We start from the raw sequence: 144,179 nt of genomic DNA on the forward strand, positions 1-144,179 counted from the left end.
CTGTAGCCTATTTGTTAAAAATATTGAAAAGACTTGATCTCAAGAGCGAAATAAAAATGGTCATTTGGAATCTACTTGGAATCCTTATCTTTTCCACAAGTCAGCTTACTGCCTGATGTATCACTATAAAGGCAGAACTGTGTTAGTAAGGCAAAGAGGTTTAACTTCTCCAAAGAGGTTAGAAATGTGAGGTTTGCCTGCTTAAGCACCTCAGTTGCGGTAAACATAGTGCATTATTTTCCCATTGCTATCATAACAAATTACCACACAGTTAGCAGCTTAAAACAACTGAAATTTATTATCTTATGGCTCTGTAGGTCTGAAGTCCATGAAAATTGTGGCTAGTCTGGTTCCATTAGTGCTACACAATTGTAGAAACAGAGTTGCCATTTCATTGCTGGCTGTCTGATGGGTCATTCATGCTCATCTGCTAGAGCCCATATTTCCAGGTTTTTGGCCCCTTTCAAAGCCGATAATGGTGTCTTCATATCTCTCACATGCTTCTCTTTCTGCCTTCTCTCTCCAATGCATCTCTTCTGCCTCAATATTCTGCCTTGGTCTTCTGCTTTCAAGGACCCATGTGATTCGAACCGACCCAGATAATCTAAAATAGTCTCCTTAAATTAACATGAGCTGATCAGTAATCTTAATTCTAACTATAAAAGCCCTCCCACAGCGGTAACTAGATTAGTGCTTGTTGAAATAAGCAAAGGATGGGAGTCTTGGGGGGAAATGTGCCTACCACACATGGTCTCCATTTTCTCTGTACATATCATTTAGAATTAATTATATATCATGGACAATGTTCTTGAACTATTTTTTGGTTTAGTTTCAGTCTCTATCAATACACATGTTTTCATTCTTCCTGTAGTCATAAAACAAGAGTTAGATAAAAACATATTCTTTTCAAAGAAATCATAATTTCTAATGCTAAGGGTGGATATGTCATTACTTGTGGAGCCAGTATATATGGATAGAGACTGAAAGCCTAGAAATAAATTTCTTAATATGGTAAATTAAGGTATTCCACTCATTCAATTATCTTTCCAGCAACTCATCATTCTTCTGGAATTTCATTTTTCTATTTCAGATACAAATGACATATTTTATTCAGTCAAAGCTGCATTAATAATTTCATAGCAAAATAAGACAAAAAACAAGTGCACTTTAGATGACAGATGATGGAAATTGGAAGTAGGAACAAATTCTGATTTCACTTATTTTACTATCTATGCCAATACCTCCAGCAATGAAGGGAGCAAGAGTATGTCATGGTAAATGTCTGCATCCTAAAGCAAGGAATAATTAGTCAATATTGGTATTTTGTATGAGTCTTCATGCTTCATCTAAATCAATCTTTATAAATGCATTAGGTACTTCAGAGATGCCCTTAAGGCAGCTACCAAATAATATCAGTGATTTTGAAGGAGTTAATGTGTACCCCTTAGAAAGGAGCTTATCTGAAGGTAACTAAGGTATTTGAGAAAATGCTCTAAGACATGATAAATATGGATAAAAACTGAAAGTGACATTTAATTCTACATACAGGTAAAAGAATAAGTATTATTTAATGGATTCCAAATCTATACTACTTTCCCTCCAGTAAAAAAATAATCAGGTAAGATTTAGTGAACAGCTAAAAACCTTTATAATTTCAAAGAGCTTTGAAAAATAAGTGAACATTCCAACAACTAATAGGGAATTAAGTTTATCTTTCCTTAAACAGAAACAATAAATCTAGGAGCCAGTATTAACAGTTACTTTTCAGTTTGCCCTACAGTGTTCCTAAAGACCTATGTCTTATGTTCAGTGTGATCAACATCTCTATGCTTTCTGTAGGGGATCAGAAAAAATGCAGAGGGAATGCTAATTACATGGTCATTATAGAATTTACAACATGTTGATTGATTACTAGGCACTAACATCTATGCAGATGAGGAACTGAAGGCCAGAAGTTATGAAACACAAGAAGGAAAATGAGCTCAAGAATCCCACACGAGTCTTCTCAACTCTGACTCTTTAACCAGTAAGTGGAAAGATGATGAAGTTTAGATGTGTTTTTTATTTTGGAGTTCATGTTAAACACGCAGTGTAACTAAAAGGGCATCAAATTACTTCTCACATACTGTATGAATACTGTATATAAGTAGAATAAGTATTTAGAAAGCAGTTGGTGGTGGTGTAGGAAGATGTCCTTATCCTCAGCCAAATCCTAGTTACATCTATGTTGCCTTAGAAAAAATCTGCAATGTTTTACCATCAACTAACTTCAAAGGGTGTTCTATTTCCAAAGAGACAGGGAGTTTCTGAGCATGCATTACCTATAATTCTTTTAGAAAGTCCAAATGTTGTCACATTTATCTTGTGTTTACAGAGAATCACTCATCTTTCATAATACAACTACTTAGCACTGAGAAATGCATAGGTAACTGACAGTATATGTCTCCCAATATAAAATAAAGTTTATATTTTGGGCTTAAAATATGTAGGTCAATTTACCAATATTTTGATAAACAGGGTAGATCCAGCTTACCTCACAGACTATGTCTATGAGGTTTAGTGGAAGTTGCTTGTTCTGAGTCTTACTCATGAAGTTGAAATGATACATAAATATATATCTTTTCACCATTTAAATGAAACTCAAACCCAAGAGTATCTAATGAGCAATGTTTGCAGCCTATAAGGAATTTAATAACACCACTGGAGCCAACCACTTTATAATATATTTGGGGCTCAGTTGTGTCAGAGCTCAGAATAAATCAGGGAGCAAACTGCTGTTTATGCCTCTGCAATCCTCAGCCAAGCTCAGGATAACAGCCATGTTTACTGATACCATTTTTTGAGTTGTTAATGCCCTTACAAAATAGAACTCGGAAAAAATGATACAGAATCTGAATGAGTACAACTCTAAGACAACCGTTTTTTAAAAGAGGATAACATTTAAGAAAAAAAACAAAATTTACAATGCATGAGTTCCATGATTTCCAAATTTGTTATCATTGCTTATTAGCGGATTGAATAAAATCATGGCAACATTTCTAATGGGGTTGAATTCTGTGGAAAATCATACAAAGGGGAAGCGAGGTATATATGTTAGAAGAAAATGAGAAGAAATACGTTCTCCTACTTACAGTGTGGAATAATTTACAGACTCCTAAACATTCTTGGCCAAAGTTCTGGGATGTATTCTATATAAGCTATCAATTTACAGACAGTTTGATGATATAATAAGCATGTACTCTCTAAAGGAAATTGTTTTGTTTTGAATCCTGGCTCCACCAATTACTAGGAATGTAATTTAAAGCTGTAAATATGGATAATAAAACATTTGTTTGTGGAACTTGCAAGAGGGCAAAATGTCCCACCCCAAAATGTGTCTCTTTAGCATGGGGATTATTTTAGGCAGGTGGTTTTTAAGAAAAAATTGCTCAGGAAGAGCTTTTGTCTCTCCATTCTTACTGCCTAAAAGAATTTAGATGGAGGACCTGTTCCACGGAGGGAGCCGTCACTGAAGATGACTACAGTATAATATGAATTAGGTGTGATAGACCAGGAGGAACCTAGAAAAGTCTGTTTCTTAAAATTCCTCTTTGTATCCCAGCAAACATTTGTGTACCAAATATTTGCTCTTTTTCACCTTCCTGTGAATTCCCTTCCTTCCCTTTTATTTTTAAATTTTTTTTCATTTTTGCATGTTTAATTTTCAGGTTAATAGGAAGAACACCATGAATGTAATTAAAAATAGGTTATGTTGTTTTCTTCTATTGACCGATGCTAATGCAAATATGGGACTTTAGCTCACATTAGTTGCCTTCTTTACTGCAGGGCTGACTTGTTCAGATGAATAAAATCATCTTAAGTTGAAATTTTGGGGGGTGAAGAACTTATAAATTTTATGATGGATTAGCCATTTCGCTGTCCTATTTTTTTTTTAAACATCTTTATTGGAATATAATTGCTTTACAATGGTGTGTTCGTTTCTGCTTTATAACAAAGTGAATCAGTTACACATATACATATGTCCCCATATTCTTCTATCTTCTGTCTCCCTCCCTCCCATCCTCCCTGTCTCACCCCTCTAGGTGGTCACAAAGCACCGAGCTGATCTCCCTGTGCTATGCACCTGCTTCCCACTAGCTATCTATTTTACGTTTGGTAGTTTATATATGTCCATGCCACTCTCTCGCTTTGTCCCAGCTTACCCTTCCCCGTCCCCATATCCTCAAGCCCATTCTCTAGTAGGTCTGTGTCTTTATTCCCATCTTGCCCCTAGGTTCTTCATGACCTTTTTTTTTTTCTTTTTTACATTCCATATATATGTGTTAGCATATGGTATTTGTTTTTCTCTTTCTGACTTACTTCACTCTGTATGACAGACGCCAAGTCCATCCACCTCACTACAAAGAACTAAATTTTGTTTCTTTTTATGGCTGAGTAATATTCCGTTGTATATATGTGCCACATCTTCTTTATCCATTCATTTGTTGATGGACACTTAGGTTGCTTCCAAGTCCTGGCTATTGTGAATAGAGCTGCAATGAACATTGTGGTACATGACTCTTTTTGCATTTTGGTTTTCTCAGGGTATATGCCCAGTAGTGGGATTGCTGGGTCGTATGGTAGTTCTATTTTTAGTTTTTTAAGGAACCTCCATACTGTTCTCCATAGTGGCTGTATCAGTTTACATTCCCACCAAGAGTGCAAGAGAGTTCCCTTTTCTCCACACCCTCTCCAGCATTTATTGTTTGTAGATTTTTTGATGATGGACATTCTGACCGGTGTGAGATGATATCTCATTGTAGTTTTGATTTGCATTTCTCTAATGATTAATGACGTTGAGCATTCTTTCGTGTGTTTGTTGGCAATCTGTATCTCTTCTTTGGAGAAATGTCTATTTAGGTCTTCGGCCCATTTTTGGATTGGGTTGTTTGTTTTTTTGGTATTGAGCTGCATGAGCTGCTTGTAAACTTTGGACATTAATCCTTGGTCAGTTGCTTCATTTGCAAATATATTCTCCCATTCTGAGGGTTTTCTATTTGTCTTGTTTATGGTTTCCTTTGCTGTGCAAAAGCTTTTAAGTTTCATTAGGTCCCATTTGTTTATTTTTGTTTTTACTTCCATTTCTCTACGATGTGGGTCAAAAAGGATCTTGCTGTGATTTATGTCATACAGTGTTCTGCCTTTGTTTTCCTCTAAGAGTTTTATAGTGTCTGGCCTTACATTTAGGTCTTTAATCCATTTTGAATTTATTTTTGTGTATGGTGTTAGGGAGTGTTCTAATTTCATTCTTTTACATGTAGCTGTCCGTTTTCCCAGCACCACTTATTGAAGAGGCGGTCTTTTCTCCACTGTATATTCTTGCCTCCATTATCAAAGATAAGGTGACCATAGGTGCGTGGGTTTATCTCTGGGCTTTCTATCCTGTTCCATTGATCTATATTTCTGTTTTTGTGCCAGTACCATAGTGTCTTGATTACTGTAGCTTTGGAGTATAGTCTGAAGTCAGGGAGCCTGATTCCTCCAGCTCCGTTTTTCTTTCTCAAGATTGCTTTGGCTATTCGGGGTCTTTTGTGTTTCCATACAAATTGTGAAATTTTTTGTTCTACTTCTGTGAAAAATGCCAGTGGTACTTTGATAGGGATTGCATTGAATCTGTAGATTGCTTTGGGTAGTAGAGTCATTTTCACAATGTTGATTCTTCCAATCCGAGAACATGGTATATCTCTCCATCTATTTGTATCATCTTTAATTTCTTTCATCAGTGTCTTATAATTTTCTGCATACAGGTCTTTTGTCTCCTTAGGTAGGTTTATTCCTAGATACTTTATTCTTTTTGTTGCAATGGTAAATGGGAGTGTTTTCTTAATTTCACTTTCAGATTTTTCATCATTAGTGTATAGGAATGCAAGAGATTTCTGTGCATTAATTTTGCATCCTGCTACTTTACCAAATTCATTGATTAGCTCTACTAGTTTTGTGGTAGCATCATTAGGATTCTCTGTGTATTGTATCATGTCATCTGCAAACAGTGACAGCTTTACTTCTGCATTTCTGATTTGGATTCCTTTTATTTCTTTTTCTTCTCTGATTGCTGTGGCTAACACTTCCAAAACTATGTTGAATAATTGTGGTGAGAGTGTGCAACCTTGCCTTCTTCCTGATCTTAGTGGAAATGGTTTCAGTTTTTCACCATTGAGGACGATGTTGGCTGTGGGTCTTATATGGCTTTTATTATGTTGAGGAAAGTTCCCTGTATGCCTGCTTTCTGGAGGGTTTTTATCATAAACTGGTGTTGAATATTGTCGAAAGCTTTCTCTGCATCTATTGAGATGATCATATGGTTTTTCTCCTTCAAGTTGTTAATATGGTGTATCACATTGATTGATTTGCTTATATTGAAGAATACTTGTATTCCTGGGATAAACTCCACTTGATCATGGTGTATGATCCTTTTAATGTGCTCTTGGATTCTGTTTGCTAGTATTTTGTTGAGGATTTTTCATCTATGTTCATCAGTGATATTGGCCTGTAGTTTTCTTTTTTTGTGACATGTTTGTCTGGTTTTGGTATCAGGGTGATGGTGGCCTCGCAGAATGAGTTTGGGAGTGTTCCTCTCTCTGCTATATTTTGGAAGAGTTTGTGAAGGATAGGTGTTAGCTCTTCTCTAAATGTTTGATAGAACTCGCCTGTGAAGCCATCTGGTCCTGGGCTTTTGTTTGTTGGAAGATTTTTAATCACAGTTTCAATTTCAGTGCTTGTGATTGGTCTGTTCATATTTTCTAGTTCTTCCTGGTTCAGTCTCAGAAGGTTGTGCATTTCTAAGAATTTGTCCATTTCTTCCAGGTTGTCCATTTTATTGGCATAGAGTTGCTTGTATTAATCTCTCATGATCCTTTGTATTTCTGTAGTGTCAGTTGTTACTTCTCCTTTTTCATTTCTAATTCTATTGATTTGAGTCTTTTCCCTTTTTTTCTTGATGAGTCTGGCTAATGGTTTCTCAATTTTGTGTATCTTCTGAAAGAACCAGCTTTTAGTTTTATTGATCTTTGCTATCGTTTGCTTCATTTCTTTTTCAGTTATTGCTAATCTGATCTTTATGATTTCTTTCCTTCTGCAAACTTTGGGGTTGTTTTGTTCTCTTTCTCTAATTACTTTAGGTGTAAGGTTAGGTTGTTTATTAGAGATGTTTCTTGTTTCTTAAGGTAGGATTGTACTGCTATAAACTTCTCTCTTAGAACTGCTTTTGCTGCATCCCATAAGTTTTGGGTCATCGTGTTTTCATTGTCATTTGTTTCTAGGTATTTTTTAATTTCCTCTTTGATTTCTTCAGTGATCTCTTGGTTCTTAAGTAGTGTATTGTTTAGCCTCCATGTGTTTGTATTTTTTACACATTTTTTCCTATAATTGATATCTAGTCTCATAGTGTTGTGGTCAGAAAAGATACTTGATATGATTTCAATTTTCTTAAATTTACCAAGGCTTGATTTGTGACCCAGGATATGATCTATACTGGAGAATGTTCCATGAGCACTTGAGAAGAAAGTGTATTCTGTTATTTTTGGATGGAATGTCTATAAATATCAATTAAGTCCATCTTGTTCAATGTATCATTTAAAGCTTGTGTTTCCTTATTTATTTTCATTTAAGATAATCTATCCATTGGTGAAAGTGGGGTGTTAAAGTCCCCTACTATGATTGTGTTACTGTCGATTTCCCTTTTCATGGCTGTTAGTATTTGTCTTATGTATTGAGGTGTTCCTATGTTGGGTGCATAAATATTTACAATTGTTATATCTTCTTCTTGGATTGATCCCTTGATCATAATGTAGTGTCCTTCCTTGTCTCTTGTAATAGTCTTTATTTTAAAGTCAATCTTCTCTGATATGAGAATTGCTACTCCAGCTTTCTTTTGATTTCCATTTGCATGGAATATCTTTTTCCATCCCCTCACTTTCAGTCTGTATGTGTCCCTAGGTCTGAAGTGGGTCTTTTGTAGACAGCACATATAAGGGTCTTGTTTTTGTATCCATTCAGCCAGTCTATGTCTTTTGGTTGGAGCATGTAATCCATTTACATTTAAGGTAATTATCAATATGTATGTTCCTATTCCCATTTTCTTAATTGTTTTGGGTTCATTATTGTAGGTGTTTTCCTTCTCTTGTGTTTCCTGCCTAGAGAAGTTCCTTTAGCATTTGTTGTAAAGCTGGTTTGGTGGTGCTGAATTCTCTTAGCTTTTGCTTGTCTGTAAAGCTTTTAATTTCCCTGTCGAATCTGAATGAGATCCTTGCTGGGTAGAGTAATCTTGGTTGTAAGTTTTCCTTCTTCATCACTTTAAATATGTCCTGCCACTCCCTTCTGGCTTGCAGAGTTTCTGCTGAAAGATCAGCTGTTAATCTTATGGGGATTCCCTTTTGTGTTATTTGTTGTTTTTCCCTTGCTGCTTTTAATATTTTTTCTTTGTATTTAATTTTTGATAGTTTGATTAATATGTGTCTTGGCGTGTTTCTCCTTGGATTTATCCTGTATGGGACTCTCTGTGCTTCCTGGACTTGATTAACTATCTCCTTTCCCATATTAGGGAAGTTTTCAACTATAATCTCTTCAAATTTTTTCTCAGTCCCTTTCTTCTTCTCTTCTTCTGGGATGGGACCCCTATAATTCAAATGTTGGTGCATTGAGGTTGTCCCAGAGGTCTCTGAGATTGTCCTCAATTCTTTTCATTCTTTTTTCTTTATTCTGCTCTGCAGTAGTTATTTCCACTATTTTATCTTCCGGGTCACTTATCCGTTCTTCTGACTCAGTTTTTCTGCTATTGATTCCTTCTGGAGAATTTTTAATTTCAATTATTGTGTTGTTCATCACTGTTTGTTTGTTCTGAAGTTCTTCTACATCCTTGTATTTTCTCTATTCTATTTCCAAGATTTTGGATCATCTTTACTATCATTATTCTGAATTCTTTTTCAGGTAGATTGCCTATTTCCTCTTCATTTGTTAGATCTGGTGGGTTTATGCCTTGCTCCTTCATCTGCTATGTGTTTCTCTGTCTTCTCATTTTGCTTAACTTACTGTGTTTGGGGTCTCCTTTTCGCAGGCTGCAGGTTCATAGTTTCCATTGTTTTTGGTGTCTGCCCCCAGTGGCTAAGGTTGGTTCAGTGGGTTGTGTAGGCTTCCTGGTGGAGGGGACTGGTGCCTGTGTTCTGGTGGATGAGGCTGGATCTTGTCTTTTTGGTGGGCAGGTCCACATCTTGTGGTGTGTTTTGGGGTGTCTGTGACCTTATTATGATTTTAGGCAGCCTCTCTGCTAATGGATGGGGTTGTGTTCCTGTCTTGCTAGTAGTTTGGCATGGGGTGTCCTGCACTGTAGCTTGCTGGTCATTGAGTGGAGCTGGGTCTTGGCATTGAGATGGAGATCTCACGTTTGATATTACATGGAGCTGGGAGGTCTCATGTGGACCAGTGTCCTGAAGTTGGCTCTCCCACCTCAGAGGCACAGCCCTGACACCTGGCTGGAGCACCAAGAGCCTGTCATGCACACGGCTCGGAATAAAAGGGAGAAAAATAAGAAGGAAAGAAAGAAGAAGATAAAATAAAATAAAATAAAATAAAGTTATTAAAATAAAAAATAATTATTAAAAATAAATTTTTTTAGTAATAAAAAAAAAAGAGAAAGAATGAAGAGAGCAACCAAACCAAAAAACAAATCCACCAATGATAACAAGTGCTAAAAAGTATACTAAAAAAAACAAAACAAAACAAAAAACGGACAGAGAGAACCCTAGGACAAATGGTAAAAGCAAAGCTATACAGACAAAATCACACACAGAAGCATACACATACACACTCACAAAAAGAGAAAAAGGGAAATATATATATATATATATATATATATATCGTTGCTCCCAAAGTCCACCTCCTCAATTTGGGATGACTCGTTGTGTATTCAGGTATTCCACAGATGCAAGGTACATCAAGTTGATTGTGGAGATTTAATCCGCTGATTCTGAGGCTGCTGGGAGAAATTTCCCTTTCTCTTCTTTGTTCGCACAGCTCCCGAGGTTCAGCTTTGGATTTGGACCCGCCTCTGCGTGCAGGTGTCCTGAGGGCGTCTGTTCTTCGCTCAGACAGGACAGGGTTAAAGGAGCAGCTGATTCAGGGGTTCCGCCTCACTCAGGCTGGGGGGAGGGAGGGGTACGGATGCAGGGCGAGCCTGCAGCGGCAAGAGGCCTGCATGACGTTGCACCAGCCTGAGGCGCCGTGTGTTCTCCCAGGGAAGTTGTCCGTGGATCACGGGACCCTGGCAGTGGCGGGCTGCACAGGCTCCCGGGAGTGGAGGTGTGGAGAGTGACCTGTGCTCGCACACAGGCTTCTTGGTGGCGGCAGCAGCAGCCTTAGCATCTCATGCCCATCTCTGGGGTCCGCGCTGATAGCCCCGGCTCGCACCCGTTTCTGCAGCTCCTTTAAGCGGTGCTCTTGATCCCCTCTCCTCGCGCACCAGGAAACAAAGAGGCAAGAAAAAGTCTCTTGCCTCTTTGGCAGCTGCAGACTTTCCCGGACTGCCTCCTGTCTAGCCGTGGCGCACTAGCCCCCTTCAGGCTGTGTTCACGCAGCCAACCCCAGTCCTCTCCCTGCGATCCGACCTCCAAAGCCCGAGCCTCAGCTCCCAGCCCCCGCCCGCCCCGGCAGGTGAGCAGACAAGCCTCTCGGGCTGGTGAGTGCTGCTCGGCGCCGAGCCTCTGTGCGGGAATCTCTCCGCTTTGCCCTCCGCACCCCTGTGGCTGCGCTCTCCTCCGTGGTTCCGAAGCTTCCCCCCCCCGCCCCCCGCAGTCTCCACCCGCGAAGGGGCTTCCTAGTGTGTGGAAACCTTTCCTCCTTCACAGCTCCCTCCCAGAGGTGCAGGTCCTGTCCCTGTTCTTTTGTCTCTGTTTTTTCTTTTTTCTTTTGCCCTACCCAGGTATGCGGGGAGTTTCTTGCCTTTTGGGAAGTCTGAGGTCTTCTGCCAGCGTTCAGTAGGTGTTCTGTACGAGTTGTTCCACATGTAGATGTATTTCTGATGTATTTGTGGGGAGGAAGGTGATCTCCACGTCTTACTCTTCTGCCATCTTGAAGCTAACTCGCCTTCCCTTTTAAGTCCTAGACCCCTACCCCCTTTTCCATAATCCAGGATGACATGTATACCTCCGTTTGCTTCACTGTCTTTGGAATCTCTCATTTTATGTGGATTCCCTGTAACTTCAAAATTAAATTTTATTTTCTCCTGTTAATCTGTACCATGTCAGTTTAATTATTAGGCCAGCCAGAAGAACTGGGTAGGGTAGAGGAAAATTTTCCCTCCCTGATAAACTGTTGAGGGGATTAAATTAGGTAATATATTTGAAGCATTTAATAGAATGCTTGGCATGCATTAGGCATGCAATAAAATTAGCTAGTAATATTGATAGAAGTAAAACCAAAGCAAATTTAAGATAAGAATTGCTAGGTGTTACAATCAGCAGCATATTGCCATATTGATGTTATGAGATTTTATTTGTGAGTGCTTTATATTCATTTCATTTAGGAATTACAGCCTATCTTTGAAAGGACCTTACACAAATTACCAAAAAAAAAAAAAAATCTTAAGGGAGGATAGAGTCAATATGAATAAAATCACATTTAATTAACATTTCCCCCCTTACCTAGTCCAGTGCTTTGTACATAGTTCACATACAAGTAATCCCTAATGAATAAATAAATAATGGAATGGAAAGATGAGTAGAAGTATGCATGCATAAATGAAAAGCACTCTGGATCATCTGAAAGATGCAGAAAGATTATATTTTCAACATCTGACTTGAGCAGGTTGCCACATTTCAGCAATAGTTCTAAAGGGAAGGAAAAGTAGGACAAAAAAGAGAAATATTTAGGTATCTGCTTTTACTTCTTTCCTAAGGGAAAGAAAACATTTTTTTTCCCCGACATTAAGTGTGAGCAGAATTTCCTCTGTAGCTTGTGCTACAAAGGAAAAAGATTCTAGTTTCTCCTGGTTTTGCCACTGTCTAGCCATATGAGCTTAATCTCCCTAGAACTTTGTATTCCTCAGTTGTAAAATGAAGTAGAACAAGAGTACTGACAAAGTTTCTTTTACCTTCAAATTTTTGTAATTTAGATAAAGGAGATTATTTAAAGCCACTGCATCAAGGAGCAGGAGGGGATTAGTTTATGAAAATGCAAGCTGATAAGTCAAATCTATTCTCCTGTAGTGGGATATAACTTTTGATTCTGAGATCCTGGCCACTGTTAATCACAAAGGATCATTCACTCCTTGATCAGCTGGAGGCAATGGAACTCAGACTGGATATGAACAGACTGACTTTAAATCTCAGCGTTGCTACTTACTAGCTGTGGCCAGATGATCTCTCTGTTCCTCTTTATCCTCGTTTTGTAGTAAGTAGTAATAAATAGTATATACTTTCTAAGCTTGATTGAGGGGTTGAATGAGTTACTGTAATATGTGTAGTAGGAGTGTGGCACAGTAAGCACCAACAAATGTCAACTATTAATATTGAAGCTCAGACTTGGTTAGAGGAGTTTTCTAGAAGATGAATGGACAGCTGATTTGTCTCTGTAACTCTACCCTACTAGACACAGGTCCTTTGATGACAAAAGCTATGCCTTTATTTATTCTTCAGCACTAGTTGACAACCAATATATTTGTTGAGCTACATCTATGTCCCAGGCACTGTATAAGCATAGACAATGCATTAAAGAGCAAAATTTGTACATGGACCATACCCTCAAAGAGCTTGAGTGGGACAGAAATTAACAAAACCATCCAAGTCAGTGCTTAATTTCATTAATTTGCTTAATTTTTGTTGTATAGTTACATGACTAATTATAACCAATTTTATGCTTATAAATACTTAAGAAAAACATAATAAAACAAAATTTTTAACAGGGATAGATATATTACTTGATACAGTTCATTGTTTTGCCTTCTGCCTTCATATTTAGTCTAAGAAAGCCAACCTGGTCTACATTCTTTAAGACAGCCTTGTGAACCTCTCTGACATACTAAAGCTGAGGTTTTTCTTCATTCAAACACCACTATTCAGCACTGTTCCTAATACTGGGGATGCTTCAATGAACATAAAAGATCCCTATTCTCAAGAAATTTATATTCTACTTTGGAGAGACAGACAATTACCTAGAAAATAAATGAATACATAAATAAGTAGAACTATCTTATAGTGAAAAGTGCTTTGCAGGAAATTAAAAACTGGGTAAGTGATAATATGATAGCATATGTCTTGGTGATGGTATTAGGTTGAGTGATTAAGAAAAAGCCTCTTGAAGGAAGTGACATTTGAGCTGAAAGCTGATTGATGAGAAGGAGCTTTTCATGGCAGGCACTCATGGAGGAAGAGAATCCCAGGCAGAGGCAGTGATTAATGCAAAGGTCCAGAAATGGGAACTTAGCACGTCGGAGGAACAGAAAACTCAGTGAGGCTGGAATGTAGTGAGTAAGCAGGAGAAAAGAGCTTACAGCAGAAAGAGGAAGAATTCAAATCATCTAGGACTTTGTAAGATAAAATAGGGAGTTGAATTTTATTCTAGGTGAAATGGATAGCTATTGGAAGTTTTTAAGCAGGGGAAGGGCTATCTGATATGTAATTTAGGAAGAACTTTCTAAAATTTAAGATGACTGTAAAGATTATAAAAGGGCAAAAAAAAAAAAAAAAAAAGAACGGAAAGCATTAAGAAGTTGTGTCAGTGCTTCATACACCAGACAATGGTGGTTGCTGAGGAGATTTTAAAAATAGAAAGAGTTAGGGTTTATTTTAAAGGTAAGGTCCAGAGGAACTCCTGATACATTGGATGTAGTAGGTAAGGAAAAGAAAACAAACAAACATAATTTTTTTTTTCTAAATTAATAATCACAATTTATTTAATAATCATTTCATATTATAGACTTAAGTGTTACATTTCATCTTAGAGGCCTGTAATCCACGAGTAGTATAAAATGGGATTTATATATATCTTAGCAGGAAATAAAAGTGATGTAATAATCACTGTTAATGATTTTCACTTTTAAAAATGAACTGTAAAGAAATACATTTCTATCAAACTTAACAGGACTCCTTCATAGCCCAAAGAAGTGTAATTTAACTCAAAATTTTAACAAGTAAGCTATTAAAAGAAAATGTATAATATAAATTAAAATGCATCTTAACAAGTTCCAGATATACTTATTATTAAATATAAAGATGTTAGCTCTGGTACATAAGAAAATATTTACAACTAATAAAAAGCAGATTGTAGAATATATGTGTTCTATGTATAAAAATAAGTAAAATATTTTATAGTCCAGACCAAGGGATCTTTTCTAAGCCAGCTTTTATCCATGCAACTCTATTACAATACCATCTCATTAGCATTACTGGAACATATACATGCATGGAAGAAATCTAACAATAATCTTTATTTAAAGCTCATACTGCCTTTTGAGGGCCTGCACATCTTCTAAAGTAAAATGTTTGTTTAGTGTGTCTGAGAGGTATCAAAGAGCTGTTTAATCTGCTCCTTTTGGCCCTTGCTAATCAAGATGTGTTAACATCATCTTAAACCTTTCTGCTTTACTCAGATATAAAAGATGCTGATATACCAAAGAAGGATCTTTATCAATAAGATTATTTTTCAGAGACTGGATGAGGAGCAGGAATGTATCCCCTTCAGGTTTGTTACTCAACGACACTGGCAAGTCTTTCGGTTCAGTGATGGCTAACAGGTGTGCACAGGCTTCTTTATCTTTCCTAGTACTGACGGCGTTTATAACCTGGCCAACTTCGTAGGCATTGTTAGGCTTGGGGATTGGTAGTTTCTCATAGAATTCTCGGGGCCCGTTGCTTGTGTCCCCCTTCTCAGAAGCACGGGAGTCAGTGGAGACGTCCTCCGAGGTCCTTTCAGGCTGCTCTCTACGGCCTTCATTCACCTCTTGAATCTCAACTTTCCTTCTCTCCTTTTCTTTGTTGAATGATGCTGCATTATCGTGAACATTCAGGATTCTGGTGACCTCTTCCAGTTCCATTTTTGCCTCAATAATATTTGGGTCTAGTAGGAGAACTTTATGGAGATCATTTAAACTTTTCTGATAATTCTTGAGTCCTTTGTGAGCAAGAGCTCGTCTATAGCATGCTGTCACATTGCTGAGATCTATCTGAAGTGCCTGGTCACAGCCCTGCTTTGCCTCTTCAAACTGGCCCAGCTTCAAGTAACAGAGGGCTCTGTTTGTATAAATGGCACATTCCTTGTTGTTAATCTTTAAGCATTCACTGTATTTACTGAGGGCATCTTTATAGTTTTTGTCCTTTACACATTGATTTCCTTCTTCTTTAAGGGTTTTAAACATTTTTTCATCTGTGATGCCCGGTTGGTGATGGCTGCAGGAATCTCCCACTTGGTCTGGGGGCGTCTCTGCCACAGGCCGCCAAGCTCGCAATGGTGCGGAAGTGGGCACAGCAGGAATGGGCGACAGCTTCTCCCGCCAGCTTGGTCCATCCAGGGCCATTAAAATTTTTGTTATCCTGTTAACACTGTCATTTGCTATCTGGATTCCGCAGTCTATTTGCAACACTGTTTTATAATCCACATAAGCTTTCTGATACTGCTCTAAAGTTTCATAAGCCATTGCTTGTCGAAGAAGAGGCTTGATTGAGAATGGATGAAGTTCCAGAGCCCTGTTACAGTCTTGAATGCAGCCACTGCAGTTTCCGTCTTTTAGGTAACATGCTGCTCTATTTGAATATAAGATACTCAGATCATCTGCACTTCCACTTCCTGCAGGCTCCAGCTGCGCGATCGCCGCCGAGTACCTGAGAGCCGCCTCGGCGAACTGCCGGTTTTTAAAGAGCTCGTTACCCTGGCTCTTCAGGCCGGCGGGGCCGACCAGGGCGGCGGACGCCGGCGGCGGCGGCGGCGCGCCACGTCCGGGGGACGCGCCGGGCCCAGGGGGCGCGCTGGACGCGGGGTCCTCGGCGCCCCGCCGGCCGCCCGGGTGCCTACTGGCGCCGCCCGCCGTCGCCGGGGCCCGCGGCCGGTTCCGCTTGTCCGCGCCGGCCTCCGGCGCCCGGCCCCGCCGCGGCGCGGCCCTCTCCGGCCGCCCGCCGCCCTCGCTCTTGCCCGTCAGCTTCTTCTGGATGTTGCCTATGGCGCGCGGCTCGGCGGCGCGCCCGGCTGGCGCCGGCTCCGCGGCCTCTGTGGGGAGTGGATGCGGGAAGTGAGCGTTTGCCTCCAAACAAACATAATTTTGAGAATTTTGGCTCGAGAAATGAGACAGAAGGTGGTGTTATCTAATCAGGTAAAGACTTACTGGAATAAGAGAAGGTTGAGTATATCAACCAGATGTTGACAAACTTTCTCTAAAGGACCAGATAGTAAGCATTTTAGTATTTGAAGACTATACAGTCTCTGTTGTAACTACTCAAATCTACCACTGCAGTGTGAAATAAGCTATAGACAAAATGTAAAAAAAAAAAAATGATGTGGTTGTGCTCCAATCAAATTTTACTTAACAAAATTATGTGGAGGGTCAGATTTTAGTTGTAGTTGTAGTTTGCCAACAGATGGTGTAGACAAAAAATTTTGTCCAGGTCCTGTTAAGTTTGAAATGTGTCTCAGACATCCAAATGAAAGTACCAAGTTGGATATTTACTACTGGAGTTCTGAGGAGAGGTCAAGACTTCTGGTTGAGATTTGGGGTTTTTCAGCATTTAGAATGTGTTGAATTTGAGCTGCAATGTTGAGTGTACAGACAAAGAAAAAAAGGAGACTCAAGGATAATGTATTGAAACACTCCAATATTTGGCCTTTTGAGGTAAAAAAGGAGCAATCAGAGAGACAGGAGGAAAAATCATAATTTAGTGTCAATGAAACAAAGAGAAGAAGTGATTTCCAGAAGTCATGTGTAGCCATCCATGTTGAAAGCTGCTAAAAGATTAAGTTAAGGGTAAAAATGAGGCTATTTGATTTAGCAATGTGGAGGATATTTTGATGACTAACAGTTGAATTTCTGTGAAATGTGAGAAGTGGACATAGCAATAAAAGACAATTGTTTTACAAAGTTTGGCTGGGTAGGGGAGTAGAAAATTTGGGTCACAGTGAAACACGAGCTAAAGTGATGGCTTTTCATTTAAGAATGAATGATGATAGAACATGTTTATTAGTTGTTGGGAACGAGTCATTGGAGAGGGAAGAACCGAGGTAGGCAGAAGAAAAAGAGAATACATGTAAGAATTCAATTCTGCAACAAGGAAAGATGGGCTCAAATCCAGAACACAAGGGGGTGAGGACTGACTTTGTCTCAGAATCTGGAGATTTTGGATAATTCACTTCTCTTCCTTCTTCTGGAAGCCTTATTTAATAGTTAGTGGTGTGCTAGAGCCCATTTGAATCAGCTAGAGAGCACCAGTGTAAGATATCTAGGAATTTTAACTTTTGATAACTTGAAATTGGCCATGCTGTGAGTATTTACTACAGAGTAGTAAGCAAATCCTACAAATCAAGACCTTCTTTTTTTTAAAGAGTGTGAGAGTGTTGGACTCTTAGTCCCCTGACCTTTGTATCTGGAGACCATTACAGGGATTCCTTTGAGATGTCTTAATACTGAAGTTTCCATGTTAAAATCCCGCTATTCTAACCATTGTGAGCTATTGCTAGAAACTGGTACAGAAAGAAACTCTGAAACCAGCATATGAACTAGGACTCAAAGCACTGACTCTTCATAGTTAACTGGAGTGTTTTCAATATAAAGGGGACCTTGAACCTTAAAAAAAAAATCTGAACTATGAAAATCTGTCTGGAATGAGGTTTAATCAGATGCCTACTCTCATGACAGTTTTATTCTTACTCAGTGCCTGGATTTTTGACTTACAATTGGCCCATGGAATCAAGGTTCCCTTCTTGTGTTGTTCAAATATGCGACTTCCCGTTGGTTACTGATGCTGACCTTTTCCCTGACCCTAACTCCATTTGGCTTCCCAAGCAAGGTTTGGGCAGTGGGCTCGTCTTTTCTCAGTAGTGATCCCTGTTTTTATCTCTATTTGGGCTTTGCAACTCCCATCAGGATGCTGATAACTTATTATGAATTAAATGTGTTTCCCCAAAATGCATATGCTGGTTTCGTGACCTCTAGTATGATGGCATTAGGAAGTGGCAGCTAAATAGGTCCTGAAGGTAGAGCTCTTATGAATGGGATTAGTGCCCTTAGAAGAGACTTGTAAGAGTTTGCTAGGAGAATGGAAAGAGAACATGGTTGTCTGCCAAACAGGAAGTGACTTTATCAGACACCACATCTGCCCAAGCCTTCATTTTGGACTTTCCCGGTTTGAGAAATGTTAGAAATAGATGTTTGTTGTTTAAGCCACCCAGTCTATGGTATTTTTGTTGTAGCAGCCCCCAAATGATTAAGACTCAACCTATACAAACAGTGCATGAGACCTAATTACCCCATAGAGCTTCTGTATTATAAATGGGAATAATGGTTATGTATGTAAGGCACATAGAAATTCAAGCTTATTTTCATTTTTAATTACTGTAAAACAAACCAGAAACTAATTGCTACCAAGTCTTCAAACTTCATAAGTGAAACTCATGCCAGAATAAACAGATGGCCTCCAAGCCTCCTTCAAGAAGCACATCCCACCACAGTCAGGACTCGGTGGCATCCAAGTATGTGCCATAAGGGAGCTTAAAAGGTGACATTTAGATCTGCAGTCCTGCACATTATAGGCTCACATGTTTAATAGGATTGGCATGTCCTGTGCCTCTAAGTCAATTATGCTTCTAATAGGATAGTGGGGAGAGGTAAATTAATTCTCCTGAAAGAACCTCATTCCTCTAATTTTTAATAGTTTTCCCTAAGATTTCTCCCTGACTAAATACCTGGTTGAGATAGAGAATAGTGCAATTTGGGAAGGCAGATATTTTATCTCTTTTCTCTTCTTCAAAATATCATTAGATTGCAGAGTTCAAAAACTGTGATGCAAATACAAGTAATTACTTATAATAGTAATTACATATTCATGATCCCATTGGTTAGACATTGTGATTGGACAGTGAATAAAATGTCCCTGCTCTAGGATCATTCTCCATCATTCTACTAACTAACAGTCTTCAGAAGTGGTGAAAGAAATGAGAAAAATTTTTTTCTTCATTACTTTTATTTTCACTCTTTTCATAAGTTTTCTCATTAACCAAGTTTACAAAGTTTATATTGCAATTTTATATTACTTACACTATTGGAGAAATGTGAAACTTAGAAGTAATGGCAAGAAAGACATCACCAGGCTAGGAGGCAAAAGAGACTTGGAACTGGAAAATCAAAACAGGTCACAAAGATTGTATTTACTTTCATTGATTCTGTCTCGTACTTTCTTGGTGAAGGACTAGAAGTCTCTAAAGAAATGTAAGTACCTATGGAATTATCTTCTTTTTAAAAATGTTATTGATCTTATAAATAATAGCACCTTATATTTGTACATGGCTAGCATTATACAGTATATGTCCACATGTATTACATGCATTGTGTGCATTACATTTCCATTATCTTTATTTTACAAATGAGGAATGAAACCCAGAGATGAGGAACAACTTGGCTTAAGTTAAACAGACAATGAAAAACCAAGAGTGAAGTCAGTTCTTGTCAACCTGATTTCATTCCTCTTTCCTTTAACTAACAAACTCTAATCGCTTACATCGATATTCATTTATTAATATAGTTAATAGTAAAGATTGAGACACATCCTGCACCCACTCTATGCTAGTACTGGGTGTATAGTGGTGAATAAAACACAAATTGTCCTTCCCTTATTGGGACTTAGAGCCTAGCTGGCTATAGAGAGAACAGTAACACAAAAATGTCTAAAAAAATAACAAAACATGTAAGACAAATGTCATAAAAAATGAGCAGCGTGCTCTTAGACAAAGAATATGGGTATGTCTTATGTGAGGTGACAAATAATAAGTGTAGGTCTCTCTAATGATGTGAAATTTAAGCAGAAACCTAGAAAATGGAAAGGGCCAAGTATATGAAAAGTGGGAGAAAAAGTATTGCAGGCCAAAGGAACTTGTGTCAAGGAAAGGGTTTGATGTGCTTGAAAAACTAAAAGTTTGCCGCTGCAATGAAAATGGAAATAATGAGTGAGAGGATGTCAGGAGAAGTTGGAAACGTGGTCAGGGGCTAGAAGAAGGAAAGCATCGCCGGTCGTGAAAGGAGTTTACATTTTATTCTAGGTTCACTAGGAAGTCAGTGTATTGTTTCCAGGAAAGAATGGCATCATTATTTTATGTGATTCTCTTAACAGTGCTGGTAGATAAGTAAGACAAGTATTATGATGGCTGGTGGGCTAGAGCATGAAAAGATGCAGAGAGCTTAGGTAACTTGCCAGAGTTATACAGCCCTTTAGTCACAAACTTCTCATCCAGGTTTCCCTGCCTAGCCTGGTGGAAATATCCGTGATAAACTTTAAGATGAGAATGAGTACCTCATGGTTTAAAAATAGCTAAACAGTTTCTGAAACTCTACTGTCAAAATGCGTAAGTCCTGAGCAACAGAGAAAAAGCCAACTTTCAGCAGTGGATTGCAGTTCTCTTAGCTTTAGAGAGTTTAAAACCAAAATGCTTGTGTGGATTTTTGGCATTGGACACACTGTTTATAAGAATTGTCATTTTTTAAAAAAAAGAATGCGTAATGTTTAATACAGAAGCTTTATCCACTAGTTAGTATCATGAGGATTAATTAGGTAAAGCTGCACAAATACTTTTAGAATAAAGACTGCTAACACGTTAATATATTATGTTCTTGCTGCTCTAGATCAGACATGCTGATATTGGAATTTCTTTAGAAACCTTTCACATACCTAAAGTAAAATTTTAGATTTTCTGCTTTTGTTTGTTGTTGTATCCTATAACAGTGTCTGGCTTAAAATTAGTGCTCAATAAAATTGTGGGCCATGAAATAAATTAAAATATGACTGCATAAACCCTTTGAAAAATGTGATTATGAAGATACTGATTATTTTGAATTTAACTGCATTTTATGTCAATGGTTATGTCATTTATACTGTTAGTTCTCTGCATATAAAGCAGTGAAAATTAACCGAATATAGCGTATACATGTGTGTGCATGTGTGTGTAGTTTATTCCTCATATTGTGAAAGAGTGGCAGCATAGGGGGTCAAAATGTCAGTGTTCTATTCATTGCCCTGTCTCACCACACATTAATTTATAAGGTCAAGAAGATAATCTCTTTAGAGCAGTCTTTAGAATGTTAGGATATACATTTCAAATGTTTTTAAACACGGAGATCATATAGCATAAGGACTTTATTCTTGTCTTAACAAAAGATTTGAAATCCTGGTCACTCTATCCATGATAACTCCCCAGTTATTCTCCATGTAATTCCTGTGCTTGTTTCTCTCTTGGCAATGATGCAAGCTATAATTGAATCACTTATTTGTCTACTTCCTGTCTGTCCCAGCAAAGTATACGTTCATGAGGACAGGAACCTTGTCCTTCTTATCTTTCACTTCAGAGACTTGCACAGTGCCAAGGCTCAAGGTGCTCCATAAATATTTGGAAAATGCGTCAACGGGTTAATGAGCAGACCAGGTTCAGATATGTAACTAAGGCTTCTGTTCTGTAAATCCTCATACCCTTTCCCTTTATTCTTTACATCATTTATTCTTCAACAAATATCTTTAAAAAGGCTTTATGTATCAGATTCTGTGTTAGGCTTTGTGTAGCAAAATGGAAATAAACATAGTCTTTGGGGAAAACAGCCTTTTAAGGGAGGCAGGACCAAAATAAGAAACACGCATAAATGAAACAGTCATAAATTATAATAACAGCGTATGGTAGCCAAATTGGGTACTGATGTATAGGATAAAGAAGGACACGGGAGTCAAGGAAGATTTGGATGGAGAACATGAATGATTTATGAGAGCCTGGGAACGAGGTCAGGGGTCAGTAAGAGACTCCAAGAAGGGACAGTCTTGGGATTTCAGAGGAGCATAAAGGAAGAAAACGAGGCTGGAACACAGTGATCGATAAAGAAAGTGAAGCATGGTAAGTTTGGAGAGGTAGAAAACTATCAGATAGGGTTGCCTGATAAAATATAGGGCAACCAGTTGAATTTAAGATAAATAGTAATTTTTTTTGTATAAGTATGTCCCAAATATTTTGTGAGATATACTAAAAACTTAATTAGTGTTTATCTGAAATTCAGATATAACTGGGCATTTTATATATACAGTTGACTCTCATTATTTATAGATTCCATATTTATGAATTTATGAATTTGCCTCCTCGTTAACATTTATTTGTAACCCCCAAATCAATATGCGTGATGTTGTCACAGTCATTCATGGACATGTGCAGAGAATCAGAAAGTTTAACTCACCCAACATGTACTGTCCTAGCTGAAGTCAAGGCAATGCTCTACCTTCTTATTTGAGCTCTCATACTATACATGTGTCCTTTTCATAGTCTATTCAGCACCACATATTTCTTGTATATTTGTGCTTTTGCTGGTGATTTTTCTGTTCAAAGTGGTCCCCAAGCTGAAGTGCTGTCTATTGTTCCTAAGCCCAAGAAGATCATATGTGCCTTAGGAGGAAAATATGTGTGCTAGATAAACTTCTTTCAGGCATGAGTTACATTGCTATTGATCATGAGTTCAAATATTAAGTGAATCAAATATATTTATGTATATTTAAACAGAAACACACATAATACAAGATTATGTGTTGATTGGTTGATGAAAATGTTCCAACCGGAGGCTCTCAGAAACCTAACCCTCCATTTCCCCAGGAACAATGGTTCTATATTTGCTAATTCAGTGTTGTTGGCAATTTTATACAACATAAGTACTGTGAATAATGAGAATCAACTATATATCCAGCATATATATGTAAATACATATACACACGCACAAGTGGACTGAATATATATCTATGTGTGTGTTATATTTATTTACACCTATATATTTTATATAATTTATAAATGTCTAAAACATAAAATTTTGTAACATATGTAAATATATATATATTTGTTACATATATAATTCTTTTCTTAATCTGGCAACCTGAGATACCATGCAGAGCCTTTTAGACCATGGTTGGTAGTTCAGATGTCATTCTATGTTTCTATGTTCAAAAAGTCTCTGCAGTTTTTTCAGCGAGAGCTTAAAAATGGAGAATAAGTTGAGAGAGGGTGAAATTTGGAAGCAGGGAGAGCAATTAAGTGTCTATTGTGGTAGCTGAAGGAAGGACAGAAGATAAACTGATTTAAAGATAAACTGGTAAAGATAAGAAATAATAGACATTTTTGAGCTTAATTTTGAAGGTAGAATAAGACTATGGGCAAGCCACACCAGCCCCCTCGATAAACATGAACAGCCATATGTGTACACATGAGTGGATAGATTGGAGTGAAGGTTAAAGATGGAGGTAGTATTAGCTATCACTTTAGTGGGTCATTAGAAGAACAAAATGGGATAACACATGTAAAGAGGCTGGTGTAATTTATACTTATGGGGAATATGCAGGAAATCTAAATGCATTCTCCCACTGTGCTCACCACTCCACAGACAAGTCTTATATTTTGCCATAAATATTAGTTGAAAGGATTTTTTTTCAGAAAAATGAGTTTCCAGGATAGTTATTTTTAAACAGTTCATATGACATTGTTTTAGCATCAACATAGTTTTCATATCCATGAAAAGCTGCCTGCAAGTGAATTGGATGCTCCCTTAGGTTTAGCGGTATAGGCATATATTTGTCAACTGTCCAAAGCTTTCTTAGTATTCCACAGGAATAAACATATAAATATTCAGATGCTCCTGTTCTTGGCCAGCATTAGCAGCATAAGGCACCAAAGCCTGCCATGTGATCCAAACCTTGTAGTCTTTAATTCAACACTAATGGCTGAGACATAAGAGCAAACACTTGTTCATGTTCCAGGGTCATCTGCTATGAAATCCGCTTGGCAGGTCAAGTTGGAGAAAATGTTGACACAGAAAATGTTAAATAAAGGTTTGCTTTAAACCTCCATACTTCATAGGGCTTAAGTTGTTTCTGGTTTATGAGTGATAAATACTGCAAGATCAGATGTTAAATAGACCCTCCCATTTCTAGCAGGCAAATGTTGGAAGAGTCCAAGGAATGTAATGGAACGCTTTCCAGTCTCAAATGTAGGGGATAAAATGTTAGAAACCAGATTGTATTGGTTTGAGATTAGCTCTCATGTTAAATGAAATGGTTTTCCTGAATTAATTAATGAAACAATAGAATGCATACACATTATTTATTCAAATCGTTTGTATGTATAAAATGCATAGTTTAGTGTAATGCAGTTTTGAAACATTAAGATAGAATGGCACAAAGAAAAAGACAGGAGGAAAAAAACCCTGTAGTTTCTAAATGTCTGCTCAAAGTTCTCTCAATAAGAAATCTGTAACTACTCAAGGAAAAAAGAAAACATCAGTCATGTCTACTAATTTAATCATGTACCCAATCAGTAGAGTCAGAAAGAAAAAGAGTCAAATTCAGTTTGTGGTATGTGCATATGGGCACACGCACGTGCACATACATAGGGATTGAGAAAGTATGGTTGGGGAAGGGGGTGGCAGGTTACATTTCTACCTGAGGCATGGAATGCTGATTTTGTTGGCACCCTGTCTCATAATCTAGTATTCAAGTCCAAATCAAGTTTCATGCAAAGTGATTCCATCTTCATAAATAAAAATGTGTCACCAGACTTAGAAGGGCAACACTATTCTCTTCAAGCTTTTGGCAAGGATGTTCAACATTTTATTTGAGCCAGATGGACCTGATCAGCAGATATAGTGTCACTCAGAGTAAGTTTGTGTGTATTCAAGGAAAAGGGAGGAAAGTGGCAAGACATAACCATTGTTAGGCACAGATATTTGTACACTCAAGAGTCTAGGAATGCAAGCTTTTTAGCTTCTTCTGACCCTCTCTTCCAAAATGTTCATACACACACAAAAAACCCTATTTTTTTCTTATTGAGCCTTGTTGTTTTTGTTATTATTACATTTGAATAAAATTTTGAGGTTTCAAAAGAATTATTTTATAGGCTGGCTCATTGCATTTTTATGTTCTAAATCCATACCACTAAGCGTGACTGTAAGGTACTTTATAATCTGACTTCTGTTTTACCTCTCTCTTGTGTGACTTTACTATACTAATAGTGTTTAATCTTCCACTCAACCCTTCTTCTTGCCCTGTGTTTGGAACTTTGTTCTTTTCCACCTAACTCTGGTTGGTAATGAGGTCTGACAGTATCACCACCACCTGGGAGCTTATTAGAAATGCAAATTCTATGGCTCCAGCCTAGACCTCAGAATCAGAATTTCTGAGGTTGGGGTCCAGCATTCAGCATTTTAACAAGCCCTCCTGTCAATTCTAATGCATGGTCAAGTCTTAGAACTACCAACCTAACTTTTGGTTTAAAGGCCCAGCTCATGGTCATCTCCTACAGGAACTTATTCACAAATCTTTCTTATTGACCAAATTCCCTCCTCCTTGTGCCCTTAGTAACCCAAATACATCAATGCTTATAATTTTTATTGAAATTATTTGCTTATATTTTTGCAGTAGGGGTCAAGATTCTTTTGCTACAATTCCTATAAGTAAAAACAAAACAACAGTGGCCAAAAATTTATTTTCTAACACTGGTTTCCTCATGATTTAGGTAGGCAATATACCATAGTGATTAAGAGAATGAATTAATGTCTGACTCTACCGCTTACTACTTGGGTGACTTGGTGGGATTTGCTTTATCTCTGTGGATCTCATTTGTAAAATGGACATAATAATGTCACTGGACTGTTGTAAGGATTAAATGGGTTAATACATGTAAAGCACTTAGCATGGTCCCTGGTATGTAGAAAGCAGTGCCTAAATATTCCTCCCCATTTTCTCTCTGTTCTCCATCTGGGACCACAATAATAAATATTTTAGACTTTTATTCCCATGCCCTAAGTTTCTTATTGTTCTTTTCTGGATTTTTCCTTATTTTTATTTTCTTCTTAATGCTTCAGTATATGTCTCTTCTGACCTACTTACCAGTTCATTAATCCTGTTGTCAATTGTATCTAATAACATGTTGTTCTTTGAATCTGAGTCCTTAATTGTATTTTTTATATTTTACATTTCAAAACTTTAATTTATTTTATAGTTTACAGTTAGTGTTGCCAAATAAAAGAAAGGGTTCCCAGTTAAATATAAATTTCAGAAAAGCAAGAAATAATTTTTAGTATGACTATGTCCTAAATATTTTATGAGACATACTTTCACTAAAAAAGTATTTGCTGTTTATCTGAAGTTGAAATTTCACTTAAAATTCTATATTTTTATTTGCTAAATCTGGCAACCCTATTTCCAGTTCTCTACTAAACATTTTTATGACTACACAATTTTTTAGTATATAAAACACTGGTAATTAAAAATCTGTGTATCCAAATATCTGGAAGTTATCCAGGGAATCTGTTTTATTTTATTTTTCTTTCTCTTGGTTTTGATTATATGGACTTGTCTACTGGTGCTGTGGGCAGAATTCTAAGACAGCTCCCAAGATTGCTGACCCCTGGTGTATATGCCCTGTGTAATCTTCCCCCTTGAATGAGAGAGGGAACTGTGACTGTGATGGGGTATTATTCCCCTGATTGTATTATTTTCTATGACAAAGGGATTTTACAAATGTAATTAAGGTCCTTAATCAGTTGATTTTAAATTAATCAAAAGAGGTTTTATTCTTATTCATTCTAAATCAGATGAGTAGGTCAGCGTTGTTTGACCTAATTATATAAACTCTTTAAAAGTGGTTTTAGAGCTCAAGGACAAGAGAAGTCAGAGAGATTTAAAGCAAGGGAGATGCTCTTTGCTGGCCTTGAAGACAAAGTAAATTTCCATGTTGTGAGAGGGACTATGAAGGGGGGCACATGGGAAGAAACTGTGGACATATGTTAGGGACCTGTAGCATCTCCCAGACAATAGCCAGTAAGAAAACAGCAACGTCAGTCCTGTAGCCACACACAACCAAAACCTGAACATTCTTAAGAGAGGACCCCCAGCCTCAGATGGGATCACAGCCACGGCTGACACTTTGATTTCAACATTGGAGACCCTGAACAAGGCACCCATATAATCTGTGCTGACAGTGGAAACTGTGAGAGAGTAAGTTTGCGTTTCTTTTCTACTGATTTTTAGTGTGAGAACTGGCCTATATCAAATATCTAGCTTACCATTATAAACTACAGAGATTTCATATAAAATTTTAACAATTCTAACTTGAGAAATACAGTCAATCCAAATAGATCCACTCTAGATACATCGTTGTTTATAAAGATAATCTTGACCCTACAAATATGAGTGTCTAAAAGTACTCGGTTAGGAAATGAGAGAAAATCAAACTTTTTGAGTAAATATGGAGGGTTATTAGGAGACGGATATTAGATTCTTAGATCTGTAAACAGTTGTCATACAGGATTTATTTTTAAAAGCATACTCCCAGTTTGAATTCAATATGGTAAACTAGACTTACATATTTACTTCACTACTGAGAGTCCACTGGAAAAAAAAGTAATAATGGAAATAACTTTAGAAATGCAAAGGAAAAGAAAGCATACCAAAAAAAGGAAACATTTCAACAAATTTCTAGGTGTTGTAAAATGGATAGAATAGATAGAAAAATTATTTTCCTTAGAAGTGGGAGAATCTGCCCAACAAAACCCCTTTCCAGCCTTTGACTTCAGAGTAATCAGGTACTGAAAGTTCGGGAACACAATGGGAGCAGAAACCAGAAATTAATTGGAAGGTCCTATAAATTGTCACAACTCGACAATATTTTCTCTCCCAAAGGAGCATAGAGGGTAAACGACAAAGATGTTTACCATGAAGGAAACAATGTCTCAAAAGCAAATGACTCTTCTCTAAAAGAACTGGATTATCTCCTTAGGAAAAGGTAAGGTCTTTAATGAGGACACTGGTTCTTTCCTTATCTGAGCATTTTGGGGAATCTGTGGCCAGTATCACTGTCCTTTTAAAGTATGAAGTGACAACCAAAGATCACTAAAAGCAGCAACTTGAAAGAGTAGGAACAAGAGAAATAAATAGACAAGCTTTTTTCAAAGGAAACAGACCTAATTTATAGGAAAAAAATTAAAGTTATAATCTATACAGAAAGATTTAAAAACCTATTACAACCATAAAAAATGAACGGTATGCTATAAAATTTTAAAATCAAGAAAGTTCTCTTAGAGAGTAAGAACATAATTGTCAAAAATTAACAATAGAACTTCTAAATAAAGTTGAATAATTCTTACGATATATGAGGAAAGGAAAAAAATACAAAAATGGGACAAACTCAGAAGGTTCAATATTGCAGAGAGAACATTAGAAATAACGAATAGGAAATAATAGAACATAATTTTGCAGAGATGAAGAAAGACCTAAACCTTCAGAACTGAACCCAGAGCATGCAGCAAAAAAAAATTAAAGAACCCAGACATGTTATCTTGAAATTTCATAACACTAAAAATAAAAAGAAAGTCCCAAAAATGTCCTGAGAAAAGAAAAGCGAGTTCACTACTAATGAGAAGAGCATCAAAGTCTCATCAGCTATTGTGAATGCTAAAAGTTATGGATAGATAAATTTAAATTTGGGAGGATTGAGAAGGAAGTAAAGGAGGGAGGGAGGGAGAAAGGGAAGAAAGAAAAGACATTTTCAGACACCCAAGTAGAAAGAAAATAATCTCCTGTTTGCCCACCCTTTTATAGAGATAGCCCTCATAACAACCTAAAATCAGAAACAGAAGACTTAATTTCTGGAGAGGAAAAGGGTGGGAGAGAGACTGTGTTTATGGTTACTTTCATTTTATTTCAAACCCCTCTGCAGCCATTAGGTTTGTAACTAGTGTTTATCTTAAGCATGCCCTGATTTAAGGAATTGAAATTAATTAATTAATTATGTTAAATGTCAATGTGACCTGAAAAGCTTCAGCCCAACCAACAGAAGCACCTTATTTTGATTTTTGTATATGCAATTAGACTAATTCTGATTAATCATTTAATTATACTACTCTCTTAGTTGTCTATAACCTCAGTCCTGATATAAGTAATCAGAGTAGTCAGTACATTTCATAATTATTCAGCATAAATCCTTTCTTTGTGATACAGTCTCCCTTGTCAAACTCCCTTTAAAAAAATATCTAAAGATATTCTCTTCATCATACCTGACATGTAACATCTGTGGCTAGTATAAGACAACAAAGGGAATATGCACAATAAAGCTTGCTAGAAAGAAATTTAATTTGAAAAATATATTTTATTTTCACAGGTGGCTGTATATTGATTGCATCTTGTCATAAAATCGAAATGATGTGCTTGGTGTTGGCGTGTATTTGAAACAATAAAGGACTTGTACAGCCATCAAATACCACGTTTTGCTTCTTCATTTTACTGAATTCCAGAGTCACTGTAATATGCTGTTGTATGAAAGAATCTCTAACGGGGTACAATTATAGTTTTGTTTTGTTATTTAATCTTTGAGAGATCACTGGGATTATCTAATTCAATTAATTTATGCATCTCTTGTCTGAACAATTGATTAGACCATTAGATTCAGACTTTCACAAAAAAGCATTGAATATAACACAGACTGAGCTAAAAACAGCCAGCTTAATTATCACTTGGCCTTGTGTGCAAGGTATATTTTTGGCCGCAGGGATATAGTGGTTAACAAGGTAGATAAACAGATAATGCACCTTCCTTCATGGAGCTTCCATTCTAGTAATTTTGGTTTTGCAAAAGGATGACAATAAAAGAGAAAATGGGGGGGGCAAATGGAGCCCATGTTCAAATACTAAACACATATCATTTGCATTTTTAAAACAGCATTAATCAGATGACAAAGGATCTCAATTTTTTATTTTACTTGATGAACATATTCAGGTTTTTCCTCCCAAGAGGAAAAAAATTATACTTAGGACTATATAATTTCTCTGAAAGATGTAGTTGGTCAGAAGTCTCCCCTCCATCTCTAGAGGGAAAGGTAGTTCATGAGAAATCCTTTCCTTGTGTTTCTTTCAACTGTACTAAGAGATGAAAAAATATGTAACTAAGCCTTGAGAAGACGGAGACTATGTCAGGAAGAAAGAGATATCCAGAGAGGCCTTGAAAAGATGAAGAAAAGTAGGTACACAAGCCAGAGGCAGGACTAAGTACTTGCTCCAGATCTCCAAGTTCATCTGAGACCAACAAGAACTGCTAGAAGTCCCTAAAGACCATTACAACCCCCTTGTCCTTGATGCTGTGCAGCCACATACATCCCACTGTAACTACTTAGTGTTCTTTTAGATATTCACCCTGAACTGAAGCATTTAATTGCCTTCTCTGCTTCCACTGATGGTACCCAAACTCTCTCACTCATTGGGGTGATTTTGTGGAACTTCTTGCTCCTGCCTTTTCTTCTGTGAGTGTCTTTGACTAAAACATTCACTTGTTGAAATCCCAAATGTTCCTCAGTTTTAAATGAAATTTCACTTCAACTTCGACCATGCCCTTGATCCCTCTAGCTGGAGGGATCTGTCCTTCAACTTCACCATCATGTCATGTCACTCATATAAGATATTTCACATATACCAATATCTTGTGGATATTACTAACAATTGTTTATCTCTTCAAACCATCATCAAATTTCCTTGAAGTGCAGGGCTATGTTTTGTTCGGATGGAAAGAAGCCAGATAGAATTTAATGAGTTTTGAACTGGACTATGAATGCTGACTGTCACTACCAATCTCTATGATCATATTTAAAATCCTTAATGATTCTGAATGCAAATTTTTCATCTATAAAATGAAGGTGCTTCATCAAAATTGCTGTGTGATCCTACTTCTGCTCCACAGTGCCTAACATACTACTTTTAATATGGTAGGCCATTATAAGCATTTATGGAATTGTGAATAAATTTACTTCAAGAGTAAATGATTCAGGGTGATAAAAAGGTATTTGTCTTTCTCTTTCTGACTTACTTCACTTAGTATGATCATCTCTAGGTCCATCCATGTTGCTGCAAATGCCATTATTTCTTTTTTTGTGGCTGTGTAGTATTCCAGTGTGTGTGTGTGTGTGTGTGTGTGTGTGTGTGTGTGTGTGTGTGTGTATCCCATCTTCTTTATCCATTCATCTGTTGATGGACATTTAGGTTGCTTCCATGTCTTGGTTATTGTAAATAATGCTGCTATGAACATTGGGGTGCATGTATCTTTTCAAATTAGAGTTTTGTCCGTATATATGCCGAGGAGTGGAATTGCTGGATCATATGGTAGCTCTATTTTTAGTTTTTTAAGGAACCTCCATACTGTTTTCCATAGTGGTTGCACCAATTTACATTCCCACCAACAGTGCAGGAGGCTTCCTTTTTCTCCACACCCTCTCTAGCATTTATTATCTGTAGACTTTTTGATGATGGCCATTCCAACTTGTGTGAGGTGTTTTGATTTGTATTTCTCTAATATTAGCAATATTGAGCAATTTTTAGATATGTTTTGTTTTTCTCTCTCTGTATATTGCACTTTCCACTCATTGAGATTGTGCTTATTGGCTTAATGGATGGATACAGCAGGGAACAAGCTTGAAACAGCCAAAAGGGCTTCCTGGCTCTTTCTAAGCCTCAGTAAACAGAAGCAGTGCAATGGACAAAGAAAGTGCTTGCCTCAGAGATAGAACCATAGCAAAGATGATGGGAAATGATGAAAGTAGAGAGGATAGTAGGTCCAGGGCTGAACTTCTGAAGAGGCATCAAGACCTGAGAAAAAGGGTACATGGTGCATAGAGATGAACAGAGGCAAAAGCCATAGGCAAACAGAGAACCATGAGCCTTGATGCTATTATTGTCTCATTACTGACTGGTGCCGATGACTCATTGACCTTTACTCCATCTTGGCACTACTTAAGATTCTATATGTACCCACAACACATTTTAAGTTTGGAGGAGCCCTGAAAAAAGCTGAGGTTAAATTTTACATAGTCTTGGTGGGATTAAAATATGAATAGTCTTTAAAAATATATAACATGTTTTTGCACATCAATGTATATAGGCTGAGATTCATATCTTCAAAACACAATGAAAGGGCTTTACAAACTGCAAATTGCTACCGAATAACTCTAGCTCTTTTGAGTGCAAAGCTTTGCTCTACAGACCCGACAGTGGGATCTTCTGAACTTTGCTAATCTGAACTGCTGCTCTCCAGGCCTAACATGATTCTGAGATATCTGAAAGACTCCCTATCTATTGGCTCAGTTAATTCGTATTCTTTTTTGTTGTTTTTCTATCAGCAATCCTGTGGAAAAGCAACGGTGAGATTTACACTCGTTTCTCTGTCAGTTATGCTTACTAATTTTTGGATGTCATTATAAAATATCACATTTGCATGATGAATTCCCACTTAGTATGTTTCAACAGTGTCTCATATTCTATTTTAACAGAAGGGTAAAGTATTTTTAATCTCATTTTTGAGTGAAGCCAAACATTAATATTATTCCTGGTGTACAGACCAGTAACTTGAGGCATGATCCTATTGCTAGTGGTTGACAAAGCCTAGTCAACCAGGAACTCCAAACTAAACTTTTGTCTGTAGATCTTAGGCTCCTTTTACTACACGTTGTGGCTTAAAAACTATTGTTTTCCTGGGAATTCCCTGGTGGCGCAGTGGTTAAGACTCTGCTCTCCCAGTGCTGGGGGCCCAGGTTCCATCCCTGGTCAGGGAACTAGATCCCACAAGCATGCCACATCTAAGGAGCCCACCTGCCACAACTAAGACCCGGCACAACCAAATAAATAAATATTAAAAAAAAAATAACCTTGCTTTAAAAACAACTACAACAACAACAAGTATTGTTTTCCAGCCTTCTCATTTCTCATTTCTGTTCCATTCTCCTTTTAGGAATGGTGTATTCCAGCAGCCAACCAAAAGATCTCCAAATGGCCAAAGCCAGAACAATGTGAGTAACAAAATGAAAGTATTGGATTATAAGTCAAATTCTAACATAAACATTAATGAGTCCAAAATGAAATAAGTGATGATTTAATTATATTTAATAAATAGATAAATCAATAAATAAGGAGAGTAAACAAGTTTTCAGTGTAGAAGAATGTCAAATAAACCATATAGATACTCTCCCCTTTCACCTCAGGAAGGCAAAGCATAATGCCCTGCTTCATAAATGCAGGCTGTTTAGTAACTTCCTTCCAAACTGTGCAGTGCACAAAGGGGGAAAAAGTAACTTTACAGTGGACCTGACAAACGTTACCTCAGCCAAGTGATCAAGGTCAACCTCAGCAGTGATAAGACATGTTGATACTATGCACCCTTGAACTGGTGTGATGGGAATGCACTTTACGTTTGTGGTCTTCCTCTCAAAAACCTGTATCTCAGTCTAATCATGTGAAAAACGGCAGACGTACCTCAGATGACCAATGTTGTACAAAACGCTTAACCAGTGCTACTTAAAAATGTTAAGATCATCAAAAACAAGGAAAGCCTAAGAAATGGTCACAGTCAAGAGGAGCTAAAGGAGACATGACAAAGAAATGTAATGTGGTATCTGGAAAGAGAAAAAGGATACCAGATAAAAAACTAAAGAAATCTGAATGTAAATTATAGACTCTAGCTACTGATAATGGCTTATTAATTGTACTATAGTAATGTAAGATATTAATAATAAGGGAAATTGGGAGGGAAGAGGAACTCTGTACTATCTTAGTAATTTTTCTATAAATGAAAACTATTCTAAAATTTTTTAAATGACATATTTTTCTTTCTGTATAATCATCTGCACAGCCTCCTTGCACTGTAATATCTACTCTTATTGTCCTATATAACATTTACCAAATTTTCATTCTAACTTTATGCTAAAGAATCAATTAATTTTTCAAAACATGTTGATAATCTGAGGAAAATAGGATATAGATTTGAGGTCTAGCTTGCTCTCCTCCCAAGCAGAAAAATGCCAAATCTTGCCAACCACCAAATCCATGGTAATTCCCCACAGAAATAGCAAGTCCACTTTAAAGATTTATTTACAAAGCAGAAACCCCAATCTCCTCTCCTTCTACCTGCCTCCAGCTGCAGGGAATTACCAGAAAGGGCTTAATACACTAACAATCTAATCAATTCCAAACTGAAAACTTCATCTTGCTTTTAAAAGATTAGCACTGCCCATTTATACTTTCTTCCTACACAGATTTAAAATAGATATTGCATGGCCATGCCATTCAATTGATTACAAAATTAATCCACGTAAAGGGGAGAGAAAAATGAGCTTGAATGGACTTTTTGCTTTGTAAAGTAGACTCTAGCCGTAGGATAGAGACAAAAGCCTGAGAGATTTGGAAACGTATTCAGCAGGGCAGATAGAGGCACAATCTGAATATTATGACCACGAGAAATAGGAACAGCCTCCTGCCAACACTACTTTCAGAACAGCGTTTTGCTTCTGGGAAGAAACTTCTCGGTATATCCAGTGCTATCCGAGCCCTACCTCAGAAATACCAATTCCGTGTGGAAGTGCAATAGTAAATTGACTTTCTTTAAGGATTTTATGGTCAGTGTCAAGTCACTGACTGTCTTCTGTGGTTCTGAGGCTTCTCTGCTAAAGGAGATGTGGGAGCAAGCTCGTCAAGCAGGTGGGCTGGGATGGCAGGGAAATTGACCCGCCGCTGCCTGACACAGACAGCCCAGCTTAACTGTGCACGAGGGAGTCTTAGAGATCCTCTCACAAGTCGGACTACAAAGATTCAACTGCCAGAGACAAAATGCCTTTTAAAAGGACAGCTGTCTGAATTTTTAAGAATTCTGAAAAGAGGTGAAAGTTCAAGAGCTCCTGGTTTTCTTTCCCTCTGTACTCGTTTCCCTCTGTGTGCTGTTTATGTAAAACTGCTGTAAACCAGGCTTTGGGGTTTGTCTTTTGTCCACAGTCAGTATCTTGAGAGGCTAAAATCATGAGGAGAGTCAAGAGTACTATGTCTTAGGCCAAGTTTTTGCATTTTATAGTCCAGCTCCAGTGCTTCTCAAATTTTAATGTGCCTGGGAATCACCTGGGATCTTCTTAAAATGCAGATTCCAATTTAATACGTTTGGGTTGGGGCCTGAGAGTCTTCATTTTTAACGAATTCCCAGATGACGCTAATGCTGATGGTTTGCAAATCATGCTTCGAGCGGCAAGGGTCTAGCTAATGTATTTTTAGGCACCATACAACTATACAGAGTTTCAATGCCCAAGTCTTGGGAATGTCAGAAAGGCATCCGTCATGGTCAATGACAGAGGTTTCTTAATGTCAACCTCTTTTCTTCTCCTAGTTCATCGATTTTTTAAAAAAATCCTTCTCTTGTCCTTCCACTTACTTTATCCATAGCAATTAACATACCGCCTAGCTTCTTTTATCTTAGAAGATCATTTTTATTTCCTTTGAATGAATATATATGTTCAGACATGTTACCATATGAATTTCACCTTTTTCCAACAGCCCTCTCCAGACTTAATCAAAAGCTAAATTTCTTTCCTCTTTCTCCACCATCATCCTTAGCATAAATTTAGTAGATTATTGTGTTAAAATTGTATGTATCTTCTATCTTATATTAGGTTTATATTAAAAGCATTCTGCCATTAGCCTAACACTGGAAGGTGTCAGTCCTAATTTTTTCTTCTCCCAATTACCAATGATGCCTATCAGAGCAACACTGATGTGTTAAGTAACTGAGGACTAAACACAAACACAGACACACATTCTAGAAAGCACACAGGTGACTAGGTTAGTTTTTGTTTGTTTTGTTTCAAATTAAAAAATTAAGTCAATTGGAGTTGTGAATACAAAGTGGGTATGATAAGAAGAGACACTTAAATTTCACTCTGAAGATATGGGTAATTTCCCTAAAATTATACCAAGAGCTGTTTGAATTATTTTGCCATATTATTTTACTCTTGGAAATGAGAATAAGCAAGTAAAGTGAAGGATAAGTAAATATCCTAGTCTTCATGGCTTTATGGTATGAAAGATTTGATGTAATGTAGAGAACATCTACTTCTATGTTCTGTATAACTAGACATAATCTCGCTCACAGGATAGGAAGACAGAATGAGAAAACCTCACTAGTTCGTGAATTCTGCTTTAATTCATCTCCTTCTTATGAATAAAAAAAGAAAATAGCCAAACATGGCAATTTTGATCTTATTTTCATTGTTACCAGTGATTTTTTCGCTAGGGATGTTGTTCAATTAATGAAAAGATTCCACCTATAGCTTGGATTGCGTAACACCTCCTTGTCCTGCGTTTGCATGAAAGCAGATGAATAAATCACTGTGCAGTGGTGCCTCTTTTTTCCATTGGAAAATTGGTCTGAAAACACAAGGTAAATACGTCACATTAACTTTATAACTAATGTTCACTATTTAGCCAGCTAACTATAACTGAGAGTGTTTATTGTTGTCATTGTATTGTTTTGTTTCTGTAATTATGTATTGCAACTGTTTAGTGTAGAGTTCTGAGGATGAGAGCTCAGACTGCTTGCTGATGGACTCTAAATAGGACCTCAAAGTTGCTTTGATTGGCTAATACAATATTTTAGAGGTAAAAAGACAGTAATTTGGATGCCATGGGAAGGGGCTTGCATCTTAGTTCAAGGAGTTTTTTTCTCCTGTTTCACTTCCTCACATTCTCACCTTTCCTCTCCCCCATCCAATTCACTTGTGTATATTCCCTGACTTGCATTTAAGGTATCTGAATTTACATCCCTGTTCTAGAGTTGGTCTCAGTAAAGACTTGGAGTCAACACCAGCGTATCTCCTGGATGGCATTTGCTATCCTAGCACAATGCATACTAGTGTTTTTTGTTTTAATTACCTTCCAGCATTCATCTGTCTATTCTGTTATTTAAACAATTCACTTACAGACATGGTAGCTTTTCAGTGGTAAACAGAACACCTGATACAAAATCTAATAATTCAGTTTGTTCTTTTCCTTGTTAATCTAAAATGAAAACACACTTTTAGTTAAACATCCTCTTTGTATACCTAAAAGATGGGGAAAAATAAACCTCTGAAATATTCTAAAATAGTAAGAATTTGTTTAGCTCATCTTTCCTTTTATCCACATATGTATAAATTAGCCAAGATACACCTTGGGGTAGTAGGTTCCACTTTATTTTGACAATTAGTCAAATAATAGTATAATGTTTTTTCCAATGTATACTCATTGAAATGAGAATATTTCTTTCTAAAAAGAAGCTGCATCAGACTGATCTTAAAAAATTTATAGAGAAAGACAGTATAAAGGACTCCTCAAAGGTCTTCTGAATTTTTAAGATAATTATTACACGTATTGATCATATTTAAAATGGACAAATGAATCTTGGATGGTCATCAGTCATTAGTAAACTATCTATATGGTGGTAATGTCTGCATCAGATTTTACTTTCAAGTTAACCAACACATTCACTCAACAAATATCTATTATCTGCTCTGTAAAATGCAGGTACTAGATTCTATTCAGCGGTCATCTCCTTTGCTATGGAATCATTCTTGTTTTGTAGGTTTTTCTTGTATGTAATTTTGAAAGTTTCATGGCATTCAGGCAATGGAAAACAGTACAACATATTGAAAGGCATATGAGAGAGAGAGGATGGATGGGAGCGAGAGAGGGAGGGAGGGAGGGAGGACGGAAGACACTTATTTTAGGAAAGTTCACTACCTGCGTTTTGGCCAATTTTTTTTAAAGTTTTAAAAGTTTTTAAACTTTATTTTGTATTACGTTGACCTTTTAAAATTAGACAAATACAATCTTCTCTTTTGCCTACATTTCTCATTCATTTTCCTAACAACCACAATTTTATGATTTATGATGATCCTTCATGGTATGATAAATTTATAGCTTGGTACATTTTGCAAAAACTCAAATCTGAATAGTAACTTTTTTTTTTTTTTTCCTGTAAATCCTTGCACAATAAGCAAATTGCTTAGGAGAGGAAGAATGAAAAATAACCACATTTTCTTGTGAAAGGTCAGGTAACGTATTGCAAATCTGGTGGAACAATAGCTTTTGAAATTTAGGAGTCAGGCTTATATAGGTATGTGTTATTTTTTGTTTTTAAAGGAGGGCTCAGAGTAGCCTCAGGCCTCACTCTGGTCTTTTAAAATATGGTTAACTCATATAAATCATATAATTTGAATTTGTATCTTTAACAGCTAACATCTAATCCTTATTAGAAAAAAAAGCTACCTGTAAACTTTTCATTACCTGCCACCAGGACTGTCTCTATAGTTTGTGCATCCACTGCAAATGCAAATGTGGGCCCCTTGTTCAAATATTCTTAAGAATTTCAAGATGGCAGCAGCAGAGAATTAAGTCCAGGAGAGAGACTTTCTAAGCGTGGGGTACTCTGTCCGCATAGGTCACACACCCATAAGGCCTGTCACTAGTAAACGTTTAAACGTAGGATAACAATGGAAAAGTGCTCTGGAAAAACTTGGCATTTTGGGTGATGTGTGTGTGTGTGTGTGTGTGTGTTTAACATTTTCTTTTGAGATCATTCATATGCAGTTTCAGGAACTAATACAGAGAGCTCTTCTGTACCCTTCACCCAGATTCTCCCAATGAACACATTTTGAAAAACTAGAGTGCAATATCACAACCAGGATATTGACATTGATACAGAGAACTTTCGTCACCACAGGGATCGTTCATTTTGCTTTTTAGTAACCACACACACTTCTGTCCTGGCAACCACTTATCTGTTCTCCATTTCTATAACTTGGTCAACGTTTCAAGGATGATGTTTCAGTGGAATCATACGGTATGTAACCTTTTGGGACTGGCTATTTTTATTAAGCATAATCCACACTGTTGTGTAGCACTCCAAAGTATAGACGCACCACAGTTTGTTTAGCCAGTCACCAGATGAAGAACATCTAGGTGTTTCCAGTTTGGGGCTATCATGAATAAAGCTGCTATGAATATTCTTGTGCACACTTCTGCCTGAAAATGTCTTCACTTCTCTGGGATAAAGACCTAGAAGAACAATTGCTGGGTTACACAATAGTTATATGTTTACCTAAGAAACCGACAAACTCTTCCTAAGTGGCTCTCCTTTCTTAAACTCTCACTGACTATATGAGTGATTCAGTTTCTCTGAATCTTTACCAGCACGTTATGTTTATTTTATTTTATTATTTTTAATATTAGTCATTCACATAGTTGTATAGTGGCTTTACTTTGCACTTCTCTAATGGCTGATGTTATTGAACATGTTTTCATGAGCTTATGTTATCATATGTATACATACTTTGCTGAAGTTTTCTTTTTTTTTTTTTTTTTTGCTCATTTTCCAATTGGATTGGTTGCGCTGTGAAAGTTGAGTTTCGAGCATTCTCTTTATTTTCTACATAGCGGTCCATTGTTGGATATGTGATTTGCAAATATGTTCTTCCTATCTGTAGCTCTTCTTTCAGTACTTCTGACAGGGACCATTGCAAAGAAAAGAGTTCTAATTTATCATTTTTTCTTTTGTGGATCATGTTTTTGGTGTCACGTCTAAGAATTCTTTGCTTAGTTCTAGATTCCAAAGATTTTTTTCCTGTATGTTTTCTAAAAGTTTTATAATTTTATGTTTATGTCCATTATCTATTTTGAGTTAATTTTTATAAAAGACATGAGACATAGGTAGAGATTTTTATTTTCCCCTATGAATGTTCTATTTCTCTGGCACTGTTTGTTAAAAAGATTGTCTTTTCTCTTTTGAATTGCTTTTGCACATATGTATGAGATCAGTTGCATGTGTTAGGATGAGTCAAACTCAGGGTTTTCTATTCTGTTCCATTGATCTATGTGTCTATTTTTCTGTCAATACTAAGTCATCTTGATTACTTGAATATGTCTTGAAATTAGGTAGACTGATACCTCCCACTTTATTCTTCTTTTGAAAATCGTTTTGTTTATTTGCCTTTCCATATAAATTTTAAAATAATGTTATTTAAGTCTACAAAAATATTGCTGGGATTTTAATAGAAATTGTGTTAACTTATATATTATTTGGGGGAAAGTTGACTTCTTTACTGTATTGAATCTTCAAATCCATTAAAACAGTATGTTCCTCCATTTATTTAGATTGTCTTTGATTACTTTCATCAGCATTATATAGTTTTAACATAGAAGTCCTATACATGTTTTCCTATATTTACACCTAAATATTTCATTTTTAACAGCTGTAAATGGTATTGTACTTTTACGTTTGGTGTCCATGTGTTCCTTGCTTATGTACAGAGATAGAGTTGAGGGTATTTTTTATTTTTAGATCTTCAACAAGTTGAGAAAAGTTCTATTTCTGTGTTTCTGAGGTTTTTTTAAAATTTTTATTTTATATTGGAGTATAGTTGATTTACAATGTTGTGTTAGTTTTAGGTGCATAGCAAAGTGATTCAGTTATACATATACATATATCTATTCCTTCAGATTCTTTTCCCATTTAGTTTATTACAGAATATTGAGTAGAGTTCCCTGTGCTATACAGTAGGTCCTTGTTGATTATCTTTTTTACATATAGTAGTGTGTGTATGTTAGTGCCAAAGTCTTAACGTGGATGGTGTATTTCGTCAAATGTTTTTTCTACATTAATGCAATTATATGATTTTTCTTCTTTGGCTTATTGATATAGTAGTTTACATTGTTTCATTTTTGAATATTAAGCCAGCCATGTATCCCTGGAATAACCCCACTTGGTCAGAGTGTATAATTCTTTTTATACATCACTGAACACTGTTTGCTAGTATTCTGTTGAGGAATTTTGCATGGGGAATGGGGAGTGTTTCCTATTCTTACATCTACTTACATCATATTTGAAACAAATTTCTTATAAAGAGCATATAGTTAGATCATGTTTTAAAATCCACTCTACTAATCTCTGTATTTTATTTGGTGTATTGCCATTTACATTTAATGTAGTTATTGATATGTTAGGGCTTATGTCTGCCATTTAGTTTTTATTCTCTATTTTTTCTCCATGTTTTATTTCTGAATTGTATTTCATGTCTTCCTATTGGTTAATCGAAAAATTTTTAGGCTTCCATTTTGATTTATCTATAGTGTTTTTGAGTGTTTTTGTAATATAGAAATTTTAGTGGTAGCTCTGGGTTATTATTCGTATATAACTTATCACAGTCTACTGTTGTAATGTCACCCGTTTGACTGAAGTACAGAAACCTCACCTGTTTTATGCCCCTTTACTTTCTCATATTTATAAATACTTGTCTCAAATAGTTTCTTTCATACATTTAAAGCCACATCAGACAAAGTTATAATATTTTTTTTCAATGATGAACATAGTTTAGAAAACTCAGAGGAGAAAGGAATCCTATTGTATTTATAATAATTTTGCTTACCGTACTTATTTTTATTCCCTGATGTCCCAAGTTTACTCATTTTATCCTTCTGTTTTTGTTTAGAGAGAAAGTTCTTTTAGCCCTCCTTTTGGTGTAGTTCTGCTGGTGACAAAATAATTTTCCTTTTGTTTAAGTGTATCTTGATTTCCTGTCCAGTCATGAAGGATATTTTCACTTGGTGTAGGATCCTTGATTGAAAGGACTTTTCTTTCAGTACTCTAAATTATTGTGCCACTTCTTTCTGCCTCCCATGATTTCTAAATAAGAAATCTGCTGTCATTTTTATTTTTTTTCCCCTAAAGGAAGGTATTTTTCTCTGTATACTTTCAAGATTCTTTTTCCTTACGTTTAGTTTTCAGTAACTTAAGTATTATGTCTCATGGCACGGATTTTTGGGGGTTCACTCAGTGTTTATATGTATGTGTATAAAACATTATAAATTGTATTATTAGAAAAGTTGGGGGAATATTTACATGTTCTTTTCTAAGAACTAGTTACCTAGCCCACTGAGAATTGCCATATAGCATGTGTACAAAAAGCTCATACAAATCAATAAAAAAAATGTCCAGATGCATGTCTACTTAATGGGAAAAAGGATTATTTATGGCATAGGCCATTAATAAAGAAAAACAAGTGGCAAAGTAACCATATATTAAATAGTTTATCATAGCTGGATTATGGAGTTTTTTCCTATTAAATTGGGAAAATTCAAGAAGAAAGAGGACAGAAAGAAAATGATACTGCCTAGTTTAATGCAGGGTATACATTCAAATTTGTAAATTCGAAAATAAAGTCATTCTGAATAATATCACACTTTATTAACATATTGTGGAAAATAATGCAAAATATCTACATTAAAATGTATTAAGTTTATCAGTACCGTTTTTTTTAGATTCTATATATGTGTGTTAGCATACAGGATTTGTTTTTCTCTTTCTGACTTACTTCACTCTGTATGACAGACTCTAGGCCCATCCACCTCATTACAAATAACTCAATTTCATTCCTTTTTCTGGCTGAGTAATATTCCATTGTATATATGTGCCACATCTTCTTTATCCATTCATCTGTTGATGGAAATTTAGGTTGCTTCCATGTCCTGGCTATTGTAAGTAGTGCTGCACTGAACATATGTGGAATCTAGAAAAATGGTACAGATGAACCTAGTGGCAGGGCAGGAATAAAGACGCAGACGTAGAGAATGGACTTGAGGACGTGGGGGTGGGGAAAGGGGAAGCTGGGCTGAAATGAGAGAGTAGCATTGACATATATACACTACCAAATGTAAAATGGTTGGCTAGTGGGAAGCTGCTGCATAGCACAGGGAGATCGGCTCAATGTTTTGTGACCACCTAGAGGGCTGGGATAGGGAGGGTGGGAGGGGGGATGCAAGAGGGAGGAGATATGGGGATATATGTATATGTATAGCTGGTTCACTTTGTTATACAGCAGAAGCTAACACACCATTGTAAAGCAATTATACTCCAATAAAGATGTTAAAATAAAAAATAAATTAAAAAAATAGAAGTAATAGGGAAGTTTTGTGATGAGAAGAGAGAGGTGCTAGAAAACTCACCTCAACTGAGTCAGTCTCCCTAAGAGTTAGAGAGGTGGGCTAGGGAGGGTGGGAGGGAGGGGATATGGGGATATATGTATACATATAGCTGATTCACTTCGTTGTACAGCAGAAACTAACACAACATTGTAAAGCAATTATACTCCAATAAAGGTATTAAAAAAAGTGTATTAAGGATCATAGAACTTCAAAGCTTCTGTGCTGAGTGGATTATAAATGGATTTAATGTAATTGCCACTTAGCTCTGGCTCTTTAGTGAGTAAAAAGTAATAGCTACCATTCTTTATCAGGATTAGTCTTGAATGATGCAAGTTTTGAATTAGGGGAGTCTTTTAGAAAGTCCTCTTTCACGCACATAGCACATACATCAACTCTGTTATAATACGACAAAAGTGTTTCTAAAAATTACACTATGCAAAGTCATGAAATAAAAAATAAAGAACTTATGGGATAAACGGAGTTGGAACGTAATGCTTTAAAAACTTTTTGTCAGTGACATACACACACAAAAAATAGGAAAACATTAAAAATGTTAGCACATTTTTATGCATGTTAAATGGTTAAGAAATACATAATTACAAGAATAAATGTATACTTTACCCTTAAAAAGAAGACCTGAAGCTCCCTGTGGAAGTGGGTGTTGAAAGTGTTTCAGCTTTTGAGGGACTATGAAATGGTGGGAAAAGGGTTATCTGAAATGAGACAAAAAGTCATAACACAGACTATAAATGGGTTAGCTATTGATAATAACACGTGCTGAACTGAGGTGTCTGCTAGGTGTTTGGGTGGATGCATGTTTACATTGTGTATATGTATATATTCCTACAGGGCTTAGTTCAACCAGGTGCTGTTTTGTGCCTCCACCTAGTGTTTCTCAAAGACAAAGTAGCACAAAAGCAAATGTGAAATTTGTATTACGCTTAAACCGTCCTTTAATATGTCAATAGTATTGGAACAAATTCACTTCTTCCAAACAAGCATTTTAGCAGAACTGCCTACACCTTCTTTATAATCAGGATACATTTGTTTACAGGTGCTTAAGTTGGCTGAGACTTTGTGTAGTGTAGTTCAGTACAATTCCTTTTAATATCACGTAAACCCTGTAAAATCTGTATGCCATTTGATCCAACATATCAACTTCTGGGACTTTACTAAGGAAGTTAGAATCATTTCATTTCAAAAACATTTAGTGTGAGGGTAAATTTAAATACAAGTAAGTTAAACCCTACTTTAATGTATAAATATAGGTATTTGGTTTAATAAATTATGGTATATCCATATAATCTACTTCCATGAAAATATTAAAATAGCTTTGCAAAACTTATCTTTTGATATGAAAAATATTTATGGCATACGAGAGAGGAAAGAGAAGATATTAAAATAATACATATGGTGAAAGAATGTCAAGGATAGTCATTTTTTTTCAGGGTAATGCATTATCACCATGTCCCCTTTTGATGATGTATTATACTAATCAATCAGTAAATTGTTGCCTCTGGGTGGATGGGATTATAGTTTTCACTTAAGTATTTTTGTTCCTTTTGTTTCTAAATATTTACTGTTATTTTATTCTTGTAATACGTATACAGTTAGCATTATAATAAAAACATACATTATGCAAATTATAGTGTGATTTTCAGAACAATCTGATGATATATAAGTGATTTACCTGTGACCCAAAATTTTAATAGGTACACTGCCTTTATTAGACCCAGGCCTTATGTCTTGGGCCACTGGCAGACATTCTAATTGATCCCTGACTCACAAATTTTATCAACACACTCTTGGTATAACTGCCCCTGAGCAATTAGAACTGGCACATGAGATGACATCTGTTGGCTTCCTCTCTATTTCACCACACTTGTCAAGATGACCAGTATGATGTATTCCCACTTGAACACCCATTGTCACTATCTATCGTGAGAAATTTAGTATGGCTATTTTTAGAGCTGACCAAAATGAACTACACTCACTGTATTGTCGTATGTGTATTTTTGAAAAAGATATGTGTCCTACAACAACATCAAGAAATGATCTATTTTTTTCCAGCATATAATGCTATCTTTCTTCTAATGTATCCTCAGAGGATTCATTTTTAGATCTCACTCTTGGACAGAATATTGCCATGCTCTCCTTCACTGGTGACATTGAAATAAAACTGCTGTGAGCCAAGGACTAGAGAAATAAATACAGTATTTTTTTAAAGAAGCTAATTTGATAGCAATTGAGGGGGAAACAATACTGTGCCAGTATCAAAAACAGCGCTTCCTCAAATCCTATCCTTTTTGCAGTGCAGAACAACCTTCCTGAGTTATACTTCTCTCAAGTCCCGAAGCCAAACTTAAAAAGTTTAATCCCACATGAATGAGAAATGAAATCCTTCATAAAAATAGCTCCTGGACAAAAAGCTCTACTTAAAAAAAGAAAGAAAGAAAGGAAGAATAAAAAAAGCCGACAGCAAATAGGATGGTAAGTCAACAGAATTCTAGCACTGTAACCTTCCCACCTAGCACACAAAGATTCTGGGCAGCCGAGTGTCAAGCTATGTTGAGAAAAAATATGAGTCTCTGGTGCTTACAAATTCAATTCCATTAAACAAGTATTTATTGAGTGTCTTCCATGGGCTCAGCAATGTTTTAGACACCGTGGAAGAAACAAAGGAAGTATAAGACAGTTACTACCCTGAAGGAGTTTGCAATCTTGTTGAAGAGCTTCCTCTGGAAAACAATTTGCTGCTGAATAAGTCAGAAATACACATGATTCAGAACACCCTGTGGACAGAAAACCTATTCACATGTCATCGACGTGTCATTTTATTAGAAGTTCAATCACCTCATTTTTAATTTACCAAAGGAATCAACCCAGAGCATACAGACGTCTTTAACCTTGTCCACATTTCAAGTAGATCACTGTAAGCAAACAAACTCACTTCCAGACCCAGAATGCTGCTGATGAACTGTGTTGGAGCTGCCTGAATTTGCTCCTTGACCTTGTCTGGCAAGTATGATAGTCATTTTTCTCCCAGTAATGTATTATCACCGTGTCCCATTTTGATGATGTATTATACTTACACATCATTGAAGAGGCAATTTGCTTTGATGATGTACCGACATGCAATAGATCACAATTCTGAAGGAGCGAGAGAAGGAGCACCCTGGAGCTCTATAATTCAAGTAGCGATGACATCTGTAGAAGAACAGGGAGACGATTAATTTAAATGATCTGGACAGGAACTGGGCTGACAGAAAGACTTTTGACCCTTTCCCAAATGTAAAATGTAAAAATAGTTATGCTAAAAGTGCTATCACATGGTTATAAAAGAGCAACATCAGAGATCCTGTGTTTATGGAACTGTTCAATATCTTGAGTGTATTCGTGGAGGCACAGACCCACACAGGTAACAAAAATGCATAGAACTTAATATGTACACACACACACACACACACACACACACACACGGGTGAGTATAAGTCAAACTCAGGTAATCTGAATAAGATAAATGGATTGTATCTGTGTCAGTATCCTGGTGTGATATTACACTATAGTTTTACAAAATGTTAATATGGAGGGAACTGAGTAAAGTGTATACAGAATATTTTGTGCTATTTTTTACAAATGCACATTTGTACATTTGTTCTTTTTTATAAATGCACACAATTGTACAATTGTCACTAACGTCAATGAAAATATTTCACATTAAGAATCTCAATATTCTAAAATAACACTCAATATTGGAATTTGTTATATTTTAAGAAAGTTTGCAGAAGTTAGGAGAAAATCATAAATGCTAATGTTTATAAATCATGAGCAACTTTATGTGATATCTAAACTGATTGTATGTAAATTTAAGAAGCCTATAGTTTATTACAATTGGGGACTAGCTACTTAAAGTGAGGCCATAATTTCTAAAACACAGTGAGTTTAGGTTAAGAGTCAATGATTCTCTATCACTTTTTAATGAAGTAATTAATAAAAAAAAAAATCTGCTGTTTATAGTAGCAAATAAAATTAAAGATCTGGTGATGTTTAAAATGGAGTAAAGACAACTTGACAATGAGGTGAAGGGGAAATAATGAGGCAAATATTAAAGGATTATTATATAAAAGACAGAAAAGACTTTGGTATCATCTCAAGTAAAAGAATTAGACCCAATGATGGAAATGCAAAGGAGGTAGTCAAATGAAGGTGTATTTCAAAATGGAAAAGACTTCCTCAGAAGATTTGAGGGGATCTTTCTAGAGGTGCTTCAAACATTTTGTAGGTCTTACACTTCCTTTTAAATCTGAAATTCTGTCATTCAATCATAGGCAAAGTTAGACTGAAGAAACAAATATTTGACAAGGATGTAGATAACACAATTTACAAAAATTGATGATTAGTAAAGAGTTTCCAGGGATAGCTGGAGCATATTCTTAACTGTTGAATTTGAAGTCAAATACCACAGCCAAGATCTTGGTATCTCTTTCAAGAAATCAAAATGCACCAGGATGAGTCTTCACTTAGGTTCAGTTTTACAAGTCTGATATTTCTGGGATAATGAATATATTAGCTTTTCTAAATAGAGAATTAGCATGAATTGTAGGAGAGATGGCTGAAGCAACATTCCTTTGTTCTGAAGAAAATAGTTCTAGAGCTTATTGGAACATACCAGCTAAAGTAGTCTTAATTTATTGCTACTTAATTCAATCCCACCTTAAACTCTCCCTTTCTTTTAGTTTTTAAAATTTGGAAATGTGTTCATCCCTAATTGTGACTTCCTACTCTCCTCTCTGACATGCATGATAAATGCCAAGCCCATGAGAGCTTATCCTGTTGAGAATGAAGTTAAAAGGCGTGTTTGTCTTAGACCTGTGATATAATATACAACAGGTTTCCAAGAGGGCCTATTCTTTTCTTTTTATCTCAGTGTGATTGTTTTAAGAGAAAAATTTAAAGCCCTTTTATATACCATTAGTTTGTTTTCTGGAGATAAAGACATAGCAAATATAGAGATTTAAAAAAAGAAAACTTTCTTATTTTGCTAGCCAAAAGTATTTTTTTAAACCATATCACAATAAAAGTCCAGTGGCAGTAACATTTATTCCATTCTTAAGATGCTCATCAATTCAAAGAACAAATGTCCCTGTTGGTTTGTTTCGGTAGTTTAGCATAACCAAATACAGCAGTATTTTAATAAAGCTGAAGGGGATTGAACATTCCTTTGCTATTCAAAATTAATTAATACTAGCACTGAAGCTCCTAATTTTTTTATGTACTGAGGATAATTTTTCAATTAAAAAGTGATCTATGACTAATACAGAAAATAAGTCAAATAATAATTATATATTCCCCAAAAGAAGCAGAAATTAGGATACAAGTATACATTTGATTATAGATTTACCATTTTTTATTAATGTTCCCTACAGATAAAAATACTAAGTTGCAAATGACTTAAATTATGACATTAATTCACACATATGTTTTGTCATTGACATCTGGATTAATTTGCAAATTTATTTTGAAATTAATCATACCTCAATAGTTCCAGGACATTGATAAATTTGGAATCTAAGAAAATCCTGAAGATTTTATCTCTTTGGAAAAATTAAAAATGGATTGCACTCAAAGATGCATATTATACAAATAAAGCAATAGACTTTCTAATACATGTTTTGGGTTGGAAATTAAGCCTGAGTTCGTTAACAGTGGGTTGGTATCTACTTGGATTTAGTTTATCTTGAGTAATCACTTAGGAGTCAGGCCAGTCAGGTCATTTTTTGTTTGTTTGTTTGTTTTTGGTAGCATTGCAAGCTAAGAGAACTAGATATTGAAATTCAAAGTCTCTTGAAAAATGGAATACTATATGTAGAAATAATAGAATCACAAGTACATAGATTATTCACATCAGTTTTTTTTAAAGATTTTCCTCTTTTAAAATTAATTAATTAATTTATTTATTTTTGGCTGCGTTGGGTCTTCGTTGCTGCACGTGGGCTTTCTCTAGTTGCGCTGAGCAGGGGCTACTATTCATTGTGGTGCAGAGGCTTCTCATTGTGGTGGCTTCTCGTTGCGGAGCATGGGCTCTAGGTGCGCAGGCTCAATAGTTGTGGCACACGGGCTTAGTTGCTCCATGGCATGTGGGAACTTCCCGGACCAGGGCTCGAACCCGTGTCTCCTGCATTGGCAGGTGGATTCTTAACTGCTGTGCCACCAGGGAAGTCCAATTCACATCAGTTTTAAGCATGACGATTTTAAAGGGATAAAGACAAAATGGAAAATATTTTGTGGTGATAAGCAATATGATGAGAGGATTCAGAGCCATGACATGTTACTGACAGCTGAACGAACTCAGTGTTTTCCCTCTATACAGATGACTCTGGATTTAGGTCAGTATTGCATGTAGCAGTGAAGAATGTAACTGGGCCTAATGGTGGAAGTTTCCACAAGGAGCTTTCAGTTCTATATGAAAATGGGGACATTACACAGAGGTGTCATGGACTTCCCTAAAACTTCCGTGAGTCTCTAAGTTTTTCTGTTTTTTTTAGTTAGAGGTATTAAAAAATAACAATTGGCAGGGAAAGCGTAATTCTTAATATTCATGATTCTGAATAAGGATAAAATGGAATAATACCATTTTATTATTATATATTAAGGACTAGTTATATATCAAGACAGTCTAGTGTCAAAATACAACTTGGCCCTATATAACCCTATTTCTTAAGATACATATTTTCACAGCTCTCAACTAGCGTATCTGAACACGTAAGTATCTAATGAAGTTTCATAATGGATTCAATGCGGTATATCACATATTCAAGCATAGTGATGGGTTGTACAAGGATTCTTTCTGTTATTAATATTAATAATAAATGCAATTTTTGTTAACTAATGATAACATACTATGTGCTGTTCTAAACACTTTGAGTCAATAATTCATTGAATCATTAGAATCAAAGCATTAAAGGGTTAAGTATTTATTTAAGGTCACCCATAAATCGTAGAATGAGAACTGAAGCTTCAGTTTATCTGAAACACATAGGACACTTTTTCATAATTTAATCACTTTAATTAAGCTTTTGGGATTATTTTTCGTTTATACCACTCCAATAATTACTTCAATATCTTCTTTGTTCTATAGAGATGAAATATGAAAAAATTAGCTCAGGGATATATATATTATAAATATAATACACATATTATATAACATTATAAGTTACATAATACTATCTAGTATAGATATATAATTTTGCTAAGGGATAGATATATATATGCCATGTATATGGCATAATTAGTGTAAAAGATATCTAGAACAGAAAGACTATGAAGAAAACTGCTTGTTTTTATACTTCATATAATAAAGACAGTAATTGCTGGAGAATAATTTTAATCAAGTATTATTTTAGAGTTTGGGACATATGTATTTTTTTTGTTCGCTACTGTATTCTTTTATGCTTGAATGAGGCACATTTGAGTCACAAATATTTTTGGCAAGGTCTGTGATGTTTCAACCAGGATGATGAATGAGGCCTTTGAAGACAGGAGGCAACAGCCTCTGACTTTGGCCTCAGGAAACTATGAGCCCTGACATTGTCTGTCTTCAGTAGGAAGCAAGTTTATCCTTGAGTCCTTTGACCCCAGATAAGTTTATTTGCTTGCCTTTCTTTGCTCTCTAGTGGTTTCTCTGGGCAGCAAACTCATTCCCTTTCACTCAAAAAATAAAAGATCACACATGATTTGGCAAGTTTGTTATAGTTTCTAAATGGGCTGGGTGATCCAGGTAATGTCCTTTCTTTTGCCTGTATCTCTACACATAAAATGGAAGGAGATTATTGGGATCACTATCCAGGTAATTCAGGCGAAAGGTTTTATTTGCAAAAATTAGGACTCTGTGTGAGTTAGCAGGATGTATTTAAATCAATGATTAACATTGGTCAGCAGATCATTTAACTGAGTTGCACAATCATAATATTCATTTTGGAGGGGTTCCTCACTTTTTAGATGAAACTAGCTAAAGTTTAACACAAAAAGCAGAGTAATGTACTGAAGGTGATGAAGAATTATTCACTAGCTAACAAAAATGTTGCAGAGGATTATTAGAAAAATTACAGTTTTCTGCAATGAGAAATAGAGACAGCCAAGAAACTGAAATATGTACAGCTCAGGAGGCAGCTGATCAGTAGTAGGGCAAAAGCCTGTCTATGTGATTTCCCCTGGATTGGAATTCCCGAGGAATAATAGCTTAGAGATGTGCAGTCCATGGAGACAAAATGCATATGTTTGTTCCACCCTTTCAAACTTCTTCTGCCTGAGGTTAATAATAAATACTATAATTAAAGCAGTTTGTGATATATGAACCTAGAGAGGTGAAAACAGGAATTGCACAGGTGGAGAAATGCCCATTAAGTTGTACTCCAAGTATGTGCGGCATGACAGCTCAATGTGTTGAATCTTAGCCATCTGAGTACCTCCACACTTGCTGAAACACTCCAGACAAGCTAAATGAGGATGATTCAAGGTTTTGCTGAAAATGTGTGACTTTTCATAAAGAATAAGTTTCAGGTTCTTATTCTATAATTTAAAAGTGGCTCAAAAACTAAGGTATCCCCCACTACCACAAATAAATTTTCATCAAGTTTTGATGTTTGCATCTTGTCTTTAACTCTTTATCAAGACCACCTAGAAAAAAACACCATCTGGTCAAAAACATAAAGTTTATTCTTTCTTAAGCTTTCCCTGTCTGAATCTATGTGTTGAACCCTAAAACTTCCTATTTTATAAACAGTTATAATAGATATGCTACATCTACTCCGATATGACCAGCGTTATATCTGAGTAGCATATATATATTACCGCATTATATATAATGCTACAAAATGAAAGCATTATTTGTGTGTCTGCCTACTTTTAGACCAAGTATTTTCACCAAGAGTTAATATGCTTTGGTGCCAAGGAAATTCAATGAATAAAAGAAAGAAAATATTTAATAAATGATTTTGAAACAACTGGGTAGCTATATTGGAAAAATGATGAACCTCGACTCTTAACTCACTTCATAGACATAAATGAATCTGGGATGAATCATAGATGTCAATGTAAATATTTGAGCCATAAACCTTCCGAAAGAAAACATAAGAGAATAGTTTAGTGACATTGAGGGAAGCAATAATTTCGTTGGATTCAAAAACAATAACCATAAAAGAAAATAATATATATTGAGTTTACTAAACTTAAAAATTATATGTCATCGAAAGAAATATGAACCTAGAAAATGAATAGGTAAGTCATAGATTGGAAAATATCTATAACGCATCTATCTGACAGAGAACTTGCATCAAAAATATATGAAAACACCCACTAATCAACAACAAAAGGGAAAACAATTCAATAGAATGATGAGCAAAAACCTTGAAAAAATACTTCACAGAGAAAGATACGCAAGTGACCAAAAAGCATATGAAAATGTGTTCAACATCATTGTATCATCAGGCAAATGCAAATTAAAATGACAGTTCTAAACCATTTCACACTCACTAGAATGACAAAAATTAAAAAGATTGGAAACCCCAGAAGTTGGCAAGGATGCAGATTGTATTAGTTTCCTATTGCTGCTGTAACAAATTGCCACACACTTAGTGGCTTAAAGCAACACAGCCTTTTAAACTACAGGTTCTGGCAGTCAAAACTCCCAAAATCGAGGTGCTGGAAAGGTCATATTCTTTCTGGAGGTTCTACAAGGGAATGTATTACCTTGCCTTTTCCAACTTCTGGACACCACTTGCTTTCCTTGGTTCATAGCCTCGTCCTCCATTTTCAGAGCCAGCACTGTGGCATCTGTTTTTTCTCTCTCTCACCCTCCCCTCTGTCTCTGCCTTCATCATCATATTTCCTTCTATGACTCGGACTCTCCTGCCTCCCTATAATAAGAACCCTATGATCACCCTTGATGCACTGAATAAGCTAGGATAATCTTTCTCTTTCAAGATCCTTAAATTAATCACATTTTCAAAGTCCCTTTTGGCGTGTAAGGTAATATATTATCAGGTTTGGGGGAGTAGGACATTTGGGTGTCCTATTATCTTGCCTGCCACACAGAGCAACATGAATTCTCAAAAATGCTGATGGTGACATACAGTGGCACAACCTCATTGAAAAATAGGTTGGTGATTTTTTATACATTTAAAGATAAGCATATATAGTTACACCTTATGACCTAGGAATTCCAGTCCAGGTTATTTACCCAAATGAAAATTAAATATATATACACAAACAGGCTTACATAAGAATGCTTACAGCAGCCCTAAAAGCAGACAAAAACTGGAAATAACTCAAAATATTTATCAGAGATTATATAAATGCATTTTGGTATATCCCTACAATGGGATACTACTTAGCAATAAAAATGAGCAAACTAATGATACATGCAACAGCATGCATGGATTTTAAAAACATTATTTTGAGTGAAAGAAGACTATACACTGTGAACCAAGAACAGGCAAAACAAACTGGTTCACTGGAAATAAGAATCCAAGAATCCAAGAACAGGCAAAACAAACTGGTTCACTGGAAATCAGAAAGTGGTTGCCACTTTGAGGGTGGAAATTGAATAGAAAGACATATGAAGGAACTCTCTAGAGTGATGGAAATATTCTATGTCTTGCTTAGGGTCTTGGTTACACTGGTATATACAATATCATAACTCATCAAAATGAACACATAGGATTTGTGCATTTTATTGAATGTAAATTATACAACGATAAAAACATGTTTTAAATGTTTAAAAATTCTTGTCTTGAAAAAATTTTGAGGCCTTATGTTACATTTTTCTTCTACAGGTCTTAATTCTACCTAGAGGTAGTACAAATTTCATTATATTGAATCTATGTAAAAGAAAATAGCAACCACCAGCACAAAACTTTATTGTTAACACACATGTATGAGTGGTCTTTTTCCCTCTCTGTATTTCTTCTCTCCCTCTTCCAGAACAATTGATTATCATCGCTAAAAGCAAGCAACTTGACCTATTAGTAAACTGGGAAATGTTATTTTTTTTCATTTTATTATACCACAGACAGCACTATGGCAAAACATTTTTATTAAAATCAATCCTAACAATATTTGGATTTTGAAATAAAATTTCTTTCATCCTTGATCGATGAGTTTATTTTATGTTAAATGAAGATACGCTATAGACCTAGAATCAGTCCACCTTTATTTCTACTCTGTGTCTATATTTATCTATCTACATGGAAAACATAGGTTATTATAAGCCCATATTTTTCGATTTTGCACTGAGCTTTCTATTATTTCCTCTTAGAATGTCGCTTTGAATATTCTGTTTATTCATCAGAATTATTGATTCTGCCTAAACAAAGGAAAACATTAGTAAGAATCACACCAACTGTTCCCTAGATCCTTGTTAAAAACACTCAGGCAGACAAAGGGGTTTTGTTTCCCTTTAACCCACATGTACTTTTTGCATTGAAATTCCACAGCATTTTGTTCACCAAGGCAGGCAGCTGACATATTCATGTTCGTCATTTCAATAAAACCAAAGCAAATACTGCATTTCTCCAAGAAATTCATACTGTGAATACTGATAAAGTTAACAGGGATATGCAGGCTTTACCTGCAACCTCTTTGTTAACTCAAATACTGTCAAAATAATAATGGCTTTTACTTGTGCTTCTCTACGCTATTCTAGCTAATGGTGCATTCATTTTTTTTCTGAAATTATCCTTCAAAGATGATTTTTGTGACATCTGTATAAGTCCACAGAGCTGCATTGCCTTCTAAATTGTATCCACTTGTTCCCAAGGATTTAATTAAGAATCTCAAAAATTGAGTAGTAAGACCAAAATATGCTTTGAAAGTTTTCAGAAAGGGGAAAGGTTTGCTTGATGAAGCTGCTTTAATTGTGAGTACAAGAAAGACTACTTAATTGATAATAAGACTGATCCTAATTTCATAATGCAAAAAGAGGATGGAAAAGGGAAGGTAGATAGTAAAAGAAACATCAGATATTTTATACTATTATAGTAGTCCAGAGATATAAAAATATGATGCATATTGAATTATCATATTGAGACCAAAACATACAGGTGTTTAAGAATTTAATTTTAAGTCCAATCCAAGCATTTTATAGCAAACAAAATGTCAGTAATTGTTCCTAAAATTATTATACAGCATAGAAAAAATAATTAAAATGTGTTGTTGCAGAAAATAAGTGCAAAGTATTTATCAACTTGTATGTGTCCCTCCAATTTCCTCTAATCAGATAACGTTACTTTGGCTAACTGTTTAAAATTAACTAACAGTTATTCAAATTTACCTGCTATTGAAAAGATTTCAGCTTGCCCCCCCCCCCCCCCCCCCCGCTACAAAATATCTGTTTGGGTAATAAAATGTGTATGTATGACTGATCCAGCTCAAGAATTAATTACAATTCAAGGCTAGATTTCCCAGCTGGTACTAGTGAGGCCAAAGTCATGGTTTTCAATCTATTAAGTTTTGTTGTTTGCCTTTGGACTCTGTACTGTGAATTTAAACCCCCTCATTTTTAAGCTCCCATTCATCAAAGACATTATCCATGCCATTATCATGATATTTCTCACTCTGGCCATCTTTTTAATGAGGGCCTTAACTGTCAGAGAAATAGGAAAGGAAAATCTGGGTAGATCAGTAAAACCCTACGCCACTGATGGAAAAAAGATAACAGAGACCATTTGTTAGGATGGGTCCAAAATAGCATGTTCATCCATAGAGGACACTGCATGTTTAACAGTCTATAGTATCAGCCATCATTATCCCTCAACCGCGAAATTGAAATAGTCTTCTCTCTAGCCTACATCGCTATAACTTTTCACCCTTCAAAACTATCTTCTCTGCAATGCCTGCGTCCTGTACTAAACAAATATAAGAAGGCAATTGCCTTGAATAAAAAAAAAAAAGTCCTCTGTATTACTGTATGTTAAAAGCATTATTCCTTGGCTTACACAATAGCCATTTTCATTTGATTTTGTCATTCCTCTCATCAGTTCTCTCCATGTGCTTTCATAACTAGGTATTTTATCATATGACAGCTTTAAAACATCATTTCTTAAGCCGATTGTATTTGTTTCCTGGGGCTGCCATAGCAAATTGCCACAAACTGGGTAGCTTAAAAGAACAGAAATTTATTCTCTCAAAGTTTGGAGACCACATGTTTGAAATCCAGGTGTCAGCAGGTTTGGTTCCTTCTTGGGGACAAGGAGTGATAATCTGTTCCAGGCCTCTATCCTAGCTTCTGGTGGTTGCTGACAACTTTTGATGCTCCTTGGCTTGCAGGTAGAGCACTGCAATTTCTGCCTCTGTCGTCACATGACCATCCTCCCACTGTGCGTGTCTGTCTTTACATGGTGTTTCCACTGTGTGTGTCTGTCTCTGTGTCTCTTCTCCTTTTCTTATAAGGTCACCAGTCATAATGGTTTGAGGGCCGGCCTTACTCCAGTAAGACCTCATCTTAACTTACACGTAAATTACATCTGCAAAGATTCTATTGTCAGATAAGTTCGTATTCATAGGTACCTGGAGGAAGGACATCAGCATATTTGAAGGGAGACACAATTCAACACACAAGTAGGATATGCATTTATGTCTTCCTCTTATTTTTCTTTTTTTTTCACACTTTACCATGTTTTGCCCTCGTTCCTACTTGGAAAAGCTTCTACCTAATCTTAAAACACCAGCTCAAATGTCCATTCTTTTTGTAGATTTTCATACTCTTCTTGAAGTAGACTCATTCTTTTCTCACAGTAATTTTCACACAAGTCCTTAGAACAAGGGTTATGGCATCATGTCTGATACATAGTATATTCTCAATAAATGAATTTCAAATGAATGCATGGTACTTATATTTTATAATATTTATAATAATGTATTTGACTAGACATCTTTGAGCATATGAAACTATGTATTATTCATATACTCATGCTAGTTCTTAATAATACTTATCTATTTGAATTGAAGAATTTTCTAAAAATGAATATTACATCATTTAGCTGGATATTAAATGCTTACAAATCACTTAGTCTATACCTGTCTCTTTTTTAGAAATGGATGAAAATCATCCCTCACAAATAAAAGCATATTGATTTTTAGGACCTTTTCTGTCCCTCATCACTTTCTTTTTTTTTTTTTTTTTTTTTGATTTTATTTATTTTTAAATTTATTTTTGGCTGCATTGAGTCTTCGTTGCTGCGCGGGGGCTTTCTCTAGTTGCGGCGAGCGGGGGCTACTTTTCATTGCAGTGCGTGGGCTTCTCATTGCGGTGGCTTCTTTTGTTGTGGAGCATGGGCTCTAGGTGCGTGGGCTTCAGTAGTTGTGGCTCGCGGGTTCCAGAGGTCAGGCTCAGTAGTTGTGGCTCAGGCTTAGTTGCTCCGCGGCATGTGGGATCTTCCCGGACCAGGGCTCCAACCCGTGTCCCCTGCATTGGCAGGCAGATTCTTAAACACTGAACCACCAGGGAAGTCCCCGTTCCTCATCACTTTCACTTTCACAGGTTTGTCTAAAGATACAGGATCAATGAAATGTTTAATTTGCAATCGAATATAATATAGAAAAATGCAAAATATTTTCTAGATATCTATATACATGAAAACAATATGATTATTGTTATGCATAGAAAAATATTAGATGGGCACTAACCACAAAATACTATTAGGAAGCTATTATGATCATTCACTGGGTGTGTCATCATACACCAAATCCATTGTCTATAAGCCATTAGAAGTACACATTTAGCAGTTTACTAGGGAAAATGAAAGTCTTAGAGACTTACTCTTTGAGTCAATGGTTCTGTGAAAAATTTAAATTCTACCAAACTGAAGCTTAGAGAAATATCTTTCTTGATTGGGCTAGATGTTAACATAAAATCAACTAGTTTCACCTACAGTGTGTGGAAAGAGGCAGGCATTAAATAATTTATAACGTTTGTTCTTTCAAAAAAATCATTACATTTTATATAAAAACAACAGGTAGCCATACTTTTCACCGTAGTCTAATTTGCATAAATTCTCTTTCTGGTACCTTAGCCAGTTTCTCAAAAATGTAGGCACCACTACTAGTCATACTTTCAGCCTATTAGTATACTAATACTACTAAATAGAGTTACATTATTCTATAATAGCATGAACTTTGACATTATGTAATTATTCCACGTTCATGTGAATGTTCCAAGTGTTATTTCGGTGGCTACACTTGCCATAAATATAGTTTTATATTTATCTTACAACTAGCGATTCAAAGATTCTCAGGTGTCTCTAACCTTACCAACTACAACACAAGTAGTTTTCTCTCATTTAAATTACGAGCACTCTGTATGTATGTAAATATATTTATATGTATGTGGTTTTTATATGTGTATGTACATGAGTGTATGTGTGTGTGTGTGTGTAATTGTGCATTTTTTTCCCTGAAAATATCATTTCTAAAATCTACTGTTGACAATTTTATTGTCTTAAGAGAGCACAAAACTCTACTTGGTATTTAAGGTCTAGGCTCCACGATTTAGTTTTTCACCTTCTATTCCCACAGCTGTACTCCATGCTTCAGTTAAACAAAAGGACTCACTATTCCCATCTCCTTTACTTTGTATTCACATCCACTAAAGTCTGACTCATCCTTAATGGACCATCTCCAATGTTACCTCCTCCTTGAAATCTTTATTAATCTCCCCAATTAAAATCAGTGTTTTTCTCCCTTAATTGTTTTCAGTGCTTTAATCTCATTTAGTGAATGTAAAACATCCTCTGCTTTGCATGGTATTAATTAGTATAATAGATGCATCTCGGCTTTAAAACTACAAACTCCTTCAGGATAGGAATTTTTCTAGTCATCTTTATGTTCCTGTATGATAGCATAATGCCTGGTCCAGAGAGGTTATTAAAAAAATATTTGTTAAATTGAACTGGATAGAAGTATTAATACAAATTCTAAGTTACAACCTATTAGTAAGGAGTTGTGTCACAGAGAATCAGACATACTTTATACATACATCTAATATTGAAAAAATTACAATTAGAAATCTAATATTGAAAAAATTACAATTAGAAGTTAAAACAGAGTATTTAATAATGGGTGAGATAAATGTATCTTATTTATCTTTCCCTAATGCACTTCACAGGACAAGTTCTGTATTTTGAATCGTTCTTATTGTCAGAACAGGTAAATGTGGATTCTTAAAGGCTACATCCATGGTGTGTAGGTGCTGGGGAGATTCACAGAGAAAGGAGAAAGCACCACCAGGTCTCACGTGTTAGATTTTCACAGAAATATGATGTCTTGGATTATATCTCTACTTACTCACCTACTGCTCCCTGAGTGTTGTCAAGTCCTGAAACCAGAGACCTTAGAAAGGCATTTCTGACATATTTTTATTTTAGCAACAAAGAAAATAGACCAGAGACTTGGAAGTACAGTCTCTCTGACTAGTCTTGGGATTTAACAAAGGCATAAAATCTGTGAAAACTCTACGGAAAACGGAATTAGTGCCTTAGTTCTCCTTCAGGGCAGAGTTAACCTCTCAGTCATCCAGATTATTTTTTTTTAATCAAAGAAGAGTATAATGTTAAGGAAGAATCCACAAAGAGCAACAATTCTGAAAAAAAAAAAAAAGTACTTCCTCCTTATTAACCAGTAACAATAGATGTTTTACTAACCTCCTGTTAATACATGTTAGAGGTGCTTAGGTAATTAAGTATCTAAGGCCTCTGGAGAAACCAAAATCACCCAGGAACTTGGCCAATATTTAAGTAAAAAAAGTATGAATATCTATAATGACAATTCACTAGTAGTCACCCTTAAAAAACGTAAGTATTAAAAAAAGTACTCAATCTTAAATAATCTTTAAGACATGCTTTTCCTTGACTGCATAAAAAAAATAGACATTTATTTAAAGCTAAAAATGTTAATGATAGTGGCATTCATTCACTTCAGTGACCTATGCTCAGAGTAGGGCTGGTTGTACAATTTTTTCTCCTAGAGGAACTAGAGCCTCTTTTCACTTTTTAAAAAAATATCTTTATTGGAGTATAATTGCTTTACAATGGTGTGATAGTTTCTGCTGTATAACAAAGTGAATCAGCTATACATATACATATATCCCCATATCCCCTCCTTCTTGGGTCTCCCTCGCACCCTCCATATCCCACCTCTCTAGGTGGTCACAAAGCACCAAGCTGATCTCCTTGTGCTATGCGGCTGCTTCCCACTAGCTATCTATTTTACATTTGGTAGTGTATATATCTCCATGCCACTCTCTCACTTAGTCCCAACTTACCCTTCCCCCTCCCCTTGTCCCCAAGTCCATTCTCTACGTCTGCATCTTTATTCCTGTCCTGCCCCTAGGTTCTGCAGAACCACTTCTTTTTTTTAGATTCCATATATATGTTTTAGCATACGGTATCTGTTTTTCTCTTTCTGACTTACTTCACTCTGTACGACAGTCTCTAGGTCCATCCACCTCACTACAAATAACTGAATTTCGTTTCTTTTTATGGCTGAGTAATATTCCATTGTATATATGTGCCACATCTTCTTTATCCATTCATCTGTCGATGGACATTTAGGTTGCTTCCATGTCCTGGCTATTGTAAATAGAGCTGCAATGAACATTTTGGTACATGACTCTTTTTGAACCATGGTTTTCTCAGGGTATATGCCGAGTAGTGGGATTGCTGGGTCGTATGGTAGTTCTATTTTTAGATTTTTGAGGAACGTCCATACTGTTCCCCATGGTGGCTGTGTCAATTTACATTCCCACCAACAGTGCAAGAGGGTTCCCTTTTCTCCACACCCTCTGCAGCATTTATTGTTTGTAGATTTTTTGATGATGGCCATTCTGACTGGTGTGAGATGATATCTCATTGTAGTTTTGATTTGCATTTCTCTAATGATTAATGATGTTGAGCGTCCTTTCATGTGTTTGTTTGCAATCTGTATATCTTCTTTGGAGAAATGTCAATTTAGGTCTTCTGCCCATTTTTGGATTGGGTTGTTTGTTTTTTTGATATTGAGCTGCATGAGCTGCTTGTGTATTTTGGGGATTAATCCTTGGTCAGCTGCTTCATTTGCAAATATTTTCTCCCATTCTGAGGGTTGTCTTTTTGTCTTGTTTATGGTTTCCTTTGCTGTGCAAAAGCTTTTAAGTTCCATTAGGGCCCATTTGTTTATTTTTGTTTTTATTTCCATTTATCAAGGAGGTGGTTTAAAAAGGATCTTGCTGTGATTTATGTCATAGAGTGTTCTGCCTATGTTTTCCTCTAAGAGTTTGATAGTGTCTGGCCTTATGTTTAGGTCTCTGATCCGTTTTGAATTTATGTTTGTGTATGGTGTTAGGGAGTGTTCTAATTTCACTCTTTTACATGTAGCTGTCCAGTTTTCCCAGAACCACTTATTGAAAAGGCTTTCTTTCCTCCATTGTATATTCTTGCCTCCTTTGTCAAAGATAAGGTGACCGTATGTGTGTGGGTTTATCTCTGGGCTTTCTATTCTGTTCCATTGATCTATATTTCTGTTTTTGTGCCAGTACCATCGTGTCTTGATTACTGTAGCTTTGTAGTATAGTCTGAAGTCAGGGAGCCTGATTCCCCCAGCTCCGTTTTTCTTTATCAAGATTGCTTTGGCTATTCGGGGTCTTTTGTGTTAGCATACAAATTATGAAATTTTTTGTTCTAGTTCTGTGAAAAATGCCAGTGGTACTTTGATAGGGATTGCATTGAATCTGTAGATTGCTTTGTGTAGTATAGTCATTTTCACAATGTTGATTCTTCCAGTCCAAGAACATGGTGTATCTCTCCATCTGTTTGTATCATCTTTAATTTCTTCACCAGTATCTTATAGTTTTCTGCATACAGGTCTTTTGTCTCCTTAGGTTGGTGTATTCCTAGGTATTTTATTCTTTTTGTTGCAATGGTAAATGGGAGTGTTTCCTTAATTTCTCTTTCAGATTTTTCATCATTAGTGTATAGGAAGGCAAGAGATTTCTATGCATTGATTTTGTATCCTGCTACTTTACCAAATTCATTGATTAGCTCTAGAAATTTTCTGGTAGCATCTTTAGGATTCTCTATGTATAGTATCATGTCATGTGCAAACAGTGACAGTTTTACTTTTTCTTTTCCGATTTGGATTCCTTTTATTTTGTCTTTTTCTCTGATTGCTGTGCCTAAAACTTCCAAAACTATGTTGAATAATAGTGGTGAGAGTCGCAACCTTGTCTTCTTCCTGATCTTAGTGGAAATGTTTTCAGTTTTTCACCCTTGTGAACGATGTTGTCTGTGTGTTTGTCATATATGGCCTTTATTATGTTGAGGTAAGTTCCCTCTATGCCTACTTTCTGGAGAGTTTTTATTAGAAATGGGTGTTGAATTTTGTTGAAAGCTTTTTCTACAGCTATTGAGATGATCATATGGTTTTTCTCCTTCAATTTTTTAATATGGTTTATCACATTGATTGATTTGCTTATATTGAAAAATCCTTGCATTTCTGGGATAAACCCCACTTGATCATGGTGTATGATCCTTTTAATGTGCTGCTGGATTCTGTTTGCTAGTATTTTGTTGAGGATTTTTGCATCTATGTCCATCAGTGATATTGGCCTTAGTTTTCTTTTTTTGTGGCATCTTTGTCTTGTTTTGGTATCAGGGTGATGGTGACCTCGTAGAATGAGTTTGGGAGTGTTCCTCCTTCTGCTATATTTTGGAAGAGTTTGCGAAGGGTAGGTTTAGCTCTTCTCTAAATGTTTGAAAGAATTCGCGTATGAATCCATCTGGTCCTGATCTTTTGTTTGTTGGAAGATATTTAATCACAGTTTCAATTTCAGTGCTTGTGATTTGTCTGTTTACATTTTCTATTTCTTCCTGGTTCAGTCTTGGAAGGTTGGGCTTTTCTAAGAATTCGCCCATTTCTTCCAGGTTGTCCACTTTATTGGCATATAGTTGCTTGTAGTAATCTCTCATGACCAATTGTATTTCTGCAGTGTCAATGGTTACTTCTCCTTTTTCATTTCTAATTCTATTGATTTGAGTCTTCTCCTTTTTTTTCTTGATGAGTCTGGCTAATGGTTTCTCAATTTTGTTTATCTTCTCAAAGAACCAGCTTTTGGTTTTATTGATCTTTGCTATTGTTTCCTTCATTTCTTTTTCATTTATTTCTGATCTGATCTTTATGATTTCTTTCCTTCTGCTAACTTTGGGGCTTTTTTGTTCTTCTTTCTCTAATTGCTTTAGGTGTAAGGTTAGGTTGTTTATTTGAGATTTTTCTTGTTTCTTGAGGTAGGATTGTATTGCTATAATCTTCCCTCTTAGAACTACTTTTGCTGCATCCCATAGGTTTTTGGATCGTCATGTTTTCATTATCATTTTTTTCCTAGCTATTTTTTGATTTCCTCTTTGATTTCTTCAGTGATCTCTTGGTTATTTAGTAGTGTATTGTTTAGCCTCCTTGTGTTTGTATTTTTTACAGATCTTTTCCTGTAATTGATGTCTAGTCTCATAGCGTTGTGGTCGGAAAAGATACTTGATACGATTTCAATTTTCTTAAACTTACCAAGGCTTAACTTGTGACCCAAGATATGGTCTATCCTGGAGAATGTTCCATGAGCACTTAAGAAGAAAGTGTATTCTGTTGTTTTGGGATGGAATGTCCTATAAATAACACTTAAGTCCATCTTGTTTAATGTATCATTTAAAGCTTATGTTTCCTTATTTATTTTCATTTTGGATGATCTGTCCATTGGTGAAAGTGGGGTATTAAGGTCCCCTACTATGACTGTGTTGCTGTCGATTTCCCCTTTTATGGCTGTTAGTATTTGCCTTATGTATTGAGGTGCTCCTATGTTGGGTGCATAAATATTTACAATTGTTATATCTTCTTCTTGGATTAATCCCTTGATCATTATGTAGTGTTTGTACTGTCCTTCTTTGTCTCTTGTAATAGTCTGTATTTTAAAGTCTATTTCGTCTGATGTGAGAATGCTACTCCAGCTTTCTTTTGATTTCCATTTGCATGGAATATCTTTTTCCCTTCCCTCACTTTCAGTCTGTATGTGTCCCTAGGTCTGAAGTGGGTCTCTTGTAGACAATGTATGTATGGGTCTTGTTTTTGTATCCATTCAACCAGTCTGTGTCTTTTGGTTGAAACATTTAATTTGTTTATATTTAAGGTAATTATCGATATGTATGGTCTTATTACCATTTTCTTAGTTGTTTTGGGTTTGTTATTGTAGGTCTCTTCCTTCTCTTTTCACTTTTAAAAGGTAGATTATACTATTATGTGCTCTTTTGGGGAACTTATTTATGCTGAAGAGAATGGAATTATTAAGCATTTCAGGCTTATAACGTTAAACTATTAACATTTGGCTTTTAGACATTGATTATTTTTGTTAAGTGACCTCAGGGTCACAAGTTCCTCTTTATCATTTATTATATATAATTATTATATATTAAAACATTATTATTTTAAGTTAAATAAAGTAAAACTCACTTTTTGATGGTATCCAGACCTATGAGCTTCAACACATACATAGATTTTTGTAACCACTACCAATAACAGGATAAAGAACAATTCCAACACCCAAGGGATTCATAGACACTGCCCTCAAACCTAACCAGGGACAACAAGCAGTCTGTTCTCTGTTCCTAATAGTTTTATGTTTGTTTATATTGTCTATGTCTACAAAGAATCCTGCTAGGCACTTAATTGGAATTGCATGAAATCTGAAAATCAATTTAGAAAATTTGCATCTTAATTATACTGAGTCAATCCATGAGCATGGTATTTCCCTTCATTAATTTAGATTGTCTTTGATTTCCTTCATCAGCATTTTGTGGTTTTTTTATCATATAGCTCCTACATGTAACTTGTTATAATTAGAGTTAGGACATCTCATTTTTGAGGGGCCATGGTAAATGGTATTTTTAAAATTTTAGTTTTCAGTTTTTTATTGTAAGTATATAGATAAATGATTGTGTTTCTATGTCAATTTTGTATCCTGCAAACTTGCTGAACTCACTTATTAGCTCTAAGAAAATTTTGGAGATCCCTTGAGATTTTTCTACATAGACAATCATCTTGTCTATCATCATTTCTTCCTTTTCAAATTGCATGCCACTTATATATTTTTCTTGCCTTACTGCACTTGCTAGTACTGAGAGCAGTATAATGTTGAATAGTAATAGTGAGAGGGTACATCTTTGACCTGTTCTCACTAATAGGGGAAAAGCATTCAATATTTCCCCACTAAGTATGAAGTTAGCTGTAGTTTTGGTTAACATTTTAGAGATATTCTTTTTTCAGACTGGGAATGTCACCTTCTCTTCCTAGTTTGCTGAGCATATTTTTTTTTAACATGAATGGATATTGATTTTGTCAAATGCATTTTCTTCATTTATTGATATGATTATATGTTCTTTTATATTATTTAGTCTGCTGACAGGATGGATTACATTGATTGATTTTTGAAAGTTGAACCAGCCTCCCTTGCCCCAGAATGTGACACATTTGGTGAACATTCCATGTGCCATTGAAAAGCACATGTATTGTTGGGTTGAGTGTTCCATAAATGTCCATTAGGTCAAGTGTTAAGTCTTCTATATCTTTGCTGATTTTTCTGTCTGTTGTAACAATTACTGAGAAGAGAGTGCTACAGTTCCCAAGAATTTGCATTATAGTTCCTCATTTAGTTCTGTCAGTTTTTGCATCATTTTGTTGCAATTTTAAAATTTTGTTGTTAGATGCATACACACTTAATTAGAATAGAAAAAGCAGTTTTGAAAACGAAGAACCAAGTTGAAGGACTCACACTAAATGATTTCAAGATTTACTAAAAGGCTATGGTAATTGAGACAGTGTGGTTTTAGCAAAAGTTCAGACAGAGATATTAGTGGTACTGAATAAAGAGTCCAGAAATAGATCCACCTTTGTATGATAAATTTGACAAAGATACAAAGAAAGTCAGTGGAGAAAGAACAGTCATCAAAAATTGTGCTAAAACAATTGTTCATCCACATGCAAAAAAAAAAAAAAGAAAGAAAGAAAAAGAAAGAAGAGAAAAAAGAAGAGAAAAAACCTTCTCCATACTTCACATCATATACAAAAATTAAGTCAAATAGATTGTATACTTAAATATAAAACCAAAAGTTATATAACTTCTAGAAGAAATAATAGGGAAAAAAATCTTTGTGACCTTGTGTTTGGCAGATAATTCTTAAATATTACAAGAGTTTGATGCATAAATTTGTCTTTATTAAGTTTTAAAATTCATTTTGGGTACAAGAGGCATAGGGTATATTTTCAGGTGATGGAAATATCTTGATTGTGGTGTGGTTACATAACTTATGTGTTTGTCTAATTTATGGAATTATACACCAATTAATTAATTTTCCTTTATGTAAATTATGCCTGCAATAACCTGTCTTTAAAAATAAAATGTGGCTAGGAGGTGAGTTGTTGAGGCATTTGAGAGATGGGAAAACCTGTTTTGATGTTTATTTTGGGAGTTCTGGGGAGCTACTTGAGGATTTTGAGGAGTTAAATGAGTAAATATATGGGGCATAATAATTTCTCTGTTTGAAGCGTGTAGGATGGGTCATTCCATAGATGGGTATATGATTAGAAGGAATGTGTGCTATATTTTTCCTGTGGTTGCTGTTGCTAAGGAAACATCATTCCTGGTAAGCCTATCTACCTTTCTCTTCTGAAAGACAAGAAGGCATCTCATGAAGGAACCTACTGTCTGTCTATCTATCTATCTAAACATCCATCCATCCATCAACTATCTGTCATCTATTTTAGCTTATACTATTCTCCATACAAGGAAGAAGTGTTGTTTTATTTTTATTATGTATACTTTAAATTACTCTATAAAATTTAATATTTAATGCTACAATGCATTATTATTATTGTAATTACGCCTACCTATCTAAAAGTACAACCTTCTAATAGACGTTTTAAGAACTCAGGTCTTTGTGGTGGTAGCGTGACTTATTGGAGAAGCTCTGGGCATTGGAGCAAGATAACAGGCTAAATAAGAGCTCTGTTATATACCTTGATTGATCTCATGTAATTGTATTTAGCTTATTTGCATCATCCTGTAAATAAATAAATAATGATCATAATGTTAATAAATTTCCATCATGTAGGTTTGTCTATTTTAGCCACAAAGCAAACCTATGTGGTGAGAATTACTATTATATGCTAATAATGTATATGTATATAGATAGATACATGGAAAGAGTACTCAATATACTACCTATCATATATTATTCATTATATGTCAATTCTTCCTCCATCCCCTGACCCTTTGCTAACCAGAACAACTTACATGGTTTAAACCTGTTATGTACTCTTTAAAATCACTTATTTGGCTCAATTAAATGCTAAATACAAAAACCCAGTAATTGAAGTCTACACACTAAAGTCCATATGTTTAGAAATTATATCTTATGATCCTGTTTATAATACATTAACTTACAGGATAACTTATATTCATAGACTTGAGGTCTTGAAGCCTCTGATATTTTTAATATGTTATATCTTAATATATTTATGATATTCTATGTATCTTCTTTATTCAGAAATGCTATGGAAGAGGAAAATCAATATATTAGATAAATGGGGAAAGTTGCCTAAAGTCTACATAGCCATGTGTTAGATGTTTCTTCTGAAAGAAATGAAACAGACTAGGTGGATGTTTCCTTGAAGTGGAAACTAAGCAAAATTTGTAGCTCCTGGGGCACAGGAAAATTACTAAAAATCAGGAGACTTTTGTGCTGATATCAATTCTTCCATATCCAATTACTGGTCTTAAGTAACGACTGGTCTTTAACCAATCTCTTTGTTATCTCATCTGTGCAATGAGAATGCTGGACTAGTTGCGGCATTGCTGGAATTAGCCATTCAGCATAAAATGCTCCTTCTTTTACTACTGTAAAATTTTCCTTCGGGAAAACACTCACCTTCTATTCTTCATATGTTTCTACTGTACATGGGGCTCCACCCCTGACTCTAGAGTTTTATTTAAAAGTTTGGCCCAGGCAATCTGAGCATGACAGCAACTTGTCCCTAGTGATTAGTTCAAGGATGAGCACAGGGCCCTCATAGCCCACAAGATAGACTGTAGAAACTTTTTCTAAGACTCTTGAAAGTGAGATGTTATATTTTTTCTACTAACTTGATAGGTTGTGGGTTCCATTTCTCATCACTTAGAATGTTGAAATTAAGCCAGCATGGGGGAAAACTGAAGTAAGATATAATAAAAGCTGAGTCCTGGTGACATTTTAAGCCACCAAAACCAGGTATGCCTGAAGTTATATTTACCTGTGAATCAAGTTACATGAGGCCGTGTAATACCCACATTACATATACATGTTAATAATCACATGCTTGTATGTATTACATGAAAAGATGGAATACGTGTTTTAAATGATCAAGCTGGCTAATGTATTAAAAAAACTTGTGCAGAGAAAGAGTGACTTCCCTTTGCAAACTGGATTATTAAAAAAAAAAAAAAAAAGCCAGACATCTCACCAAACAAGATATACAGATGGCATATAAGCATATGAAAATATGTCCCACATCATGTGTCATTAGGGAAATGCAAATTAAAACTACGAAATACCGCTATACACCTACTAGAATGGCCAAAATCCAGAACACTGGCAACTCCAAATTCTGGTGAGGATTTGGAGCAGCAGAAACTCTTATTTAGTGCTAGTGGGAATATGAAATGATACAGCCACTTTTGAAAACACATTGGCAGTCTCTTATAAAACTAAATATATTCTTACTATACATACGACCCAGCAGTTACGCTCCTTGGTATTTACCCAAAGTTGTTGAAAACGTATGTCCGCATAAAAACCTGAACATCATAGTTCATAGTAGTAGCTTTTTTCATAATTGCCAAAACGTGGAAGCAATTAAGATATCCTTCAGTTTGTGAATGGATAAACTGTGATACATACAGATAATGGAATATTATTCAACGCTAAAAAGAAATGAGCTATCAAGCCATGGAAAATAGTGCTGCGGTGAACATTGGGGTGCATGTATATTTTTGAATTATGGTTTTCTCCAGCACTATTTACAATAGCTAAGACATGGAAACAACTTAAATGTCCATCAATAGATGAATGGATAAAGAAGGTGTGGTACATATATACAATGGAATATTACTCAGCCATTAAAAAGAAGGAAATAATGCCATTTGCAGCAACATGGATGGACCTAGAGGTTGTCATAGTGAGTGAAGTAAGTCAGACAGAGAAAGACAAATATCACATGATATCACTTATATCTGGAATCTAAAAAAATGATACAAATGAACTTATTTACAAAACAGAAACAGACTCACAGACTTAGAGAATGAACTTCTGGTTACCAGGGGGGAAGGGTGGGGAGCAGAAATAGGTTGGGAGTTTGGGATTGACATGTACACACTGCTATATTTAAAATAGACAACCAACAAGAACCTACTATATAGCACAAGGAACTCTGCTTACAGTACTCTGTAATAACCTAAATGAGAAAGGAATTTGAAAAAGAATAAATACATGTATAACTGGATCACTTTTCTGTACACCTGGAACTAACAACATTGTTAATCACCTGTACTCCAATATAAAATTTAAAAAAAAAGAAAACACAGAGAGTATAGGGATGATATTAATATTAAAATGTCATTAAAAGCAAAAATCATTATGTGAGACTGAAGTGTTTGCCCTATATTTATAAAGGTACAATAAACAACACTGTTTTAGTTTAAAAAAAAAAAAGAATAGCTGAAGGAAAGGGAAAAAAAATTACCAACCAAAGATAACACTGTCCATTTTGATACATGTTTTTTCTTTTATTTTTTGAAGTATTTTTATTACATCTTGTATTCTGTGTCTTTCTTTTAGCATAAAACATGCCTTTCCCCATGCTATTAAAATCTTTCATGATTATTATTCTAATGGATAAATAATATCCCATTGTCATATGTCACATATCAACATTTACATAACTTAATATGGGGCATTTAGGTTGTTTCCAAATATTATAATATTTAATGTTTATCTTATAAACAAAGCTGCATCTCAGTGCAAAAAAGAAAAAGAATAAATGGTCAATAAACAATTATAATTATTAAAAAAAAAAGAAGTGGAGGAAGCTTAAATGCATATTACTAAGTGAAAGAAACCAATCTGAAAAATCTACGTACTGAAAAATTCCAACTAGGTGACATTCTGGAAAAGGCAACACTATGCAGACAGTACGTAGATCAGTGGTTGCCATGGGTGGGTTGGGATGGGGAAGATGATTAGGCAGAGCAGAGAGGAATTTCAGGACAGTGAAAATACTCTGTATGATACTATAATGATGGATATATGTCATTATACATTTGTCTAAACCCAAAGACTGTACATCAAGAGAGAACCCTATGGACTTTGGGTGATTATAATGTGTCAATGTAGGTTCATCCTTGGTAAAAATGTAACACTTGTGAGTGATGTTGATAATGACTTTACATACACCTGGGGGCTGGGGTGTGTGGGAAATCTCTGTTTCTTCTTCTCAATGTTGTTGTAAACCTAAAACTGCTTTCAAAAAATTGTCTTTAAAATTTGTTGTTAAATAAGCTAGAAACATTTTTTTCCTGAATTACAGTATTAGTCCTTTTTCAAACAAGATGTTAATGATATACAAAGATTGCAAAACACAAATCTTCAATATTATCTGAATTTAATAAATCTTTCATAACTGCTGGGAAATAATCATTATGTGTGTCAAACCTATGAACTAAACCACACATCTGCTAAGGCGTAGTGGTGGACTTTTTAAGGATCAAGGAAAGTGCGTCTACTTTCAGATTGTGAGTCAACTTTTACTCTCCATCCCCCACTACTCCCAAGCCACACTTTGGAGACACGTTGGGAGATTTTTTTTTTTTTGGTCAAAGCCAAGATCGCTCACAGTAGACCATCTAGAAACTGCTACGATTATTTCTTCTGGAAAACTTAAGAATGAGGGAATAAAATAACTTGGCATGTCTTCTACTCTCACAAGAGCCATTTAAATATTTTATCTACATTTCCCTGGGGAGTGGGCTGGGGAGTGGAGGAACCAAGAATAGTGGTACATGAGTGAGTGTGTACACACATGCATACACAGATGGTACTTCATGCTCTGAAATAGATATTTTGTGCTGAATTACTTGATTTTGTTGCATACTCTTAAATCTGTTTTCTTAGATGATGTTTAAGTTATAATCTTGTAAAGCCTTATTGATTACAATGCTAAACTCACATGATGGGCTTAATAAATACACACTCAATTGATTAATAGTGATCTTCATAGCCCCCCTGTTGGGATAGTGATCTGCTTCATGCAGTTCATTAGGATAGCAGCATGAGTAATTCTCCAATTATACAGGGACCAGCAAACAATGGCCAAATCCAGATCTTGCTTGATTTTATAAATAAAATTTTACTGGAACAGCTACATAGTTATACCCATTTATTTATATGTTGTCTGTGACTGCTTTTGTCCTAGAGTAGCATAGTTGCAATAGAGACCTATGGTCCTCAAATCCAAAAATATTTACTGCCTGGCCCTTTCCAGGAAAAGTTTGCTGTCCCCTACTCCAATATATTTATTTTCCATGTTGTCTACCATGGTGAAAATGTAACTTTGGTCTTTATCCATATGAACTTAAAGCTTAAAAGATCAAGACATAAGGACTAGGATTCAAGTGATGGAGTAAAAAGTGTCGATAAACATACAATAATAGCTTGCATTGTTTTCATATTTTATTTTCTGTAATCAGATAAATTTTAAACAACACACTTTAAGTAATTAAGATAGATATTGAATGTAAGGAAAGCAATCAACATGAAGAAACCAGGATTCTATGTGTTCAATTCCTTTGAGCTTAAAATTTTATTATAAAGTATTAAAATATTATCTAGTGGGTATGATAGGAATTTTTAAAAATTTAAGCATGTATGTGTTTTGCCAAAGCATTAAAAAAAATTTCAATGTTTAGAAGATATGTAGCAATAGAATAAGTCCCATATGTTAAGTGAATTCTTTGCGGCTGGAGATACTTAAGCCCAGCTAGATGCAGAAGCACTACTATGGAGGAGAGTCAGCACAGTAAGGAGGGTCCTCCAGATTCCTTTCAGCCGAGATTTTGTGATTTGACATGGTGATGATTAGGTCAAATATATAAGACTCAAGAGCCACCACTGAAAAAAAGAGATAAAAAAGTGTGTATGTGTGCCTGTGTGTGTGTGTTTGTGTGTGTGTATACGTACACATCTGAGTATTTTCTGGAGAATTCATTTTTAATTCTGTGGGGTTTTTACCAAACCACTTTCTGCTGCTACAGAAGCTACAAATTACAAGCTATGGATCCTGCCCTCAAGAAGCTTAGATTTGGTTTTCAGAGTTCTGTGGAGAGATTGTTCACATTAGCTCGTCCATTCAGGAAACTGAGGTATGAAGGCAACAAAATCTGAACAGTTGTTCAAAAGAGTTAAGATGTAGAAAGAGAGAAAAGGCACAGGTAAAAAGAAAGGTATTGTATACTTTCAGAAAAGAACAATTCAGTTACACTGGCTGAGATCACAAGAAGTGAAAAATCAACCACGTGAGACACCTGACAATCCATCATGTAGAAGTAATCACTATTCATATTTTGTTATATGACCTTCTGGTCTTTTTATGTATCTGCACACTTCTGCAAAATTAAGGTGTATTGAATATAAAATTATGTAACTTGCTTTTTCCACTTAGCAAAATAAAATGACTCTTTTCCCATAGCACTAGATATTCTTTCTAGCTGAATGCTTTGTCTTGAATAGTTGAATCATAATTTAATTAATCCCCAGTATTTGATATTTCCACTAAGATGGTTAAAGAGAAGCATGATTTATATAAATCTGTAGTGCCCATAGACAAATCTGATATTTGAACTTATAGTATCCTAAACAAATTTTTCAATGACTAAAGACAAGTGGCAATGCTATTTTTGAGTTGTTATTACCTTATAAATTTATTTGATGGATTTTGTTAAAGAGAGAGACTAAGGAAAGGGAGTCATGGACAGACTTACTTTAGCTTATTATGTGTTTGAATACCAAGTGTGGCATATTATGGTAAATATTACCTTAAATGCAGAAGTTATCTTAAATAAGAACCCTTTATTTTAAGGCTATACCAGGATTCAGTTGTTTCTTACTGATGGGTATTACAAGAGATGGAAGATTTCATCATTATCCTTGGATTGTTTGTGGATTCTGAGGGGATTGTCCACCTTCACATTTCCTTTTGCCATTACTATTATTTTTGTCTGAAGAGAATGAAGATGAATTGTATGCTTGTACCTTTGTCCAAGCTTTTCTCCTATGTCCCATTACCAACCTACTAGCTTTCTTTTCCCTTTGTACTTTTCTGTGAAGATTTCATATCCTGTGTACTGGGAGAATAACATCTTTGGAAGGAGTGTTTTATCTATATTTTGTAGAAAGAAGTAAAACAGGGAATGTGTGTTGTTTAAAAACAGGGAATGTGTGTTGTTTAAAATATATCAATAACTTAATGAAGAATTGATAAAAATAGGAAAAAAATAACTTCAGATAAATGCACTTTGAAGGAAGAGAACATGGTTGTCCTCAAAAGAAGAAAATTCAGAGTAAAAAAAAAAAAAAACTCTATACATTTTTTATTGAGTCCATCTCTGTAGCACTTTCATGTTCTTTAATCTCTTTTTCTTCCTTTTTTATCAGTTGGTTTTTGAAAACTTAATTCTCCGTGCTGTACCTTGAGCAGTAAAAAGTATAGCCAGAGTGAGAAAACTTCTTAAATTTTGCTTTTTATTAGAGCAAAGATCCGTGAATAGAGCAAGAGAGAAACAAAGCTTGTAAGATTGATGCGGGAAGAGAGAGAAAGAGAAGCTGAAGAAACAGAGGTGCTAATAATGGAATTTGTTTGGTCCCAAGCTGCAAAGCATTCTACCAGGCTAAGTACAAATGTCTTATCCTCTTGTTCTAGGTCAAAAAGTCTTCTCGTAATTATACTGTTGGTTCTTGGCAGCTATAAATATAATTGTTATCAATAAATGGGGAAGCAATATTAAATTACAAGTGAAATTTCTGATCAGGTTTTTCTGAATTCAAAAATGTGCTCTTGACACATGGCTTTTCTTAGTAAATTAATAACATACAATCCTATTTTTTTCCTGGTTTTAACTCACCATATACAGGATGATTCAATTTAAAGTCAGTTTACAAAAAAATTATCAATATAAATTTTGGCAATTATCTGTATAAATCTTACAGCATATTGAGCTGCCAAATCAATATTGACTTAGAATCACTATGTGTGCACTTGGTGAACTATAGCAGGTAGGAAAGTCATGGTTGAAGTCGCTCTCTTATAAGTATAACATTTTGCAATAGTAGTTTCATTGTGAATTCTTCTACTTAGAAAAATATCAGTGATAGGCAGTATAAATTATTTAGCGAATCAGCCTATCTGCTTGCTAACAGTTTGCGATTTCTTTCCTAAGCACACGAGATTGATTCTGAAAAGTGCTCCTCTTTCTGTGGGTCTAGAATTTTCTGCTTCAGCCACTGTGCAAAACCAGAAGGATGCTTCAGACTAGATGTTTAGGATTTCTGCTTCAATTGTGTGATTATTTAACACAGTGTTTTTGTAAATAGATCTGATTTCTTATTAATCACAAATATCACAGTTATTAGGCTAGTGCTAGAGGAGAGGGTGTAGCTTTGTGGTTTGGAGAGTTGGATTCAGACCTTAAATCTGCCACTGCTGATTAAGAGTTATGTTATGCTGGTGAGTCATTAACCTCTTCAGTACTTAGTGCCTCATCTATACAAAGGAAATACTAATATCTAATGTACACAGTTGTTAGGAGTAAATAAGATAATGGCATTAACCACTTAATCTACAGTAGCTCAATGCATGGTAGGTCTCTCAAAATCCCCTGTTGAAAGCTCCTTGAAGCTGGAGATCCTATCAAACTAATTTAATATCTCCCCTGTATGATACCATGTAGATTATGGACAGTAAGGCTGATTTCTGATTATGAACACCAAGAAAATTGGGAAGATAAAGATTTATTCACCTCAGGTTCTACTCATCTTCAAATTCTTAGTTTTATTTTACGTTCTTTTGGATTTTATTTATTTCAGGCCTCAAAGCTGTTATCTCAGGTGAGACTGCAAAAAAATTTTAAAACATCATAAAATTAAATTTGCTAGTAGCTACAAATAGCATGTTGACAGCACTGCTTTTTTTCTCATAAAAAGCATGCATACATATGGAGAGTATTTCATTTTTCTTAATATTTTTCTGGTGTTAAATATCTGCAGTAAACAGAAAAAGTATACATGATTTTCATATATCACTTGTAAGTGTCTGAGAAACTGCAGGATATGGCACTCACACTCTAAGTCATAATTGATATTTTAACACAAAATATAAAACCACATATATCATTATTACTAATAAGTAATAAGTTGAAATCTGATCCTGTGAACAGTAATCCTGTGTCAAAATCTGATGTTTAAAAACTTTGTAGACCGATAAAAGAGTTGATCTCCATGTGCTTGTTAGTTTGTTTTTTTCTTGTATTACAGGATATTAAGGCAGCTTTTAAAAATATTCTTGTCTAATAGTCATATTCTATAATGTGATTAGCTAAGCATGTTTTTAGTAAGCATGAAAGTCTAGCCTGCACTGAAAGAAAACTTGGTATATTAAAATTTAAGTCTCAGGAAAATTATATTTATGTCAAAATAATTTAATTTTATACTATTTTAAAAATGTGCTTCCTAATGTAATGAAAATTATGTAATTAAAAATAAAAGCTTCTATCTATGGATAATTTTCAGGAAAGTTACTGGATTTTAAAAGTGGTGGTAAGCTAATGTAAGATAAGTGTACAAATCCTAGATAAGGACTACATTTTGTCTCTTTTCTAGGAAGTAAAACTATAACAGAACCAGATAAAGATGATTTTATATGAAACTCATCAATCTGGCTTCTCTGCCATAGGTTGTGTTTAGAATGCTCTATATTCTAGTCTTTGCTGATTAGGTCATTTTGTAGAAACCCTATTATTGATGTGTCCAACCCACAGCTCCAGCTTAGATTGGGCCTAGATCAGCTAAACCATGATTTTGTGTTATCCAGCTAATCTTAATACTTAAAGACTTTTGGATATTAGCACTATGCCTCTGGATCCTTGACTTCCTACTTTCAATTAAGGATTATCTTCCTTTAGTGGTGAATAGGGAGATTCCTTTGGTACAACCTGGCCATTAATTGCCTGAACCCTGGTAGAAAATTAGTTACATGGCCCAGGCTTCTTTTATCAGCAATGACAAATACAGTAAATATCAGCTAATTTCACTCGTTACCGTGGCAGCCACCCATTGCAGCTACCATTTTTGATTACAGTCTTGTCTATGAGGTGGAAAGAGTTAGTAGGTGTGAACTGTTGTACTATGAATAATATTCAGGCTCCTTATAGGTCTGCATGATATGACCCTTACCTCTCCCCGCTACCCCAACTTCATCTTATACCACTTTTCCTCTTGTTCAAACTCTCTGTGCCAGTGTTCTCGCAGGTTCTTAAACAAAACAGCCACTTTTGCCATAGGACTTTGCACATGACATTGATGGAGAAGAAGCCAGCAAGGGTGTTGTTTCAGGTCAAGTCCTTTTGAAGGTAGCTTCATCCTGATCTTACAGGATGCTGAGAATTCATACTCACACCACTATCAGCTTCTGGCTAAGGGCCTCAGAGTAGCAGGGGGATGTAAATTCCCAAGAACTCTGGGTCTTCGTGCCTATGGGCAAAGTGTCTCCAATAGCCCTAGGTGAGGCCACCAAATAAGATTTGCAGGTACAGCTAATTGACATCAAAAACACACTGAAGCTGGAGGAGGGCCACTCTGAAATGAGAAATGGGAAGAAGGAGTCTGGACAGTAGGTCAGTAGGGTCTTGTAACATCCATCCATATAAATAGAATTTTATCTCTAATCATGATCTATTCTGAAAATTTTCCCCTTTAGCTATGTTCTGCCAGAAGGAAAAGTGCTACACATCAGTGAATTGTCCAAAGAGTGCTGGCAATTGGAATAAAAAGTATGGAGTATAAGATAACGAATTAAAACACAAAGGAGGAATCAAAACATTATCAATTGCAACAACAATGGCAAAAGAGGATATAAAGAACAGTGAATGTAAAGTTCCTTAAGAATCAAGGGTGAAAGAAAACAGAACTTATGAGGGTCAATGGAAGACTAGTCTGTCAAATTGATTCGCAGCTTAGCACACCTTTTCCTCTCCTAGAGGGAACACTCCTTAATCATCTTGATAGTCCTGCTAGCAAGAGAGGTATGCTAATTGGATGCCTGGCCCAGTTTTCTAAGACTGAGCAACTACTTTATTTCATAAACTTTTTTTTAAAAACACAAGTCTGCATAAGCAAGGAGAAAAACAACACTTTATATATATTCCAGGTAAGAACTTCTTAGAATATAAAAGAGAATTGGTAAGATATACTGAAAAGAATAAGAAGGCAAGTTTACTATTTTTTCTATCACAAAATACCACATGCTGACACATAGGGACTGGCTAAGACAACTCTGAGACTTGGCTAGGAATCTAGTAGTGTTCCCTTTGAACCCCACACCCCATCCACAACTAGGGTGGTATCAGAGTTTCATAGTGTCATATTTATTCTATACTTTTTGCTAGAGCCCTGGTTTAAGTACACAGACAGGTGATTTGTTTTACAATTCCACATTCATTTTGCCTTCTTTTGGAGACAGCACAGTAGTTTCCTATTGGGGAATTACTTCTCTCCCACTGTAAGCAATATGGTGGATCTGTCAGTCAAGGTGATGTAATTCTCTTAACCGAGAAGTGAATATATGATTCAAACCAGGTCAAGCCAACATTCTCCTGCTGGTCTCTGAGTCAAGTGGAGGAATTCAAGAACAGAAAAAGAGTTGGAGTTGATATATGCTACTGTCAGTGTTCAGGTAAGATGGAAACCTACTAGTTGGGTGATCGGAATAGCCATTGTTTCTGCCCCCTCTATGGTGCCTCAGCCATTTGTTTGAGTCTATGAACTATACTGGAATCTTACAATAAACATAACTGATATAAAGAGCAAAGGGAGCTGGTAGTTAACTAGTCTACCTACCTCCTCCCTGCTAAGGTACAAGCTAAACTTCAGTATCAAAGCTCTTTGTAATTTGATGCAATTAAACCTTAAATGGGTTGAATATTAGTTTTAGTCTTGAAATATGTCATTGGATGTAAGCTTTAAGAGGGCATCGCCCAGACCCTTACAGAATGTTTGTTATATAGCAAGTGCTTAATAAATATCACATTTTGCAATAATAAATGGTGAAGAAAAATAAATATTATATGAGTTATCTTTAGCAAGTCATTTAATGCTCTGGGTCTTTTTCTCCTTAGCAATGAGATGAAAAGGCTAGATTTTTTTTTTTTTTTTAAAGGGAACGCTATTTAGTTATTTTGGCTGTGTTTGGTCTTCGTTTCTGTGCGAGGGCCTTCTCTAGTTGCGGCGAGCGGAGGCCTCTCACTGTCGTGGCCTCTCTGGTTGCGGAGCACAGGCTCCAGACGCGCAGGCTCAGTAGTTGTGGCTCACGGGCCTATTTGCTCCACGGCATGTGGGATCTTCCCAGACCAGGGCTCGAACCCGTGTCCCCTGCATTGGCAGGCAGATTCTCAACCACTGCGCAACCAGGGAAGCCAAAGGGCTAGATTTTAAACTGAAAAATCCTATGCTTCTTTAACGTTTCCTCTCCTCCCCCAATGCAGGTAATAATTATTGCTTGCTTTGTGCTGGAATCTAATCTTAATTCTTTATATTCATTACTTCTTTGAATCTTTATGACAACCCTGTGAGAAAGACATTAGCATTAGTTGGGAATTCATTTGGTAACAAGTGGCAGAAAACCACAGTATGCTGGCTTAGACCCATTAATTTTTCTCACTTCACACGAAATCTAAGTGTTGGTAGCTGATGTCTTGATGTCAAAATTAGAACTTTTCCTCACATGCTCACAAGATTGCAGACCTAGCTCTTTGCGCTGTGTCCTTGTTTGAGGCAAATAGAACAGAGGAAGGTGGAACAGTCTAGAAGCCAGATCTTTTTTTTTTTCCATCAAGAAAGAACATGCTTCTTTCACAGCCTACAGCTGGCTTCCATTTACATCTTATTGGCTGGGACTGTTACATGGCAACCCTTAGCTTGAAAGGAGCCAGAAAAACAGAGTATTTAGTGGGGAATATTTCTAGGCCTCAAATTGGGGTTCTGTTGCCAATAAAAAAGGGAGGGATGGATGTTTAAAAGACAATTGACATGGTTAGTTGCAATACTTTTTGAAAATTTTTATTTTACGGTTGAGAAATGAAGACCCCAAAAGGAGCATAACAATGTCAAACAGCTAGTAAATGGTGAAGAGAGGAATCTGATGCTCAAAAGCCTGTTTGAGAATCCAAACTCTTAACAAGGGTAGGGGCAGTACGGTACAGGACCACAAAGGGGCAGCCAGGACTATGTAGAATGTCCAGCTGTTCTGATAACTAAGTATACAGAAACCAGTTGGATCAATGGGGCCAGATTTTTAAAGATGACTTTTAAATCAATATTAATTACGGCAAAACTATTTTTTTGTCATCTTCTTTTTTATGGTTATGTCTTTTTTTAGTTTTTATTTTACATTGTAGTATAGTTGATTAACAGTGTTAGGTTAGTTTCAGGTGTACAGCAATGTGATTCAGTTATACATGTACATGTTTCTATTCTTTTTAAAATTCTTTTCCCATTTAGGTTATTACAGAGTATTGAGCAGAGTTCCCTGTGCTCTACAGCAGATCCTTGTTGGTTATCTATTTTAAATACAGTAGTGTCTTCTTAACGTGTGTGCTTGGTCTTAAATCAGTCTCCATTGAAGGGAATTACAGTAAATCTTTTAGGTCCCTATATTTCAAGATCCTAAGCCACATTCCCATACAAATCATAAGTTTTTGGGGTGGTATGGGGTGGTAATAATAGCTTAGTTATGGGTGGCCCAAACTAGGCTTGAAACATGACATATTCTTTTGTGAACCTCTGTTAGTAAATTACAGTGATCCTCAGTTTATTCATATGTGAAAGGAAATGATAATAGATTAAACATTTTTCAGAATAGATTAAATGCATATATAATTTCTAGCAGAGTACATGGGTACATTGTAGACATTCAATAAGTGGCACATATTATTTTCATTATTTATGAATATTTCTGAGTTTTTCTCTTATTACTAAAAATACATCTACTTTAAAGCAAATGTTTTAAATACAGAAAGTAAAATCAAGAAAATAAAATCACCAATAATCTCATAATAGAGCAATAAGATCAATATGATTCTTATGTATTCTACCCTAATTTTTTCTGTTTGAATATTTATTAGAGCAACACATGTCCCAGATAACTAATGAATTTGTACAGAAAAACTCACTATAGAAAACCCTCAGTCTATAGTCTCATTCCTCTTCAACCCTAGTTCCACTTTTTAAGAAAAACTCAGCTTTTAGATAATGTAATTATACGACTATTTCTCAATCTATCAGATGTAGAAAATATCTCTTGACTCCTCAATGTGAAAAATAAAGTTTTAGTTTTAATATACTGTACTATAATTCTTCTAATGATTATATTTTCAACATTAAATAATATACTTAAAACTCAATTTCTTGTTCCATTAACATCCAGCAGTATTTCTTGACTTTTTAAGATTAGCATTTAATTTCCCTTACTCTCTCTTCCATTTTTCTTTTTCCACTTTCTCTCCCATGTTAATTTACTACCTTCTGTAAGTTGTGCTTTAATTTGTACTTTGTTGATGTTTTAATATTTTATATTGCAACTACAAACAAGTTTATTATGTGTTGTCCTTAGGTTGATGCTAAAAAGTAGTTTCACATTTTTTGATTATATAAATTTCTGGTTGTTCAACAAAGTACTATAAGAAGATTGCATTTAGTTGTCCTCTGATCCAATATCTGCACTCTGTGTTATGTATAGGAGAATTTTCTTAGCATGAGGTTCAAACAAATCACCTCCTTTAATTGCCTAAAACCATTCTATCAGTTCATTTGCTTTATGACTGGACCATGACAGCCATATAAAACTTTGTTTTTCTTAGAGTTTATGACTGTTTTTTCCCCCTCTCCTTTTTTTTTAATTCATCATTTTCCTTTATACATTCATGCTTTTCTAAATTTTTAATCCTACTATCCATTCTGTGGATTCCCCTTTTCTGGATGCCTCTTTCATCAAGACTTCCTCCTGTTTTTAATCTAAAATTGTTATATAATCCAGGTTGTCTGTCCTGCTGTTGTTCTAGTACTTCTCATCATAACTTTCCTGGTAGGGCCCACTGTTATTTGATCTCATGTGTTAATTTTTCTTGGATTATTCTTTGGTGTGGATTGTTTACCCTGAAGTGACTTCTAAAGAATGCTTTGTGAGAGGAAAGGCACCAATGTCATTTCATATATTTTTTTATTAAGCTTTACATTTGATTTGTAATTTGACAAGTATAGAATTCTAGGTTAAAAATATTTTTTCTGCAAAAATTTGTGGTTCTAAGACTTCATAAGAATATAATTAGGTATTATATAATTGATTTTTTTAGTATGTGTTTCTGGGGCCTTTACAAGCCATTTCGATCTACATTTTAGTGCCTATTTTCAGTTCTAGGAAATTTTCTTTCATTATTTGTTTGATAGTTTCCTTTGGTTTTTCATTCTGTCTTGTTTTGGTTTGTTTTCTCATATAATTCTTATTTCTGAGGGACCTCCTTTATTGGTCCTTTGTATCTCAGGTTATTTGTATTTTTATCTCTTTTTTTCTATTAAAAAAAAAAATCTGCCCTTAGTATTTTAATCTTGACAGTGACCTTGTTCTCTGATTGCTCCTTTGACATGGCAAACTCTATTTTAGAAATTTCATACTTTCCCAAATTTTTAATTATAGACTGGATTATTTTAAGTTCTGTTCCCTGAGTTATCTCTCTTTGCTCTTAAAATAGATTTTCTGTCTGAGTTTCTTGATGTTCTTGATTCTGCTAGCTCTCCTCATAAGCAAGTTTTGAATTTAAGAAGTGAAGATGCAAAGAATGTTCTCTTACGATTTTGCTTGATAAATAGTACAGTTTCCTTTTGATTCTCCTCGCTGAGTTAGAACTTTGAACAGAATCTCTACATGGGGTAGAATGAAGTCTGACATGTTAGCTGTGTGACTATCAAGCTTCCTCCACCAAATGCCAAAATGACCATGACCCCATAATTAATACCGACAGCCACATTTGAAGCCTTAACTTTCCTCTAACTGTGGGTGCTTGGCAGAAGGACCCTGCTCGGGCTTTTGCCTGACTAGCAGATGCCAGTGGTCTGAGATTGGCTGTAGGATTGCTACTTGGTTTAGTTGTTTTGCATAATGATGATTTGGGACCCCACTTGCCCCTTGCCTTTGATTGTGTTTCCTGCTGCTGACTTCACAGCCTCTAGTGACCCAATTGGCTCCAAAGTCCCTCAGCCTTCCATACTCTGGGATGTGTGGCTTTCCTCATATTGTTCATCGATTAATCCACTCCCCTCTAGTTTTTACCTTTCATTCAGTTATAAATCACCTCCAGTTACCTCCCTTGTTAATATATAATCATTCTGTGCTAGCTTGAAACATAGAAAGCAGCTAATGTTTAACCATTTTTGACTTAACAGAAATGGCGATTTCAAATCGTTTAACTAATATGATACAGTCCATAAGCTATGCTTTCCCTTCAATATTTTTATTTCAGTCAATTCTCAGGATGGAAGACAATGATTGTACTAGCGATCCATCTTAAATTGGGAGCTTATATTATTTTAATGGGAGTATTCACAGGGATGTAAATTGAGCCCTGCTGGATTATAAGCCTGACAAAACCAGTTCCTTCTTGCCTGGGAAAGCTGAAGTTGTCATATGATAAAGAGGAATAGTTTTTCTACTCAGTATTTTATCTACTTAAGATCCTGACTGTTTTGCAGATATTACTTAAAACGATACTGGTCAATTTTGGCCTGGTAATCCTTCCTTACTAAAAACGAAGCAAACAAAGAAACAAATCCACCAAATCACAATAAACAAAAACCTTCTGTACTTCTAATGCATGATTTTTCCACAAAAAATTAAGTCCAAGAGTGGAAAATAAAGACTCTCTTCCTTGAAAGAGAAGCGTAACCTTAGCTGACGGTTCTCTCGAACAGACACACCTAGGAGAACACGCCAGGATGCAAATATGTGGTTAGAGGCCAGGAACACAGAACATTCGCTCCCTGTTCTGCTTCCATAGCCATGTGATGGACAAGCTGAGAGTGCAGTGAGGCCAGCACGGACAGACCAGAGTGTCAGGTTTAGCACTCCCACACGAGGCTGCCCTGCCATCGTCTTCAAATTGCTGTGCAAGATTTGCAGCTCTGCTCGGCTTTCTGCTGTCCAGAAGAGAGAAAATGGGGAGGCAGCTTTGCCGAACGCAGAATATATTTGCATGTTTTCAATCTTACATACTGCAGTAACCTCTCCAGGGCCATAGCAATGAGGCCCGGATCCTCCTTATATCCTCAGAGCCTGTGGCCTGAGAGACTGAGAAGGTGTCTGAAGGTATGTGACCCACCCTACGTTCCAGGAAAGGACTGAGATACTGAGTACTGGTTAACACTTCATTCATGGACCAGTTTATTTTTCTGTGTTGAGCTGGTGTTTTCACTTAATCTTTCAAATGAATTCTGCAAGGGTCAATCGAACTTCTGTGCTCTAGTTGAAGATGCTTAAAATCTCAGATTAAGCTTTATTCTGCCACAATAAAGCTATTGTCTTCATCTGATTAACTTCCTCAAGTATGAATTGGTATCATTTTCTGGCTAAAAAAAAGGTAAGGGGCTCTGAAAATATTGGTCTAACTTAGGTCTCAGGTGTGTTGTGAATTGAAAAAACTTTGTAATAAACTGTGTTTAAATTCTTGACAATTATAATAGAATTATAATAGAAATTTGTTGCTTTTGCCAATCCACATCAGTTTTCCTATATTCTGGTAAGAGCTCCCAATTTTGCTTTGATGGATTGGTCATTTAGTAGAATTGTCCACCGTGGTATCCTGCAAGTAGGTGGGCACATAATCCACATTTGTCCTATTCCATTCACTATAGAATCTCAACCTTGAGCAGAGCGATCAAAAACAGAAAAGATTTTTAGCCACTTCATCCATCGCAGGGGTAATGCCCTGAGTACTTTGATTATAATTTCCTGCTCCTTAGACCACTGGAACTATCTCTGTTTTTGTTTATCCCCAGCCTTGTTCTTCAAATATGTCTTCAGTTTTCTGAGCTATCTATTATATGTCAATATATTTATTTCCTGCTTAAAAAAACCAAAGTCTGCTCCTGAAAAACTATTACAAGAATATAATGACCTATTTAAATTGGGAATGCTCGAGTGTCCAGAAAATGTGGCAACAGATATGCTATACAAGTCTTCTGATAAACAGAATTTTCTTTGTCAGTTGTGACACTGTGTAAATGAACCATGTCATTCAACAGTGCTAATTCAGGGTTAATTCTGCCACTGAGCTCAGGCATCTTATTCTTTTTATTTCTTTTTTTTTTTTTTCTTAATTGAAGTATAGTTGGTTTACAATGTTGTGCTAATTTCTGCTGTACAGCCAAGTGATTCAGTTATACATATATATATTCTTTCTCATATTCTTTTCTATTACAGTTTATTACAGGATATTGAATATAATTCCCTGTGCTATACAGTAGAACCTTGTTGTTTTTCCATTCTATACATACTAGTTTGCATCTGCTAATAACAAACTCCACTCCATCCCTCCCCCACCCCACCCCTTGGCAACCACAAGTCTGTTCTCTATGTCTGTGAGTCTGTTTGTGTTTCATAGATAATTTCATTTATGTCATATTTTAGATTTCACATATAAGTGATATCATATGGTATTTGTCTCTTTCTGACTTACTTCACTTAGTATGATAATCTCTAGTCCATCCATGTTGTTGCAAATAGCATTATTTTGTTCTTTTTCATGGCCAAATAGTATTCCATTGTATATATGTACCATATCTTCTTTATCCATTCATCTGTTGATGGACATTTAGGTTGTTTCCGTGTCTTGGTATTATGAATAGTACTGCTACGAATATAGGGGTGCATGTATCTTTTTGAATTATAGTTTTGTCTGGGTATATGCCCAGGAGTGGCATTGCTGGATCATATGGCAACTCTATTTTTAGTTTTTTGAGGAACTTCCATACTGTTTTCCATAGTGGCTGCACCAACTTACATTCCCACTAACAGTGTAGGAGGGTTTCCTTTTCTCCACACCCTCTCCAGCATTTGTTATTTGTAGACTTTTTAGTAATGACCATTCTGACCAGTGTGAGGTGGTATCTTATTGTAGTTTTGATTTACATTGCTCTAATAATTAGTGATGTTGAGCATCTTTCCATGCAGACACAGTCTTACTCTGAATGAATTATGACTCACCCAACTCAAATGTGAAAGATTAATATAAAACTGCCACATGATTTCATGTCACATATATGGTCAGGTAGACACAAGGCCAGGAGAAAAAGTACAAGAGAAAATGAGACTCCAGAAAAATACTACTCAACTTTTTTCTTCCTTATACTCTCTGTGTGAAAGCATTATAGTGGTATTGACAGCAAAAATGACATCATTATGCAAAAGAGGCCATTGGGGAAGTAACGATCATTTTAAAGATGGGCAGAGCTGAAGCAAGTGCATATGCCTTAGAGAAATGGGGGAGGAAAAGAACCTGTGCTTCTCCAGGGACTGATAAATTAAAACACATCTTTAAAAAGAAAGCAACACTCTGTCCATCAGCTTTTGTTTCAGTGGAGTTGTCTTCTCTGTAGAATATTTTCTTTAGTAGAAAAATGTTTAGGATACCAGATGCTATACAGACAAAATGGATAGTGTACTACTTATCAGTTGTTTGAGCTGGGAGACTGGGGTAGGTTAAACATTGTGAAATACAAAATTCACTATGAACAACCTGAGGATCTGTTGACATTAAAAAAGTGGGGCAAGATTTGCATTTATAAATGTTTTAAATTAATATCTACTAATAATACTGCTTTGAGCTCCATAAATCTTTTTCTTCAGTGACATGCATTATTTACTTAATATAGTAATACTTATATTAATATGTGTGTATACAACACATACATCAGTACCATGTAAGACATCTATCTTAATACACATAAAATATATACTGCTTACAACTCTCTGACTTTGGGTAAATAGCTCACCTATCCTATTTCTTCATCTATGAAATTAATTATAACACCTACCGCATCAACTTGTTGTGAGGGTTAAATAAGGTAACATACAAAAAGTAATTAGAAAATATACATATTATATGAATTATAAATCTCATTTTACTTTGGTTGAAAATGTCTCTAATCCCTTTATTATTCCTGCAATATTCTGTGATAAAATTATTGACGGGAAAATCATCACTATTTTACTGAAATTTTTCTGAGTTAAACTTGAAACTTGGTAGTGCATAGCTTTTGATATAGTCATAAACTGACCAGCTTCATGCATTCAATCATTCAAGTAAGTAATTTTAGGCATGTATTTTGTGTCCAATGCTGTGCTATGTAAAGCAGATGCAAAGATGAAAACAGGTGCATCTGCTCCAGAGTCTCATGATTGTGGCCCAGTAGTTGAAAAAAAGCTTTAAAAGATAGAATTTAGATGAAAAAACTGTGTTCTGTGTGAACACGATTCATGTGTGCAACTTGTCTGCACTCACTTAAATGTGGGCTCTTAAAAAACCAAAAACAACAAAAGAACAAACTCCTAGAAAAAGAGATCAGACTTGGGGTTATCAGAGGTGGAGCATGGGGGGAGAGACACTAGAGGAAGGTGGTCAAAAGGTACGGACCTCCATTTATAAGATAAATGAGTACTGGGGATGTAAGGTACAACATGATGACTATAACTAACACTACTGTATGCTATTTAGGAAAGTTGTTAAGACAGTATATCCTAAAAGTTCTCATCACCAGGAGAAAATTTATTTTCCTTTTTCTTTCCTTTTTATTGTATCCATGTCAGCAGATGGATGTTAACCTAACCTATTTTGGTAATCATTTCACAATATAAGTAAATCAAACCATCATGCTGTTTCTGTAAAACTTATACAGGGATGTATATCAATTATTTCTCAATAAAACTGGAAAAGCATTTTTTTAAGTTGACTATATAAGTTAAATGAAGAATTGTGTTATTAAGTTCCCAAAACATTTTAAGTAAGTTGTAGGGAAGTTAAAATGAAGTGGTTTCTTGGACAGAACATTTCTATAAAATAAAGACATTTCCACTGTGTTTCAAAAATATAGTCATTGATCTTATTAATAACCCTCCCTTTTCACCATGTGGAGAATATTTCATTCTTCCTCTGATGTCAGTGACTTCCTTTTAGAATTGCTTCCCATTCCTAGAAAGGTGCTCATTACAAAAGAATGGATCTGCCAATAATCTGAAGTACTAAAGGTTCAGTAGACAAAAGAGCTTACTGTTTTGATAAACAGGAGGTTTTAATTTGAATACCCCAGATAGTCCATTTATATTAACCAAATTAATTTTTAACTTGTCAAATTATATAAACCACATGATCATACCCTTTAGTATTTTACTGGATATATATTAGGTCTTGTTATTGCTAGATACCATTTCCATCATCATTTGTTTCCCTGTTTATTTGTTGCCCAAACAAGAAGTATATTCTCTCTTCCTGTGTTTGAGGATCTCCCAGGTCTTTAAATAAAGACTTGGTAAAAGGCAGAGTTCACCATAAAGCTGAAAATATGAAACATTTGTGTACTGCTTATTTCCTGAGTCACATTATCTATACTTCCCAATCATTCCAAGAAGCACTTAATACCTATTTTAATAAATTCCTTTTTCACTTAAATTACCTAGAGCATAATACATTTGGGCACAAATTAAAGATACGACATATGGAAAGAAACATGTTTTAAAAGTTTCCACTATATACTAGGAACTGTTGATGTTTTTTGAAACATATTAACAACAGCAACAAATAGTAATACTTTAGTCACTATTTTATTATTTATAAAATTTGTTCATTTCCACTGCGCACATACTGAAACAACATAAACTTACTCTAAATTATTATAAAATTATTATGCACTTCAAAAATCCTTTATCATAAGACACACCAAAAGCCTTTCTTCTTTTCCAAATGGCTGAGTGTATACCAAGCTTTGCCAAATTTGTGTTAATGAGGAAGTAAAAAACATTTTTCACACACAGAAGCCTGAAGCACATCCTCTTGCTAACATTTTTACAAGCTTTTTTAGTCTTTACAGCAAATTTCCATTTGTGGTTCTTCTTCGAAAGAAGGCTGGGAAATTTTTGCAAGAGTTCATCATTTTTCTGTCTCTCTCATGAACTTTGAATAGATAAGTGTCTTCTTGCTTTGCAGTTCAGTTATTCTGAAAAGTTAAAGTAGACCCTTGGGGTTACTGTACAAATATCCACCCACAAGATTCAGTGTAGAACAATTCTGTGCTGCTTGTGTTTTACATTTGCTACTCATTTCCGGAGCTTGACCTCAGCTGATAAACATTTTTCACTTTTAGTTGCAAGTGAAGGAGCTGAAAGAAAGCTGGTCTCATCTGGGACATGTTATAGTCACAGCTAATTAATGTTCCCAATGCCTTTCTTCACACCTAGAAATGTGCGAAGCTACCTTGATAGTGTGCAGGATAGTTTGTTACTTATTAGTATGCTTATCTATGAATCTTTCTGTCAATAAGAAAATGAAATTTTGCTTGGAAATAACTGATAAAATAAAATTTCTTCCTAATCACCTTTTAGGTAAAAGCAATTCAGAGCTATGATTACAGGTAGCTGCAGGTAGCTGGCTATTTCTTCTCTTTGTGATTCTTTTTTCTTTCTTTTTGTTTTCTTCTTCTTCTTCTTCTTTTTTTTGGTGAGCAAATTATTCAGATTCCTTGCAAAGGATTTCTGAATTAGGGTTTAGGTAACATTTTCAGATTCAAAATAGAATTTCAAGTAGGGAGAAACCAAATCAAGTTCCTGGAAGGGAGAGAATAGAGTTTGCTTTTTAAGTACAGGCCACTAGCTCCCAGTACCTCACACCATGTTTCCCTTAACCAATTATTGTCTAATGATGGGGAGAAGCACTCTGCCAGTAGACTGAGACAGTCTGGAGAATATCAGTGTTTTTGCAACTTCAGTCCAGGAAGTACAAAAACCAATAGCTGTAACAGAAAACCATAAATTATATTTGAGACAGGTTTAAAACTGAAATCATTCAATTTGTGGTGCTATTTAAAATCTGCAATTAGCCCCAGTTTGCTTTGTAATGAATCTGTGATTGTAGAAGGAAAAGAAAATCCTCTCCAACAAGAAATAATAAAGACAGGAGACATTTACAGGAGGCAGCTTGGGGAGCTTATATCTTCTTTGTGATATACAGAAATCATGTTTTAAAAGGCTGTAAATCTCCAAATCACCTGTGACCGCAGTGTGAAGTCAATTCAGAGTTAGCAATCATTCTGGAGGTCATTTTTTAATCCAATATCAATTTGATGGGATAGGGAACACATAGCATTTAGGATTAACATAATGCTTTATGACCACAAGACCACAGAGGTGGGCTGTGAAGAACAAACGTAGTAAATTTCTCCACAGTGGAAAATACCATTTTGCTGATCAGTTCTAGCGTTCTAAGCTAGGGAAGAAGCAGTCTTTCATTCTCATAATTCATGGATGATCACCACCAACAACAAATAAATACTTGAGTCCAAAGTAAGTTGACTAAATAATTTCAAAACATAATTGTGTATTATAGAATCCAAGTTACAGAGATCTTAGAAAGTATAGTGAGATACGGCTATGCTTCCACCACAATGGTGGGAATTCAGTTAACAAATTAAAAAGACTGACAACATTGAGTTTTAGAACAAACAGCAGCAGCCTCAGACTGGAGACAGTGTGAATTTATCTCATGATTTAGAATTATTTGCCTTTGTCTACTAAAGTAGGACATAAGTTTCCTCTGTTATCCATTAATTCCACTCTTTCAATATCTAATTAATACAAATGTGATTTGCATCGAAAGAGAAGGACAGAAACATTCGTAGTAGCATGATGTCTGATAGTCCCAAACTGAAAAAGTCCAAAGGTCCATCAATGGTTGAATAGATAAATAAAGCATGGTGATTTATACAATGGAATACTATACAACAATGAAAATGAAAATGCCGTTGTACAAAATAAGAGTATATATTCATGTTCTCATTTATAAACTGTTCAGTTGAAGCAAAAAATAAGTGGCTTGTAATAAGAGATATCTATTGACTCACAATTCTGACGCTAGAAGTCTAAGATCAAAGTGTCTTCAGGGCCATACTCCCTCTAATGGCCCTGGGGAGCACCCTTCTTTACCTTTTCTGCTTCTGGTATGTGCCAGCAGTCTTTGGTGTTTGTTGGCTCCTAAATGCCTTGTTCCAGTCACATGGCCATCTTCTTCCTATGTGTCTTCACACCATTTGCCTTCTGCATTTCTTTCTTCATGTCCAGATTTCTTCTTTTTATAAGGATAATAATCATACTGGATTAGAGGTCTGTCCTACACTACTATCTCATCCTAACGAATTACATCTTCCACAAGCCTCTTTCCAAAGGAGGTTACATGATGAGGTACTGGGAATTAGGATTTCAACATATCTTTTTGGAGGGAAGCTCTTCAACTTGTAACATACCTGAAATTCTCAGTGTGAAACTACTGAGGTGAATTGAAAAATACCTGGGGTTGGATACAAAGCTGCATGAACCCCCATGTAGGGTGTACCTACCGGCTTTATGATGCCATGTTTGTCAGTAATAACTCAGGTACCAACATTTGAGGGTGATTTCTCTGAACACGACCATTATCTGACTTTCCTACAGTCTACACTAGTGTATGTGTAGACAACACCTTTAAATTTAAAGGCCATGTCTTTAAATTTATATATATTTCTGGGTCGAATATCAAACATCTCAGAGTCAACCCATTTCTTTTCTGTTACAGGACTGATCAGTGATTCTAGGAGATTAAGAGTCAAGCATCAAGCCATGAAAATGTTAATATAGTGCAAGGATAACACATATAGGAGGGGAAGTGTAGAGCATTATAATCTACATCCAAGCTCATCACAGACCTTGAGAAGGGAGAGCAGAATACACTTCAACAGAGACCAGACAAGACTTTACACTCCATCTTAATACCACATTCTAGGCAGCCATTCCCAATTACCCAGAGTTGGTATGTGAGGTGAAACCTATGATTAGTGTATACTGAACATGGCAGGGCCAGGCCAGGGCTAAATGGTCAAGTCAGGTAAATTTGACCTCTGCGACATCTTCCATACCTTCCATTTGGGCTCCTTTCTCCTTTCTTCATATTCTTAGCAATATCCTGATGTCTCTGGCCACCCATGACTCAGTGGCTTATAATCTCAAGACAGGTTGCTCTCATTGCTTACTCGCCATGTTAAGTTTGTACCTGCATCCACTCTCAGCCACCAACTTTTGCCAATTTCTAATTAAATGATAATATGTATATTATAACCATGACTGTTAATGGAGTATATTATTACTGCATCTATGGCAAATTACCTTGGCTTGAAGCATTGCTTGATTTTGATAACAGAGATGGTACATTGGATGGTTATGGGCTTTGACTCTTGACTCAGAGTGTCTGGATTCAAATGTTGACGGTTCCACTCATTCATTTTGGGCAAATTACCTTCCTGGTCCATGCCTTTGCTTCCACTCTATATAATACAGATAAATAAAGTCCTGTCTTACAGAGTTGTCGAGATTAATGAATGAGTTAATACAGAAATGCTTTAAAACATTTTTGGCATATAGAAAGCATTTCACACCAGTTAGATATTTTAATTGTATAATTATGCAAACAGGAATCCTATATATGATGGTTAAACTTAAAGGATAAAAACAAAAAAAAAATTGTATTTGATTTTTACTTATATGTTGGGCACTGTGTTAGATTTTGGAGATATATGGCTGTGTCTTGAAGGAGAATTTAATGAAAGAGAAAGACATAGTAATTAAAATGAAATATGGTAAGTGCTATAATGACTTTATTTAGTTCTTGTTATGAGAACATGCTGACATGATGCAGCAGATTTTTTTTTTAGCTTTGAAACTATTTACTCTTACTGTTTTCTTTTTTACTATACAGTAGAGAAATTTTCCAGTTAAAGCAATGACGTGCTTTTTACAAAGATCTGGCTATCCTGTCTTGCTGTCTTTTCTCCCTACACTATTCGTCCTCACTCCATGCTTTTCTAGCCTAGATTATTAGATATTCTTAGACTAATACACTTTATAGATGAGTGGGGTTCTTTAACATCTGACATTCAGTTTCTAAGAAACGTCCCTGTAATTTAAAGTTAGGTTTATTTATGAGAATTTATGATGTTAGTTAGCATTAATTAATTCACTTGTACTTTGAAAAGAAAATGTGTATATGCATATATATGTATGTATGTGTACATATATATATATATATATATATATATATATATATATATATATATATATATAATTTAAATTTTGGCTGACAGAAAGACAGATTATTAGACATTGCAGGTAGTTTATTACAAACATGATATATTTTCTCTCATGATTTAGCTCAGCAATTCTACTTTTCATAGTTCCTAAACAAAATAACATTTTGGTCAGTATTCAAAGATTTCTTTTTAATCTGAAATTTCTTTCTAATCTGAAATTTCTTTCTAGTGTATGATACAAACAGGAAGAAAAACATCCTGAAGGTTGTTTTCATATTTAAACTTACCTTTTTAACATAACAATAAAATATATAACTTTTAAAATATCACTTGTCACCAAATATACAGGGCCAGATATGATAGCAGATCCTGGGCTCTAAAAGTTTACGATTTCATATACACCTCGTCATTCATGAACAGATGTTCAGAACGCCCAGTTGTTTGCCCATTTTGAAATAGAAGTGTAATCTTTAAAGCTTAAAATCCACAGTTACTTGCTTTAGGCATTTGACAGAATTCTATGTTGATAAAAATAAAAGTTGTTAAATACCAAGGCTATAGGCTAACATTCAGAAACTTTTTCAAAATACTCTACCAGGCCAACCCTGTGTTAAAGATTTGACTCTAATTGCTTAACAAAAGATACATCTCTATGGTTAATATGAAAAGAATTCTAAATTGGCTGTTTACTCTCTCGTCCCCTTCCTGGAAGCCTTGAATGAAACCCTCCTCAGGATATTAAAAGAGAACATGTGTTGGAGCCATGAATATATAAGTTGCTCTAATTTCTTCCTATTGACAAAGTTAGTTATGCAAGTAGAGAATGAGTTCACTACCTTTCTTCCAGATTCTCTTCTCTTCTCTTTAGCATCTCCCCGTGCTTTTCTTAAACCCTTAACAATCTGTAAACTTAGCTCTTTATGAACTTTTTATGGATAGTTCAAACAACAGATGCTGCCCTTTGAAATCTGTTTTGAAATCTGTTGCAAGATGTAATCAAAAGTAAGTAGGTAGGAGAAGAAGGGCAGACCTACATTTGCTTTCTGTTTTTCAATAGCATGAGCCTGTCATAAAAGCATGGTTTCTTACCTCTATTTTGTTTGAAACACTGACCTTTCTGCAGTAATTAAAGCAGAGTGTGTGGTTTCTGTTCTGTAGAGTTTTAAATTTACTGTTAATGTGTATGTTTGCTGGGTACTTTCAGGCATAACCTGTGCTGTTTTCAATTTTAATTCAAGTTAATGTGGGAAGGTCTTGAGTCAACCTTTAGAAATGCGGATGGGTTGTCATTATAAACAATACAAGATGGCATTCAGTAACTGTTAGGAAGGAAGAAATATCATGGAGTACAAATACACTTTGTGAACAGAGGTTATCAATTATTTTTGTCCTGTGGAATGAAAGCAAGAACATTATTATGTTGAACATAATAGAGTTGTTTACTTAGACTGAAAATATTTGAATCCATCTTGGATTCAGCTAAGCTTTAGATCACATTTGTTTTGTTGCCATCACTGAAGCAATGATTTAAAATCAACCACAGAGGAGGAGCTTCAAGATGGCGGAAGAGTAAGACGTGGAGATCACCTTCCTCCTCACAAATACATCAGAAGTACATCTACATGTGGAACAACTCCTACAGAACAACTCCTGAACGCTGGCAGAAGACCTCAGACCTCCCAAAAGGCAAGAAACTCCCCACGTACCTGGGTAGGGCAAAAGAAAAAAGAAATAACAGAGACAAAAGAATAGGGACGGGACCTGCACCAGTGGGAGGGAGCTGTGAAGGAGGGAAGGTTTCCACACACTAGGAGCCCCTTCGTGGGCGGAGACTGCGGGGGGCGGAGGGGGGAGCTTCGGAACCACGGAGGAGAGCGCAGCCACAGGGGTGCGGAGGGCAAAGCGGAGAGATTCCTGCACAGAGGCTCGGCGCCGAGAAGCACTCACCAGCCCGAGAGGCTTGTCTGCTCACCCGCCGGGGCGGGCGGGGGCTGGGAGCTGAGGCTCGGGCTTTGGAGGTCGGATCGCGGGGAGAGGACTGGGGTTGGCTGCGTGAACACAGCCTGAAGGGGGCTAGTGCGCCACAGCTAGCCGGGAGGGAGTCCGGGAAAAGGTCTGGAGCTGCCGAAGAGGCAAGAGACTTTTTCTCGCCTCTTTGTTTCCTGGTGCGCGAGGAGAGGGGATTCAGAGCGCCGCTTAAAGGAGCTCCAGAGACGGGCGCGAGCCGGGGCTATCAGCGCGGACCCCAGAGACGGGCATGAGATGCTAAGGCTGCTGCTGCCGCCACCAAGAAGCCTGTGTGCGATCACAGGTCACTCTCCACACCGCCCCCGCCCCGGGAGCCTGTGCAGCCCGGCACTGCCAGGGTCCCGTGATCCAGGGACAACTTCCCCGGGAGAGTGCACGGCGCGCCTCAGGCTGCTGCAACGTCACGCCGGCCGCTGCCGCCGCAGGCTTGCCCTGTATCCGCACTCCTCGCTCCCCCCGGCCTGAGTGAGGCGGAGCCCCCGAAGCAGCTGCTCCTTTAACCCCATCCTGCCTGAGCAAAGAACAGACGCCCTCAGGCAACCTACACGCAGAGGCGGGTCCAAATCCAAAGCTGAACCCCAGGAGCTGTGCGAACAAAGAAGAGAAAGGGAAATCTCTCCCAGCAGCCACAGGAGCAGCAGATTAAATCTCCACAATCAACTTCATGTACCCTGCATCTGTGAAACACCTGAATAGACAATGAATCATCCCAAATTGAGGAGGTGAACTTTGGGAGCAACGATATATATATTTTTTTCCCCTTTTTCTCTTTTTGTGAGTGTGTATGTGTATGCTTCTGTGTGTGATTTTCTCTGTATAGCTTTGCTTTTACCATTTGTCCTAGGGTTCTGCCTGTCTGCTTTTTTTTTAATTACTTAAAAATTTTTTTTCTTAATAATTATTTTTTATGTTAATAACTTTATTTTATTTTACTTTATTTTATTTTATCTTCTTCGTTCTTTCTTTTTTTTCTACCTTTTATTCTGAGCCGTGTGGAGGACAGGCTCCTGGTGCTCTAACCAGGCGTCAGGGCTGTGCCACTGAGGTGGGAGAGCCAAGTTCAGGACACTGGTCCACAAGAGACCTCCCAGCTGCACGTACTATCAAATAGCGAAAATCTCCCAGAGATCTCCATCTCAACGCCAAGACCCAGCTCCACAATGACCAGCAAGCTACACTGCTGGACACCCTATGCCTAACAACTCATAAGACAGGAACACAACCCCATCCATTAGCACAGAGGCTGCCTAAAATCATAATAAGGCCAGAGACACCCTAAAACACACCACCAGACATGGACCTGCCCACCACAAAGACAAGATCCAGCCTCATCCACCAGAACACAGGCACTAGTCCCCTCCACCAGGAAGCCTACACAACCCACTGAACCAACCTTAGCCACTGGGGACAGACACCAAAAACAACAGAAACTACAAACCTGCAGCCTGCGAAAAGGAGACCCCAAACACAGTAAGTTAAGCAAAATGAGAAGACAGAGAAACACACAGCAGATGAAGGAGCAAGGCAAAAACCCACCAGACCTAACAAATGAAGAGGAAATAGGCAGTCCACCTGAAAAAGAATTCAAAATAATGATAGTAAAGATGATCGAAAATCTTGGAAATAGAATGGAGAAAATAGAAGAAACGTTTAACAAGGACCTAGAAGAACTAAAGAGCAAACAAACAGAGATGAACAACAAAATAATTGAAATTAAAAATTCTCTAGAAGGGATTAATAGCAGAATAACTGAGGCAGAAGAACGGATAAGTGACTTGGAAGATAAAATAGTGGAAATAACTACTGTAGAGCAGAATAAAGAAAAAAGAATGAAAAGAACTGAGGACAGCCTAAGAGACCTCTGGGACAACATTAAACGCACCAACATTCGAATTGCAGGCGTCCCAGAAGAAGAAGAGAAAAAGAAAGGGACTGAGAAAATATTTGAAGAGATTATAGTTGAAAAGTTCCTTAATACGGGAAAGGAAATAGTTAATCAAGTCCTGGAAGCACAGAGAGTCCCATACAGGATAAATCCAAGGAGAAACACGCCAAGACACATATTAATCAAACTATCAAAAATTAAATACAAAGAAAAAATATTAAAAGCAGCAAGGGAAAAACAACAAGTAACACACAAGGGAATCCCCATAAGCTTAACAGCTGATCTTTCAGCAGAACCTCTGCAAGCCAGAAGGGATTGGCAGGACATATTTAAAGTGATGAAAGAGAAAAACCTACAACCAAGATTACTCTACCCAGCAAGGATATCATTCAGATTTGACAGAGAAATTAAAAGCTTTACAGACAAGCAAAAGCTAAGAGAATTCAGCACCACCAGACCAGCTTTACAACAATGCTAATGGAACTTCTCTAAGCAGGAAACACAAGAGAAGGAAAGACCTACAATAATAAACCCAAAACAATTAAGAAAATGGTAATAGGAACATACATATCAATAATTACCTTAAATGTAAATGGATTAAATGCTCCAACCAAAAGACATAGACTGGCTGAATAGATACAAAAACAAGACCCATATATATGCTGTCTACAAGCGACCCACTTCAGACCTAGGGACACATACAGACTGAAAGTGAGGGGATGGAAAAAGATATTCCATGCAAATGGAAAACGAAAGCTGGAGTATCAATTCTCATATCAGACAAAATAGACTTTAAAACAAAGAATATTACAAGAGACAAAGAAGGACAAAACATAATGATCAAGGGATCAATCCAAGAAGAAGATATAACAATTGTAAATATTTATGCACCCAACATAGGAGCACCTCAATACATAAGGCAAATACTAACAGCCATAAAAGGGGAAATCGACAGTGACACAATCATAGTAGGGGACTTTAACACCCCACTTTCACCAACGGACAGATCATCCAAAATGAAAATAAATAAGGAAACACAAGCTTTAAATCATACATTAAACAAGATGAACTTAATTGATATTTATAGGACATTCCATCCAAAAACAACAGAATACACATTCTTGTGCTCATGGAACATTCTCCAGGATAGATCGTATCTTGGGTCACATATCAAGCCTTGATAAATTTAAGAAAATTGAAAACGTATCAAGTATCTTTTCCGAGAACAACGCTATGGGCTAGATATCAATTACAGGAAAAAATCTGTAAGAAATACAAACACATGGAGGCTAAACAACACACTACTTAATAACCAAGAGATCACTGAAGAAATGAAACAGGAAATCAAAAAATACCTAGAAACAAATGACAATGAAAATACAACGACCCAAAACCTATGGGATCCAGCAAAGGAAGTTCTACGAGGGAAGTTTATAGCTATACAAGCCTACCTTAAGAAACAAGAAACATCTCAAATAAACAACCTAACCTTACACATAAAGCTATTAGAGAACGAAGAACAAAAAAAACCCCAAAGTTAGCAGAAGGAAAGAAATCATAAAGATCAGATCAGAAATTAATGAAAAAGAAATGAAGGAAACGATAGCAAAGATCAATAAAACTAAAAGCTGGTTCTTTGAGAAGATAAACAAAATTGATAAACCATTAGCCAGACTCATCAAGAAAAAAAGGGTGAAGACTCAAATCAATAGAATTAGAAATGTAAAAGGAGAAGTAACAACTGACACTGCAGAAATACGAAGGATCATGAGAGATTACTACAAGCAACTATATGCCAATTAAATGGACAATCTGGAAGAAATGTACAAATTCTTAGAAATGCACAGCCTTCTGAGACTGAACCAGGAAGATATAGAAAATATGAACAGACCAATCACAAGCACTGAAATTGAAACTGTGGTTAAAAATCTTCCAACAAACAAAAACCCAGGACCAGATGGCTTCACAGGCGAATTCTATCAAACATTTAGAGAAGAGCTAACACCTATCCTTCTCAAACTCTTCCAAAATATAGCAGAGGGAGGAACACTCCCAAACTCATTCTACAAGGCCACCATCACTCTGATACCAAAACCAGACAAAGATGTCACAAAGAAAGAAAACTACAGGCCAATATCACTGATGAACATAATTGCAAAAATCCTCAACAGAATACTAGCAAACAGAATCCAACAGCACATTAAAAGGATCATACATTATGATCAAGTGGGGTTTATCCCAGGAATGCAAGGATCCTTCAATATATGCAAATCAATCAACGTGATACACCATATTAACAAATTGAAGGAGAAAAACCATATGATCATCTCAATAGATGCAGAGAAAGCTTTCGACAAAATTCAACACCCATTTCTGATAAAAACTCTCCAGAAAGTAGGCATAGAGGGAACTTTCCTCAACATAATAAAGGCCATATATGACAAACCCACAGCCCACATCATCCTCAATGGTGAAAAACTGAAACCAATTCCACTAAGATCAGGAACAAGACAAGGTTGTCCACTCTCACCACTATCATTCAACATAGTCTTGGAAGGTTTAGCCACAGCAGTCAGAGAAGAAAAAGAAATAGAAGGAATCCAAATCAGAAAAGAAGTAAAGCTGTCACTGTTTGCAGATGACATGATACTATACATAGAGAATCCTAAAGATGCTGCCAGAAAACTACTACAGCTAATCAATGAATTTGGTAAAGTAGCAGGATAAAAAATTAATACACAGAAATCTCTTACATTCCTATACACTAATGATGAAAAATCTGAAAGTGAAATTAAGAAAACACTACCATTTACCATTGTAACAAAAAGAATAAAATATCTAGGAATAAACCTACCTAAGGAGACAAAAGACCTGTATGCAGAAAATTATAAGACACTGATGAAAGAAATTAAAGATGATACAAATAGGTGGAGAGATATACCATGTTCTTGGATTGGAAGAATCAACATTGTGAAAATGACTCTACTACCCAAAGCAATCTACAGATTCAATGCAATCCCTATCAAACTACCAATGGCATTTTTCACAGAAGTAGAACAAAAAGTTCCACAATTTGTATGGAAACATAAAAGACTCTGAATAGCCAAAGCAATCTTGAGAAAGAAAAATGGAGCTGGAGGAATCAGGCTCCCTGACTTCAGACTATACTACAATGCTACAGTAATCAAGATAGTATGGTACTGGCTCAAAAACAGATATATAAATCAATGGAACAGGATAGAAAGCCCAGAGATAAACCCAAGCACATATGGTCACCTTATCTTTGATAAAGGAGGCAAGAATATACAGTGGAGAAAAGACAGCCTCTTCAATAAGTGGTGCTGGGAAAACCGGACAGCTACATGTAAAAGAATGAAATTAGGACACTCCCTAACACCATACACAGAAATAAATTCAAAATGGATTAAAGACCTAAATGTAAGGCCAGACACTATAAAACTCTTAGAGGAAAACATAGGCAGAACACTGTATGACATAAATCGTAGCAAAATCCTTTTTGACCCACATCCTAGAGAAATGAAAATAAAAACAAAAGTAAACAAATGGGACCTAATGAAACTTAAAAGCTTTTGCATAGCAAAGGAAACCATAAACAAGACGAAAAGAAAACCCTCAGAATGGGAGAAAATATTGGCAAATGAAGCAACTGACCAAGGATTAATGTCCAAAGTTTACAAGCAGCTCACGCAGCTCAATATGAAAAAAACAAACAACCCAATCCAAAAATGGGCAGAAGGCCTAAACAGACGTTTCTCCAAAGAAGATATACAGATTGCCAACAAACATATGAAAGAATGCTCAACATCTTTAATCATTAGAGAAATGCAAATCAAAACTACAATGAGATATCGTCTCACACTGGTCAGAATGGCCATCATCAAAAAATCTACAAACAATAAATGCTGGAGAGGGTGTGGAGAAAAGGGAACCCTCTTGCACTGTTGATGGGAATGTATGATACAGCCACTATGGAGAACAGTATGGAGGTTCCTTAAAGAACTAAAAATAGAACTACTGTATGACCCAGCAATCCCACTACTGGTCGTATACCCTGAGAAAAGCATAATTGAAAAAGAGTCATGTACCAAAATATTCATTGCATCTCTATTTACTATAGCCAGGACATGGAAGCAACCTAAGTGTCCATCAACAGATGAATGGATAAAGAAGATGTGGCACATATATACAATGGGATATTACTCAGCCATATAAAGGAACAAAACTGAGTTATTTGTAGTGAGGTGGATGGACCTAGAGACTGTCATACAGAGTGAGGTAAGTCAGAAAGAGAAAAGCAAATACCGTATGCTAACACATGTATATGGGATCTAAAAAAAAAAAAAAAGGTCAGAAGAATCTAGGGGCAAGACAGGAAAAAAGATGCAGACCTACTAGAGAATGGACTTGAAGATACAGGGAGGGGGAAGGGTAAGCTGGGACAAAGTGAGAGAGTGGCATGGACATATACACACTACCAAACGTAAAATAGATAGCTAGTGGGAAGCCGCTGAATAGCACAGGGAGATCAGCTCGGTGCTTTGTGACAACCTAGAAGGTTGAGATATGGAGGCTCGGAGGAAGGGAGATGCAAGAGGGAAGAGATATGGGGACATATGTATATGTATAACTGATTCACTTTGTTATAAAGCAGAAACTAACACACCATTGTAAAGCAATTATACTCTAATAAAGATGTTGAAAAATAAAAAAAATATATAAAATAAAATAAACTACAAATCTCAGAGTGTCAAACGATGTTTAAACTTAAATGTTATTTTCATCATTTCACTTTAGATTAAACAAAATTTATTTCAGGTATCATAAAATTATCATGAGTCAATAGTTTGGCAATGCCAGCCTGGTGAAAGATTTTAGATATTTAAAGTTTTCCCCAAAAAACTTACATAATAGTGTTTCCCAAAAAGAAATAGTGTTTCTAACCTAGAAAATAATGAAGCAAATGCCCAGTAAAACCATCAAAAGACAGCAATGCACCCCGTAGAATGCATGATGAATAGAGTCGCTTTTGTCTCCTGACTTTTTAAAATGTCTTCCTGCTCTCTATCAGTGATTCTTGAAATCCCCCACCTCTTCAGATCCTCTCAGAGATGTTTCATTAGGTAGAAAAGAAATAAATTATGAAACAGGAGGAATTGAGCTGAAAAAACTTAGAACCAGTGTAATCCAGTATTTGCATGTGTGTGTTCACTACATTTAATAATAATGATGATTAATCAACTTGTTTCAAGGAATTCTTTACATTCGAAGATAAATGACTGTCTAGGCAGGAGCTGGCATATTTGTTAACCAATAATGTGCTTTTATTGTGTTAGTGGTTTAAACATGGTGTTTGATATTTTTTTCAAATTATAGCATTGTTTCAAGCATCACAGTTAAAAAAGCCCTTCAAAATGCCACAAAGAAATCATTAGTCTAGTAGAGTATATTTTTGTATAATTGATGGCAACTGTGTAATGATGTGGTAAGCTGGCAATTAGTCATAATTTGCTTATGCAAGTTCGTTGGAAAAAATGGGAATCAATATTCAATCTACACCTATGTGAAAAGCAATTAGTTTAATTGATGGGGAAAAAACCCTCAACAATGGCTAATTATTCCAAAATGACCTGAAACACTCATGCAAATTAGTAGAATTAATTATACATGAATGACTAGATTATATAAATCATTTTTAAAACCTTGAAGTTTCTATAGTTATTCATATAATGTAGTAGGAAAGGTGATTTAATAATATAATGGATGCACCTTAGAGAATAATCATCGGGTTTTGCTTACAATCTGTTGGCACGATGCCATCTCAAAATAGACAATAACGAATCCAGACAAAACACATGTCATAGCTTCTCACTCAGGTATAATAGTTCAACAAAGAAACATTTATCCAATAAGACACTGCTTTGTATAATTATTATTTTCTCTCAGTTCCTACTTGGCATCTACAGGAATTACTGAGAAACTTGTAACATTTTATTTTCTCTTCTGAAGTAAAACTCAAATATCTTGATTTACTTATCACCAACACTGGTTTTCTTCATGAAATAGATGACGATTTACTCTGTACTTATTCTGCATTTTATTCATCATGTAACCATGCCATTCTCATTATTACTTCTATGAAAGAAGCAGTTTCACGAGTGTCTGAAAACAACATATTTGCTATACACCTGAGATTAATTTTAATTCAGGGCTGATTCGCATTATCAATATATCAATCTGTAATCTAAATATTACATATGGATTCACTGATGGCTTTTTTGAACTCCAAGCCCAAGCAACATAATCGATTTTAAATAAATTAGGGGCAATGCCACAAACAAAAGCAAGTATTTGGGTCTGACTTCATTCTCTGATGTAGTTATAAAACAGAAGTCCTGTTGTTACAAGAAATTTGTTTCAGCTGAAGTGGTTTCTGATATAAACATAATATTTTTAGGAAGAAAAACATACACACACACACTCAGAAGATGGCTGATGCCCTAATTCAGGTTGCCTATTTTGGTAGGTACCCTGCTTTTCAGAATATCTTTAAACTTATCTCAGTATCTTATTCTGCAGAAAGTCAAAAAACAGCTCCCACAATGATTCATTTTCATATAAGCTTGCCTTCACAGTGCTGCTAGAGTTTCATTCTAAGATAAGCCTAAATATCTTCACTATTTTTAACGTTTGTCAGTTAGTCTATCACCAGTTCATCAGTGGTCTCTATAAAACCTTGCTTTTTAACTTGCAATTCTAGTCTTCATCTTTCCCTTCAACATCATAGCTTTATCCCTGTGTAAGTTGGACCTGTGGTGCTGGCCAGTGGCATAACACAGTATTATTAGCACTCTATAAGGACTCTGCACACATTCTCACAAATTATGGGAAGATATTAAGCATGAATCTTCAGAATGCCCAAGTGCATTTTACAGCAGCTTTGATAGCACTCTGAGCTGTATTACATTTTTGTTCTGAATGGGAGCCCCTCAGAGAGGAGGTAAAAAGTTATCTGCTGTCAAAAAGCCTTGATGTGTTTCCAGTCATGGAAGTTTCACACTTGAGAACTGAACACAGTTTTGTATGGAATATTTTGACCTTTTCCAGAGAATGAACAAGTCTGAAAACAAATAATAGAAGTGTAGGGCTCTGAGCTCTGCCACCGGCTCCTGGTCATTGCAAGTCTTTTCATAGCTGCTTATTGAACCCATAAAATTTGGAGTTATCAACCTTGTGATTCACCAGAGTCCTGTTATCTGGACCTTGTAGGGTGACCAGGGGCAAAAGTTTCTCACCTGAGCGTCGCAATAAGAATTTCAAATTCCTGATCACCTTTCTGAATTTAAGTAGGAACTCAATAGGTTTGGAATACGTTGTTTTATATTTGTTTATGTACTTTTATTTTAATTTCCTCACAGTCTTTACCACAACTGTATGACTTAAGCAAAGCATTGTACGTAGGGGGTGTTGAGTCATACATGAAAAAAGAAAAGGAACCTTAGGATGAGAAAATGTTCACATAGAATGTTGACCCCAGAACTAAGATTAGTCTATGATACTTTTCTTCTAGGTGTGGAAGTTGTTGCTAGATTGGGCTGCTCATCTAAAGGGTTGGTATGATCTGTTCAACTCAGCAAGCAGTTCACAATCAATGTCCCTGCATCAATCCTAGGTCCCCAATTACAGCCTACACAAAATATATTGAACCCCTCCAATCTTTAAGACAGTCTTCTTCAGAATTACAGAAGTCTTAGCATTTAGGAAACAGGAGAAATCTTAGAGAATGTCTAAAGCAGCAGTTCTCAACCTGGCTGTACTTTGGAAACCCCCGGGAAGGTCTAAAAACTGACACCTGGGTTCCACCCACATCTATTGGTCTGGAGTGCACCCTGGACACTGGGATTTTTAAAAATTTCTCCAGAGGATTCATAAGTATAGCCAAGATTGGGAACAGTATTGTCACAGATCTGAGGCAGTATTGTAGGACTTAGAAACTTATATGCCTATGGGAGCCAAAAAGGTTACATAAAAGAGGGAAGTAGGACAGGTATAAGAAAAATAACATTGCTATCTTTTATTGCTTAGTTTTTCTACTCTTGATTGAAATATGCGTAAGAGAAATATTGTTTCACCATATGTAAGAAAAACACCTGTACAAGCTCAATGTCAAATGGTAATTGGGGGGTCATAGGAAGTGTTGGGGATTGTGTTTAACTAGAAAATGCATGACCATCTAAAGTGTCAAATGCTAAGCTCCAGGTGAATTTGGGCTTAGAGTGTACAGATCTATTGATTTCGTCAAGAGAATATAACTTTTTTTTTTTAATTTCAAATTGCTTGTTGGTTTAAATGCTGGCTCATTCAATAACTAACTAATGTTAAAAAATTTAAACAGGAGAGCTTTATAGTCAGAGTGGAGTAGAAGGAAATGAGTGTCTGAGGAGGAGGCCCTTCCAGCTCTTACCCAGTTTTTTTTTTTTTTTAAACCACAGGGTTAGGGTGAAGTCCAGGCTGCATATGTGGTCTCCAACGACACTGCCCTGGGAGTTGGGAGCTTATCACTGCCTGACGTGGATGAGAGATCCAGTTCCCTACTCTGCTTTTTCTGACACCACCTGGTGGGATTTTGAACACCTCCGTGCAGCCTGGTAAGCACGGTCTAGGCTCCGCACTTGGCTTTTGCTGATGGGGGTGGGACTATAATCTTTTCAGTGGTGCTTGACTAGAGTAATGCATTATTGTCTGAAAATTGTCTTTCTTCTGAGGCTATCTCATTTCTCCTCCTTGGGCTAGAGAGAGCAGGCTTTTCTTGAGCCACGTTTGTCTATATACATTGACCTTCCTGAGTTGCTGGCTCCTTTACCTTTAAGTCTGTGCTATGAGTCAAAAAGAAAACCCAAGGAATTCACCACGATGTTGTCCTTGGGTCTCAGGATCTTTAACCTGCTGCCTGTCTTCTTTCCTCCACCCTCAGAGTCTTCTTTTGTTTCTTTTGTATAAATGTCCAGGGTTTTTAGCTTCACTTAGCAGGAAGAAAAGTGTAAATGTGTCTACTCCATCTCTCTGGACATGGGAGTCGGTTAAAATATATTTTTTAGAAAAGAACTCTAAGAGATCAGTTAGCCATCACTTGCAATATCTAGTAACTCTGTTAATAAAAAAGACATTTCTTCATAGACAAATTGCTGTTTTCCTTTTAAAAATATATCATCTCCTACTGATGGATAGTACTTGGACTTCCTCTCAGTGATTTGCTTTCAATTCTACAGTATAAACCTAAGAGACTCACCTCACTACTTAGTCCCTGAGAAATCTAGCACACAGCAGTTTGTGTTTACAAAGCTCACTGACAGCATTAGCTCAACTATACTGAGCTGGATTATGTGAAAAGTTCAGCATTTCTATGGCATTCTCATCCATTTTCCTCCCACTGACACCTAAATTTCAGACAGAGCAAAGAACCTGGAAGAGGACAGATCAGAGCAAATAAAATATAAATTAGGGCCTCTTCATTAAATTCAAACCCTAGAAAGCTGGTAAATGTAACTTCTTACTGGTATTTTTAAAGCTATAAAAATTGTACACAATAAAAGCAATCCCATAAAACTTTTATAATTGTCATTGTAAAATGTATTTTCAAATCAGTAGTCCAGATACAAAGCTCTCTTAGAACTTTAAAATCAGCATATTGGGCTTATTTATGAGCATTGTACTGTTCTAATAGTGTAAGCTTGTGAGTATGCCACTGCCTAAAATTGTATACTCTGTACCCAAGACATCACCTACCCCAGTGCAAGGCATCAATAAATGCCTGTTAATTGAATTTTGAATAATTAAATACATACTGCTACTCACCCCTTCCAAGTTCTCATCCTGGTATTTAGGAAATGTCCCTAACATTCCAGAAGAGTACTACTTGGATACTCATAACTGTAGCATTGAGTAAATGCTTTGAGTGTTCAGTATATGTGTACATAATATACTACTTCCTTGACTGTCAGAATCCCCCTCTTAATTTCCTATCTCTTGATTTGACATCACTCTAGGTGTGTCAGTTCCTTAAGAAGCTACATTCTTCACATTTCATTTGGCACTCCTCTTGATTTTAAATTTTATGAGCCTGAAGATCAGTGCCTGTCCTCACTAGTTTTACCTTGGCATGCAGCCTGTCAAGGTGATTTTATTCAGCTACCCCATGTGTCACTGTGGGTCAAGAAGTGTACTATTGGGGAAGACTGCTGACATCTTTTGACTAAAGTCACCCCTTCCATGTCAGTGGGCAGCAGGACCAAATCTCTCATGATCCGGAAATACATAGCAATCAGGCACCTTCTTGATGTTGTAAGGGCATGCAGAATGAAAACACGAGCACCAGCCCATCCCAGGAAAGTCAATGATACCTTGATGATAAGCAAGTCAAAATAGGATGGTATCCTTCAGCTTCATGAAGATAGCAACCAACAAAAATGCAAAAGGGTCTATCATACCTCTGTAGAGGATTGTCCTGTGGAAAAGGAATGAGACTCATGCTAAATATTAACAAGGGTGGAGTTTGTCACCATGTAGAAACTTCAAATGGATAAACTCAATCTCAATATGAGGAAGAACTTTCTAACTGAACAAACTGACTTGTTTTAGGACAGGCTCCCTCAGAAGACAGTGAGTTCTACCACTAAAATTATTTGAGTTTAGGCTAGACATCAAATTCCACATGTAAAAATCAGTTGCTTCACAAGAAGATAAGTTTTAAATGGAAATTAGCAGGGTTAGGTTAAACTTCCTCCTAATACCAGCATTCTGGGATCCTATCAAAGATGAGCTCAGTCTGCCGATGTTTGCCTGCAAACACTCAGAAAGAAAGAAACAAAGGAAAAAAGCCAAAGCATAAATAACTGAAAATAGATACCAACACAGAAGTAACACCTACTCTACAGCTAATTGCTGGTGTGATTCTCCTCTAATTGCATAGCTGTGAATGTGTCTTTTCTTTTTAAATCTTCTGCCAAGATGGCTAAATCCAAGCATAGTTTACAGCAACTCTAATAGGGAAATATATTTTGGAGTAGAATTTGTTGAGTCCTTGTCAGTACCTGTCATTATTTTATTTGATATTATTGACTTCAATAGCATTCTCAGGTGATATTTCCTAGATTAACGAGTGGATTTTTGCATAGAGGAAAGTAAACACTTTTCTCTTAATGAAATGCATTAAAGAATTAACTTTATGCCAGTCCATTTTATAGAAGTGGTATTTCTAAGCCCTGTTAAAACTGTTTTATAGATTTCCTAACTGCTGAAACACATTAGGAGGTAATCACATTAGATGTTGCCTGCTGAGTCTGGCAAGACTTGGTCTGTAGTTTAAAGTAACTGTTCCAATGGTACAGTCAGCTCACTAGTAGCTGGGTGACTCTAATTGAAATAACCTGACTGCACCATAAGTCCAAATGAGCACTTCAGTCCCATTTATGCTTCATTTGAAACTAAGATTAAGAAGATGTCACTTATAAAAATGAGCTTCATTATGACATTGTCCTCAAGGGTCAGGATAGTGGGCATATATTTTAAGTGAAACCTCATACTCATACACATTTTTAAATCATGTGTCTGTTACTTTTTGATTACAAGCACCTATTACCTACATAGTCAAATCATAGAAATCCCTATGATATAATAAATCTTAATATAGCCATTTCAGTTGATCACTGTTAGATGAAGATCAAGCAGACTTTAATTTGTTACTCTTGACAAAGCCCAGTCTTCAGGGTGTTGATGGAGATTATACCTTAATAACCGTAATAGCTAACCTTAAAGATCCACCCCCCGCCCCTGCCTCCCATGATCCCAGCTTCCTGCTATTCAGACCCTTATGCAGCCTTCTCCCACACTGTACCATGGTTGGTCTGTGTGACCATAGAATACAGCAGAGATGATGGTATGTCACTTGTAAGATTAGCTTGGGTTGCCTCTCTTGCACAGCTCTTCCTGAGGGAAGCCAGCTGCCCTTTGTGAGGATACTCGAGCAGCCTATAGAGAAGGCCATATGGCAAGGAAGTGAGGTATCTGGTCTCAGGAACTATGCAAAATAATACGTGTTTGTTGTTTTAAGCTACTAAATTTAGGATTATTTTTAATGCAGTTATAGATAACTAAATTCAGATTTTAGCACCTTAGAAATGGAATGCTGCAATAACAAAAATTCTAAAATATGAGAATGACTTTGGAACGGAGGGGTGGGAAGAAGCAAGAAAAGATGTAAAGATTTTGAGGAGTGTGCTAATGAAAACTTAAAGTGCCTTGAACACAAGGATTTAAAGGAAAGTGAAGAAGATCTGATAGAAAACTGGAGTTTAGCAATACTGTTGCCTGCAGTAATGTACAAGGTAGAAAATGGCCTAAAGAGCTGGGTGATCTTGCTGAAAACTTTTCTGAGCAAAGTATTTAAAGAGTCCCTTGATTTCTCCTTGCTGCTTATAAGAAAATTTAAAAGGAGAGATAAACTAAAGGAAGGGTTGTTAAACAAGAAGAGATCATTTTCATGCTAGTTATATGATGTTAATAAATACGTAATGAAAAGAGATGACATGACAAGTTCATTAAAATATGCAAGAAGTAGGAAATTTGAACACTTATTAACATGAAGTAAATTGAATTGGTAGTTAAAGACATGTTTCCATTCCAGCAGCCCTTACCCACCCTAATTTTTTAAAGAAATTAATCCTAGATGGATTCAGATGACAATTACCAAACTATCCAGGATAACTTATTCTATGCTTATTAATTTCCTAGGGCTACTGTAATGAACTAGCACATAATATGTGGCTCAAAACAACAGAAATTTGTTTTCAGAGTTTTAGAGCTGGAACTCCCAAATCAAGATGTTGGCAAGGTTATGCTTTCTCTCTTAGCTTTTGGTGAACTTCTTTTAAAAAAATAGACTTTATCTTTTAGAGTTATATTAGATTCATGGCAAAATTGAGTGGAGGGTACAGAGATTCTCACACACCCCTTGCCCCCATAGCTTTCCCCACTATCAACATCCACCACCAGAGAGGTGCATTATTATGATTGATGAATCTGCACTGACACATCATTATCAGCCAAAGTCCATAGTTTACATTAGGGTTCACTTTTGGTGTTGTGCATTCTGTGGGTTTAGACCAATGCACAATGACATGTATCCACTGTTACAGTATCACACAGAGCAGTCTTACTGAGTTTTTAATACTCTGTGTCTATTTATTCATCACTCCCTCTTCTCTAACCCCCAGCAACCACTGATTATTTTATGGTCTCCATATTTTTGCCTTTTCCAGAATGTCGTATAGTTGAAATCATACATTATGTAGTCTTTTCATATTTGTTTCTTCCATCTAGCCATATGCATTTAAGTTTCTTCTATGTCTTTTTGTGGCTTAATAGCTCTCATTTTATTTTTTTAGCCCGGAATAATATTCCATTGTGTAAGTGTACCTAGTTTACCCATTCACCTACAGAGGAATGTCAGAGTTGATTCCAAGTTTTGACAGTTGTGAATAGAGCTGCTATGAACTTCCGTGTGTAGGAAGTAAGTTTTTAACTCCATTGGATAAATACCAAGAAGCCTGACTGCTGGACTGTATAGTAAGAGTGTGCTTAGTTTTATAAGAAGCTGCCAAATTGTCTCCCATAGTTGATGTACCATTTTGCATTCCCACTAGCAAGAATTACTCCATATCCTTGCCAGTATTTGGTGTTGTCAGTGTTTTGAATTTTGGCCATTCTAATAGGTATGTAGTGATATCTCAGTGGTGTTTTAACTTGCATTTCTTTGGTGATATATGATGTGGAGCAACGTTTTTATACGCTGATTTGTCACTGTATATCTCATTTGGTGAGGTAATTGTTAACGTGTTTGGCACATTTTTTAAATCAGGTTGTTTGTTTTCTTATTTGTGAGTTTTAAGAGTTCTTTTTATATTTTGGATAACAATCCTTTATCAGATATGTGTTTTGCAAATATTTTTTTCCCAGTCTGTGACTTGTCTTTTCACTCTCTTGACAATGTCTTTCGCAGAGCAGAAAATTTTAAATTTTATTCAAGTCCAGTTTATCAGTTATTTCTTTCACAGAGTGTACTTTTGTCGTGGCATCTAAAAAGTCATCATCAAACTCAAAGTCATTTACATTTTTTCCTATGTTATCTTCTAGGAATTTTATAGTTTTATATTTTACATTTATGCTGGAGATGGTTCATGTGAGGGCCAAATTCCTCTCCATCCACGGATGTCTAAAACAGGGGGAAAAAATTATCTTTTTCCAAAATTCAGTGGTGAGCTAAGCATAGGACAAACATTCCCATTCCAAAAGAAAGACATTTGAAGGGGGACAAAAATCACAGGTACCAGTCAAGTCTGAAACCCAGCGTGGCAAATTCCATTAGATTTCAAGGCCTGAAAATACTCCTCGTGGCTCTGTCCGTTGGGCCCCTCAGGGCAGTCCCACTCTCTGAGCCCTCCTCAGCAGCGTCCCTGTCCTCTCCCCCCACAGCAGTGGCAACCCCAATCTCTCAGTCCTTGAAAATCCCCCTGGCCTCTGAGCCACTGTTTGAGTCTTTCTTCTCTTTTCTTTAAAGATAACACGTGTTTCTTGCCGAGTAGCTCTAGCCACCCACGTCCTACCTATAGCATCCCACAAATCCAGTACCTTTCTTCATGTATTCCCATCTCTGTCCAAGCAGCATTTCTGCTGAGATAGTTGACTGCATCCCTGAGTCATATACCTAATCTCTCTAACAAACGTTTATCCAGGCACACTCTTGGTGTTTTCTCTCCACAACACATTGTGTAATTCTTCGAAATATAGATAGACTGAAAATTTTCCAAACTTTGATTACATCCACAAAGACTCTATTTCCAAATAAGATTATATTCACAGTTACTGGGGTTCGGACTTCAACATATCTTTCGGGGGGACACACTTCAATCCAGATCACATACATTTTGCATTTTTTTTCTGAGAAATTAAAAGAAGTAAAAGCTGTTTAGATTATTTTATGTCATATAATTTTATTCAAAAATCATGATCTATATCAGATTATAGAAGAAAATACTACTGATTATATAAGAAAATAAAATTTTAGCCACATTTTGCTTGTACCAGTAAATGCAAATACCAGTAATAAAGTATTAGCCAAACCAATCCAACAGTACATCTACACAACTTACAGTGCATTCTGATGAATGAGGGTTTATCACCAAACTTCAAGAATGTTATTAGTTGGGATAAAGGTTTAATTGAAGTCATGAAGAAACCCCAAATTTCAGTGATTTAAATAAATGGGAAGTTCATTTTTGTCTTATGGGAGATTCTGATCAGTTCAAGGTTGTGTCATAGGTCTTCCATGCTTGATCCATGGCTTCTGAAGTCATTCCAGTTATTGTTATTTGCAGTCAGCAGGAAGGAAGGAATGGTTATGGTCAATCCAGGGCAGGTGGTATATATGTTGGAGATAATCTGTAAGTCGCTCATAATAACTTTACTCTCATTCCATTTCCCATATTTAGTCACATAGCCCCAACTCTCTGCAAGGAAATCTTGCTTGAAATATAGGTACATGAACAAGTAAACAGGCATACAGTTTGAGAAGAATGCTTGCACCGTACAAAATGGCAAAGCGTGTTATGTCTAGAATATATAACGAAAGCAACAAAAGATTCAAGATTCCAACTAGAAAAACAAAAAATAATATGAATAGGTATTTTATAGAAGTGGAAACTCTAGGTTCTAAAATGCATAGAGAAAAAGCTAAAAATAATTTTATACACATTAGAAGGTCAAATGTGGAAAGATGGCATGACAAATGCTGTGGATTGATCCTTTCAAAATCCTTTCCACCCCCCCTTTTAATGTACTTTTCTGTATTACAGAAGCCAGAAAGCTAAAATCACATTTCCCACACTCCTTTGCAGCTAAGGTTCTGGAAACAAATTAATTTCTACCAGTAAGGTAAACACTCATGCATTTGGAAGATGAAAATATGACGAAGGACCTCTCCTTGCCCTTTTATCTGCTTTCTGCTAGCAGGAATGAGTCAAGAGCTGTGAGTAGTTTCTGCAGCTATGTCCCATTCTCTGGCATTATGAACATCCTTTGGGGATGCCAAGAAGTATTTGCATCTGTAGTAATGGTGGGACCTTCTTTCTAGTTGTAGTTTCCTGATACACAGATAGCAGGTACAACAGCTTCTTAATCTCCGTAGTTCAGGGTGGCCTCAGAGGTTGTAGCTACACTTTTAAAGGTATTTGAATATCATTCTGGTGTCATTCCTAGCAACCCAGTCTAGACTTGCTTCTGTATCCCATTCAATAATTTTTTGAAAGCATGGAAATTACCTTTGTTAAACCCCTTTCTCCTAAAGTAGAAAAATTAATTTCCATTTCTGCAACGTGACCTGTTTGAAACCACGGGCTATTGCTGAGTTTGGTAGATGATCTCATAGATTCCTACTATAGACTGATGGAGTCATTCTGGAGAGCCACTCATGAGTCCCTAGTCAAAGTCAGTATATGAATACCACATTCCAAATAATTCCGGTCCTGGGTATATAAGTCAGATACATGCTTACACAAGTTTATAAGAAGATGTTGGCAGGAATTTATTGCAGTGATGTTAGTGATGGTGCAAAGTTAGAAGCAAAATGGGTATCCATTACAGAGAAAGTGATTAAGTAAAATTCAACTTATGCTCACCTTAGAGAATTGCACAACAGTAAGAAGCAATGAACTGGGTATACCTGTACAAGTATAGGTATATTATAGAAACGTGTTGTGAACTTCAAAAGTGAGAAATGGAATAAGATCAACACTACTATTTATGAAAATGCAAAACAACAAAACAAATTTTATGAAGCATACATCAACAAAGAGATACCTATCAAATGCATTCAAAACGTTGCTTTGTTAGGGGAAAGATAATGCAAAGTGAGGAATAGGGATAAAACTGAATGAATGAAGAAAAGTGAATTAATGGTTTTGTTTATCTGTAACATAAGATTAAGCTACATGTATTTAGGATTACATTAATTCATCCCTCTATGCCTGCAGTCAAATAATTAGAATTCTACATACCCAACACAGAGCAGTTACACACTGAAACTTAGTTGTAGTATACATTGTGGTTGTCTCCATAGAATTGATGGTACCTCCCCCCTCCCCCTGCCATTGTGTAACATTCTTGTGATTAATGGGACCAGTAAAAGGGATAGGACATAAATGGCCAGTTCCAGACAGGATATTCCTGTTCACCCTAGCAACAAAGATCACTGTAGCTAACCTAAATCTAAGTGTCCTACCCTTGGCTATAAGGATGATTTCAAGTCTGATCCAACCTACAGGAAAGTCAGGATTTATGCTTGAGAACTCTAGGTCACAGATTTCTCGAAACTGCCATTGACCTTTGCAAACATAAGGGACGCCTACAAGTAAATCTGACACATTTGAGAACAAACCTAGGAGACTCGTGAGAGCAGTGGCTCTGGACTTTATATTTACATCAATCAATAAATCTCCTTAATGTTTATACGAGGTAGAGTTGAATTGTCCAGGACAGAGAGCACCCTAATTCATCCAGCAAATACACATTGCTTTCTCTCTGATTTTATTCTTTTTCTTGCTGTTTTCGTGTGTGTGCATGCTTGCCCATGAGTGTACTGGTGTATGCACACACCTATCCTTATGGCAGTAGTGTGACTGCGTAGTATGAAGAGGGTCAACCTTGACGTCTAAAGAACTGGGTCCAATATGCAGCTACATTTCCTACTGGCATTATAATTGTGAAGAAAATACTCATAGATTCTCCATGTATTCTTTAGGGGAAAAACAGACTAGTCCTAAACTATTCCATGTATACCCCAGGACCACTTTAAGTTTCAAATGAAATGACATATGTGAAAGAGTTTTTAAAATTCGCATATAACATATGATAATTATGTTATCATATAAACAATTATTATTACCTTGTATATGATGCAGTCTATAGAAGCATTTAAAAAAATGAAATCCCCAGTCTCTTCAAGTTTATCTTGTATTCTACTCAACTTCCTTCATTTTTAAAGCTGCACAAGCGAAGGACAAAATGCCGTTTTTTACTTTGAATTCCCTATCTTTTGTCAGTGTGTTTCACAACCTTCACTTCATTTAAGCATAGTTCAGTAGTAAATTTCTATATATAACTGCACTTTCAAGTTGCTTAAAGATATAACATAATTGGGTGTACCTTTAACCCAGTGGCTTAAAATCCTAAAGGAATGGTGTGCACACAACATCTTCTAGTATTAAATAGCCTGAGATCAAATAAAATGCAATGAACAATGTCTGCTCCTGCTGAACTGGAAATGTTGTTAGTGTGATACTGGGCACAAATGACAGTGCTACCTCAAGAAACATAATGAGAGATTTTGTCAAGCCAAACCTTTTTAAATGTTTGAACTCCATAAAAACCTCCAGGCATGACAGATTAAATGTAATGCTTACCTCTGATTCTGAGCTGCAACTTGTATCATCTAATTCCTATAAATAAGAACAGATGTGCTGTTAGAAGGTTTTGATTTGTGTTTTTATCTTTCAAAACCCATCTAGCATAGTGAGGTTTTTCCACTTGGGGGATGGTGAAGGAGCTTTGTTTTCTCGTTCAAGCATGTCAGAAACAGGAAAATAAGTCTCACTCATCTACATCCTATTAAAAGAGAGGCTCAACACAATTTACAGAGTTGGATGTGTGCTTTAAAGATGGATGAAAAGAGACTGAGCTATTCAAATACATCTTCAAATATTTAGAGTAGCAGGAGAAAAACATTACTTTAGCAAATTTTGAAACTTAACAATTATGAGTTTCAGCTTGTATTTATGTTATACCAGCAGCAACTTGAGAAGTCAGTAAGCACCTAGAATAAATAAACAGGGTAAAGATACTTCAGGCATCCCATTTCTAGGCAAGCTTGCTACTCCTATAAATCACACACCCTCTGCTTTAAGGATATATGTTGCTATTTTTTAATAGGGCAATTTCTTCAGCAAAACATAGTAGTCTCAACTTTAACACATATAAAAAAATATAATTTACAAGTTTCGCATTTTCATTTCTGCTGATGACAGTTTCATAAGAGCCTCACAAATCTAATTAAACAGAAGAGCCTCACAAATCTAATCTAATTAGCCTCACAAATCTAATTAGACACACATTTGAATATATTCACATGACAATGATATGAAAAGGATGATGATAATACTTTTCACTTACAGTGAACCAAGAAACTCAGAATAATGCAGTAAAGCTTGCATAGTATCAAGAAGTAACATGGACTCTGTTAGACTTAATAGCTGCATGTAATAAAACAATATATGGAGGTCTTTTAAGTGATGTTTTTCTGAATAATCGTATTTATAGACTAATTATAACCCACATATTAAAATTATGAGGGAGAAAATATCCAGCTCTCTTCACATGCCACAATAAGTGAAAAGCAAAAATAGTCAACTTACATGGATTGTCTCCCTACTCTGAAACAAAATGACTTTTAAAAAAATTGAAGATCTCTAGCCTCTCACCCGCAACTCAGTGGTAGCTTCTCCCCGGCTCTCCTGACCAGACGTAAACGTGGAGGGCGCGCTGCTCACCCAACGCACCATGACGTTTGCGACCTGACTCAGAGCTTTGCCATCCCTCTGTCAGGAGGTAGAGGCTAATTCCCTCCCTTGAAGCTGGGGAGCCTTGTGGCTCAATTATAGCCAGCAGAAGACATCAAAAGTGACAGAGCATGACTTCCAAGGTGATGCAGCTTCTGTGTCATCAATGAGGACACTCACCTTCGGAGCCCTGAGTCACCGTAGAAGAAGTCCAACTATCCTGAATCCTCAAAGCTGCAAGGAAGCCCCACTGTCTGGACAGTGGCCCTAAATTTCAAGTCCTCCCCATCCGGACTTCAGATCTCCGTGTGGACGAAAGGCTCTAGGTGCTCCAGCCAGGCATCAGGGCCGTGCCTCTGAGGTGGGAGAGCCAACTTCAGGACACTGGTCCACAAGAGACCTCCCAGCTCCACGTAATACCAAACGGCAAAAATCTCTCAGAGATCTCCATCTCAACATCAAGACCCAGCATCACTCAATGACCAGCAAGCTACAGTGCTGAACACCCTATGCCAAACAACTAGCAAGACAGGAACACAGCCCCATCCATTAGCAGAGAGGCTGCCTAAAATCATAATAAGGCCACAGACACCCCAAAATACACCACAAGACGTGGACGTGCCCACCAGAAAGACAAGATCCAGCCTCATCCACCAGAACTCAGGCACTAGTTCCCTACACCAGGAAGCCTTCACAACCCACAGAACCAACCTTAGCCACTGGGGACAGATACCAAAAACAACGGGAACTACGAACCTGCAGCCTGTGAAAAGGAGACCCCAAACACAGTAAGATAAGCAAAATGAGACAACAGAAAAACACACAGCAGATGAAGGAACAGGGTCAAAACACACCAGACTTAACAAATGAGGAGGAAATAGGTAGTCTACCTGAAAAAGAATTCAGAATAATGATAGTAAGGATGATCCAAAATCTGGGAAATAGAATAGACAAAATGCAAGAAACATTTAACAAGGACGTAGAAGAACTAAAGAGGAACCAAGCAACGATGAAAAACACAATAAATGAAATTAAAAATACTCTAGATGGGATCAATAGCAGAATAACTGAGGCAGAAGAAAGGATAAGTGACCTGGAAGATAAAATGGTGGAAATAACTACTGCAGAGCAGGATAAAGAAAAAAGAATGAAAAGAACTGAGGACAGTCTCAGAGAACTCTGGGACAACATTAAACGCACCAACATTCGAATTATAGGGGTCCCAGAAGAAGAAGAGAAAAAGAAAAGGGACTGAGAAAATATTTGAAGAGATTATAGTTGAAAACTTCCCTAATATGGGAAAGGAAATAGTTAACCAAGTCCTGGAAGCACAGAGAGTCCCATACAGGATAAACCCAAGGAGAAACACGCCAAGACACATATTAATCAAACTGTCAAAAATTAAATATAAGGAAAACATATTAAAGGCAGCAAGGGAAAAAAAACAAATAACACACAAGGGAATCCCCATAAGGTTAACATCTGATCTTTCAGCAGAAACTCTGCAAGCCAGAAGGGAGTGGCAGGATATACTTAAAGTGATGAAGGAGAAAAACCTACAACCAAGATTACTCTACCCAGCAAGGATCTCATTCAGATTCGATGGAGAAATTAAAACCTTTACAGACAAGCAAAAGCTGAGAGAGTTCAGCACCACCAAACCAGCTTTACAACAAATGCTAAAGGAACTTCTCTAGGCAAGAAACACAAGAGAAGGAAAACACCTACAATAACAAACCCAAAACATTTAAGAAAATGGGAATAGGAACATACATATCGATAATTACCTTGAATGTAAATGGATTAAATGCTCCCACCAAAAGACACAGGCTGGCTGAATGGATACAAAAACAAGACCCATATATATGCTGTCTACAAGAGACCCACTTCAGACCTAGAGACACATACAGACTGAAAGTGAGGGGATGGAAAAAGATATTCCATGCAAATGGAAATCAAAAGAAAGCTGGAGTAGCAATTCTCATATCAGACAAAATAGACTTTAAAATAAAGACTATTACAAGAGACAAAGAAGGACACTATATAATGATCAAGGGATCGATCCAAGAGGAAGCTATAACAATTGTAAATATTTATGCACCCAACATAGGAGCACCTCAATACATAAGGCAAATACTAACAGCCATAAAAGGGGAAATCGACAGCAACACAATCATAGTAGGGGACTTTAACACCCCACTTTCACCAATGGACAGATCATCCAAAATGAAAATAAATAAGGAAACACAAGCTTTAAATGATACATTAAACAAGATGGACTTAATTGATATTTATAGGACATTCCACCCAAAAACAACAGAATACACATTTTTCTCAAGTGCTCATGCAACATTCTCCAGGATAGATCATATCTTGGATCACAAATCAAGCCTTGGTAAATTTAAGAAAATTGAAATTGTATCAAGTATCTTTTCCGACCACAACGCTATGAGACTAGATATCAATTACAGAAAAAGATCTGTAAAAAATACAAACACATGGAGGCTACACAATACACTACTTAATAACGAAGTGATCACTGAAGAAATCAAAGGGGGAATCAAAAAATACCTAGAAACAAATGACAATGGAGATACGACGACCCAAAACCTATGGGATGCAGCAAAAGCAGTGCTAAGAGGGAAGTTTATAGCAATACAAGCCTACCTCAAGAAACAGGAAACATCTCGAATAAACAACCTAACCTTGCACCTAAAGCAATTAGAGAAAGAAGAACAAAAAACCCCCAAAGCCAGCAGAAGGAAAGAAATCATAAAGATTAGGTCAGAAATAAATGAAAAAGAAATGAAGGAAACAATAGCAAAAATCAATGAAACTAAAAGCTGGTTCTTTGAGAAGATAAACAAAATTGATAAACCATTAGCCAGACTCATCAAGAGAAAAAGGGAGAAGACTCAAATCAATAGAATTAGAAATGAAAAAGGAGAAGTAACCACTGACACTGCAGAAATACAAACGATCATGAGAGATTACTACAAGCAACTCTATGCCAATAAAATGGACAACCTGGAAGAAATGGACAGATTCTTAGAAATGCACAAACTGCCGAGACTGAACCAGGAAGAAATAGAAAATATGAACAGACCAATCACAAGCACTGAAATTGAAACTGTGATTAAAAACCTTCCAACAAACAAAAGCCCAGGACCAGATGGCTTCACAGGCGAATTCTATCAAACATTTAGAGAAGAGCTAACACCTATCCTTCTCAAACTCTTCCAAAATATTGCAGAGGGAGGAACACTCCCAAACTCATTCTACGAGGCCACCATCACCCTGATACCAAAACCAGACAAAGATGTCACAAAGAAAGAAAACTACAGGCCAATATCACTGATGAACATAGATGCAAAAATCCTCAACAAAATACTAGCAAACAGAATCCAACAGCACATTAAAAGGATCATACACCATGATCAAGTGGGGTTTATCCCAGGAATGCAAGGATTCTTCAACATACGCAAATCAATCAATGTGATACACCATATTAACAAATTGAAGGAGAAAAACCATATGATCATCTCAATAGATGCAGAGAAAGCTTTCGACAAAATTCAACACCCATTTATGATAAAAGCCCTGCAGAAAGTAGGCATAGAGGGAACTTTCCTCAACATAATAAAGGCCATATATGACAAACCCACAGCCAACATTGTCCTCAATGGTGAACAACTGAAACCATTTCCACTAAGATCAGGAACAAGACAACAAGGTTGCCCACTCTCACCACTATTATTCAACATAGTTTTGGAAGTGTTAGCCACAGCAATCAGAGAAGACAAAGAAATAAAAGGAATCCAAATCGGAAAAGAAGAAGTAAAGCTGTCACTATTTGCAGATGACATGATACTATACATAGAGAATCCTAAAGATGCTACCAGAAAACTCCTAGAGCTAATCAATGAATTTGGTAAAGTAGCAGGATACAAAATAAATGCACAGAAATCTCTTGCATTTCTATACACCAATGACGAAAAATCTGAAAGTGAAATTAAGAAAACACTCCCGTTTACCATTGCAACAAAAAGAATAAAATATCTAGGAATAAACCTACCTAAGGAGACAGAAGACCTGTATACAGAAAATTATAAGACACTGATGAAAGAAATTAAAGATGATACAAATAGATGGAGATATATAGCATGTTCCTGGATTGGAAGAATCAACATTGTGTAAATGACTCTACTACCCAAAGCAATCTACAGATTCCATGCAATCCCTATCAAACTACCAATGGCATTTTTCACAGAACTAGAACAAAAAATTTCACAATTTGTATGGAAACACAAAAGACCCCGAATAGCCAAAGCAATCTTGAGAACGAAAAATGGAGCTGGGGGAATCAGGCTCCCTGACTTCAGACTATATTACAAAGCTTCAGTAATCAAGACAGTTTCGTACTGGCACAAAAACAGAAATATAGATCAATGGAACAGGATAGAAAGCCCAGAGATAAACCCACACACATATGGTCACCTTATCTTTGATAAAGGAGGCAAGCATATACAGTGGAGAAAAGACAGCCTCTTCAATAAGTGGTGCTGGGAAAATTGGACAGGTACATGTAAAAGTATGAAATTAGAACACTCCCTGACACCATGCACAAAAATAAACTCAAAATGGATTAAAGACCTAAGTGTAAGGGCAGACACTATCAAAGTCTTAGAGGAAAACATAGGCAGAACACTCTATGACATACATCACAGCAAGATTCTTTTTGACCCAGCTCCCAGAGAAATGGAAATAAGAACACAAATAAACAAATGGGACCTAATGAAACTTAAAAGCTTTTGCACAGCAAAGGAAACCATAAACAAGACCAAAAGACAACCCTCAGAATGGGAGAAAATATTTGCAAATGAAGCAACTGACAAAGGATTAATCTCCAAGATTTACAAGCAGCTCATGCAGCTCAATAACAAAAAAACGAACAACCCAATCCAAAAATGGGCAGAAGACCTAAATAGACATTTCTCCAAAGAAGATATACAGATGGCCTACAGACACATGAAAGAATGCTCAACATCATTAATCATTAGAGAAATGCAAATCAAAACTACAATGAGATATCATCTCACACCGGTCAGAATGGCCATCATCAAAAAATCTAGAGACAATAAATGCTGGAGAGGGTGTGGAGGAAAGGGAACACTCTTGCACTGTTGGTGGGAATGTAAATTGATACAGCCACTATGGAGAACAGTATGGAGGTTCCTTAAAAAACTACAAAAAGAACTACCATACGACCCAGCAATCCCACTACTGGGCATATACCCTGAGAAAACCATAGGTCAAAAAGAGTCATGTACCAAAATGTTCATTGCAGCTCTATTTACAATAGCCAGGACATGGAAGCAACCTAAATGTCCATCGACAGATGAATGGATACAGAAGATGTGGCACATATATACAATGGAATATTACTCAGCCATAAAAAGAAATGAAATGGAGGTATTTGTAATGAGGTGGATGGAGTTAGAGTCTGTCATACAGAGTGAAGTAAGTCAGAAAGAGAAAAACAAATACAGTATGCTAACACATATATACGGAATCTAAGGGAAAAAAAAAAGGCCATGAAGAACCTAGTGGCAAGACGGGAATAAAGACACAGACCTACTAGAGAACAGACTTGAGGATATGGGGAGGGGGTGGGGTGAGATGTGACAGGGTAATAGAGTGTCATGGACATATATACACTACCAAATGTAAAATAGATAACTAGTGGGAAGCAGCCGCATAGCACAGGGAGATCAGCTCGGTGCTTTGTGACCACCTAGAGGGGTGGGATGGGGAGGGTGGGAGGGAGGGAGATGCAAGAGGGAAGAGAAATGGGAACATATTGTATATGTATAACTGATTCACTTTGTTATAAAGCAGAAGCTAACACACCATTGTAAGGCAATTATACTTCAATAAAGATGTTTAAAAAAAAAAATTGAAGTATAGTTGATTTATGGTATTATTTTAGTTTCAGGTGTACAACATAGTGATTCAATGTCTTCATAGATTATACTCCATTTAAAGTTATTACAAAATAGTGGTTTATACTTCTCTGTGCTGTCAACAGATCTTCGTAGCTTACCTATTTTATATATAGTAATCTATACCTCTTAATCCCATACCCCTATCTTGCACCCCCTTCTCCTCCCCACTGTTAACCACTAGTTTGTTATCTACATCTCTGAGTCTGTTTCTGTTTTGTTATATATATTCATTTGTTTTATTTTTTAGGTTCCACATATAAGTGATAACATAGAGTATTTGTCTTTGGCTTATTTCACTAAGCATAACAAAATGACTTTTTAACATTACATTTTTTTAAATGAAATCACCAGTTTCGTTTGGTACTATGCAAATACCACTTTTGACTACATATATATACATGCTACTGAAAATTTTATATTTTTTAAATAGTACGAAACCAAGAATATAGGTAAAATATATAAGCAGAAAGTAAAAATCCATTTATTGTTATTGTTATTTACATTTGACCTCATCGTGAGAGAGTTAAAATCTGTTTTGAATGATAGTGAGGAAAACAAGGAAGGTAAACAATTCAGATCACCAGTAAATATATTTGATTTTATTTTAATAGTTCCTATTATTTTGGGGTAGCAGTATTACAGAAAGCATAAGATTGAACAGTCACTTTCTCAGGACAGTGTTATGAGATGATTAATTAGATGTTTCATACCATCCATAATGATAAGAACTATAAACCATATTTCTGCCATCTTTGAAACCCTAGTTCCATGCAAAGTGAACAACAATTACTAATTACTTCAGAAATATTTGCTAAATGAGTTTAAACACAAATGTAAATTAGAACTGCCAACACACAGCATGTGATGGTCAAGAGTGTGGCCTTAGGCATTAAAGGGACATGAGTCTGAGCCCATTTAACAGCTGTGTGACTTTTGGCAAATTTTCTAAGTGCTTAAATATGAGTTTACCTATCTATTGGGCTCATACCATCTACCACATAGTATTGCTAGGAATATAAAATAAGGTAATACATTTAAAGTGCTTTGTACTGTAGACTGCAATAAATGCTAGCCATAATTAAGAGTAATCACTATTATTGGTAAGTCAGCCCTGAATTGTCCTCCAATAATCCTATTAGATTGATTTTTGGATTCAATTATTAATGTTATCACTCATTTAAGTCTGGATTTCAACACAGGGGAGGTTTGTCTTGAAAAGAGGACGATTATGTGATAAAGTAAAAGAAAAACCTCATTACATAGTTGCATAGTCATAGATTTTGGTTTAGATCCAGAAAACAGCAATTGTATGGGGTCAATAAAATAATACCTTCCTTTGAAAGAACATTGACTGATTTCTCTTTGATCTGCTACTTAAAAAGTGGCAGTCCCCATATCAAAGGCCAGAAGTGACATTGTTTCACTTTTTCATACATATTTTTAACTTTTACTAAAAAATATGTAGTAGTCCCATCTGCTTATGACACTTTTATACAAACAGGATGCTGCTTCCTGACTGTTCTCTGTGAGTTCACAATCTGAGTAACCCTAACTCAACATACAAGCATATGCTCTTCAGAGAAACCGTGAGAGACACAGGCAATGGAAGAGATATTTTAGGATTAAAAGCAACAATATTAATGGAATCATCTTTAAAAATATGAAATAGATCAGTGCGTATAAGATGCATCTTTTAGAACCCCTTATAATATAAGACAAATCCATCAGTCAAAACTTATTCTCCATATACTAGCCGATGTTAACAAAAACGAACTAAGGGAAAAGGCAAGAAAAATTTTAAGTGAGGATTTACCTTCTTTTCCTCTTCTAAATATGCTTCAGTAAACATTTATCTCTTTTGTCCTTGTGTGCAATACTCAATGACTGGAAAAGGGAGACCTATTAATCTGAAGAAGAAATAGAGATGGGGTGGGGAAGCCTGATCTCTTCTTCCATGTACATATTATGAGCAATGAGCAGTAAAATTAAATCTTATTCTATACAGGAGAAATGATAATCAGCAAACAGTAGTGTCTTTTGGGTGTGAGGTGAAAACGAAAATGAGGCCATTAGAATAGAATAGTTTGAGAATAGTTCCACAGATCCCAAAAAAAAAAAAAAAACCATCATGAAAACTACATTGTAGCAATTTGGAGAAACTTATATTTTTAGTTGGTTTGCAAACATTTCACAAAAATCATAGTTAAAGTTTCATCTTGAGATTACACACATATATGCATTTTTTCCCACCCAAGGCAGGCAGAATTCTCCATCAAGATTAGTTTCCTCTGAGGCAAACTTGTGACAAGGAGGCTAAAAATTGCATGGAATGCTCTGATGTTGCTAGTTTGAGTCGACAGAACTGAAATTATCAAGAATTGTGTACACTCTCATGCTTTCAGAATTAGACACTTTTATTTATGGTGTTATTTTTTTTTGAGGGAGCGTGCGTTTTCAATAAATAATTAAAACATTTCTTCTACAACTTATCCTTCTGTTTCTGGGAAAAAAATATTACTAGAAAACAAATGGCACTTATATATTTTACCTCGGAGCTACAGGGGGAAAAGTAAATAGAAAATAAGGAAAAGCTAGGTCTTTGCCACCTTTAAAAAAGATGAAAACTGTCACTTTCCCTGGTCATCCAATAGTTTATTTTTTTATGGGCAATGTTCTAAAATGTGTACATACTGTGTTGTCTAGGATACCTGCTAATTTTATTTCCATTTGCCATTTACTAACCCCTTGAAATCTAACTTGATCACTATAACTCCATATACTCTTTATTTTATAGCTTCACTGAGGTATAATTGACATACAAAAAACTGCATGTATTTAAAGTGTACAAGTCGATGAATTTTGTCATATGTTTAAATCCATGAAATCACCACAACTATTCGAGCAAACATATCCACCACCCCAACAGATTTTTTCATGCCCTTGTTACAATCTATTCGACTCTCTCCAGGCAATCATTGATCTGCTTCCAGTCAATAGAGATTAGTTAACTTTACAGAATTTTCATAAATTGAATCATACAGTATTTTTTTTTAGTCTGGTATATTCCAGCACAGTTATTTTGAGATCAGTCCATGTTGTTTCATGGATTAATCATTGCTTAGTCCATTCCTTTTTTATTGCAGAGCAATATTCCATTGCATGGATATCCTACAATTTGTTATTCCATTCACTTATTGATAGATATTTCTGTTGTTTCTTCCTCTCAGTGTAATCAGAAGCCAATATTTTACAAAGTCTAATAGCTCGTTTCCAGTCTTCATCTTCTTAGACCATAGCATCTGGTACTCTTAACCACACACTTGTGTTTTGAGCCTTCCCTTTCTGAGGCCTGTACTATTGCCATTCTGTTTCCTGCATTTCTAATAGGTTGTCCTGTGTTCTTCCTGGCAAGCCTTCTTTTTCTAACTTCCAGAGGAAGGCCATCCTGCTCACTGCCCTTATTTCTCACTCTGAACTTCCTTTTATTAAAGAATCAGGTACTCCCAGGATTTCACTGATCTCGTCATGTGGATGACTCCTTGAATCTGAATTTCCAGTTTCAGCTGTTTCTCTTGGTTTCAAGACGTCATCTTGTTTCCCTTTGAAAAATGGCCTTTAATTCACATCACGCTATGGAAATTGCACTTGCAGAGGTAGCTGATGGTGAACTCAATGGCTTTTCTCTTTCTTCATCCTCTTTGTCAAATATCCCAGGCTCAGCATTTGAATTAATCTTCCCTTTATCCTTTTCTATATCTCATGTGACCAACCAGTCTCAAATCATAATCTCCTTTGAAATTTGTGTCTGTATCATTCCTTTTTCTCAATTTTTATACCTCCCACTCTTTTGCGAAATAACAAAACCTCATGATTTTTTTGTTGTTCCCCCATCTCTCATCTTCCTTTCCAGTCTCCTCTGCTTATTGCTATAGAACCTCCCCAAACACAACTTTATTTTGTGTTCCTTGACCCACAAGTCTTTTGTGGATCTCAGTTGCTTCCTATATCAAAAAATTAGCTTCTTTTACCAATAATCTAGGAGCCACCCTACCTAGCAAGTCACTTTCTCACTTTTCCCCAATTAATACCTCCCTTCTCCAACTGGCAGCCGCCTTATCTCTGTACATTCTTTACTGTATTTGTTCAGACCATTTCACCTGCTCTGAAGATTGACACTGCGGGGTCTAGAGTCAGGTTTACCAGGCTAGCATTCTGGCCCTACTAATTGCTGTTGATGTTGCTTTGGATGATGCTGTCTTCTTTATATCCACAAAGTAGGGTTGTGAAGATTAAGGAGATAATTTGTAAAAAGCTCAAGCATATATTAAGTGACCAACAAATGTTAGCTATTATGATTAGGTAAATCCTATTTATTTTCAGAGACTAGCTCAAATGTCAAAGAACAAATCGACGTAAACCTAATGGCAGTTTAGGGCAGTGTTTAAAAGTATTGGCTCCTGAGATTGACTCACTGGATTAAAAATCTAGTTTTACCATTCTCTATCCATGTGGCCAGGGAAAATTCTTCAGATGTCTGTGCCTCAGTTTCCTTATTCATCAAAGGGAGATGATATTAGTATTCACTTCTTAGGGTTTTTCTTTCCTTTATTTTCCCCCTCAACACCATTTATTGAAGACTGTCTTTTCCCCATTGTATACTCTTGGCTCCTTTGACATAAATTGACCATATATGCTTTTGTATATATGCATATATGGTTTATTTCTGGGCTCTCTATTCTGTTTCATTAATCTATGTGTCTGTTTTTATGCCAAAACCATACTGTTTCAATTGCTCTACCTTTGTTATATAGTTTGAAATCAGGAAGTTTGATGCTTCCAGTTTTGTTCTGTGTTCTCAAGGTTGCTTTGGTTATTCGGGGCTATTTGTGCTTCCATACAAATTTTAGGATTGTTTGTTTTGTTTCTGCAAAAAATGCCATAGAAATTTTGATAAGGATTGCCTTGAATCTGTAGATTGCTTTGGGTACTATGGACATTTTAACAATATTAATTTTTTCCAGAATATCTTTCTACTTATTTGTGTCTTCTTCAGTTTCTTTCACCAGTGCCTTACAGTTTTCAGTGTATAGGTCTTTCACATTCTTGGTTAAATTTAGGGTTTTTCTGGAGAAAAAAATAAGATCACCCCTGGGAGGAATTGAGAAAAGTTCCTGACACTATGCTCATTGCTTACTCCAAATTTTATTTCTTATGAGACTCAGGTTTATGGTAGTTTCTGGGCTTATGTTTCTGTGGGATATATTTATCATTAAACTGTATCTAATTTTTATGTAAATTGGATTGATTTTTCCCTTTGCCCTGCAACAGTGAAAGACATATAAAAACAGAATTTTTTCTAACTATGGATTCAGCCCTGAGTTAGATGTATCTGTACCACAGAAAAGCCTATTCCCTGCATGGATTCCTGTTAGTGGTTCAGAGTAAACATCTGGTAAACATTCATTTTTATGTGACGGTCTCTTAGTGTTGCATTAATTTTATTCAACTTTTTACATGCCTGATCCTAATAACCTTCTAGAACAGGGTCACCAAACTACAAGCCACAGACCAAATCTGGCCCACTGCCTGACTTTATAAGTAAAGTTTAAATGGAAGACAGCCAAGCTCATTCATTTGCATATTGTCTATGACTGCTTTCACTCTAGAAAAACAGAGAAGAGTAGTTGTGACAGAGACCATTTGGCCTGCAAAGCCTAAAATATTTACTACCTGGCCCTTACAGAAAAAGTTTGCTAACCCTTGTTCTATAAGACATTAATTTCTTCCCTAGTGAGGAGGGATGTTCATTTAACAAAAATTGCCAGATGTAGATGTCAGTGGCTCAAATTTTCTTATTACTTCGATATCTGTCCCTACTGTGAATATATGCACTCGAATATGCTGAGTGTTTAGCTTGCATTTATACCTGCCTCAAACAAGCCGATTAGTATTTTAATTAATTAATTTTATTTTTGGCTGTGTTGGGTCTTCTTTGCTGCGCCCGGGCTTTCTCTAGTTGCGGCGAGCGGGGACTACTCTTCGTTGCGGTGCATGGACTTCTCATCGCGGTGGCTTCTCTTGTTGCGGAGCACAGGCTCTAGGCACACGGCCTCAGTAGTTGTGGCACTCGGGCTCAGTAGTTGTGGCTCGTGGCTTCTAGATTGCCAGCTCAGTAGTTGTGGCACACAGGCTTAGTTGCTCTGCGCATGTGGGATCTTCCCGGACCAGGGCTCGAACCTGTGTCCCCTGCCTTGGCAGGTGGATTCTTAACCACTGCGCCACCAGGGAAGCCCCCGATTAATTTTTTAAAAAAAGCTCATTCAGTCAATTTTTAATATTTTTTAAAAATCAAGGAAACTATTTCTCTGGCAGCAGGTAGTAAAATAAATGGTTGAATGAAAATGTTTTACTGGTTGCTGTCAAGTGCAGAAACAACCTTAGAGTGAGCTATACTAGCTATTAACATTTATACTAAATTATTTTTAATGATCCGTAAAGTCAAATGGGTAGTAAAGCAAATCAGAATTATTAGGCATTCGTGTCCCCAAGATATTTTTAACCATCTCTCACAGCTCTCCCCAACTCAATGCATACTCCCACCATCCTGAACATCAGAACAGTTGTCATTTTCATATCTTCACTAAAGTCATTTCTCTGCTTGAAATTCCCTTCTGCCTAACACCATTTTTATCCCTAAAGCACACTATTGATAAAATCCCCATTCAAATATCATTCACTCCATGATATTTTTCTACGATTTCAGCCAATATTATATTTATGCTACTCATTTGTATTTTGTGCTGAAGAAACTAGTGTACATGGTTCTTTTCAATGATTACATTGTAAATTCCCTGAGGGCAAAAAACATATATTTTAGGCATCTGTGGAATTTAAACACCAGGAGCCTAATTCTAGAACTCGTGCTTATAATCCTCTGAATAACCCTGAAGACTGGGAAAGAAATAAGGAGAGCCTAATTGTTTCCAGATTAGGGGAGCTGAGAGATATAAGAAATAACTAAGAAGTAAAAATTTTGATATAGGGAACAGTATTGGGAGGAAATCACTATGTAGCTTCCCAATTAGTAGAAATCTCCCTAAAACTATTTAGACATCATTGTAGAGAAGCTGATGAAGACATCTGCTCAGTGTTTAACAACTGACATATCAGTAAATATGATTGTTAGACTCCATTCAGTCTTATATGTCAACAACTTTATGTAAAATGTTGATAATTTTCTCTATGAACGTGAGTTTAGTATTAGCCGAGTAATTTAAAAAATACAGCTGGAGTAAAATAGAGATATAAAGACTTGTTCCTGAGAAAACATTACACATTCAGAGCTCTTACCATGTCTCCTCTCATCCAGGCCAATATTTTCAACTTAAGTTAAAAATTGAGAATATATGCATATACATACACATATATATTAATGTTATGGGATATACATATATACATATATCATGGGATCCCACATATGTAATATATGTATGTATGTATAACCCATAAAATGCATTCTTTAGAAGTAGTTACTTAAAAATGCTAAGTGAAATAACACCAGTATCATGCATGATGCCACCATGTTGATAACCACTGTTAATACTTTGGTAGAGATATGCACACTGTTCCCTGTTTCAGTAGCACTGTCCCCTCCCAAAGTTTCCATAGAGATCTGAACAGGAGTGAGAGAGAGCCCAGATCATCATGCTTTCCTAGTAACACCATCCTTCCTTCTCCTCCAACTCACATTTGCTGTTCCACCACCATCTGCCTCTCAGACCAGACCTCATGTGATCATGTCCCACACGTCTGTTTGTTAGTGACTGCAAGACTCCTTTGCCAGCAGGGCTCTTTTCCCTATATAGTGCTGAAGATCTCAGTCTGACCCACCTCCTACTTTCCTTGACTCCTAAAGCTGTTCTGATCTTGCTCGGCCGTGTGGACTTCATGGCTCCAGCAAATTAACTCATGTTTTCAGTCTTTTTCCTGAGCCATCCCCTTAACCATTTAGCTGGAATTGAATCCTAGCTCTTTCTTAAGGACATGGCTTCCCCATGACCTTCTTTAAGCTGTGACAGTTTTCTCTCCCATAATCCTTGTTAATTCTGAGTCTTAAGGTAGGATAGACCACCTTTGCTCTTCAAAGCTTCTTTCAGATTATGATTTATCTCTGTTCCCTAAAATACCCAGCTTTGTAGCTCATGTCATCATATTCTACCATCTGCCTCCCTTCCATGTTCTAGACAATGATACCCCCTTGAATCCTCTATTCCACATTCCTGAAGATTTTGGTGTATGAACCACTGCTACTCTTTCCATTCCAACTTTTGTGATAATTCTTGGTGACTTTAATAATAATCTGAGCAGTTCTTCCAGGAATCCGGCTTCTCATACCCTTCATTCTTCAATAATCTTGTCATTCACACTATCTCCGCCACCTACTCTCATGGTCATAGTCTAGATATTTTCATTTTTAATAACTATACCTCCTCTATAATCTTAGTTTCAATTGTTGCATTTTCCACTTATTAAATCATTATCTCTCCAGCTGCAATAATCTGTCAATCTCTCAGGACTTCTCTATTGATCCTAGTGCTTTTTACTCTTACAAGATGAAACAATACAATCTCTCATTTGCATGAACCCTGAATGCCTTTATCAATCCCTGTTTCTCCTTTCTGTTCCCATCCCTTTCCTGATCTTCAGCTGACAACCTTGCTTCCTTCTTTTACCGAGAAAATAGAACTACATAGAAGAGTACTCCAGTTGCACCAATAACCACAACCACCAGTCTGCCTCTATCTATGGCCTGCATCCTCTATATTTAGTGCCACTGTTATTATGTATCATCCATCGGTAGTCCCAGTAAAGACCAACCGCTTCACTTCTGCAAAGGAGCCCAGGTCCTCTCACCCTCACCCAGCCATTGTTTCTTCTACTCTAAGTAATCCTTGATTTTTCTCTCTATTGCATTATTGCCATTAGCATATAAGCATGCTATAATACCTCTCATGTAAAAACAAGGACAAAAACCTTCCTTCACCCCCATACCCTGCTATCTATTGTTCCCGGTCTATGCTCCCTTATAGGAAATCTTTTCCTACTCTTTCATGTCCTCTTGTTTCATTGTTTTAAAACCACCGCAATTAGATTTTTATTTTCACCACACTACCAAATGCTCATACGGATGCCACCAATGATCTCCATGTTGCAAAATCACATGGCCAATTTTCAGCTATCTTCCATGACTATAAGATGTATTTGAGGGAGTTCATCACAAACTCCTACTGAAATACCCACCTTTGGTTTTGTTTTCAAGTCTCTCGGTTCTCTTCCAATCTAACAGCAAGCTCTACATGCAGGAATACTCCAGGATTTAATCCAGAGATGCCTTCTTTTTCTGTCTATATACTCTCTACATGATCAACCCGAGTCAATCCTTTAAAAATCCTTCAATACTTTTGCGCTAATGACTCCAAAATTTCTGTCTTCAGTCAGACTTACATATCCAACTGCCTAATCTCCATTTGATGTAAAATCGGCAGCCCAGTCTAAACATGCCCCAAACTAAATTTCCACTTTTCTCTTAAATCTATTCCTTCCTCAGTCATTTCCATGCACCCTTTCACTTGGTCAGGTTAGAGACTTGGAATCATCTTTAAGTCCTTTCTTTCTCTCATTCACTGTGTCTATCCATCTGCAAATACTAATTGTTCTGTCTTTTAGTTATTTCATATCTCTCACCACTATCATCCTGTTCTAAGTCACCAACACTTCTTATTTTGCTTTATGAAATAGCCACCTAACTGATCTCTTTGCTTCCATTCTTGTCACACACATACACACACACACGCATATATCCCTACAGTGGAATATTATTCACCCATAAAGAAGATGGAAATCTTGCCATTTGCAACAACATGGAGGAAACCTGAGGAAGTTGTGCTAACTGAAATAAGTCAGACAGAGAAAGACAAATACTGTATGATTTCATTTACATGTTAAATCTAAAAAAAAATCAAACTCATAGGAATAGGGAGTAGATTGGTAGTTGCCAGGGGTGAGAGGGTGGGGGAAGAAGTTGAAGGTGATTAAAGAGTACAAACTTCCAGTTATAAGATGAATAAATTCTGAGGATCCAATGTACGGCATGGTGACTATAGTTAACAGTACTGTATTATATACTTAAAAGTTGTTAAGAGAATAGATCTTAGAAATTCTTAAGACAAACAACAACAACAACAAAATGGTGATTCTGTGAGATGATAGATGTGGTAACTAACTGGATTGTGGTAATCATTTCACAATGTATACATATTTAAGATCATCATGTTATATACCTTAACATTACACAATGTCATATGTCAATTTTATCAATAAAGCTAGGAAAAAAAGAAACTCTGAATCCATAGGTCAGTGGTTAAAAAAAAATCTACTTTTTAAAGACATTTTCCAATTCATTATGCAGGTAGTCTGAGGATAACACTTTGAGGATCACTGATAAAGACAATGTGTAAGATGCATCTGATCATTAAAAATAAAATTATTTTAACATGTGTTGATTTTTCAAACAATGAGTCTGCTTCTACAGGGAAGTCACTAAATTTTTTCGTTTCAATATTAGGTCACAAATGATTTTTTAGTTTACAAAAATTATAAACTGTTTACTATCAATTTTTCCAAGGGCAGAGTGTTATAATGAATTGCAAAAATAAACATGCTATGGTGTTCTAACTCACAAACACCTCTGTTAAAGTCACACAGCCAAAGGCTAAAATTGAACAGCTTTCGTAAGCAATAAAATAATTTTTTTGTTAAAAATGAAACGTCCTAATCTCCCAATTCATCCCACCCTCCGCTTTCCCCCCTCTGTGTCTACAAGTCCGTTCTCTACGTGTACGTCTCTATTCCCTCCTTGGAATGGTTCATCTGTACCATTTTTCTAGATTCCACATACATAAGTTAATAGAAGATACTTGTTTTTCTCTTTCTGGCTTACTTCACTCTGTATAACAGACTCTGGGTTCATCCACATCTCTACACGTGACCCAATTTCATTCCTTTTTATGGATGACTAATATTCCATTGTATTGACATAAATACACTACCATGTGTAAAATAGATAGCTAGTGGGAACCTGTGGTATAGCACAGGGAGCTCAGCTTGGTGCTCTGTGATGACCTAGATGGGTGGGATGGAGGCGGGTGGGAGGGAGGTACAAGAGGGAGGGGAGATAGGTATACATATAGCTGATTCACTTCGTTGTACAGAAGAAACTAACACAATGTTGTAAAGCAATTATACTCCCCCCCCCAAAAAAAAATCAAACGTCCAATTATCCTGCTGACCATAAGACTGATTGAGACGGGACGGAGGAAAGTCTTGAACAGGTAGTAATACATTCCAAATGCTTAAAAATACATAATATCAAAAGGAAAAAAATGACCACTGAAATAAGTCAGATTGTTAAATTCTTCACTTCTACATAATTATAAATCCCTTTGCTCACAAAACAGCGTTCTGGTCTGTAGTTTGATAAACTGAATGGATTTTCTTACCAGAAAGTTATGCCCCATGAAGACAAATAGTTCTGGGTTGTAGGCCACATAAATCTCCAATTTTAAATCAACTGCCTTTCTGGTTTTTGAGATATTCTCTGGTGAATCTAGTTCATTTCAATTCTTCAGATGATTGCTGAACAAATGGATCATAAAGAACTTCTCCATGTACAGTCACTTCGTGAAATCATGGAGTGATTTACTACCATGTTGGGCAGGGAAACAGTAAATGGATTTTATTTTGCTAGACAAGTTCGCAGAAACATTGAAGGACCATGTCCCAACAATAGTGCACAAAATCGTCCTCCGATGGGGAGAGTGTTGGGTTTGGAACATTTTTCTACACTTCTTCAAATTCTGAGGTCTCATGAAAGAACAGGAAACTTATCACTGTTAAGTATCAGAACTGTCTGTTGATGTCACATTATATAATGAATATAGTCAAAGGAATTTGGTGAGTGGGGCACTTCTGTTGGATTTTATAAGACTTTCTACTTGATTTAACTCTCTTGGTGATTCTGAGGTGGATAAAGATGGTTTTCAGTTACAGTCTTAAGTCCTGGTAGCACTATCTATCAGATAGGAAACAGAGACACAAAATAATGATTTAATCAAACAATACAGTTCAGTCTGCAACTTTTTCTATATAGTTTAATATGTGTTCTGAATGGAATGTCCTCTTGGCACTTGAGGAAATTTCAGCAGAGATTACATTTGTTCCAATACTTTTTTGAGAGTAGTACCAGTCTTTTGACTATAATAGACATTTAATATGGGGCAAGGTTGCCCCACGTTTTTTCTCGTTGGATAATCAAAACGTTTGATAAAATACATTTATAAATTGATTATTGTCAATCAACGATCAGATTGATTAATGTCTTTTTCTTCTCCTAAACCATCAGCCCATGAAGCCAGACCTCATATCCGTTTTACTCGGTATTGTATACCCAGTATATGACCTACTACATAACAGAACTTAATAAATAGTTATCAGTGAAAGAAGAATATCTTAATATGTGGATTATAAAAAACAGTCAGGAAGAATGCCCTATGCATTTCTTTTGTTACAGAATTCCTTTCAGTGCATTTAATTGAGAAACCATTCCATTTACCCTTCTATGAGCCAAAGAATCTTGCCCAAATTAAGAAATAAAAAATGTCATTAAAAACAATAATAGCAACAATTTGCATCTATCCTGTTTAAATGATAATCTAAACAATATTCATTTAAGACAAGCACAAAGACAGAACAATAAAACCCTTTAAAAGCTTTCAGTGCTTTGCTTTTTTATACATTTAAGAAGGATCAGGGTAAAAATTTAAGCCTTTCTTTATCTTTTATGTGATAATAAACATTAGTTTTCTGATAGTCTTATTCTCCTCATTTCTTTAGTAAGAGTCACAAATAGATTTACACCTTTATTTAATACACTTTGTATGAATTGTAAAATACATTATCTAACTTTAACTTTGCAGTATTACCATGATAACCATTTCTTCTCATTTACTGTGTGGATATTGAAGATAAGACAACTTAAATAGTTTGTGTAGTGTCCTACAACTAATATACTGGGGCCAGCATGTGAAGTCAGGTGTTCATATGCCAAACTCACATTCTTTCCACTGCCTCAGGGAGCCCAAGATTCCATAGCTGGTCAAGATACTGGTAGGTCTTGTTTCCAGATCTATGATTCTCATTTCAAGTGTAGTTCCATCACTCTCCACTATCTCATATCTGGGCTCCTAACATTCAGAAACAATATCTCCAGTCTTTTTACTGTTTGATTGTTAAAAATTCAGAGTAAGCAAATAAATTATGTTCAAGTTCTTTCTCTTTCTCTGTTCAAAAATGGCAAAGGATCTGAGATTTTCTTAATTATGAAAACTAATTTTATTTGTAAATATAATACAGGTTTGAAGCTACAAAAAAAATTAAAAATATAAAAGAAAATGTAGAAAATATGCAAGAAGGAAGGAAGGGAGGAAGGGAGGGAAGGAGGGAGGGAGGGAAGACAGAAGGAAGGAAAAAAGCAGGGAAAAAAAAATTATATCAAGATAGACAAAATGACTTAACATTCCCCTAAAGCCTGCTACTCTTTTCTCTGTTTATATATTAGTCAATTATAGATATTGTAGTTAGCTATATATTATCAGTTTATTTAATAAAAATGAGAATGCACATGCCCTAAGGCCACCAGTGTATGTAATAATGTGTTAGCTATAGTAATTTTGTTGAAGAAAACAAATTGCTAATAATTTGAATGTTTTTGAGTAAGAAATGGTTGAGCAAATTACAGCATATATTTCTCATGGAATATAAACCAGCTATGCTTTTCATAAGTTAGATTCATATCGACTGGCCTGGAAAATTGACTGTTAGAAAGTGATAAGTTAAAAAATAAAAGCAAGTTTCAGAGTAATAATTTTAGTATATTCACATTTATGTGTAAAAAATTTTAAAAGATAGAAAAATGCATTTGTGCTACTAGAAGCATAGAAGAAAAACTGGCATTATGTGTGCCAATCTGTTACTTTAGTTATTTTAAGAGATTTAGGTCTGGAGCAAAGAAGGAAAGTATATTCTGTTTTATTCTCCTTAAATTCCTCTGCATTATTTGAATTGTTTGAAGCCTATATTACTTTAAAATTGAAGAGAAAATCTTATATTATGTTTTAAAATTTCTACTGAAATCAAATCTAGATTGCCATAGTATTATGGTGTATATTTACTATATAGTAATTGAAGTGAAATGGGCTCAAACTATCTTTCAAAAAAAGTTCTAGGAAACCTCCAAATAATTAGATAATGAGACACAGATACAAAACCATAATTGTGCCCCTTGGTCATTTTTTTAAAGTTTTTTTTTTAAATTAAATTATAATTGATTTACAACATTGTGTTAGTTTCAGGTATACAGCACAGTGATTCAGTCATACATATATACTTTTTCAGATTCTTTTCCCTTATAGGTTATTACAAAATATTGAGTATAGTTCCCTGTGCTATACAGTAGGTCCTTGTTGGTTATCTATTTTATATATAGTAGTATGTATATGTTAATTCCAAACTCCTAACTTATTCCTCCCCCTCTTTCCCCTTTGGTAACCATAAGTTTATTTTCTGTGTCTGTGGGTCTATTTCTGTTTAGTATATAAACATTTAGTATCTTTTTTTTTAGATTCCACATATAAGCGATATCATATTATATTTGTCTTTCTCTGGCTCACTTCACTCAGTAAAATAATCTCTAGGTACATCCATGTTGCTGCAAATGGCATTATTTCATCCTTTTTTATGGCTGAGTGATATTCCATTGTATATATGTACCACATCTTCTTTATCCATTGATCTGTCGATGGACATTTAGGTTGCTTCCATGTCTTGGCTATTATAAATAGTGCTGCAATGAGCAATGCTTTCAGAATACAATCAAATATTTTAGTAGGGTTCTCATAACTGTCACTCAGTAGATAGTCAGAATTTAAATCCAGCCTTCATTTAATGTAGCTATACTATACATTAGTAGAGAAGTTTTGGGGACAATGTGTTGAAACAAAAGAAGATTTCATATATACCTACCAAACAGTGGAGAAACATCTGTGATTGAGTATCACCCCATCTCAGAGGCTTGGAAAGATATAGGGATGTGTTTTTTTCATTTCCTTTAGAAAATTTTGTTAATTTGGTTTGGTTAGGTTTTTCACTTTAAAATTAGCTAGCGATCACAAAACCCTCAAAAGAAAATTAAGGAGGTCAGAATCAAGTCTAACATTGCTGTTGTGAGGTCCTCTATCATTTTAATTAAAAATAATATAATTCTTAAGCCATTGGGAAAATAAGAAAAATATCCATATTTAGACATGTTCAACTACTTCTCCCTGATTATTTGCCTCATCCCATATACATTGCAAGTCCTCACATGACAATGCTATTAATGTGAGAGAGAGTGAGGGAGAGACACAGAGACAGAGAAACAATGACAGAAAGACAGAGAGAGAGAGGGAGAGAGAGGGAGATGGGGTGGGAAGTAGGGAGATGAAGGAAAGGAAGGAGAAGAGAAGGAGGCAGAGAAAGATTTAACTCTGAGACTCAAGCTTCAGAGCTACAGGATATATACAAGAATGTATACATAGTAGGTGAGCAATAAATGTATGTTGGATGAATTACCTTACCTGAGATGTTTCACTGCATCTCCATTCACAATATTTTTTTATAATACTGAGAAATTGGAAAGGAAGCCAATAACCAACAAAAGTTCCTTAAAAAAAAAAAAATCTATGGTGCACCCATCCATTAAAAACAATGTTACAGAAGTACATGGACAGACATTAAGAAATATTCTATATATTAAAGATTAAAAGTACATCAAAAATATCGGCAATAAAATCACATTTTTGTTTAAATCTATGTTTTGAAGGAAATGAATAAAAATATCAATAGTAGTTATTTCTAGGTGATACGGGTATAATGTTTTTGCTTATGGCACATCTACATTTCTGAATAACTTATTAAAACAAAGCAAAAGTATAATGTTACTTTAAAAATAAGAAAGTGAAATACCATTCAGTTGGGATATTTGTGTAGCCTCATAAGAAAATCAGTCAGAGGCGTGTGTGTTTTGCACGTGGATAGATGGGGGATGGTGTTGGATATCTAGGAGCATTTCCACTTTTAGATCATCATGTGCACCTAGGCTGAATTTTGGAATGATTGAGAAAGACTTTAAGAGTATCAAAACCTGCGTCCCAATCTTCAGAGATTCTGACTTATTTCACCTTGAGCTGAGGCCTGAGTATGAACCTTTTTAAAAGCTCTGCCAAATTAGTGATTCTAATTTGCAACCAAGGTTGAAAGATACCATCTTAATCTTTTCTTTTCTTTTCTTTTCAAAATAAATCTCATCCCAAATCAGGGCCTCTTTCTGCATTAAAATATAGATGCACAACTAGGAATGACCCTTCATTTATTCTAGGGCATGTCATCGTGCACTTCCTTAATCTAACTACATCTTGTGTATTCTCTATTTCCTGATTCACATCCTGCATTTGTTTGAAAACAAAATATAATTTCCTTTCGAACCACTTCATAACCACAAAGAATTTCGAAAGTACTTCCCACATGTTACTTTGCCAATAGCTATTCTCATTTTATATTAATACATTCAATTGCTCTGCTCTCCACCATGTTATAATAGCTTCTATAGCCCAAGTCCACCCACCCAACCCCCAATACCCAGAAACACACAGTTCCACTCCTGTGTGAGCACATATTCAAAGTTCATTTATCAGTTTTGTAACTCTAAAATGTACATATATGTTAATCTTCTATAAATGCATGATTTTAGACAGAACTGCATCTACATGAGATAAAAACCTTTATTAAATTCTGATTACTTTATTACTACCCTCAAATCACCTTGGTCAACATTTCTTAGCCATGAAGTCCAGTCTGATGAAATAATCTGTAGTATACCAAGCGGAGGAGCTAACCTGAGACTACCATTTCACTTTCTCTTTTAATGTTTTGAACTCTGGTAGATGAAAAATGACTGCAATTAATCCACCATGTCACCTCATAGGCAATAAAAATACCTAGCACTGAAGTAACACTTTTCATCAAAAGGACTCCAAGCACCTTATACACGATTTTCTCAGGAAGCCTCACAACAGCCATGAACACTAGGTAGGCAGTTCTCATTATCCCTATGTTTCCTAATGAGAAACCATAGCGTGGAGAGGTAAACTTGCTCAAGTTCACACAGGATGTAACTGAAATTTTTGCTTTTCAAGGATGTAATTAAATATTTTGCTATCCATCCAACGCATGTTAAGTTAAAATCTTACTTTTACTTTTTAAGGTAAAAAGATTTTTATCATCTGGAATATTGTTCAAAAGTCTAAGAAAATCATTTATGTTCTCTAGCGCCCCTTATTATTTAACTGATTTTTGATAATATTTGCCAATGACTTTTTCATTATTTATATCTAAATTAAAATACACCATCTTACTAGCTACTGTTACCTAATGCTGCATGTATTGCTCTCTTGCCCCATTCGCACATAAGTGAAACCTTACCAAACACAACAGGTTTTTAAAAAATAATTTGTAGCATTACTGTATTGCCTTACAGCCTGCAAAATAATTATATTTTTTCAATAAGAATTGTCACTAAATTGTACCATGATATAAACTCTTTCCTTTCTACAAGAGGCAAAGGTTAATAACTACCATAAATAGCATTCCCCATCCTTTGTGGAATAATGCTAGGGAAAAAGGAAAACTTTGGTGTTCATCTGTCCAAATGGTATTACACTGAGAAACTATATCATCGTAAGTTCAAGGACTTCATCAGCCTAGCACATACTCCTTTCTGTCTCACTCAATAGAAGCATTGACTATTCATTGAAGATAACTACATGATTTTAAGTTTATCTAGCAGAGAGTTTTGATTATGTTTCAAAAATTCCCCAGGTCATTTAATTGTTAGTATTTTATTCATAGTCATACACTGACAATATAAAATGTCCATATAGCATAAGAAAAAGTGGTGCTATAATAAAGAAAAATATATATATTTAATCATATCCCATAAACTGGATAATTAAAAACTGTTATTTTAGTATCAAGTGTGATCTTTATTATATATTTGATTACCTAATTATAACTATGCGTTTGTAAGTTCCATAAATCAAGGAATTATCTAATTTATACTTAGAACCTTGCCAATGTCTGGTACAATGTCATATACAATGTTTTTTGTGTTTTGCAATGTTCGTTAACTAAATGAAAGAATGAGTGAGTGAATGATTAAGTGAAGAAAAGCATTTGAAAAATAAGTAAAGTTCTTTGAATACTAGGAAAATGTGAGTCTTGAAGCTTTAAGGAAGAAAGAGGGTGAGTGGAGACGTAAACCCTGATATTCAGTAATGTTAAAGGAAGATATACACTACAGAAAGTACAATTAGGTTGATGTTAAAAGTTTCACAGGATTTTATAAAATTTAAATTTTAATACCTATTTTATGTTAAAAAAAAAGTTAACTTTTTTGAAATAGCAAAATGCAGAGAAAATAATGGTTGGATTTCAGAAAGTTGCCAGAGCCTTTAATATGTAAAACAATACTAAAACACTACAATGTATGAGCTAATCTCATGGAACAAGAAGTGGAAAAGATAATTTAAGAGATTGAATCACTTAAAATATTTTGATTGATTTTACATTTCATACACACATACATATGCACCAGGATATTTTCACTCATTTATTATTCATTCATTTACTCATTTATTCAAATATTTTTTTTGTGCCTAATATATGCTTGTTACTCATTTCCTGTCCTTAAGGAAAGTATAATCTTCTTGAGGGATCTAAATCTTAATAACCATGTAAATGAATGGAAATTTTTGATTTTAATATGTATCAAGAGAGAGAGGTAAGTGATGCTCTAAGAGAATAAAGAGGATAAAAGAATAAACCTGATAGATTAGATTAGTTTAATAAGACCCTAATACATCATCCTTCTTGTATCTTCCTAGCTACTCATAAAGCTGGAGAGGGTGGAGAAGACCATGTGATTTGGTAACATTTCACAAACAAGGCACAATAAGTGTGCTGCTTCTACCCTCCCTCTTTTCTCCCTTCACAAAAATAAATCAATTCCCCAATATACAGATTTAAATATACAGAATAAAAATGGGATGGATTTGGTGAGTACATGAGGAAAAGCAGAAGATATGCAGCCCTTTTACAGCGATTTTTATATTAACATAAAAAATCTATTTCCACTAGTTTTAGACATGAATCAAAACTCAAAAGACATAATAATTTTAAATTGAACATCATACACTCATTGACTTTGTTTAATCAGGAGAAGTTGGTTCAAGTTTAAAAGTCACAGGAGAGAAGTTTTTAATTGTGTATCTGTACAAACCCAAGAAAAAAATGTACTGGGAATTCTTTTGCATTACTTTAAAAATGTTCTAAAAGTAATAAGCAAGAGCTTATTATTTGGACTCTGTAATTCACAAACATTAAAATGAGAAGAAATCTTAGTGATCATAAATATGTTGCATTCCTTCATCCCCCAAACCCTATTTCTTAAAAGAGGGACGTCAAGGCCAGAGAGACGGAGGAAGACTATTAGAAACCCAAGTCTTCTGAAAAGGATAGGGAAGAGCATAGCATGATGGGAAAAATATGTGCCTAGAAGTCAGACAGATACAGGCTTTAGTCTTCCCTCTGTCAGTTATATTATTTTGCACCTTTATTCAGAATGCCCTTCCACACCACTGACTTTGCCTTTTCATCTTTCAAGCTTCATCTTGAGTTTAACTTACAACTTTGTCTTTACTGCTCCCACTCTACTCTTAGAGCCTATAATATTTGTTTTTACAGTTAATGTCACAAGATTAGTTTTCCCTATCAAGCACTCAAGGGCAAGGTGTTTGTGCTACTTATCTGATTATGCATTGTTTGTCTTTGTACTCATTTTTAAGTCTTTTGCAAATATGAAATGTCTCAAAGGTTTTATTCAACCCATTAATTAATGAGGAAACAAGTAAGATGTTAAAAATGGCTCTGAGAACATTTGAAAAGATAGGTATTTGTAAACAATTTAATAAAGGAATGTTTAGATGAAAATGCTAAGTAAAATACAGACCTGATTGATACCCAACAGGGCAATAAACCACAACCTTCTATATTTTTTTAACATCTTTATTGGAGTATAATTGCTTTATGATGGTGTGTTAATTTCTGCTTTTATAACAAAGTGAATCAGCTATACATACACATATACACCATATCCCCTCCCTCTTGCGTCATCCTCCCACCCTCCCTATCCCACGCCTCTAGGTGGTCACAAAGCATCGAGCTGGTCTCCCTGTGCCATGAGGCTACTTCCCACTAGCTATCTATTTTACATTTGGTAGTGTATATTCGTCCATGCCACTCTCTCACTTCGTCCCAGCTTACCCTTTCCCCTCCCCGTGTCCTCAAGTCCATTCTCTACATCTGCATCTTTATTCCTGTCCTACCCCTAGGTTCTTCAAAACCACTTTTTTTTTTTTTTCAGATTCCATATATATGTGTTAGCGTACGGTATTTGTTTTTCTCTTTCTGACTTACTTCACTCTGTATGACAGACTCTAGGTCCATCCACCTCACTACAAATAACTCAATTTCATTTCTTTTTATGGCTGAGTAATATTCCTTGTATACATGTGCCACATCTTTATCCATTAATCTGTCGATGAACACTTAGGTTGCTTCTATGTCCTGGTTATTGTAAATAGAGCTGCAATGAGCATTGTGGTACATGACTATTTCTACATTATGGTTTTCTCAGAATATATGCCTAGGAGTGGGATTGCTGGGTCGGATAGTAGTTCTATTTTTAGTTTTTTAAGGAACCTCCATACTGTTCTCCATAGTGGCTGTATCAATTTACATTCCCACCAACAGTGCACGAGGGTACCCTTTTCTCCACACCTTCTCCAGCATTTATTGTTTGTAGATATTTTGATGATGGCCATTCTGACCAGTGTGAGGTGATACCTCACTGTAGTTTTGATTTGCATTTCTCTAATGATTAGTGATGTTAAGCATCCTTTCATATGTTTGTTGGCAATCTGTATATCTTCTTTAGAGAAATATCTATTTAGGTCTTCTGCCCACTTTTGGATTGGGTTGTTTCTTTTTTTGGTATTGAGCTGCATGAGCTGCTTTTAAATTTTAGAGATTAATCCTTTGTCAGTTTCTTCGTTTGCAAATATTTTCTCCCATTCTGAGGGTTGTCTTTTCATCTTGTTTATGGTTTCCTTTGCTGAGCAAAAGCTTTTAAGTTTCATTAGGTCCCATTTGTTTATTTTTGTTTTTATTTCCATTTCTCTAGGAGATGGGTCAAAAAGGATCTTGCTGTGATTTATGTCAGAGAGTGTTCTGCCTATGTTTTCCTCTAAGAGTTTTATGGTGTCTGGCCTTACATTTAGGTCTTTAATCCATTTTGAGTTTCTTTTTGTGTATGGTGTTAGGGAGTGTTCTAATTTCATTTTTTTACATGTAGCTGTCCAGTTTTCCCAGCACCACTTATTGAAGATGCTGTCTTTTCTCCATTGTATATTCTTGCCTCCTTTATCAAAAATAAGGTGACCATATGTGCGTGGGTTTATCTCTGGGCTTTCTATCCTGTTCCAT

The 144,179-nt window shown here is 36.0% G+C and overlaps 1 protein-coding gene across 1 annotated transcript; it reads right to left on the reverse strand.

The window, feature by feature from the left end:
* Nucleotides 1-14,220: 14,220 nt before the first annotated feature.
* Nucleotides 14,221-116,424, reverse strand: LOC137773996 (sperm-associated antigen 1-like). Its single transcript, XM_068559144.1, is given in 7 exon segments — nt 14,221-14,532; nt 14,535-14,577; nt 14,579-16,227; nt 108,651-108,833; nt 110,972-111,026; nt 115,270-115,305; nt 116,344-116,424. Coding segments are annotated over 7 exon segments (2,121 nt in total). The 3' UTR covers nt 14,221-14,458.
* Nucleotides 116,425-144,179: the final 27,755 nt, after the last annotated feature.

The sequence above is a fragment of the Eschrichtius robustus genome, chromosome 12, assembly GCF_028021215.1.
Source record: "Eschrichtius robustus isolate mEscRob2 chromosome 12, mEscRob2.pri, whole genome shotgun sequence".
NCBI classification, from domain to species: Eukaryota; Metazoa; Chordata; class Mammalia; order Artiodactyla; family Eschrichtiidae; genus Eschrichtius; species Eschrichtius robustus.